At 38.9% G+C, this 144,179-nt stretch overlaps 2 protein-coding genes across 4 annotated transcripts; one reads left to right on the top strand and one right to left on the bottom strand.

Annotated features, from left to right (window-relative positions):
- Nucleotides 1-48,403: 48,403 nt before the first annotated feature.
- STX18 (syntaxin 18) lies at nt 48,404-108,215 on the top strand. Of its 2 annotated transcripts, XM_054295868.1 has the most exons (11): nt 48,404-48,593; nt 81,139-81,206; nt 90,708-90,823; nt 91,970-92,047; nt 92,151-92,217; nt 95,577-95,692; nt 100,087-100,175; nt 103,262-103,320; nt 104,072-104,141; nt 104,745-104,825; nt 106,101-108,215. In XM_054295868.1, the coding sequence occupies exons 1-11, from the start codon at nt 48,429-48,431 to the stop codon at nt 106,194-106,196; spliced, it is 1,005 nt and encodes a 334-aa protein (XP_054151843.1). In that variant the 5' UTR covers nt 48,404-48,428; the 3' UTR covers nt 106,197-108,215. The 2 variants fall into 2 exon arrangements, with proteins under 2 accessions (XP_054151843.1, XP_054151844.1); XM_054295869.1 differs by lacking the exons at nt 48,404-48,593; nt 81,139-81,206 and adding an exon at nt 87,036-87,161.
- NSG1 (neuronal vesicle trafficking associated 1) lies at nt 107,807-129,423 on the bottom strand. 2 transcript variants are annotated; one of them, XM_054295870.1, is made up of 5 exons: nt 129,316-129,423; nt 128,788-128,939; nt 125,003-125,119; nt 114,401-114,511; nt 107,807-109,206 (listed from the first exon to the last, which is right to left on the bottom strand). In XM_054295870.1, exons 2-5 carry the CDS (start codon nt 128,914-128,916, stop codon nt 109,006-109,008), a joined length of 558 nt encoding a protein of 185 aa, XP_054151845.1. In that variant the 5' UTR covers nt 128,917-128,939; nt 129,316-129,423; the 3' UTR covers nt 107,807-109,005. The 2 variants fall into 2 exon arrangements, with proteins under 2 accessions (XP_054151845.1, XP_054151846.1); XM_054295871.1 differs by having other exon boundaries at nt 128,788-128,942; nt 129,316-129,419.
- Nucleotides 129,424-144,179: the final 14,756 nt, after the last annotated feature.

Here is a 144,179-nt window from a genome sequence, read left to right as displayed (position 1 = left end):
TGGGGGGAAATATTTAAAACTGTGAAAGTATTCTAATATCACAATATCAGAATCAGCCAAAGGTTGTATTTGACAAGGGGAATCAGACAATTGCCAATTAGAGGTGCTTCTCTCCATGTCACATTATAAAATATACATGGAGGCATAAGGAATTTCAGAGTAATTTTATGAATAATTTGTGTATTCTGATTTCTTTGGCTCTAAAAAGCATTACTTTAAAAACTTATTTTATTCAGTGAAGAGACTTTAGACTATTTTGTCTCTAAGTCATGTGTACAGAGATATCCACGCATCTCATTGCATCACAGTTTATCCATTATGAAGGGAAACAGGACATTTTGATTTTTTAAAATAATTTTAGAGAAACTGACATTGCACAGTAGCAACTGTAGTGAGTCAGGTCAAGATTCCTGATTCTAACACCAAAAGATGATAAATGTTTTGAAGGAAAAGCTACAATAGCTATGATCGTATAGCATTGCAGACTTTAGAGCAAAATTCCAGCATCCTGAGGCTGCTTCCTTTACCTGCTTTTGTTCTACTAAATAAAAGCCCAGTGCATGCATGATTAATCTCTGCATTCAATTGCAATAACTTGACTAATTTTGAAGTGAGCTTCCTCAGTGCAGTCTGTCCACCTGCTCATTACTCTTCGTTTTCATTTTCATGCCTGACCAGTTTCTTACAAATATTCATACTGCCAATTTCTTTACTAGTCTCATCTTGCTATCTGTGGCTGCTCTTGAACAATCCTGGTCCCCCCTGTGTGCATCTGAAAGGTACCTAAAGGTGTAAAACACTGCATGGCAGCAAGAGAGAGTGTGCACATCTCACCCCAGTGCTCAGCCCAAGTTGGGAATAAACCAGTGCAGGAAGCCAAATTGGTCATGGGCATGAATTTCTTGCACAGTACACACAAATGTATCCTTCCACTCCCACCACTTCTGAGGAGACCTGGGTTGTTTGTGTAGGCTGGTGCTTCCTGCTACCCAGGGAACAAATACATTTGTTAAGTAAGGTCACTTTAAAGTTAAGAGCTCCACAAAATAGTAAACTACCCCACTGCAGGTCAGTGCACAATCTCACAGTGGGCCAGAGCCATGGTCTGGCTTGCAACAAGCAATAGTAACATCTCCTAGTTTGAAAATGCAGATATTCCTTATAATTTCAAAATTATAGGGAGAATGAAAGAAAGCAGACCTGGGGGCATTTTCAAGAACACCTGGTGATGGAGAGAATTCCAAAGGCACTGACTTAGAGAATAGTTCATCTGTCAGCAGAGCTGCATCACTTTTAAAATAATCAAATTTTCCCTCTCAAGAAAACCCAAGGACAGCGAAACCCCTTGAGTAAAATTTAGCTACCATGGCTGGAGTTTACACCCCATGAAAGGACAAGAAGTAGTTCTGTTCTCTCCTGCCATACTCTATGAATTGGACCCTCTCCTTGGATTCTGTTACCTCTCCTACAGCCCATATATCCCCACTTACATCCTGGCCACAGCAGCCATAACTCCAGCCATAAGTGTAACACACCAAAGCACTTTGGCAAATTCTAATTCTGCAACTCCTTCATAAAAAAATACAAGTGTAGAAAAAAAATCACTTAATCATAGATCAGCTATTGAGACATTTTCATGAATATTAGAAAAACACAACTTGAAGCTACCATTTTTCACTGTATCTCACTTTCCTCAACATCCCAACAGAAAACCACACACAGAATTGCTTAAAGCGTAATTCATGAAAGCCACACCAACCCTAGAATAATCATTGTAATGTGGGAACTTACAACCCATAAATGTTGTTTAAAGTACAAGGCTGCATGGTGGTGGCTCTGAGCTGAGGTGGGAGTGTGGGGCTTGTGGGTGACAGAAGGAAAGTAGTTGGGGTTGACAGGAAAAAATGAACAGTGACTGTAAATGGGGTGTGGAATGATTTAACTGCTAGTTTGATCTCATTTGTGGCCTGTGAAATTAGGAGCCTTCTCTCATACCTTATGAAGATCTGGTGCACATGTCTGCAGTGTGACTGTGGGTGTGAAGTAAAATTAAATATACATTGCCTTGTGTCAGCTTTCTTGTACAGGAAATTAACTAGAGTATCATGCATCAAAGCAAAACCAGCATCATTCAGCTGAGGAGTTATGAGATGACACTGGTGGGAACTCAGCAAGAATGAGTCAAAAGCCAGAAGTACATGACTCATGGCCAGTGTTTTACACAGAAATTATAGAGCAGCATTTAAAGAACAGACACAACATCATCTAAACGCCCCCTCTTGTGTTTGTTCTGAAAACGACACATTTTGCTTGGCAGTCGGCAGTAGGAGAAGTCTGCTTTTTAGTTGGCAAGTCCCTTACAGCAATGCTTAGTGACACCTTAAAGACTTTAAAACATATCCCAATTTTGAATGTATAGACAAAGTCAAATACCATGTAAAGATTTTTGTAAAAACTCAACTTTCAATGTGCAAAAATTCATTGCTGTTATAAAGTCGCCTCACCTACCACAAAGGTAGAAGGAATCCTGAGGTTCTAAAAATGCTTTTCCTTGCAGAGAAATCTCAGCTGCTCTTTGGAAACACAAGGCACTTGCATTTTCGAGTGTATTCTATATTTTACAAAAAAGTTATTGTAGAAGCCCAAAGTAGACAAATGTGAAAGGATATTTTGTTGGACATCAAGCACAGATTACAGGATTTTAAGGGTAGTGTTCATAGAAAAGCACATGTGCTAGTGAAGATTCTAAAGAAAAGGAGTATATGTAACAGGTTCTGTTGCTGTTTCAACCTCAGCCTAGAAATTTGGTATGAATAATGTCAACTTTACATTTTGCCTGGAAATCTGACCACTCAGAAAGTGCAGTATATTTTGTTAAAAGTTTACTGCCTGTGGCTAGAAAGCATTAATATTAAGTACAAGAATTTTAAAGCAAAAGAGCTGCTTTGGCACAGGTTTTTATAGCTTGCATATTTGAGGTTTATTTAAAATCTGACCCCACAAACTACTCTGACGCAAACTTGCTCATTTAGATGCTGGTGGCACTATTGGTCATGCACTACTCTCATTTGACAAAGTGGGTGCAACTGTTTTTGGCAATAAAATATTACTTTTGTAACATTTTCTGTCACAGAAGTTACTAAATCCTTTACTTCATCATAGAAGTACCTGACAGAAATAGGAGATTGGTTGGAACAAATAAGGGACAACTACACATTGGGAGACTCATTACTGGACAGTCAAATCTAAACTTAAACCAAGAAACTGCTCCATGTTATCTGTTGCAAGATGTCGTTCCATTTTTCAGCTTCTAACTATTTGAAGAATATCTGCTTGTGATGAAATTCTGAGAAAATGAATACAAGGGCAGACATGTTTTAGACAATTCCATCAGGCCTTGGCAGATTTTTCATTAATTCTCCATTCATTTCAATGACTATTTCAACTAAGGACAAATAAGATATATTTCTGCCTTTTGTCAAGATTCTCAGACCAGTCTTAGTTCTTAGAAATCCTCACTCATATGAATTCCTCTGCAAATGTGGTCTGTCCCACTGTATTAGATTAAAAAAAAAAAAAAAAAAAAGCAAAACAGAGAACCACTAGCCATTTTATTTTTAAGAAAGTTCTCTGAGAAGTTCCAGCAAGAATGAAGGCAATCATTTCTCTGTGAATTCATTCCGGAGCTAAAGATGGGAGAAATCACATGAAATAACCTAGAATCTGTGTGCTATTATCCCCCAGCTCTGTGGACCCAAGAATGTCTGGCAGATTTTCTCCTACCTCGTGTAGCCAAATCCATATTTCTGCCTTTGATGGTGATTCATATTACGAGCAATTAGGTCTTACTCAATATTATCTTTCCACGTTCTTCATTGGCCTGAGGATTGAAACTTCTAATGATGGCTGTCCAAAATAAGCCTCTCTGGTCTGTCTTCCATCATCCTAACCACATACTCTGCCCACTCAGGTCACTGGGATTTCACTCCATTCACTGAGTTTGGCTCTTCTCAGACCTCCCACAGTTCCTTGTTCAATAGTTCTCTCAACACATCTCTCTCTCTCTCACTGGTCCAAACATTTATCACAGGGATTTATTCTCAAAGATCTGTGACTTTTTTTTTTCTTTTTTAGTAGATTGTCTCGTTTTCCCCTCCACATCTCCCAGCAGTTCCATGCATTGGTGGCCTGGTCTTTCTCCACAATTGCCTCAAGCTAAACATTATCTTCAGAGAAAAGCAACAACTGTTCAACTCTGTACTGACTAAACATTGCCCATCACCAAAATGTTGCTGAGTATTCTTGGAATTCATAGGTGAAATGCTTGATTTTGTAACTATCTTTAGAAATTATGAGTTCAGTGGTTTTGATTAAACTGCTATATTTATGAGGTTTTACTAATGCCTCGTTAATATCTATTAAATGTTTTTATGACTGTTTTATTTTTCTCTGTCACCTAAACAACACATTTTCAAAGCTAAAATGTAATTTCTGACTTGGTTCCAAGTATCTAGCATGAATTACACATGCATTACCATGTGTACTTATCTTCCCACAGCTACTGTTTTTCCTGTTCCTGACCACCAAGTTACACAATTCCAATATTGCATATTTATTGCAGATTAGCATGGAGTTTTCCCATACAAACAATAGTTTTATTACATTTTACCCATATTTACATTTTTTTAAAATCAAATCCTCTCGTATTTGATTCCATGGCAGAGAGGGAACATAATATGCTATAAAATTAGCCTTAAATCATGTAAATATCCCCTAATTCCTTTACCTCCAGGCAAAAGATGGTATCTCTGAGAGAAGAGATTTTTAAAGCTTAAGGACTTCTATTTTGCATCTAAGCAATAAAAGCCCCTGAAGTATTGCTGTTACCTTTGTATCACTATTTGTAAAGAACAAAGGCCTTTTTAAGCAGTGAAAAGCATATTGGTGCAATTAAAGTCTGCTAATAACAACTGAAATTATTTTCATAAGTCAGTGCAAACTGGGGTTTTAATCTTCGGTGAAAAGTTTAAATCAGGAATTTCTATAACACTGTAATTACTGTAAAAACTGCCAACTGGTAAGGAGTTAGGAAGAGATTTTATCTTGTGTTCATCTGTCCATATTTTTTCCATTTTATATTGCCTTGTAAGCTCCCTCTTTATCCAGAGCTTTAATTTCATTCTCACACTGCTTTTAGTCTTTGGCAGAATGGAGTAGGAGCACAACTTCTGTCAGGTTTTGAAACTAGTTGGGCTGTAAGGAAATGCTGTTTGGAAGTGCACTGCAAATTAAATGAAAGTGCAAAACAAAAGCATTAAGCCAGAAAGAAACAAAATGAGATCCAGAGTATAATGCAATGAGAGCACGGGGAGGCTGGACATCGCTTCAGCAGGGTTTTGTGGAAGCTGACTGGGGAGGAAGTTATTCTCTCTGCTATACATTTTGCCAATGGAACAAACAGTCCCTGGTATTTGGGAAAGAGCTAGCAGCAGGCAATAATGCCAACAGACTCAGTTAAAATAATTTATAAATACTAGTATTAAGGAACTGCTTTTCTTGCAGGTGTTTGAATGGCTGCAAAGCCCTCATATTGCAGCTTGCTGGGTGGGTATCACACAGACTTTTTTCTTTGCATAGGCAGCCAGAGGCTTGCCCTCAGAAAGCTTTGCCTTGCAGAAGGTGTTTCCCATGCCATTCTGGCCTAGTTTAATGTTGCTAAACTGCCCTTCACACCACCAGCCATGCTGAACTCATATGGGCCCTTAAACCAAAGGACACAGGGAAGGACTGGAGGCAGAGGAGTCCTGAAGGCTTCCCTGCATGAAGGGCTGATGGGAATTGAAATAAATAGGGCAAGAGATCTTTCTCCTTTTTAATGCCTTTATTAAAAATCAGTTTAGGTGGGAGAACCGACGGGTCTGCGCTCACACCACCACTGCTCCCAGGAGAGATTCGGAGGAGGAGGAAGAAAAGTGCAGCTGTGCCCACAGGTCTGTGGCCAGAGCTGGGGATTCTGTCCTCAGGAGAGCATCAGGAGATTCCCTGTTATTTGGTTTGACATTCAGTGTCTCCTCTGTCTAGCTGACATCTTTGAGGTTAGGGTGAGGGGTAAGAAGGGTCTTAGCGGACACTGGATTCTGTTCCTCACGTCTAGACATCACTTTGATCCCTTAATTCCATGTTGGCTTGTTGTTTTTAGGGGTTTTTGCTAGGTTTGGTGAGGGGTTTCCTCATTTGCAAGCCAACTTCATTGTCCCCTCCTCTTCACCATCTTGGTGCCATCCTCCAGGAAGCAGCAGGGTGTTACTGGACAAAAAGGGGAATTCCCAACCATCAACCACAGATAGTTAATGAAAAACTATTAATAACAGGTGATCACAACAACAAACAGTTAGAACTCCACCGTGGCAGCAACTGGCCCAACCTGTGAACTCTGCAATCTTTTAAAAAATGGGCAACTTTTCTACTCATAACAGGAATCCTCCCTTTACCCTGCATTTTTTTAGTTATTCTGTGTAGAAAATGACCTCTAGACAAAGGAGTGTCTCTGCTCACAGGCCTAGCCTAGAGTCCCTGAGGGAGGCAGAGACACTTTGGTGATCCTCAGCTCCCTGCATTCCCTGTGTGTGTCCATGGGCAGTATCTCAGCCAGGCCAGGGCAGGCTGATGCTGTTCCCCCTGCAGAGGAGATACCTGTGCCTCTGCCACAAGGACTCGGCGTTACTGAGAGCACAAAGCAGAGAGTGGATTACCCAGCAAATCCACCCTGTACTCACAAAACAATTTTGGAGCACAGGGTCAGCCTTTTTAAGTCTCCTGTTGAATGCATTTTCTTAATTTAGACATAATTTGTTTAAAACTGGTTGGTCCTACAAGAAATTTAGTATCGGTGTCAGTGTTTTTTTTGAGTCTGGTTACACATAATGGTAATCCAAACATATTAAGATTAGGGCAGTCTGGCACCTAATTTTAACTCTGCCCTTCCCTGATACCACAAGTAGTAAAAACATAGGATTGGAGAATCTCATCTTCTTTTAAAAATTAATTATAAATATTAAACACTTTCATTATATTAATATAATTGCCACAGAGTTAAAGATGTGTGAGAGCTTTAATCTCTGTTGAGCACCTTAATGAGTGTGTAACTTTTAGGTTTAATCATGTTTTCCAGCTTTGAATTTGATGCAATTGAAACAAATCTGAAAAATATTTTTCCTTGAATTAATTGTTTTCTTGGGTCTAATGCCATCTTAATTTAGTTTTTTATGAGGGTATACCAAGTAATTAATTTATAAAATTAGTAGCTATCAGCCTACATCAATGGAAAAACTCATTTTTCAAGAGATTTATACAGGATGTTGAAAAATACTTTGCTTCAATTGAATTTAATACACTTGCAGTAGGAAACACAAGGAAATGTATTAACTTTATAGCTCAGTAGTTATATCTTCATGTATTTGCTTTTAAATAAAAATCTCAACAGTTTTTCACATTATTTAATTTTTGTACATGTTTCCTAGTATTACAATGTTATTGGAATTTGATACTAGGGTGTATTTCACTAGGCGCAGTTCTTAAAGCTGAACACAAAAGTGTTATAGCAGAACACAAAAAGTAAGTTCTAGCAGGCAACATTGTAGTTTGTAAGTCTTTATCTTGGAATTACCTTGTCTCTGGTGTAAATAGGTTCGTTTTCCATATGTTGCTACAAATTGGTCTGTCAATAAATGCCTTTGATCAATATCTAGGGCGAAGCACCACCCTTTGATTGTGATATCTATTTCTTCAAGCCACTCAGTAGTAAATGCTGATAAGAGGAGAGATAAAAGGTTACCAATAGCCTGAGGTTTGGAATGCGGTTGAAAGCTAAGATACCCACAAATCAGTGGGCTGCTGTTTAAAGAATGGGATCATCCACAAGAAACACTAAGAGTGAGTGTTTTGCATATTACAATCATGAGTGCTATCCTTGCTTGCTATTTATGCTGAATTACTAATGACCAAGCACTGCACTTCGAAAAGGCAGAAATTAAATTAAAGGTGGAACTTTTAGGACAAATCATTTATGCATAAAACTGGTCTAGATTAACTTTTGTTTTTATACCAAAACCTGGCGATCTAGACATGTTGGGCAGTGGCAATACCTGCATTTGTGGAGTCACAGTCAATGCAGGAAAACATGAAAAGCTAAGGTTTAACTCACTCAGTGCCCCAGGTGATGCTGCAGCCAAGAGGGATGATTGCAGCCCTGCAGTCAGATCTGCCAGGTGAGCTGTGGTAGAGGTTGATACAACAGAACACTGCCTCCCTTTGAAGAAAATGAAGATGAAAATGACAGCTACTAGCAAGAATATTTATACAGATTTCCTTTTTGTCATAATCTCTTTCAATGGAGTTGGCAGTGCAGTATGGTTCAGTCCATGCCACCAGGTGATAATGTCACCTTACTCTCTGTGCTCCCATTGCTTGGAAAGGGGAAATTCAACCTCAATCCACTGAAATTTAGACAAATGGCACCATCTACATCCTAATATGAAGCTGATTGTGATGCCTGCTTTAATGCTTTGCTGAATGAGGACTAAACAAAAAAGAAAGCCAAGCAGTATCTCAGCATTATAGGGGGGATGGGGAAAATCAGTCAAGCTCTAAATAAGGAAACACAGTTCACTGCACTATATGGGAAATATCTAATTTTGGCAGAAGCATGTTACAAGCAATTGCATAATAGGAAGAGCAGTGACTATACGAGTAACAATTTGCTCTGTTTGTGACATTCATTTTCTCTTCCCTTCAGCACTTTTTGACAACTAAAAAATACTTGAAACCTTTCTTTTCTGATTATGTAAATATAGTTTGCTCTAAGTTAGGATATCATCTACACCTAAAGTTTCTGCAGGAGTCTTCCACGATGTGTTTATTGCTTCCTCTGACAGGACACTGAGCATCAGTTTTTGGGACATTTTTTATTGAATGCCCACAGAGGCACACAATATGGTTGAACAAGTGATTATACCCAAAATCTGAGCCTATCCAATACTCTGTGCTGCAACAAAGCCCTGTCTGAGACCAAGACTGGCCCTGCCTTCTGGCAGTTTCCAGTCCGTTCAGGATAATTATTCAGATATTCACAAAAGAGTATTAAAATTAATACTTTGTTTGTAAATACATATTTTCCATGAAGCTCATAGTTACTTCTAGTCACTGGGAAAGCTCTCAGAGTGATAGTAAAGCTTAAAATGTACCCCTAGAAGGCAAGAATATGAATATTAAAGTTAAGCTAAGAAGCAGACAGTAATACAATAATTTTTCTGAAGTGGTGGCTGAGCTTGTTTTACTTACTGGCTACATAGTTGTTAGCTATTTTACACATATAACTATCATTTGGTTACTATGCAGTACAGACTGGAGTAGTCATTGAATAATTGTGTTTGTTTTATTTAGTTGAAGCTCATGGACTCAGCAGCTTTTCTTCTTACTTCAAAAGGGCTGAGTTTACCCCCAGCTTAGCAACCTCACTCAGCTCCCTGGAGGAAGTGAGAAACTGCAGATGGGATTTATCTTGCCTAAATATAGCTGCCTTAAGGTGAGCAGTCTAGTCTGGACAATTACCCAGACTTCCTGCATGGCCAGAGAAAAACTGCAGTCATTTTATGCAATACATTCCATCTGCCTTGGATGCTTTATTACAGTTCCAGCTGCACCACTATGAATCCATGGCTATGCTCTCCTAAACCACCATGGAGTACGGGCTGTTCCTTCCACTTCTCTCAGCCTGCAGAACACTCCAGGGTGCTCCTGGAGTGCTGTGTCTGTGAGGTCAGCTCTGCATGGCCTGTCCTACCTGGCTTTTCTTTTCTACAAATGCTCTGACTTCAAAGCAACCCTGCTGATGTTCTTTGCTACCAGAAGCAGGCTGTGAGATGATTAAGCTAGAGACACACACAAATGGCTGAGGGGGGCAAGGACAGGCTGCAGCAGAACGCTGATCTCATGGGGCTGCTGCAGCTCCAGTGGCAGTGGAGCAGAGCCACGGCCAGGCTTTTGGGAGCTGAGATGTTGTGTTAAGACCAAACTGCTGAGAGGTCACACACAGGAGTTTCCTCCTTAATCTCTCCACTGTAGCTATGACTGTATGGAGAATTTATCCTATTTCAAATAACAAATGGGTAAGTTTAAAGCTTCCTCCTTAGCAGAGATTTCAACTGGCCTCTCGATTTGATTTTGTCTTAAACAGCCTTGTAGACACCACAGAACATGTTAAATTTCTCAGCTAAGCAGCTACTATCTGAAAATTGGCATGTCTCAAACCATTTTTTGTGTAAAGATTGTGTTTTCAAAGCCAAGTCAAACTTGACAGGTTAAACTACTTTTAGAATTCAAGGTAATATCAGGTTAACCAAGTACTTTAAGTACTTTCTGCTTTCAATAGTGAATTACCACTTCTCAGATAAGACTGAGCAACCAATACATATGTATATGAGGACTTACCTGGTGAACACCAAATGGGAAAACCAAAGACAAATTAGCATAATCCAGTTTGGGGATTATAATATAATTGATTTTTTTAATACTAGTTAAAACCTTTCTCTTTGTAAAGACATTGTCACTGGTAGACTGAAGCTCTTCTGCAGAAAGATTCTTCAACAGAAAACTTTTCTTCCCCAAAACATGCTATTTTAGTCTTCTGTTCCTTGTAGATCAGTAAATGGTTTTGTAGTCTCTCTACCTCATGTAGTGAGGATTCACAGCTTTTGCAAACATGTTTTGAGAAGAAGAAAGGACTTGAAAGACTGCAGTCTTAAGGGACCATATAATCTGCTGTTTTACTCAATTTACTCTTATCTTCATGGTAAACTCCATGGTAAACTGCCTACTCATGCAGCATCTAGCCTGTTTGCTTGATTAGAGTGTCCAGTTGCTGTTGTAAAGAAAAGAAATCAGGAATTCCCAGTGTTAACAGCTCTCATATTTAAGAGCAATTACTGCAATATATACCTAAGGATGGGTGGTAGAATCATCAGGGATTTATTTGAATGTGTTCTACTATTTCAACATTATCTAGAAGAAATAATTTGAGTAAGATGTTTGTCTAAATTGGCAGGAAGCAACTACATAAGGCTGAAATTAAAGGACATGTTCTTATTCACTGTGAGTTGAAAGAGAGTTTGATTATGCTTGTGTAGTTTGAAGTTACATCTAATGTCATGAAATTGCACTTGCAACCCTCAAATGGGGTTGGTTGTTCTAATCTTGCAGTGGTTCTTTTATACGTTCCCTGCCATCTCACTTGCTTAGACCTAACAACCAAGTGACCTATGTGTGAGTTAGCAGAACATTGGTTAAAATGCTGTTCTAGTGGAAAAGTAATCCACCAAAAGAAAAGAAAAATAAAATTCTCTTGTGTCAGTTCACTGGACCATTTTCTACTCTGCTAGAGCTGTCACAAAGAAGGGGGAAAAAAGCAAAAATTCTGGAAGGAAATGTGACCAGTCATTCCAGAGGATGCAGAGCTTTGAGTACAACAAACCTCAGATCTCAGTCTTACAAATGCTTTCATTTCATCTGATAAGAGATGCTGCCAAAAAGCCCATTAGCCATCTCCATGCTGCTGATAATATGTTCTCACATGATCCTCTGAGCTGACATTGCATTTAAGTATATCTGGGCCAGGCACCTCATGTACAGCAAAAGGGCTTTGCAGCACCAGAAAATCCAAACACTGGACTAAAAAAAAAAAAAAACAACCAAAAAAAAAAAACCAAAAAAACCTTCACTTTTTGGAATTCCTACAAGTAAATTGAAATTCATGTATGTCAGTTCCCTGGTCTAGATCATTGGATAGTTATCCAATTGCTAGATCTGGCACAGGAGGAAATGTCAAGTTATGAGCAGAAAAAGCTCCCTTTGGTAGTTCATTAGTTCATTCCAACATCACCTCAAAGCAAACATGAGATGTGAGACTACGCCCAGGCCACAATGGATATCAGGTGTATTTCTGAAACACAAAGGATGAAACACCATCTGTACATGCAATACCATCTGCTGTAATTTTGTTACATCTTTTTGTGAATGTTGCCTGGTTTATGCTTTTAGGGTTCATCCTCTCTGCAGCAGCTGCTGTGGCTGCCCCATCCCTGGCAGCGCTCAAGGCCAGGCTGGATGGGGCTCTGAGCAGCCTGGGATAGTGGGAACTGTCCCTGCCCATGGCAGAAAATTGGAACTATTTGATCTCCCAGTCTCTTCCAACCCCAACTATTTTACAATTCTAGGATTCTGTTCTTCTAAGACCATTTTCAGCAAATGTTTTCTCTACTGCTATAGTCATTATTCTGAATATCAATCAATATTACACAACATTCTGAATATGGTTTCTGGTTTTGATCTGTTGATTCAAATAAAATGTGTCTTTAATTAACTTCTGAAAGGAAATATTATATGTGTTGGGTAAAAAAAAATGCCATTTTTACCAGCCCAGACAGACTCTGCTCTGCTAAAAAAAATGCTGTGCATAAATCCCCAGTATAACATGAATACTCAGGGGACTCAGCTGTACACAAAATATGGATTACAAGCCAACAACTCCATGATATATTTTTGTGTTTGTTTTGCATAATTGATTTTTACACCATGTATTTCTTCCTTCTTCCATGAGGCATAGGTATGGGAGCCCCTTAAGGTAAAAGTTTTTTTTTTTTCTTACTTTGCACCTTCTCAGGACTTTCCTGCTAGTCATCTATGTCATATCTTGCAACTTCCACCTCTTCAGGGACTGAGAGACTTCACCTTCCTCACTTCTAGTTGTTGCTTGCAGATAAAACAGACCTCTAATTTTCAGCCAAATGTCTGCCTTCCAAAACCTGAAAATTAGGTCCATCTAGTAAATATAATAATCATCACTTGTCATTTTAAAGGGGGATCATTGCATACAGTTCTCTTAACACTTCTTTGTTTTTGCTTCCTGTGACAACCTGTTGTGGAAAAAAGGATATGCCAATACTGAAAAAAACTCCTGCATTTTTTAAAAATATGAAAATACTTTCCAAGGGTGAAGATAACAAGAACAGTAGTTGTTTCATTATATAATTGTTCAGAAAATAGAGCAGGAAATCAGTAATTGTTGTGAACCAAAAAATAAGATATAGAAATGTCTTAGTGGAAAAAAATGTCTAAGATGAAATTCTGACCCTTAAAGCATGTGTTTCCCATTGATTCCTACAAGGTGAGGATTTTATCACTAGCATTTGTACTAATTATGCTTACTATTAACTCCTTCATCCTGCCCATGAGACAGGAACTCTGATTTTCTTTTTTCTGTCTTAGAGCAACCTGGGGATGTGCGGTGCTCACTCTCACAGCTTTCAGCAGAACCCAGGCCAGGGCTCAGCATCATGTCAGGGATGTGGTCACATTCTAAAAAATGCTTGGTCTCAGGTTATTCTGCCTGTTTTCTACAGCAGCTGGAGAGAGGGATAACATACAACACTTGGAGTTCATCTGCAGATTCTCTACTGCATAAACCACAGAAGGGTGCTTGATGCAATAAGTTACTTATAGCTTCAATTAGCCAAGCATCTTCCCATTTTTTACAAATGAAACAATAATGTTGTGGGGCCTTTCATCTCCATGAGCTTTCATGGTTTTCATTGTGAAACGGTTCTTGGGAAAACATGGAACTTGAAAGTGGTTAATGAGGTTGCCCTGGCGCCATTAATTTAACAGAGAAGCACAGAGGATGACTGTCCATAGTAGCCACAGAAAAGATGCAAGATACTACCCAGCCTCTTTCATCTTCTGAGAAAACACCCTAAAATAGCTCTAAAATACGAAATGTGGAGAAAAATTAGGAGCAACTTGGGTATTCACACCTCTTCATCTGCAGTGCAATGTAACACCCAGAGAATTAACATTATATTTCTTCATTTTTACATAGTTATATTACTATCTCCATTGACTCTGCTGAATCCTCAGAGTACAGAGGATTGACAAATATTTAAGTATCCATTCTTTTTACAATGAAAGCTACAGAATTAGAGCTGTGTTTGTGAACAAACACAAACAAACACTACAGAATTATAGCTGTGTTTGTGAACAAACACAAGCCCAGGCTGCAGATCTATGTGATCAGCCATGATGTTAAGCTTTTAGCACAATCCCTGGGACAATTTTAGTCTGTGCCAAAAAAAATCCCTGATCTCCCAAATTGCATCTGGGGCAATGAACATTATCAGCGCAGAGCCTGGATTTGGCTTCCTAATACCAAGAGAATTCAACCATGAAGATGTGAGCAGTGTCACAACCCTTAACCATGGGGCCTGTTTTATTTATTGCTACAGATATAATCTAAGTGTGTCAAAGAAGAGGAACTGTATTTTCTGATACAGCTAAAGAAACCAAGAAGACTGATACTACCACATTCTTACACATGGCAGCTACAATTATACACCATTCCATAAAATTTAGTCACGCAAAAATACACTTTAATGTATCTTAATGCCATGTTGACATGTTTTATTATTTTCATTGTTAAAATCTGATCATAATATCATTGTTTTTGATAAAAATATATGCTAGATGTTGCTAAAAATTTGTCTTCTGACTTGCATCATCAATAGAATCTTGTCTAGTATGTGCATCACACTCATTAAAAATTGAAATGTGGTTTGTTTAAAAATGTTTGTGATTAGCAAATTTTTGCCCTTGAGCAATAGCAGCATCCTACCTCAATGGAAATAAGAAGTCTATGTAGACACTCAGAAGGAGAACAAACCAGAAGATTCTAGTAGGCACATCACTTGTCATTTGGTATGATATAAAAATCCAATACCAAAATGGGGAGAAAACAAATCAAAAGTTATAAATCAGCCAAGATTTAATAGCACTATAGAGAAATCAAACACTATGTGTTTTACATGAATGTTAAAGCTAGTGTAATTTGCTTTTTTTAAATAAAGACTAACATCCAAGCATGCATATTAATCTCTTGAAAAGATAAGTGTTCCATCTGCCAGTAGTCTCTGCCTACAAGGTTGGGGTTTATCTTGTTGTATATTTTCCATATCTAATGATCATGATCAACAGTGATCTCTGCCATGTGGAACTGCTTTGGCATTTGATCATTTTAATCTTATTTTCATTTAGCACTTTAACATATGATTCATAAAAAGCAAAATTAGGTTGCCAAAGTGTGTGTCTCAACCATCATTTTAGTTATGTCTGCTTTCCTGTTTTCTAATAGTACATATATATCACTGGAATTTAATACCAGTAATTGCCTGAGCATTTCCCTCTTCTTACCCTTCAACTCGTATGATGGTGAGAATTATGCTGCATTCTTCATTGCAGAAGGTGAGAGAAATCTGGCAGTAAGTTTATGCAGTTATAATGCTGCTCAGACTGGAAGCACCAATGCGTGATGTGGATATGTGATAACTCTTCTGAGAAGAAATATGATCAGAAAAATCATTATACAAGTTGTGGTTTCATTTAACCTTTTTAGTCCATGAACATGTTTGATGTTTTCTTAGAGCAAATTTAATAATTTCAAACATCCTCAGACTTTCTGGCCACCACTGTCCTTTGCTGGCATGTCTCTGAAACTTGAATAGCTGGAGGTAACTTACACAGTCTGTTCAAGCTACCTTTGCTACTTACACTTTAATCCAGTATAAAGAAAATAAACTTTCATCTTCTAAGCACTTAAGCTAATTACATTTAGACAGAATCTCAAGTACTGGAATCAGTTCTATATACAGCCATTAAAAAGACAAACATCATAAAATCCAGATGCAAAAAACATGGCAACTTAGTCTTACAAATTTTTTTTGGCGTGAAATATAAACAAAACTGCATCAGCCACTGCAGCCCTTCAGATCTTCAACTGTTAATCAGTGTTTTCAAATAAAAACTTCTTTTACTATGATAGTTATACACATGTACATTATTACTAAAATGTACTTTGATTCAAATACCAGTGGATGTTACCCTAACTTGTAGAATCTTTGAAAGTATTTTTGAAGAATAGTAATCATGAGTTGTAGAATAAATTTCATTTTAATTTGATACTGTCTATTATTTTTCCCATTTAAAGATTTTCTGTATTTTCATTTCTATGCCACAAGTATTGGGGAATTACTGTTTTTTCAAAACCTACTACTAGAGTTCATAATTTTAAAGTCCTTTTCAAATCTATCCAAGTTTCAACTCAAGTTAACCCTCCAAGCTTTGCAGTGTTTGATTGTTCTCTCACGTTGCTAGTGTAAAACTGTTCCATCTTCAGTGCTCTGATGCCCAAACTCAAACCCAGTTCATATTGTTGCTCATCACCTTAGGTTCATAAGGCTTTTTACATAAAAGTAAGCCCCAATTATTCTATGAAATTTATAAGATCTATAGTGTACCACTTGAGATAGCTTGGGAGTTTTATGCCTTATTACTTAATAGAAACTTATTTACCACTGGGCTAATTTCGTAGAAGGTACACTGTGAATGAGTGTGAAGTCCAGCTCCTTTTATGTTACAGAAGTAATTAAAAAAATTATCATCTGGCAACATCCTGAAGGCAGCCTATGAGCTGGTCTGCTTTTCAGTCATGAATCCTCAGTGCCTCTGAAGCAAAGGTGACAACTACAGCTCATCAGGGACCTCCTGTCATGTAACTTTCATCAATGCCAATCAAAATGAAAACTTCTCAGTGGGATATTTGCACCAGTTCTAATGAAGGTGCGATTCTTGTCCACAATAAGGAGGAGAGTAACCCACATTAGTTGGTATCAGGGATATGAGAGAAAACAGTTCAGGATTTATATCTAGTAACTTTATTTTTTAAGCGGCTCCTATAAAAAGGCTGAGAAGATGCACCTCAAAAGAAGCAGATGGAGCCATTCATGTGGGATTCAGGAGCCTGAGGCAGGCACAGTTACAGCAGGACATGCTGAAACTGTGACTACTCCTTTTTGGCTGGAAATTACTGCCCCAGACCTCTGCTGGAGGAAAGAATCATGTTCCTTTTACTTCAGAAAGAGTTAAATTAAACGGTGAGTGTAGGTGTTTTGGTGTAGTTTGGTGCAGGCTAAAGTGTGCTTTTGTTACTCTTCCCCCATCTTGCTGCTGGCAAAGAGAGATGAGAAAACGCACAGTAGGTGTGGCTTGAGCTGGAGGGACCATCTCCTCTGCCTCAGATTCCAGTCCTCTGCCTCTCACATAGTCCATGATGAAGGCTTCTCCTAACACACGTTTAGATCCTAACTACTGTTTGTCTCATTTTCTTCTGCTGTGAGATAAGAAGTGTTGTTCCTTACGTCCCAGAAGCTGACAGTGAAAGGCTTGAAGAGCAGAAAGGTGAGATATTCCAGGATTCAATCCTTCCCATGGCTGCTGTACTGCAAAATGCTTAAAATTTGACTAAAAGCTGCCTAAGAAAAACTTCTAAGCAGATTCCATTATTTGGGTACCAAACACCAAACTAAATGACAAGCCTAACTTGACCACTCCTCTAGGCTCAATAAATTTCTGAAGCTCATTAAAACAACTTTCAGTGTAACACATTTGTTTACACCTTTAAAAAAGGACTGATCAGGATTTGCCATTGTTGCTGTCGTTATGTTACTGCTGGCATCCCCTGAAACATGATCATTTCAAGGACAAAACCCTTTAAAAAGAGAACAATAATTCTTGTGCTTTGAAAGGAGCCAGTACTACACAGGTCACACTCCAACTTCTTCACAGGGGACTGCCAAATTTTTTTTAGTGCTTAGAGGCACTCCTTCCTTCACCTAAATAAGCAATAAACCGGCAATACAATGTTTATAACTCAGTTCTAACAACTCATGTTATTCCTTTTCCTCAGGAATGCCCCTGAGCTTCCTCACAACCTTCCTGTGAGATCAGCTTCAGGCATTTTGCACAGGGAAATGCTAAATATGCTTTATTTACACACTGCCTTGTTAGCACATCTCACACATCAGTATACATTAAATCAAAATATTTTAAGTTTTGACTCTCCTTAATACACTGTGCCTCCACAGAGGTTATACTTACAGGGAAGCTGTCCATATCATCCACATCAGAGCAAGCATGATTTATAAAGTTCTTCAGAAATATCACCTATATGTGTCTGAGGAAATCCCAGTTTAAGTGGATTTGAGCAAGGATAATGCCTTACCTATATCAGAAATTAACTACATATATTTAAATTCATTACAATATTTAAGCATTTATGTAGTTGCATTGGTGCAAACCTTTGCTAAAATCAGCTTATTTATCATAAATAATTAAGAGAGCAGGTCTGACATTTCTCAGGTCAATGCAGACTTTTGCACAGTGAGGGTTAGAATTAGATTAAGTATGTAGGCCAGTCTCAGAACAAATTTTCATAACTGATGACACTACAGATCTCCAAATGCATGGGTAGTGGGTAACACTGGATTACTTTCCACCAAAAGCCATCATCAGTTGGATGAATAGTTTCCATGGCGTTCTCTTCCTGTGCAATTTATTTCTCACAGCCATTGGATTTCTAATTTACAAATACATCTTAAAGCAAAATAAAAGTCATTTTTGTTTCACACAGTGCTGATAAACTTACAGCTTGGTTTCTCCCATGGGGAAAAGTGGTCTACAGGGAAAGATAAGGCCAGTGACCAGTGTGCAATCATTGTAGAATTAAGAATCTGATTTAATCTAAGTGTTTGATCATGTCTGAAGTACAATGAGCCAGTCAATGTTTTTATATGAAATGATGTTGGAGCAGTATAGAGACACTTAGAAGGTCTCTTCTAGCCATATATTTTATGTTGGGATCAATTTAATGTTAGCATACATTTGCCATAATGCTTCAGTAGGGTTAAAATTCAGAGGCCTTTTTCTCCTCTGAAGTTGGATCCCTGATGCAGCAAGGTCACATCTCCTTGCTGGCTGCTGTGCAAGAGGGTCTGTCTGACACAGGGCATTCAAGGACATTTATAATGGATGTTCAGCCAGTGAAGGAGTACCAGGCTTGAGTCACTCAAGCTACAATTCCCATCAGGCAGCTGAAGGATTCCTAGGGCAGCATGCCAAGGCTGGGCACTTGGGCTTGTGTCTGTAAAAATGCCTCCGCTTTAATTCTCTTGGCATTACTGACATTGCATTCCAAAGGAAGACCTATTTCTTCAGATGCCTGCCCTAATAAATGTGTTACTTGAAAATATACTTTCCAATACAAAGCTAAAGAGCAAAATCCTTAATGTACTGTTGAGCCAGCCATGTGCTTTGCTTCTTTAACCAGAATGACAGGAAAAGTAACTGTCAGCATTTTCTTAGACACTCACACATTCAGCTTTTCCAAATGACATGGATATCCCATTGCAATATTTGAACTCTGTTAAGAACAGCAGTTTCTTCCAAGGATGGGGGTGAACTTTGGTAACTACTTTTCCTTTTCTTTGTTTTTTCCCCCAAAATACATAGTTTTAGTGAGGGTCCAGTGGGCCGTTAAGGACTGTCTTTATTTTGGCTTTCCTTTTGACTGAACCCTTTATAAGAGATGTTGTGTGGTTTCCCTTTAGAAGAAGAGGAGTTTTGTGAGTAGTTAAGGGCAAAAAATTGAATTTGTTAGTGGTGCATTCCACACTTTTATGACTAAGCCAATAGCACATGTCTATGTAACTGGTACATAACATGATACTAAATCAGCCTGCATAACTAAATTGCAACATGCCATTGATTTTAGTCACTAATAAAACACATACATGTGTTTCAAGTGGTTTTAATTATCTGTTTATTATTAAAGCATGTTTGCTTTGCTGTGCTTCTATAAAGTTTTGATGTAAGAAAGAATTTTTCTTCCAAATTTAAGCTCGACTGTAATACTTGATACATTTTTGGACCAGGCAAACAGTGTTAAATGGCCATTTACCAAACTATTGTTCGTTAACTTTGACCTCCTAAAGGTGGCACAGAAATCATGTCTGGGACTTGGTGTTCAGGGAAAGATAATTAAAGGTCTGATAGGTTGCATTGATAGGACTTTGTCATTAGCTGCACAGAAATAAAACACTTGAGCTGAGGCCAGAACAATCTGTAAACCTGACTAGCAAACTCACAGCTCTCTGCTCACAGTCCAATCCCTCTCTCTCTGATCTGGTAACTCCTGCCTCTGTTATTCCCTGTCTTCCACTCTTCATTTTGTTTCTATCCCTTCCCTGACAGCAGAACTCTAACTCACTCTCACTGCTCTTTCCTCTCTTCCTGATCTTGCACAGCACAGGGTGACTTGGGGATTTGGAAGCTTTCCTGTGTCATAGATGTGTTTTCTCTCCCAGTTTTGCCATTTTCCTAAGTAACACAGTTCAGAGCAAATCTGCTGAATTACAGCAATTTTTTCCACATATCTGACTTCTTAAGCTCCCCATCTTCCTGTATCCACTCATCTCTCCATTCAGGTGGCATCTCACTAAAATCTATGGAGAGGAAGTCAGCAAAAGCTTCTGCTTTGTCTTGCTTTCTCTTCTCCACAACTTTTCTTTACCTTTGAGGCAGAGATGCTGTAGCACTTCTCAGAACTCTGCTTTCCACAGCAATCCCATCTTCCACAGCAATCCCTTTATCTTCCACTTGAGTTAAAGGAAAATGGAAAACAGAGACATCCATGTCTCTGTTACATTTTTTTATAGCTGTTCATCTCACTCTTCCATTTTATCCTTTACTCTTCCTGTGGCTTTTGGCACTTTCCCCTTTTAGCACAATCTCACTACACTTTATCCCACAGTCACCTCCCTGCCCTAGTCTCTCCAGCCAGTGCCCTATTTACCTCCTGCTTTACAGGTTCACTGAATGAAAAATTGAGCTTCTCTCCTCTGCTTCCATCCAAGGCCAAATTCTAACAAAACATTGATTGACAAGGTCTTTTTAAACTTTTAGATGATGTATTCTTATCCTGCTTAGTGTCTCTCCCTCAGTTTCCATTATTGGCTCACAGATATTAACAGAAACATAATGGTGCTCTCTGCAGCTGATACTCACTAATTCTGAAACAAGGATCTACATTCCTCTTCCAGTTGTTATGTTTGGGAGGAGCTATTGACAAACATTGAGGATGTGGTTTCTTTACAGTCAGAATCCTCTCGCCTTGATCTCTGGGGATGATTAGGCAAATGCTAGATTACTGCCCTGCAGAGACCTTTATCACTACTTCTGATAAAATAATTTGATATTGCCTAGTTTCCCTGAACTCATTTGTCTGCATCTATTCCTTTGTCTTATCCTTAGATGATTTTTGAGGCAGAACTGTGGGGTTTATGCAAACTTCACAGAACTCTTCCCACAGTGGAGTCCATGACTAAGGCACCACTTGATTTTGTTAGTAACAGCCATACTTTAAAGGCTTAACTGAATTTCAGCTGTACCTAAAAGCACATAATTGTCAATAAACCAGCTCTTATTTTTATTGGAATTGTTGACATTTAAGGCCTTTTTCAGTAATTTAGTCTTCTTTGCAATTAGCAATAGTGAGAAACATATGGTTACTCTTTTTTGATCTGAGCAATTAACCATATTTTGAGATCTCATAGGTTATTCCCAGGGGATTGAGAAATTGATGGGGTAGTAAGTATTCTTTGATGTTTATTTTTCTTTATTTCTGAAAAGGTTTATTTCTGAGAAATAAATTACTTTTTTCTTGAAATTGTCAGGATTTAAGCTGCTAGAAATTTTGCATCTCCAAGTCAGTACCCAAGCAATAATACACTCTGTGGACTTTTCCTAAGGCATAAATGAGCATTAATTCTTTTTATGTATTCAGTTATTACTGAGCTTTACTCCACTTCTTAATTTGAAGTCTCTTCTACATACACATATTTCCATGCATGTTCCAAGCTAAGCAAAACTGCTTCACTGTTTTTATTTGGATTTCTGTTTTGAATCTGGAAACTCCTGCTTGCCTACATGGAGGGCTTGAATGACCTCTTACAAATATTATAAATAAGCAGCAAGTTCATCTCTATGAAAATAATGCATCAATTAAACTGAGGTTTCTTTCAATAATTACATGCAGATGCTTTTACAATGGATTTTTGCTTCATGGTCTGCAAAATCCCAACATATAATAAAACTGGGTTTGTATTTTGGCTTTGTAAATATCTGGAAAAACTGTATCACTCAAAAACATAAAGGATTTTTCACAGATGACTTGAAATGCAACATTTACGTTGAGATATTGAGATATCTTCATTTTACAGCTGTAAGAGAAATATTTTTTATGTAGTAAGAGAAGCAAAAGTAGTAGAAGTCTTTTGCTAGCACTCACTGAGCTCAATTTCAGAACCTGTCAGAAATCCAGCCAGAACCTTTGCATGTAGCTTTAGGCTTTGCTGCTTGTGTGCATTTGGAAGAATCATTTGTGGCTACATGGTTATGTCATGTGATTCTGTGGCGTTGGGACTAAAAGGCACGTCACAGAATTCATTATAAACTGTAAATAATGTAGTACAGCCCTTCCCAAACCATGTGTAAGAGCTCTGTTAGTTTCACTCACACATCCCATAATAGTATTTTGCTGTCAATTTATTAGCACATTTTAACTAAAAGCTATGTTGTAAAGTCTAATATATTGTGATATGCTAAAGAATGTATAATGTATTTCTGTCAGGAAGAATCCTTTTTAATTGCCTTAGTTATTCCTTTGTACTTTCAATTCTAAATTTGTTTGGATAATCTTCTGTACATACCCTGCATGCAATTACTGTCTCCCAGTAGCTGTGGGGTAAAAAAGCTAATTTGGGATTTGTATCGATACTTTGTGTAATTTCCTTGGAGCTTAGTTCATGTTGAGACACCCTTTGCTGCGTTAATAACCCTACTGTAGCAATGTAATTTTGGCTTTTTTATTCATCTACAAGTTTTACATCTCTGCTAGATCTGACTAATAAGGGTCAGTTCTACCAACGCTGAGTTCCACTGGGTGCAGGAACATACTGTGCTTCTGTATGTTAGGAACATATGAATTGGCCTCCACAGACCCAACAGACAGCAGTGTGCCCTGCCCTGCTTCAGGGATGGGCTCCTCCAAGCCTGCTCTGGTCGGAGACCTGGTTTGTGTCAGTGCCACGTGGTGTCTCAGCAGCCACAAGGGAGTTTTGGGAGCAGGGCTCCCTAATGCAGTAATGTGGCTCCCACTGGATTGTGCCCACCAAGCTCATGGCAGCTTGTCTAAGCAGAATCACAGTTAACACTTGTGGTTTATATTCTGTGTTCTTCACCTGACAGTGTTCAGATCACTGGGGCATTGTCTCCATCCAGCCTTACACAGGGGCAAATACAGAAAGTTGGGTTACACCTGCTATAGCTCTATATATGCATCCTCAAATTATATGTGCAAACTTCTGCAGGCCCATAAAAAAGTTCTTTTTCAGCCTTATTTATAGTATAACAATGTAGTTGTTATAAACTGTAACCTTTCAACACTTATCTTGGTGAGTATGCAACAAAAAGATAAGAGTTTTGAGAAAAGCAACTGCAATGATCTACCTATAATAATACCTAGTGCTGTCCTTTTCATCAACTGATCTCAGAGCACTTTAGAAAGGAGATCAGTATCATTATCCCCATTTTACTCATTGGCTTCATTTTCTTACAGTGCATTGTGCTGATTTGCAAAATGTATACAAAACTCTTTATATCCATCTTTCAGACCCAATGTGAAGTGGGAGTCATACTCACTCTGGCATGAGAGGGTGCTTTTTGCCTTTCACATCCTCCAACCCCTACGCACACAGACCCTTCTATCTTTTCCTGACTGAGTGGTTTTGCAGAGCAGAGATCAAAAGGAAATTTATCAGTATCTGTCTCCCTTCAGACCATTGAAGCCAGACTTCTGACAACAGTGTAGCAGCCTTAAAGCTGAAAGAGGCATCAAGAACGGGGAAAGAAAAGAAAGAAAAAGTCTCATGGCTACACTGTCATTGTCAGATTATGGAGGAGGAAATTGCAGTGTGAGAGCACCACAGATGCTTTGAAGGTAGGGAGGCAGGGGATGGGGGACTCTGGCCTCGCTAGATTGTTGGTTTGTCCAACCTAAAAAACTCCAGATCCCCCAGTCCCAAAAGACTCCTGAGCCCTGAAGCTGAAACAGCATCCTTGTGCATTATACAGTTATGGTTAAAGGTGATCTAAACTGCTTCAAACACATAAAATTCATCAGAAAGTACCAAGTGTGGTATTTAAATGTAGTCCTTCCTTCATCTAGCTCCTAAAACTAGAACAATAGGATTCAGAACTTCCTTTGCTAGAAAAACTCTTGTGTATAAGTGCTGAAGGAAAAACTTCGTAGCCTGAACTTTTCAAGACTCCAAGGGATCCAGACTAGAGATTGTCTGAAGCTCCTTGCCTAAATACTTGGCCAAGACTGCTGGGGTGATATTAGACAGCACAGACTGTTCAGCTAAACCAGAGGAAAAGGCAGTGGCTCCTTTTATGTCAGATGTGCTCAGAACCCCTTTAACAGTATCCTCTATCCACTGTATTCCAAGTGACTTCACTGAAGCACTGGGGAGTGTTCTGCTTCTGCATAGCTTGAAATAATCATGTTAGTTATGTGATTCACTGATGAAAGAGGAGCAGATAAATCCCTGAGCTCTGAACTTGGATAGCAGAAAGAAATGATGGATGAACCTTCTGCATTGGCAATTCAATTGGGTTCAGATAATGAATCAAATGTTTAGCTGCTTACCCAGACCGTATCCCCCCAAAACCCTCCAAACAGTTCTCTCTGACGCTGGGATTTCATCCAGCTCCCTTTGAAATCAATTAGCAGACTCTCATGACTTCAGCTGGGAGGCCACCAGGCCCTGGGGCTCAAACAGGTTTGCTCTCGCGTGACTTACAGATTGTTTGGCACTGTGGCTGAGATGGGGACAAGGTTGACAGAACACTAGTCAAAAGACAAATCTCCAGTCAGGGAGAAATGGGACAAGTGAAAATTCAAAGGACTTTAAAAATCCTCTAAGAAAACCTCTGGTGGCAAACATTATCATGTATTTATTTTCTTTAGAAAATAGTTGATTCAGTTTGGCTTTGTGGAAAAAGAAAACCAAAACCAACACCAGACATTCTTGTTTGGACTATTCTGGTTCACCCACATCAGTAAAATGCATTACATTTTATTGTCAATAGATAATTATTTGGAACTTGATGACTGAGAGATGCATTTTAGTAATGGGTAGGACCTGAAAGAACCTTCACAAAAAATATTCAGAATTACATTTGAATTAAATAAAAGGAGCATATCTAGCAAATTCTCCACTCACGGTCAGGCAAGAGTTTAGACGTTCCATATGGCAACTTGCACCAAACAAAGGGAACCTGGCCAAAGAGGTAAATTAATTGGGACACATTGTCTCAAAGTTTTGCACAGTGTCATTACTACCCAGAGATACTCAACAGGATGTGGTTGCATTTCATCTTCTTGGCATTTCAAAAATGTGTCTGAGCCTGCATTGTTGAACCCTTTTCAGATTTAAGAGCTGTCAGTCCCAATACTTTTGTGTGACAGTGTAAATAAGAGAAGGATAAATGTTTATAGGGAGGTTGTCAACACTGTATTCATGCATTTACAGGGGGAAAAATCTATACATTGCTAGGCACTAGCAACAGAATTGCTTTTTCAAGAAATAACACTGGGGTTTAATTTTTTTTTCTAAAGAAGATGTAAAGCATTTCTAATTGAAATATAAAAAACTTTAAATCAACCATTTTCTCATTAAAAAATACCAGACTGATTTAAAAAAATGCCACTTTCTGATAAGAAGAAACTTTGTGGTAAGAAAATGAGCCAGTTCTATTAATAAATCCTTATATCTTCATAACTATTTGACACATATTTCTAGACTCCATGGTTTTCCTTCCAAATTAACCTTCTTAATTTGAAGGGGAGAACACAGATGTGTTTTGTCTCTGTGCAGTAGTTGGGTCACAGTTGCAGATCCTTTTTATCAATCTCTTTGGCTGTAGACACCCAAAAATGAGTTTGAAAGGCCTTAAAGAATTAAAGTTCCAGGTGTCAGTGTGCTGGTACCATTTTAGGCCACCTCTGTGAGAGCACTGACCCCACAGGAGCAGCTGTAGGGACAATCTTCTACCCAGTGTGGCCATGCACACTGACATGGAAAGACTAGTGTAAAAGGCTCTAATATAAAAAGGCTACATAGAGCTGAGACAAACCAGACCATACACATCCTAAAGTGCATATTTCTGACCTTAGTCTGCTGCCTCAGAATTGTTTCATGACCTTCTGTGGGGTGACTGTGGTCTGTGAAGATTTTGGGGAAGCTACAATTTAGTGTATGCCTGTACAAGGAGCCCAAATGACAGAACTGAGACCAAAATGTTTTTTAATCCAATTTTCTTATTATTATCTTCCACTTGAGTTAAAGGAAAATGGAAAACAGAAACATCCATGTTACTTTTTTTATAGCTGTTTTCTGGCTGGTTCATAGTCTGGTTCTCAGGAGCTCACAGAGGGTTAGCTGGGCTCACAGTTCTGAAAGAGAATGTTCAAATGCAAAACATTTCCCTTTATAATGAGCAGAGGTCATGGCAATATTTCCATTCCTACTGTCTTTCAGAAACCAACTTCATAAAATGCAATTTGAGGCCTCAAACTGCTCGACATAGTCCTGATAGAGGTAAAAAAATAATCTGAAAAAAAAAAGCTGTTTTGCCTACTAGTTACTATTTCTGAAAGTTATCCCATATTTTTAATTTCCACTCTGTTGTGGATAATGTGAAAGCTCTTGCCTTGAGGAAAAAGACCTTCTACTGGTTCTGATAAGCTGGCTTCACTGCAACCGATGCAGGAAAAAAATAAATCAGGACTTGAAGCATGTTTCTGTCTTCTCTGAAAGTAATTTAATACTGGTCTTATCAGTAGCAGGTTACCTCTCATGTCTGGGTCTGTTACTTGTGGTACAATGTACACAGTGCTGTAGAAGACAAAGCATGCCTGATGTGTCACATCAAAACCGCAGGAATGTCAAAAGATTTCTTCCTTAGTCTATCTCTGTCTGAAGGAATTGGCCACGCATCCCAGCGCCCTGAGTGTGCCCATCCAAACATGGGCACTGTGAGGCGCAGGCTGGCAGATTCTGCATCACACTGGTGTCCAAAGGCTGTTCCAGAAACATCTCCCAAAGTGGGCACAAAGATTAAGTGGTTTCTTCAGGGAGCTAAACAGTGAGAACCTGAGGAAAAGGAATTCTAATTCACAGGAAAGGCTAACAGAGTTGTTTCCACTGTCAGTAACATAACAACACAAGGCAAAGATGGTAGTCTGTTTAGAACAGTTTATTATGAATGTCCAGATTCTACAGAAATTACCAAAAAACTCTTAATTCTCTTGTGGTGTTTGTCACAACATAATGAAAGTCTCTTTAAAATGCTTTTGGGCAACAGGTGCTTGTAGAAAACCCTTTTGTGTTGTGGGCAAACTCACAACAGAATGTGTTCTTCCACTGAAAGTATTGGAAAAAGTAGATTTAGAGACACATCACCCTAGAGGAGATCAGGTTATTTGGGAAGACTGTGTTGACATTGTTGTTTCAAGCCTGATGTCACCAATTCTAAGAAACATCTACTCTTTTTTTGTCTAATATGTATATATGAACAAACGACAGCGCAATTTTGCTGATGGAGGATACCTTCTGAACTTCTCACACATGTATTTCAGAAGAAATTCAAATGTAGCATAGAAACTCTGTTCTTTAGAGTAATTAATTAATTTGTTATACAAAATGTTGTTTTGCAAGGCAGTAACTGGAGTCACTGGGACATTTCTTTGTGCTGAATGTCTCAAGTGATATAATTCTTAATAGTCAGGTCAAATCACACATTTGTAAATTTAACTGCTCCCTGAAAATGCATCCATGACTGAATAGCAATTAAATTGAAAACTGGAAAAGCAAAACTGGATAGAAGAATGGCAAAATTATGTATTAGGCCCTTTTATTTACTCTCTTTAGCAGGCCAGATGCTGAAGTCCTGACTCAATCCTTACTATCCTAGCTAAGCAAAAATGTCATTCAAGTCAAAAAGTAATAATTAAATGATTAACTGACAAAGGAGGTAGATTTGGGGATGGAGGGAATAAATAGTAAGATTGATATTTTCACTATTGCATGCATTAGAACTGCTGCATTTTCAAGGACATGACGAAGCAGACCAAATTTTTGAAAACTGGAATCCACACAGGAAATCGTCTTTTCTCAATTGGAAAAATTCCTTTTATTTTCCCTCTTATTGTCTCCAGAACTCTCTTCTCCTTTCTTCTTTGGCATTCTTTGCTTATTACTATATTCATCATGATTGTGGTGCATTTGAAGAAAGAGTATGTGTTGATAAACCTCCTCATTCATTATGGACCCAAAATACAATTACAGCAATTACATAGAATAGTGGCAATATATTTTTTAAAAGCCTTGCTGAGACAGCTTTGAGACAATAATGAACACCCGTGATTTAAATCACTTGTATCTGAGATTAGCTCTTTTGCCTTACTTATTTCCTAGAAATGTTATGAAAAGTATTTAAAACAGAATACCACAGAGTAGTCATTAAAGTTTTGTGGCAAAACATGCAAAAAGAATACCTAAAAACAGAGATGACAGTCACTGACTGCATTGCTCTCATTTCTTAACAGCTTATTCCCTCATGCAGAATTGAGGCTCTTAGGAAGTGTTTTAGGAAGACATGAATTCTTTCTGTGCCAAAATAAGTGCCTGATCTTCAAGAATTCAGGACCACTTAACAGAAAATCCCTCCCCGTAAGCTCTAATATGGGATCTGCTGTGTGCCAAGCACATTTGAAATGTAAGTCTCACTTACCTGGTAGGTAAACTTTCCTTCTAGGTGGGTGCTGAGTTTATCTGAAATGCTGGTTCACTGATATTCCAGTGATGAACTCTAGGAAAATGAAAAAGTTACAAATGTCTGCTTCCTGTGGTTTAGACTGCAGCATACTTTCAGGAAAAAATCCTGGTGTTTATCTCCTAAAAACACATTTAACTCTTACTTGAGCTAAAGAACTGTCTGCTGACTCCTTACTAATGTCCATCAATCAAGTATGTTTTCATCTTCCTTTATGTCAATTGATGGACATTTTATCAGACAGATTTTTCTGCAGAGAAGGAGAATACAATCAGCATATAGCCACAGCCTCTGCATTTCTGTGGGCCCATATTGTCTGACTCACTATATTTTTAGTGATCATCACCTCATATTTTTAGAAATTATATAATTAGCACTTTACAATGCCTGGAGAAGTCTGAAACACTTGGATGATACCAAGCTATCACAACCTGACAACGTTTGCACATCCTTTACTCTGCCCAACCCAGTGTCATGGCAGAAGGCTCGTGCTCTAGGTATGTATTGATTAGTGTATTGATTAGTGTATTGATTTGTGTACAGTTGCAATGACTGCAGTATATGCTGATGGGGAGGCTTTTTTCCGTAAATAGGGAATTTTGCTCCAGAAGTGACACTCAGGTAGAATTAGCAACTTTCTTCCATTCTTAACCTGTAATCACCAGATAATAAACTGCATCTTTCTTCCCCCCTCATTACATTTTTTCTTTTAAACCTTATTCTAAGTTATTTAACTTTTGCATTGCACTGGAAGCTTTGCAGCATTAAGTTCTCCAGGTTATTTCAGAAGACAGATAACAAAATATTAGCTACAGCACCATTTAGCACTATAACTACACCTCTTATGAGACACAGTTCCTAAAGTATGGTAGGGGAAACTTTCAGAGGAAGAGCAGGTAAAGCAAGATAAAAGAACACAGTTGAACAGTAACGTTTAAATATTTTAGCTATGAAAAATAAATTAACATGTAACAGGTTATTTATATTCCCATGTAATTCAAATGCATTGCACATGATGAGGAGGGCATTGGAGATCAGGTGGGGGTCAGTAAGTATCTTGCAAGATTAGACTCATGTGATGTTTTCCTTAGAATTACTTTTTTACTCACCACTCATCACATCTACTGCCTTTTTTTTTCTAGTCACTTTATTTGTTTCAAGGGGACTGATAAGGCCCTTAAGGCAGTCCCATAATGATACTAATTAATTAATAATTGGTAGCAATTTGGGTGTGTTGAAGAGCTGACCTCAGATAATTCATGCATTGTGACATGATGTACTTGACAGTGCCAGCAGCAGAAACAGCAGGAGTGCTATCCTCCAGCTGCCAGAACTAATTATAAGCAGTTTGTCTTTTCTCTTAATGGCAGATTCTGTTTGTTTCACAACAGCCAATTTAAAAGTCACTTTTAATATCATCATCAACAAAAGAATACCTGGAAACAAATGCGTTCACTTTTGACCCAGAAACTGCAGAATTAGTTGGATTTCCATGGTCACTTTTGCTAATTCAAACACTGAACAGAAACTAAAAAGCAGATGGAAAGTTTCTCACAGGAAAACATAAAAACTGCTCTTTCTTCTGCACAGTTGATGTGGTGCTGATGAGTTAATACAGCAACTTTAACAACATGAAGTCCCCTCCTGAAGCTCTTATATTATGTGATCAAGCTTATGACAAAGGACCATAGGCTACAATTTCCATGAAAACTAATTCTGTGTAAGGGATAAGGTGCTGAGAAAGTCATGTAGTCTTATAGATCTATCCCAGTGTCAGCTGAAGGTAATTCACTGTTATGAATTCTCATCCTTCCTATTACTTTGTAGGCTCACACCATTAAAATCCTGTCTTAAAATTTCATCCTTCTTCTATGGTAGGGTGAAAAGGTTAATTCCCAAGGGACTAATCCTGTGAGGTGCTGGGCCCTCTCAGCTCCCACTGACTTCAAAGCTAAATATTTGCTTCACATGAAAGCCTCTTTAATTCCCCATTACTGTAAGGTATACTTGTATACAACAGTGGGAGCAGTTGTCATTATAAATCAGACAGTTTATCAGGGGAGCTATTCTCCAGGGCAGAGCAGATTCTAACACACCACGACATACTTTATTTGTTAGCCTTAGTTCAGCAGGAATTTTATTCAGGCAGACACCTCAAGGCATGCATCTTTTCAAAGTGTTTAGGCAGGAAGCGAGATTCAAATTAGATACACTTACGATGCAAATGCATTATTATTTGACTCAAAACGACTGAGGCTGGGGGTTGTAAATCCTGCCATAAAGAGATCTTTCAATTACCTTCTGTTCAGTGAATCAGAGAAGAGGAACCCTTTCCCTGGCTTTTTCATGCAGAACAAATTTGACTACCAAACAAATATCAATCACCATAATACTCTATATTTTAGCCTCTATAGAGAGCTAACTCCTAGCTGTTTTATATGGGGTTTTCTTTTAAGATGGTATCAAACCAAAACCTTGTATCTTCAGTGTGACTGAATCTGAATTCAGTCTTTAATGGCTCCTCCCTTTGTAAGCTCAGCAAAACTCCAGAGGATGTGTGAAACCTGGAGCCAGATCTAGATCTGATTTAGGAACTTTTTCTTTCCTTTGGAATTTCATTTCTTCCTCAGTTCATCCCTGTCCTTTGTTCCAAAATTCCAAACTACAGATAAAATATATTACTGCTTTCCCTGTAATATTTCCACACTGTGACTTTTTCTGATGGCTCAGATTTCCCTTCATCTCCTCCTTATGTTTGACTTTTCTAACTTTCAGCTGATTCTCTTCTCTTCCTTTCCTGTCCCCATCTTTTTAACCTGCCTGTTTAAAACATGGCTGTTATAGTCTTCACCTAACATAGAATCCTGTTGTTAGTTTCTCTCATTCCACTGCACCACATTCACACCTTATTCCCCTCATAATATCTTAAACGTTTCCGTTTCCTTGCCTCTCTGTTTTTGTGTTATATTGATCAATCACACCCTTCTGCTCCCCAGCAGCCAAATTTCACCTTTCCATCCTTGAGTTTTGCGGCACAAAACATTGGGAAAGTTATACTTTTGCTTCTGCTTTGATCTTCTGAGGAGGCAAAAGAGCAGACAAGCACAACATCACTTTTCATGGATGTTTAAATACCATGTGAACGCCTGTGTCCACACACAGTGCCTTGGCTGGCGCTGTTTGTCTGCAGTCAGCATAAGGCTTCAATCAGTACAGTTCTAGGCATGTATATCCACTCTTTAGATTGTCTGTAGGTAAATTCAGCTTTCTCATTGCGCAGTGATAATTGCAGAAGTGGTGGTTTAAAGCTTCTGTATGACACAAACTAAAGGAAAGAAACAATTCCTCAGATACACAAAGCTATCCCAATAAAACTTTACAAAAAGCCTATTTTTCTGACATGGAGAACCTGCAGGATCAAGTTTGAAGTTGCTCATATTTTCAAAAAAAACCCCTTAAATTAATACTTAAATATCATTTGAGGACAAATTTATAACAAAACATATATTCCAGCAACAGTTTTTGCAAATACATATTGTATATATGTTAGAACAACATTCAAATACATCTTAGCAAAACCTGCTAGTGAAGGTCATATTCAGCAAAACTAAATATTTGTTTCTTTCATCTAGTTAAACATTTGGTTGCATTCTAACTGTATATATACATTGCCTCACAGAATATATGAATAATTAAAGTTTTCAGTGTATTTTAAATGAGGCCATGCTTTCCCAAAGCGACACTGTATGACTGCAGTGCCAGTGAAAAGAGCCAAAGAAATCTCTGCAGAGCCTGCAGTTTCCTGGGGGTTTCATCTCGAGACTGTTACTTGACATGACAATTGCAGAAGGACTTTTACAGGTCCTGTGCTTAGGGCACAGAGGCTGTGTCAGGAGGTCAGGGCTCCACTCCCCACCCTGCAGGACCTGCTGCTTCACCTCAGGCCACTCACCTGAGCTCTCTGGGACTCAGTTTGCCCATCCATGAGGGGGGCTTAATCTTTCCTGCCTACTCCACAGGATAGTTATAAGCTTATTTTGCTAATGTTCATGAAGTGCTTTGAAATATTTGACTCGAAAGCAAAGCATTGTTCCTATGGTGTTGTTTTTTTCCACACAATTGCTACCACATTTATAGTCATGGTACCAGCTCTCCAATGTCACTAATAAAACTGAGTCCCAGTGAGAGGAGTGGTTTCTACACTGTAACGTTTTGGGGTTTTTTCCTTTCTGTTTCCGCTTGTCCTGTCAGTTTAGGTGATGATTTGGGGGGGGCAGGCGTTGGTCCTTTCACTTTGCTCTTTTCCAGACTAAAGCCACAAAGCCTCAAAAGCAAATAATAAACCTTTCTCTTAACCAAAAGGGAAAATAAAAGTTTGGACTGTGTACTTTTCCAATTATTTTTAAATTAGCCTTCATGAGCAAGTAAGTGCAAGCACAGTGCCACAGCTTCAAAGATAATATCACTGCTTCTTGAGTTTATGCAGGCCTGCTTAGGTCTTTATCTGTGATCCCACTATCTAAACAAAAGCTTAGCTTTCTTTTTCTGCCCTTATCTTGTTCGTCAGTTGATTGTTTGCTAAGTATCTCAGCGAACAAGACTCGAATGAAACTGACTGTTCGTGTATAATTTGTTTGGATCAGATTAAATTGGAAAGAAGGTAAAAGTGAGAGAGAAAGTAGAACACACTTACAAATGAGTAGTGAAGGTCAAAATGAATTACCAAACATCGTGCTCGAAGCTTTCTCTTCCTCCTGTCTGATTTTTCTGTGCACTTTGTGGAAAAGGGTAGCTATAACAGCATGTCCAAAGGAAATTCTTTAGATTATGTGAATTTGAAATGTCTCAGAATTGTAATAAGAAAATATCTTGTGAAGAATAGAATAATCTAACACAATTAAAGTTAACAGTCAGTTCCTTTGTCACACTGTTGCCTGCTGACAATTCTTCTGCCTGCTATTACTTTCTGTTATGCTCTGCATTTCTCAGCTGATTAATTTTAATTGCTGTATCAGTGCAAATCTTTCAAATTGATCCTAAATTTTTTGCAAGAAGACTCAGAAATGTGACTGGCATGTGATTTGGAAGTGAGACACTAACCACGTTAAAGTTCTTTGGATTTGTTCTCTTTTTGTATTGTAATAAAACCTGTTTGTGAGAGTTCAACTGTTTTTTTCAGAAGCAGCACTCTTACGACTTCATTTCAAGTAGATAAGATAATCACAGGATGCCTGGGGAATTAAAATCCTTGCAAGACATCATGACTTGCCAAAGGCACAGCAGGCCAACAGCATCAGGGCCAGGATTCCAGAGATCTGTTGTGCTTCAGCAGAATCTGCAAGCTGCTAGAAATGCATCTTTCCACTTCTCACTCCCTCCTCAGCTCCTCTTTACTTCACTCTCATAAAAAATAAATGCTGAGGGGAAAACACAGTTATCTAGTCAACGCCCCTTCATCATCCTACAAGCTGGATAATTTTATAGTGGCACTCTTCTTCCATTCCCTCTGGCCTATTTCTTAATTATTACAGACTTGTTGATTTAAAACCACAACCCAAGCCACACCACTCCTATGTAACCTTGCACTCTTGTGTAACATCTTTCAATGTTTGTCTGAGAGATTAAAATATCTCAGCTAAATTGATGATTTTGACTGGTCTTAAGCTTCTTTTAGATAAATTAAATAATTAGGATTTTTAGTCATTCACACATCTTTATAGCTGTTTTCTGTACTTCTACCTTGCCAGTATTCTCCTTTGGCAAAACGAGTATCCAAACTTAGTACAATATTCTCTTTCTGCAGCAGTTTCAGAAAGACCATGTACAGTTGCAATATTTTGCTTGTGTTTGCCTAATCCTCTGCTGACACATCTAGAGATTTTCCAGCCATACCATATTCAGGTCATTATTTACCATGATGACAAAAAGTAGATAACCTGTACATGCCTCTGTCCACACAGATTTGCTCGTCTCCCACTGCCACAAGTTACAGATGCTGCTTGAAGATTTGACCACCCCATTGAACTGAATCCCATCAAGTTACCTTCCCTCCCATGCCTAACCTCACAGCTCCCTATGTCCTAATCCTTTCCTTGCCTGGGCCTTCCCTGAACCCCACAAACTCCACAAATCATTTTTCTTCCCTGCTGTGAGCATGTCCAACAAGATGTGATCAGTGCTGTCTGTTGGGAAATCATTTACATCAGAGGCAGCCCAAATGAGAAGCCCTGGCTATCATTGCTATGTGTCCCCAACGCCTTACTCTGTAGAAAGGAAAGGTCAATGGGAAGTTAACAGAAGACAAGAGGAAAGAAAAACATGTAGCAGTGTTCTTTCAAGCTACCTCATCTTCATTTATATGCTATATATGCATATACCTTTTAAAATCTGCAGGGCTGTCATGTTTCCTTTTTTTTGCCTATCTCATGGAGACATTCTTAGGCTTACTTAGTCTGACATATCCTTTGTGGTTCTCAGGTGACAAAAAACCATAAAGCATTACTTATGCATTGACAATTTATACAATATTAAAACAGAAGTCCCCATAATCGCAGGGTGGTGAAATCACAAGTAATATTACACAGCCTTCAGTCCAAAAATTGCCACCCTAAAAACTGAAAGGATCTACTCTGACATTTCCAACACCATGGTCATCTCTTTAGGACTTCAATACCAACCAGAGGGCTTGTTGCAGTAACTGAGCTCCCTCTTTGAGAAATTTAAGAGTCAGTGGCTCTCTCCTTGATACCTCCAGGAGGAAAACGACAGAGTATATCCTTTTCCAAAACAATATGGGTCAAACTTAAACATAAATTGGATATCTTCTTCCTTGTTTACTGTGATCCTCATGCAGATTTCAAAATGATGCCAGAACATTGCATGGTGGGAGAGTGAATTCATAGAGAATGGTTTATTGTGTTGCAGCAGAAGACCAGTGAGTGAGACCTAGATTGCCTTGGTGGTAATGGACAGAAGGCTTGTTCTGACAGGTTTGTGCCACTGTGTAAACAGGAATGTTTATAACTGTGCTGGAAAAGTGAAGAGTTTGTTACTGGGACAACATGACACGTGAATGCCAGCCAGGGTGAAGCTTTGCCAATACAATTCTTCATGCAGCCCAGGCTCTGGCCCTTTTGTGCCAGTCTGACTTTCCCAGCAGTAGTTTGTTAATCTGATTTCTGTCCCACCGCCCTGGCAGCACTGAGCCCAGCCCAAGCTCCATTCCCAGCTCCATCCCCAGCTCCATCCCCAGCTCCATCCCCAGCTCCATCTCCATCTCCAGCCCCAGCTCCATCCCCAGCTCCATCCCCAGGTCCATCCCCAGCTCAGCCCCAGCTCCATCCCCAGCTCCATCTCCAGCCCCAGCTCCATCCCCAGCTCCAGCCCCAGCTCCATCCCCAGCTCAGCCCCAGCTCCAGCCCCAGCTCCATCCCCATCTCCAGCCACAGCTCCAGCCCCATCTCCATCCCCAGCTCCATCCCCAGCTCAGCCCCAGCTCCATCCCCAGCTCCAGCTCCCTCCCCAGCTCCAGCTCCCTCCCCAGCTCCAGCTCCCTCCCCAGCTCCAGCTCCCTCCACAGCTCCAGCCCCAGCTCCATCCACAGCTCCAGCTCAGCCCCAGCCCCAGCTCCAGCCCCAGTTCCAGCTCTATCCCCAGCCCCAGCTCCATCCCCAGCTCCATCCCCAGCTCCAGCCCCAGCCCCACACACTGGCCCCGGGAATCTGGAGATCCAAAACGCCAAAGCTTCCTCTGACCCCTAAACCGATCATTATTCACTTGAAAGGCAGGCTTGCACAAACAAATATTTTGTGTAGCTGTTATGATTATTGTCAGTATCTGTCCCCATTGTTCGGGCGCAGGAATTCCTTTGGTCTCATAAATACTGAGCCCGGCCCTCCCCTCCCCCCTTTAACTGTCAGATAATTACACAGTTGGCTTTAGAGTTTAACTTGTCAAAGGAGTTTCATTACTTTGTTCCTTTTGGGCAGCTTCCACTATTGTGCTTTCTGAACACTAAACAGAACCTATATTAACTGTCAGTTAATTACACACCGTTTTTCTTCAGTATTTACCAGTCAAAGGGGCAGGTAGGCTGCAATCCTATCATCTCAATCACTGTCTCTGCTCACAAAAGAATCAATAAAGATGAGTCACTTAGTGTCACCCAGTGTCTGATACTCAAAGCCACCCATTCCTAATTGCCTTTAGAGATGGATGATAATACAAACTTTGAAGTGATAATCAGCCTAATGAGTGGCCTTGCTGAGAGGGTAGATCATGTGTCAGAACAGTTTGCAGATGCTTACAGGCAAACAAAGCCAGCTTTCCTTTTAGACCTGAGAGGACCATGGCGAGTCTGGTACCCAGAGCCGCGCACAATGGCAGAGACTGGGGCGCAGCAGGACGCTGCAGCCTGCTGATCGCAACTGACTCCATCCATCTTGCTCTTTGCCTTTAATCAGCGCAGTCAGAACAAGTCCTCCAGATCCCGGCGTGTTTATGCTGGATGTTTAGGCAATAACTGTGTAAAAGATAAATTCTCTGATTCCGAGTCGTTGGATTTAAATAATAGCGATCGGACTTGATAGGTAATGGCCGGGGATCCCGGCTAAAACTACTGAGTAAATGTAATTAAATACAATCGGGTGCAGTCAGCCAGGCAGAGCCAGAGACCATAAAAGGCTCATTCAGACAGCAATGAAAACAAACAACGTCAGCAACAAAAACAAAACCAGTGTTTGGTTTGCTAATAAGAGCATGATCTGAGGCCAGATCTACAGCATTTTTTGCACCCAACAGTTTGACCAAATCAATAATTTGTAAAAAGCTGGCAACAAACAAATAAACAAACAAAAAGACAAATTAAATTGCTATAATCCCTTAATCTGGATGCAGTAATGTTATCATAAAGACATTTTCTTTTTAAAATAGTTAAGCTGTCATAAATTCAGTCAAGTGTGAACAAATAGCCTATGACCATGTTTGTGCTAATATGACTGTCTCAATGTAAAAGGGTTGCGTTGATTTGACAATCCTTTGGGAATTTAGCTAAATTTTGACACGAGCTGACCAATGACATTGCTTCAAAATCAATTCACAAAGACTGGGAATCTGCAGGATTACACCAATTTGACTTCTAAGTATAAAGGAAATATATGTGAAAACATGTATGAATGAGTTAGCACGCTTAACAATTTGGATGTAACAACCTAAAATTCTTTTTGGGGCAAATCTGTAGTCACTTGGGGAAAGGTGGTGAAAAAGCTGAACAAGTGTGTTCAAGATTTACACTGTTTTAATTAGAAGTTGTCAAGTTTTAATATTTTGTAGTCAACAATTTCACTTGTAAAACCTGTCATGAAAATAAGGAAGTAAAGCAAATGAGAAACAGAAATTTTCATAAAAGTAAACCCACCTTTTGATACTAAGAGCAAGATTATTGCTGTCATTTCAAAAACTACAGAAGGAGGCATCTTTCAAATAAAACCAATCATATTTTTGTATTTTTTCTAGGACTATATCTGCCTGGCGCCCTTTCTTCAAGTCAGTAAGAAAAGTGCAATCTTTTGGATCTGAAGGTACAGGAAAAACCAGTCTTTTTTTTTTTTTTTTTTTTTTTTTTGTGTAGTTTGTGTATGAATATAACACACGTGTCTGTGGAAAGACTTTAGAGTTTTTTGATTTGAAGTTTTGTTTTGAGACAGCATTCTCCAGTAAGTGATGTCTGGTAATACTTGCTGCATGCTGACATGAAAACCTGCACCTTCAAGCCCTCTGCTATAACTAAGATCAGCAATTAGCCCAGCCTAACACTATTTGAAACTGAATGCACCTGAAGAATTCAATTTCTTTTACTAGAGAGCATGAGAAAGAAAATACTTCACGGAATTATTAAGTGGGCTTTGAGGCATGTGTCCCTCAGCACTCACAAGCTGCCCGTGATCTCACAGGTTATCTAAAGTTCCTGAGTGCCTGCCAGTGCCCTGCTCTCACTCCTGTGGCAGTCAGACAAACCCAGCTCTGCTCAGCTCCCTCAGTGGCAGCTGGGAATAACACAAGAGTTTTCCATGCATTGAAGCTGCGAGCTCGTTCCCTACAGCCCGTTCATCTCTGCTCTCAAAGCACCCCAGAGAACCAGACTTCTCTAACAACGCTATGTCAGAACTTTTGGGAAGTGGTTTTGAGCTGTGGGGGAACCTCATGTTCCTTCTCACCTGGTGGATCAGCTGGGAAAGACCACCCCTAAGTAATATCCTTCTCCAAGGAAAATTCTCAGCCACAGTTATATTTCTCCTACAGAAAATATTCCTTTTAAATTCTCTTCACTTACACATTTATAGTTTATACCATTGAAGTGAATTGTCAAGCAATAAAGTTGCTAAACATGTTTTATAAAATCACTGTATAATTCCATAGACATATGCATTGGACTATATGCACACCATATATGGTTTCATAGTAATTTAGTTCTACACAAATGCATTCACAAGCATAGAAGTCTAAAAATACTGTTTCAAGCACAAAATATTGCCATCATTACATATTTTATCACATTCAAAATCTCCATTTGATCTCTAAGGTGTGTTGGACTAAGGGAAAACTTACCTGTAGTCAGACCTATAGAACTGAAGCTGATAATTTGTGATTAGTTAATGGAAATGTGTTGACAAATGAATTACAGTTGCAAGTTTAAGCATGTATGTTGCAAGCAATTATGAATTGGAAAGGAAAAGAAACAATGAATTGAATAAATGGGTTTGGTGATGCATGATGGCTGATATCCACTCAATCTCAATTCAAAGTTTGGATTACAGGCAGAGATGTTAAAATTCACATGACATGATACACTGCAAAGTATATCTTTCTAAATATTCTTTTCTAACTATTCTTTTAAAACTTTTCTAACTTTTAGAAAAGTTTCTATTTTTTTAAAAACAAAACAAATGGGACTTTTAATGTATCTTTGAAATCCACTCATTTGATACTAACCTTAGAATATGAATTTAGAGTAATTTTGTTATCTCATATTTGTATTATAGCATCGCATAGTCATAAAGAAGAGGGTTTCATAGTCATAAAGAAGAGGGTTTTGATGCTCAGCTCCATACAGGTGACAAGCAAATAATCCATGTCTGAAAGATTTCTCTAGAGCTAAAGCCCTAAGGAAAATAATTGTAGCCAAGATTTTCAGAAATTGTGTGTGTGCGTGCATGTGTGTATGTGTGTGTGAGCTAGATTTGAGAACCATAGAGGCGTCTGATTATCAGAGGATTTTTATCTTCACATGTTCTAAAAAATATCTCGAATTAGATACACAGAAACAATGGCAGCCACGATCAGCAGCCATTGCACAGGTATGGTTTCTCTCTCCTTCCATCACCCCTGCATGGGGTCACTGCTGGAAAAGGCAGTCCTGACCTCCGGGTCGCCTCTGGTTACGCACCCTCGCTGCATTAGATATGCTGGCACTCGTGAGCAAGCCAATGCGACGGAAACATGAAGCTGCAGGAGGTGCAAGGCGATCCGCCCTGGCTCTGGGCAGCCCCACAGCGGCGATGAGAGCCCGGGGCAGCGGGGCCGGCTCTGCCAGCGCCCCGGGGCCGCTGGAAGCGCGCCCCGCTCCTCCCGCCCTGTCCCCAGCCTGCCGGGGCTCAGAAACAGCACGATAAATAGTAACCTTTAATAAAATAGAGTCAGGGGAAATGTGGAAAAAGCAACTACTTTTTTGCTTTAATATCTTGATTTACATATTGGGATTTCCAGTGATTATGAATTTAAACTAGCATCCCCACGGTCTTTTTCAAACAAGTAGCTCTAAGTGTTTCACAGATACCTACAAAATTCCATAAACCTTTCCATGAGGCAGCAAAACATACCAGGAGCCAGTCACCTGTTAGTGGAAGGCAAGTACATTTCGAGGAAAATGCAGCAGGAGTAGTAAAATCTAGCACCGCTATAAATAATGGAAACCACAGATTGAAATGAAGGTGGTTAAACAGCTACTGGAGATGAAATTTAGCCAAGACATGATGGTCTACAATCATTTTCTCAGTCTCAATCCTGTTATAAACAGCCCTGAAACTGGTAATGACGAAAAGGAATGGCACACTTCTTTTGTCTCATCTGAGATGTATCTCTGGAGTAAGAAGCTTGCTCTTAAAATTGTTTGCTTTGTATTTATTCCCTCTGAGCCAGTGTAAACTTTGCCCATTATTTTAATTGGACCAGATTCTTAGTGTGTTACCGAATAAATTACCAAACCCACTTCCTACTTTTCTTGGAAATGTCTCCATACCCCATATTCATTCAGTTCAGCTCTTCCCTGAGCTGCAACTCTGTCCAATCTTACAAACTCATAGGACAGGACAGAACTGTAGCTCTGGAACTCTGCAACACATTTTGAACATTTTTATTGAACACATGCTGTATGGCAGTATGGCAGGATTTTGAACAGATAAACTCTACAGCAAAAATTGCACACAGAAAACCAAATGCGGCTTTTGCAAAGTATTTTCTTATTTTTAAAAAACCCCACTATATGATTGCTGTTATGCTAAAATGCAGCCTGATTCAGCACTGGGCTGTATTGCCTTCCCTCCCATTGACTTCAAAATGAATAAGCTCAGCCTGGGTATTTGAGAATTCATTGCTGTGAAGACATATTCTGGCAGGTCAATACAAGCATTATTCATAGGCCTCAATTCAGTCTGTCATCTGAAATGAAAGAGAGTCTTTTTTTAAAAAGCTAAAATCCATCTTTAATTTGTTATCCTAGTAACTGTATCAAAAACTGTTATAAAACAAATATTAAAAATGAGAGCAAGCTGATGAGCAATTGAAACACAGTAAAATAGATCTGGAAGTGTTACAGAGCCACCAAATCCTTGCTCCAGCTATTTCAGAAAACCAGTTTATGTAACTTTTTTCATTAATATATCAAGATCTCTCTTAAAACCAGCTAGTTTTATTTCTTAATTTACTGCTATGGTACACTTATTTGTAGTTCTTACAGTTTGAGTTACAGATTCATAGATTATATGCCAGAGTGGACCACTGTGATCATCAAATTCGGCCTCCATAATTTGCAAGATTGCCCTGAATTCATTTAGGAAGCCAGTGATTTTGTAACCAGGAGTCTGTTAGGGAAAGGGCACAAGAGCCATGGTATCAGTTTTGACTGATGGGATTAATCAGCTCATGTTAACACACTGATTATCATATAGTAAAGGGAAATGTTTCAAAAGAATACTCCAGTCTGAAACATAAAGCAAAATCATTTGGACTTCCAGAGAGGTCATGGTTGAAATATCACAAAACTCCCTTTACTCAAAGCAGATGTTTATTAAGATTAATTTAGTGTGAAAAATGAACCAGAATGCATATAAGAGACAATGCCTCCTCAATTATGTAATAGGACACCTCCTCATTATATTGTGTTCACTGAAGATGATGGTATTTTCCTAGGGGATGTATAACTACAGTCTGCCAAAGTCCCTCTCCCTCATTTTAGATTAAATATCAGACTGCAGAGCATGAAGGCAAGTGAACAGAAACAAGAGAACTCAAATAAACATAATTTAAATGAAAAAGAAAAGGCCTCTTAAGCATGTTTTCTGAGTAAATGAGTTCAAAATAGAAAGTTACAATGATGCCAGGATACAAATACAGAGAAAAATCACCAGAATTTAATATAAGCAAAATTACCTCTTTCCTACATTTGTATGTGTATTGAAATGAATGCAATCTTTTAAGTCTGAACTTTTCACAGAACAGAAACAACTTCTCTTTCTTGCCACCTTTTCTCTTTTTCTTTCATGTCTCTTTCTGTGAGCTCCCTCCAGTGTTCTCAAGGAAGTATTGAATCATTTCATTTTGGTATATTATATTTTTATCACAGGAATCATCATTATACGAAAAATTATACTAATCTAATCCCCAAGGATGCCCAGTCTGGGCTAAAGGTCTGATCTAAACCTGGTTGTGAAAACAGGCACTGGAAGAATAAGATTCCTCTCACCCACCACAGATGTCCCTTAGAATGAATGGCACATGTACCAAAAAGGCTGCTGGCTGTAGAGGTGACTAGAGAATGAGCTGAGACTGTGTACCAACTCTGAGATTGTTTAAAGTTAAGGAATATAAATTATTTCCTTATTTTCCTCTAGGGACTAACAAAAAAGATTTTTTCCTCTAAACAGCAGGTTCATCAGCTGGAAAAGACAAAATGACCAGGAAAACCAGGTCACTGACTCAGTCATCAACATGAAAAGACCCTGTCAGGTAAGGTACATTCCATATTGCAATAATAATGCCTTTGTATAAATCTAAGCTGAAAAGGGATATGATTACACTTTGGCAGAAGGCAGCCAGGGCACTGAATCCAGTATGCTGCGGACATGCCAGTCTGCTTGGAGCCAGCTCAGGATCTCTATACAGAGCTGTTATGCAGGCTACAAACCTGCCAAAAATGCTCTAACACCTATTTACATCTAGTTTAACTCCTGCTTCCACCAAGATAAACAAAAATAGAGTGAAGCACTTTATTTCCATGCCTCTTCCACTGGCTTTGTGGAGTTACTAAACAAATGAGAATAAAATTATTCTCTGTAAGGCTCCTCTGCCTGGTTTATTTCTGCTGATTTGTGTTTAGTGCTTGTTCACTGACAGAATAAACCAGTCTGAGCTGAGGCTGTTGCAGAGCCTTCCTACACCTTCTTCACAAGCTATTTGTTCCCATCCCTTCCCTTGTGCTACCCACAGCAGAGCTTTGGGCAACTGAGCCATGGAAAGGGTCAGGGAGCTTTGTTGTAACAAAACCAGGGAAATATCTGGAGAACATACAGAAGCTTAAAGTTATAAGTAGTAGAACTAAGGATAACTTAATTCTGAGTACTGCAATGTCAATTAATTTGGTGCCTTTACTGGTGTAAAGTGGTGCTGCCTTCAGCTACTGTAAAGGCGACTGTGACAAGCCACTCCTGCTAATCTGCATGATATCCAGCAGATAGTGAGCCATTGCCTAACCTCAGAAATGTCCAAATGGAGCTATGGAATCACTCCAGTCCTTTGTGGGTTTGGCAAAGACCTTGTAGGATTTCTAGTGACGTATGCTGGGCCTGACTCAAATCCCAGCACTGGAAATTTCTTTGATTTGGCTTATTGTTATTTCTGACCCTGTAAATGTGGGAAGCACTCAGGCATTAAGACATTGTTTCCCTGACATATCTTTTGGTCACTGCTGTTTACATCAATTGAAACAGAATTAAAATTCTAATTTAATTTTTCCTCTTTCAAAGCACATAAAATAACATCAATTCAATGCCCATCCAACCATCATGTTGGATGGTTTGTTATGTACACATCAGGATTTGAGTTTCTTATGAGAAAATTGAAAAAAAAAGGTCCAGATTTCATAACATCCTTTCCCCTATCATTGTCTGTAAGTAACTTCAGAGAAGGTATCCTTTTCCCCCCCTGTTCTCCTTTACAATAATTCTTTAAATAGGTTCTTTCTACATTTTAATTTTTCTACCCTTTTTGCATTTTTGTTTTACCCATCCTTTGATAAGGGCCACCCTACCATCACTTTTGCATGTTGTTAACAGGGAATCAATGGAAGATCACTCTTCTGCCAGTTGAACTGGTTTCTAGCAGCCAATATTTGTGGCCATAGACAACACAAGTTGCAGTTAATATCCACTCTTTCCACAAAACTCTGTTTCAATTAAGTGATCATACTTCCCTTGTACAGGTTGTACTGTCTTCCAGCCCCACTTTTAAACACTGAAGAAAGTTTCTCTGCACATCAACAAAGTTGTATTTACTTTGAGTGTAAGCCAGTAAGTATGTACACTACTGGCTTAAAAGTTCAAGCTGACATCAAATGGAGTTTCTCCCTTTCTGATTTGTCTTGGTTATAAATGTGCACTGTGAACAAATTGCCTTCCTCTTGATATTCTCTTCAGTTTGCAACACTGCCATCTAATAAAGAAAGTTACTGGGTTTATTCCAGAAAAAAAAAAATAAAATGGACCACATGTAGTTTTCTATTGCCTGGGCCAAATTAGGACCTTTGTAACATTGGGAGGAAGTTCAGGAGCTTTTTCCCTTTTGTCTGTCTTTCACACCAAAGGAAATTACAATTTGAGGAGTTACCTGTCTCTGAGACAACCCCACCAGCCCCTCTTTAACAGGCACATTGATTGATAATCACAGGGAAACATGAACTCCTTTTCACTGGCAGATTTTCCTGAGACTGCCTATTAAGCAGGCTGGCACACCGAGACCTGATGATCAGTTTGCTGTCCTCACACTGAACACAAAACTGTTGTAGTTTGCAATGTCCTAATTTCTTCTCTTCCAGACGTGCTCCTGCTGGGGCACAACAGAGTGCACAGTGCATGTGGTCTCACCAATTTACCTGCATTGCTCCAGGTGGGTCTGTAGTGCTTTGTGAGTGATTTTGGAATTTTACTCCAACCTTAAAATCTTAAATTTCAAGGTGAGCGTTTTTAGCAATTACAGGAAGGTTCCACATGTACTATTGAAACATATCTGCTCCAAAGTAAGCTCTAAGCTTTTAAAAGAAGGTGGCTGTGGAAGTGCAAATGCCTGGTGAGGAGATGCAGTTACTGTATACAGGAAGCTGGGATCAAGTTCACATGAAAGCTCTGGGCACCAGTTCTTAGCAACTGATTTTAAAGCAGTTGTAATCTCCAAAGCTATCTATCTCTACAGCAGAGGCCCTGGGTATTATATACTTAATGAGTCAGTCCATTTGAGCAACCTTCTTTCACATTAAAAAGGCACTTTGAGTTTTTCTTTTGCCAGATTAACTGTTCAGTCTATTTCTGACAGATGAGATCAGCTTTATGGAATTTTAATACTCTGTTTCTCCTAAAATGTGTCTCTGTTTATTTCCTTGGGCTGGAATGGAAGTTTTAAGACTGTTGAGGTTCAAAATTGGTTGTGTAATATTACTATTACTGTTTCGGGGTGTTTTTCAGTAACTGTTGGTCACATGCATAAAGCACAAATAAATAAGTAAAAGTAGAAATAAAGACATGATCTTGTTCCCAAAGAATTTCCAGCTAAGGTCCTGATCTAGTAAAAGAGTTATGTGTGTGCCTTGTGAGGTTCCACTGACCTCAGTGGAAGTATTCAAAGTAGTTTAATATGTGTATAAACCTTTGCAAAATTAGGAGGTAAAATATAGTATGTCTGTTAAAATTTACTCTGCTTTAATGAATTGTAGATTCCTTTTTTGGTCAAAACATCTATAGAGCATTCCAGTTATTTTAAAGAATCTAGATCTCATTAGAAAATAATTAAACTATTACTTGACACAGGCACCAAAACATTGGTTTTTTTTCTAAAAGCAGGAAGGGAAGGTGAAGTTCAAAATTTCAAAATAGCTTTCATATTTCTACAGTTTAAATATAATAAAAACAGCACTCTAATAGAAAAACTCTGCAGATTCTTATCCAATGGCCACTTCAGTGAGAATACCTTAAGGGAGCGTAAATCTTCACTTCATTAAATATTGGAACAAACCACATAGTTGAATGTGCACAAAACCACAGGTTAATGCTATCACCTACACTTTCAGCAGCATACTACCATGGGCCAAGATGTGCCCTTCTTATTTCTACTGAAAAAAACTGACCTGTGCAAGTGCCTGTGAAAGAATGTGCACGTGGAATGAGTTATTAATTATGATAAGGATGGCAGAACCACAGCACATGAAAATTACCTTAACAGGTAGCATTCATGAACATGTCAGAAGTGTCTTCAAGAAGTTTAAGACTGAGGATGTCAGCATGATCAAGTCATTCCTGAAAGTTTATTAAATGTGACTGCTCAGGTTTTGGTAATGCAAGGAAAAGAAAATCCATCAATATTGGGAACATACCTGAAAGGATCTGATTTACTACGTGTGTGTTTCACATAGCTTTATTAAACATGTCCTTTGCTGAAGTATCATTATACTGAATTTCTTAATCTTGAAAGAGAAAGCATTTGGCTCAGGGTTCAATCAAGTACTGCTGGCATTTCTGGAATGACAACTTTAATCTCCTTCATTGTCCACTTATTTAATGCCTTAAATATATTCTTGTGGTAAATCCAGCACCGAGGACAGAGACTTAAAGCAGTTTATTCCTTTAATTAGAAATATGTATCCATACCACAATAAAAACACAATTTAAAATAGAACAATAATAACAAAGTATGAATGAATGCTAATTACAATATGACTGTGAGGGAACCACTAATGTGCAGCTAAGGCTGAATTGATGGGAACTGAACTGAAAGCAGAGCAGTAATCAACATGAGAAGAAAGCCTGATACCCTGGAATAGATGGGAAAAATAGTTCTGGTTGATTAAGTTTCAGTCTGCTGGGGTGCGGTAGGATTTTGAAATTGTGTTCTTTGGAGACTGTGTCAAGGAATAAATGTGTTTCTGGTCAGTGAAAGGACAGTGAAAAACTACATAGTGTCTGCTGGATACTGGAGCATTGGGTGGCACATATGCATGCATAAGAATATTTATATAAATAACACCACTAGTTATTTGGTCAAAAGCTTTCCCCAGGGTGCCATGTAATCTCATGTAGCTAGGCCACTGTACAGAACATTATAATAAAGTTATAGCATCTATAACAAAGGTCATTTCACAAAGTTTATTCTGGAATCATATTACAAACATTGTGCTACACCTTGCAGGTACTGATGCGACACTGTCCCAGTGCAGGATGGCAGCAGCCTGGGGGTCCTGGGAATTCAGCTTTCTCTTCTGCAGAGGAAACCATCGCTGCACCCTCCAGGTGTAACAAGGCTGCTCTGCCTACACAGGGATAGTTGGTCATGGGACATACACAGAATCACAGAAACACAGAATACTCTGCGTTGGAAGGGACCCACAAGGATCATCGGGTCTCCAACTCCTGGTCCTGCACAGGGCACCCCAAGAGTCACAGCGTGTGCCCAAACTCTTCCTGATCTCTGTCAGTCAGGCTGTGGCTGTTTCCCTGGGGAGCCTGTGCCAGTATCCATCTCTGGGAGAAGAACATCTCCTGACACCCCACCTCAACCTCCCCGACACAACCTCAGGCCATTGCCTCGGGTCCTGTCCCTGTCACCAGGGAGATCAGTGTCTGATCACACCGATGGCACTGCCTAGGGGAGTCTCACACCAGCGCCTACCCCAGATCGCAGGGCAGATCCCGTTAATATGTATTAATCAGCTCTAATTAACCTGCCTTGCACCAGCATTGCTCGGCTACACCTGGCAGGGCGTCCTGGAGGGGGATCGTTACACCGTACACGTTCTATTTTCCGTACAGCGCTGGTTACACGGCAGGCTGTGCCGGGACACGGCTCCGCTCCCTCCCGTCCCTCCCAGGGCGCTGCTGTCCCGGGCCTGGCGCGGCCGGAGCCGCTCCCGCGCCGCCGCGGCCTCCCCGCCCCTCAGCCGGAACGCGCCGCGCGGGGCCGCGTTGCGCGGGGAAGGGCGCGCGGAGGCACCGGCGGCCGCCATGGCGGTGGACATCACCCTGCTCTTCAAGGCCAGCGTGAAGACCGTGAAGACCCGCAACAAGGCGCTGGGGGTGGCGGTGGCGGGGGACAGCGCCAGGGACGAGCTGCTCAAGCGGGGCACCGCCCGCTCCAAAAGCGACTTCACCAGCAGGGCGCGGGAGGTGGTGAGTGCGGCCCCGGGGGGAGGGCGAGGGGCGGCCGGGGCTGCCGGCAGCGGCTCCTCCCGGGCGGGCAGCCCGGCCCTCACCGCCGCCTCGGAGCGTCCGGCGCTCCCGGGGGAGAGCGAGCGGGCCCCGGAGTCGCCCGCAAAGAGCGGCGGGGCGGCACTTTCCCACACGGCTGTGGGCTGGGAGCGCGCCGTGAGAGCCGCGGCCCGGCGCGGCCGTGGCGGCTCCGAGCCCGCCTGTCGCCCGCGTTCCCCGCGGCGCGGCCCCTCCTGCCGGGGCTGCGGCTGTGTCCGTGCGGATCCGCCGCCCCTCCGGCCGTGCCTGCGGGCTGAGCACGGCTGATTCCTGCTGCCGGCTGCCACGTAACACAGCTGCCATGGCACACGCCTTCGTCTGCGTCTGCAGCGCTGCTCCCTTTACTGCCTTTGGCGTGCTGGCTTCCGCTCTCACACGGGGTGGCACCTAAGTGCCAGCCCTAGGCAGATTACATGTACAAAGGTCATCGGAAAGTTTTAAGACTTGCAAAGACAACCACTAAAAAGTTAAGGAGTAAAAGAGGTGAAAGTGATCGGCATTAACAGCAGTCCTCAGTCCATAGTCGTTCTGTAAAGACGATTTTGGTGCATATTCTTTTCCTCCATTCTGAGTCAAAGGCAGGGTTTGAATAAGATGTCTTTGATAAAGCACTGGGACTGCGTGTTGAAAAACTAAGGAACTCTGAGGAGACAGACTTACAGAATGGATTTGCAAGTTTGGGACTAAATGAGAAATGCACAAGTGTTTTATAGTAGCAGAGGAAGCACAAGGAAATATGAGGTTTTTAGGTTCCATTCTATAGCCACAGATTTGTTTGTTCCCTCTGAACAAGCCTTTTGTCCCATTGCCACTAGTATTTTCTCTGTCTTCATTTTGATTCCTCCTGCTCAGTTTCTGTGTCGGTATTTCAAAGTATTTACAGTCTCAGACTAGGTTCGTGCCAACCTCCTCCTCCCTTCTAGTCTTTGCTCCCCCTTACCTTCCTGCTATCAGGGCTTCTTTGCTTTTGCCTATTCCCAGGTTTCGTTTTTTTTTTAAAAGTTGTATTCATACTCAAGCCTACCCTGACCTCCATCTTCTCCTTGCCCTGCTGTGGTCCTGTGCAGTGATAGCATGCTATGGCCATGGCATTCTTTTTTCTGCCCTGGTTCTTTGGCTCACCCCTGTTCACAGCTGCTGTTTCCTAATGATTACAGTTTTTTCTCTGAACTCCTCACCCTTTCTGAGTTTCCTCAGTGCATTGTCCAGACAACAGAAAGAAAGACAAAGGCATGTCTTATTTAATTTGTAAGAGCATCAGGTGAAGTAAACAGCTAGTGCCAAGGGAGATGATCTGAACTGAGTGGGACAATGATTTAATATATAAACATGCTTATATAAACGTGACTTTGGAGAAGAAGCAAAAGCTGCTATGTGAACACGAGGTGCCTGTTGACAGCTGGTCAGTGAGAAGGAGCAAGGTGGGCTGGCCTTGCTCTCTAAGTCCTGTACCTTTGTGGCAGTGAGCCAACAGCCCCCCAGACCACACAACATCATTTTAATGTGTGAATAAAACATTGAAATTGCAGCTAGAATTATTAAGATTTATAGTAAAATAAATGATGATTTTATGTGTTTGTTTCAGCCAAATACAGTTCAGTTTAATCATGTAGGTGATTACTCTCTAATAGTAAAGACCCTGAATAAGCTACACTTAGTCACCACTTTCTTTATGCCTTACTTGGTTGCAGAATAGAATATTTCAGTTTGGAAGGACCTACAACCATCATCTACTCCAACTGCCTGACCCCTTCAGGGCTGAGCAAAAGTTAAAGCAAGTTATTAAGGGAATTGTCCGAATGCTCCTTGAACACTGACAGGCTTAGGGCACCAGCCACCTCCCTGGGAAGCCTCTTCTGATGTTTTACCACCTGCTCATTATAAAATGCTTCCTAATGTCCAGTCTGAGCCTCCCCTGGCACAGCTTTGAACCATTCCCAGTCATCCTGACCCTGGATACCAGAGGGAAAAGATTGGCACTTCCTTCTTCATGTCCTCTCCTCAGGCAAATGTAGAGCAATGAGGTTGCCACTCAGCCTTCTTTTCTCCAAACTAGAGAAGTCCAAAGTGCTTAGTGCAAGTTCTCCACCTGACATGCAAATGTGGAAGTACTGAAATAATAGAGTCTGCATAAAGAACGACTCCTTTCAACATTCTATTCCGTGTGGGCTTGCCCTGCAGCTTGCAGGTGGAGCAGCTTGTCCTCCAAGCTCCAGGAGGAGCAGCCAGTTGCTCACAGCTGCAGCACAGCTGGAATGTGGGACTGGGCAGGCACTCAGCTGTAGGATCAGAGATCTCTCTAGCCCATCCCACGGAGGTTTTGTGTCACATAATTTAGGTGTTTGAGCACTTTGCTGAACTGTATTGAGTGATATAACTATCATACATTGAATGTTCTCGTTCTCCTTTCTGCCCCTGAAGGACTGTGACTTTTGCTGTAGGATCCAAGGACTATGGAAACTTCTTTGGGTTTTGACTTCTTTGTATACAGTCTCTAAGTGATGTTTAGGAGGGAAGATTGAAGGTGCTCAGTGTTTGGAGGAGAAGCTGTAACAAATTGTAACCAGTAATTGTAACCAATAATCCTACAATATTGTAACCAGAATCCTACGCAGCTTCTGTATTTATGTAGAGGTTCATTGTGCCTGGGAGATAAAGTTATAAATTCCTATTTTACATTCTGAAACTTACATGATTTTTTTAGGTGGATTGAGGGAGGCACAGAGAATGTAGAATATAAGAGTTTTGACTTGAATTGATATTGTGTGGGGAAGCTGGATTAGAGATGTGTGCTCTTGGTGTTTTGTGTAACTCACAAGTAAATATTTCAGCATTCTGTATTAGTTTATATTTTTTTGAAGCTGGCTATTTTATGCTCAGGTATACTGTGTTGCTGCAGTCTCTGGAGAGCTGATGAAGGTTTTTGTATTTGAGACTAAGTTCTTAACACAATGATGTTAGGAGTTCATCTATAACCATGGTAAAGTTAGTTGCAGAGACTGGTGTTGTTGGTGATGTTATTAAACTGTGATAAAATTGTTCAATTCATATAAATCAAAGATGGCTGTTATGGCTCTGAGCTGTTGAAAGGATTTACTTTGCCCTGGCATTGACCCATCACTGTTTATTTGGTTTGGGTTTTTTTTGGTCTGTCAGCTGCCATTGTACAACCATTGGGCTGTCTGATATGTAATGTGACTTATGTTTTTTTTATGGTGAACATTTTTGACACCTCTCAGTCTCTTCACCATCTGCATAATGTCTAGGACAAGGTAAGAAATTACTGTTAACAGGATCCTGTAGCTACAGGAAAGCTGCAGTTCCAGTGACAGACTTTCCATTACTTGCAGTGTACAGAAGGCTTAGAATTCATTATGTGTGTGTTAGTGCTTTTTAGTGAATGAAAGCAAACCATTTTCTTTCTCTTAGACTTTATGGTGACATTTGAAATACAGTATCCAGGGTTACTAAAGTTTGCATTTCTTCATACTTTTATATAGGCTTATGTAGTTGTTTGATCCTGCCTGGATGCCAGGTACCCACCAAAGCTGCTCTGTCACTGCCCTCCTCATCTGGGCAGGAGAGAGGAAATAGAATGAAAGGTTCATGGGTCAAGGTAAGGACAGGGAGTGATCTCTGAGCAGTTGGGTCATGGGCAAGACCAACTTGAGTTGGGGAAGATGAGTTTAATTTATTACCAGTCAAATCAGAGGAGAATAATAAGAAATAAACCAAAATCTTAATACCAAAACCTTGCCACACAAATCCGATACATTTGTTCCTTGGTATGGTGTCAGGTTTGGGATTAAGCTAAGTGATTGAAGAATTTTAAAGATTTGAACAGAAATATTTAAGTAAAAAAAATGGGCTCACAGTAAGTGCTCAGTGACAAACATAAGCAGTTCAGAGCCCCAGTTTATGTGACACTGGTTCACAGCTTTACAATGCCTTCAGTCTGTTGTTTTGGATGTTTTAAAAGATTGTCAGTTTTGCAAAGTCTTTGGCATTTGAGCTGCTGTTTTATTTAGGACAGTATTAGGAAATGTGACTCCTAAAGGCCTTCCCTTTTACTTTTTTATGGCACATGAGAGCAATTAGGAATATCCTCTGTCAAATATACTTCTTAGATATTTGAAAATATAGAAGGAACAAGAACTTTTTATGATTGCTGACTGTTCAATTTGTGTTGGAGAAATGGAATCAAGGCTGATACAGCCAATAAACAGAAATAAATATAAATGAATGATTAAGCTGGATTTCATGGTGGATTTAATTGCAGTCTTGAATAAAATCTGTTTTGCTTTGGGAAATCATCTTATTTAAGGTTTTGTGAAAAGCTAAAAACTGAAGAGTTGGAACACAAATTATTCAAAAACAGTATCAGGCATATGTGAATAAATATCCTTGAAAATGGAAAATTTGAAAGGTTAAATGCTTCTAAATCTTTAAGTGCAAAATTTCAAAATGATCAAATATCCATGTTTGAAGCTGTTGAACACATAAGGATGCCAGATTCATGAGGCTTCAACATCTGTTATTCATATAAGTTCTGTGTATGGATTCTGTAGGATGATTAACTGATTCTTCAAAAAAAGCATGGCACAATAGGCCAATACTCACACAAAAATTATGTTCAGCTGCTCTGTATAAATGTGTAATGAGGAGGAAAAATCCCCACATAAAACTTCTCTCCAAAACTAGTTCTTGTGAAAGCCAGAACAAATGACATTGAATATAAATTTTAAGCAAACGTTTTAATTTCAAGGCCTTGACTTCTGTAGTACATTGCTTTGGCTACACATAGGGCAGTGGTGACTTTATAATTTTATTTTATTTTATTTTTTATTTTTATATGTAAAACAGCTATTCATGTGTACCTGTGAAAGTCCAACTTATTTCTTTGTTTGGAGTGCAGCCTATGGGATAACTTACAATAGCAGTGCTATTAGAAGAAATGGAGTGCTGGTTTTTTGTCCTTGGTGCCAGATTTGAGATACTCCTGCACATCTTTGTACAGACTGGTATTTAGAGCATTCTCCTAGGACAGAAGAAGGTAGGAGTGTTTGTGTATGAAGTTACAGTTTATTCATTGCCACTGTCACTGCATTAAATAAAGACTAAAAAAGGCATGGGGAATGCCCAAACCAGGAGCTGGCCCCCCAACTGACTATAGAGGACCACCTTGAATAGCATGATGTCATTGCTGACACAGGACAAATAAAAGGGAGTGTTTTTAAACATATGTACTTTCTGATCCCTTTCAGAGTGTTCAGGATTGTTTGAAGAGGCACCAAGAATAAAACTGAGCCACTGAAATGGTGTAATGTACACAGTGCTAGTAGGGAAAGACAAGACACTCACTGGAAAATATCTAGGTGTTTACAAATAGAAAGATTGAAAAATATTAGTAGATCAAGTCTAGAGATCTAGATTTCAGAGGATTCCTTGTGCTTAATACAATTCTAATATGATAAGGAAAAAGTTGATTTTCAGACTGGGAGGTCCACAGGCTTTTCCAGTGCCTACTGGTTTCAGATAGATCATAACCTCAGTGAGTGGCAGGTACCAATGTACTGATCCTGGGAGTAACACCATCCCTGCTCTAAAAATGAAAGGTATAGAAAAATAAAAAAGCCAAATATTAAATGTTTTATTGGCATATACTGTAATTATTATGATGCTGGTTCTGAGTCAAGTTCAGGTTGGTGACTCCAGAACAAGTCAAGTTATATATGAGCTTTTAAAAAAACTGGGGAATATCCAAAGTAATGAAATAGTCAGTTTGCTGTATTAACCTTTATGAGATGGGACATGTATTCTCCAGGTCTGAAACAGAACTGAAAGGGACTTAATCCTTAAAACTTCCATATCCAAGAGTGAATTTAGCATTGTGGGCTAACACAGGCAGAGCACCAGAGACTGCATGGTCATGTAGTGATCTGCTGCTGTTGTAATTGGATAGCTGATACTTACCAGTGCTCTGAGGGAAATGGCCAAAAATGGCTGAAGTTGTGTGCTTTAATGGCTTTGGTTTTATACTCCAACTAAAAAATTATAACCTGATTTAATAAGGCTGTTTAATAAGATTTTTTTAAACTCTGCTGATTGCATAAGAATAACTCCCATGAGAGAATATTTGAATGCAGGGGAAATATATACTGTTTGTGGTGTAGCCAAATTAGAGTCTTTATTAGAAATGAATGACTGTGCCAAATTTTGGACAGTGAGTGATTTCAGTTCACTTGACTTTTAATGAAAGTTAAGTTCTATTAAATTGGGCCCATTGCTGAGGTCATTAGGATTAATTCCTTCTTCTCTCATGAACAGTTAATGAACAGTTGCTCTTTCCCCCAAAGTTCACCGATGATGTTTGTACTTATTTACATGCACATGGGTTTCCCTCCCCCATGTTGTAGGCAGAAAGTATAATTTGAAATTGTACTTTTTCAAATAGGGAGTTACAGCATACTGCTGCCTAATATCTCAGATTTATCTCTTCCCCTGTGCAAATTACAGTTAATGTTAGTTTTTTATTATGAGCATTTATTGGTTTTACTTCTCATTTCCTTCATCCTTGTTAGAGAAATTTAGTCTGAGAGACGGAAGGGAAAGACGATAATTTTAATTAGTAGATGAGAAACATATAAAAAGCTGGTAAAGGAAATAGCAAAATAAAGATTGGGAAAAAAACCCAGCAAACTGGGAGAAGAACTAAATGCTGACCTTGTTCAGTACATTAGGACTAAATGCCAAATCACTAATGTTCCCCATGTGATGCTTCTGGTTTTAGCAAAAGTCACTTCAAAAACAGTGAGGCGGGTATTGGCTGGCCTTGGGGAAAAGTTCTGAACTCCTGCATTTTGGGAAATGTCTGTGCAAATGTCTCTCATTGTTTCCCCTGCTTTGTTTGTTTGTTTTAAACTACATTCTCAACTCCATGGGAATTATTTTTTGAATTTAACAGAACAGCAGGATTGAAAGTTGGCTCAGGAAACAACTTTCCTTAGTTAACTGTCAATTTTGTTTTGACTAACTGGACCTCATGTGGTGCTGAGGAGTCCAAAAGTATCTAACACTGCAGTTCCCATTTTGAGGATGTTGCCTTCGTCCTCACCTCACCTCCTTCCAGGCTGCTTGTGGGAGGCTCTTTCCTGGCTTGGAGTTGGGGGAATTGTTGTATCCTGCAGCTGGTAACTATGAACTCTTTCCTGATTGTGGTGTTCTCTTAAGCTGACACCTTTTCCAAGCTCTTGCTTTTTCATCCTGCCACAAATAAGGATAACATTTGTGGAAGTGGAAGAAAGCTGAGGTTTATCATGGGTAGCCTCCTTCTTTTCTTAAACATAATTTACATCAGCATAACCTCTGCAGGAGAAAGATGGACTGGGGGCAAGGTGGTGGGCCTTGAGGTGTCTCAAAAGCTGGAGAGATACAGTGGAAAAGAGAGACAACAGAAAGTGTGCAGGCATAGCTGGAAGAAAATGGAATGATCGAGGTTGTAAAAGATACAGTCTAATATTAGAGGTAGAAATATGAGGAAGAAGGAATATCAGGAAATTATGAGGTTGTGATATAGTTCATCTAAGTAGGGAAGAGAGGAAGGGAAGAAGGGAGAAAAAAGCTGGAACTTAATATTTTCAGGTTACTGAATTTACCTGATGCATTTATACTTTTTGCTGTTTTACTGAGTTCTTTATCAAAGACTTTGGAGCAAGAACAGCTCATTATTGTGAGTACCTTGATGCACTGCCATTGCTACAAGCCTTGGGGTCTATATTTATTTATGTTGAAATATAGCCTCTTGTTTGGGACAGAAATGAACATAAAAATAAGCAAACACAAAAGAATATTGGTGTGAATTGTTAAGTGATGCCACTGTGAGGTTTATTTTTCCAGCTATTAATACTGAGGCCAAAATAAAGCTAATTTTCCTGGAAGTTGGTAACTTTAAGGTGTCTGATTATTCTCCTCCTCTTCTTTTTTGAAAATAGAACAAGTTTGGTGGATAGCAGCCCAGAGAAGGTCTTGGCTGTGACACTTCCAGCATCCTGCAGTTCTTTCTGTGCATGCTGCATCCTGCTTCTTCACTTAGGTAGAGATGATGTTCTTGGACACTGGAAAAGTAACTTCTTTTGTTATCTTCTGCTAAATCGAGTCTGGGCTAAGGAGTTTTCTCCTCTGTGACAATTATCAAACAGAATTTCTGAATCATCACATATGTTAATTGGTTTAAACTCTGAAGCATATTGAAATATTAATAAAATGAGGAGATATTTTCATTTAGGATGCAAATTATGCTTCACAAAAAAAGTTTAATCTCAGAGAACAGCTATTTCAAAACATAAAGGTGTTTGAACTTCTCACAAAAATTGGTTACATATCATTGCTTTCAATGAGTAGTACTCACACTTGTGTTTTTCCTAATTGAGACTCATTTTGGTCATCAGGTTTAGTTATTGCTGTAATGCTGAGCTGATAGCTTGTGATTTTTAGGTAATGAGTCGATTAAGTTTTTGTGTGTTTCACCACAGATAAAAGGATACAATTTTTCAGTGAAAGGTTATGTAATTATATGCTCTGTCTTTGAAACTTCAGTCCATTGTACTTGAAAATATTTTTCAGACTGGCAAATATTAAAACCTGGCATGATAGCTTCAGCAGTGAGAGCAATTAAGGGGTGAAAATTGGAGGTATGAATAATTTCCAGTAATTCGAGGAAAATGTTCTTTAGTGTTAAAATATTACACTCTGGTATAATTGCATAGAATGTTAAATGATGGATACTTTTTTGAAAAGGCAAGTTTCCTGGCTTCAGGGTGGTTTGTCAAAACTTTCTGTCTGGCAAAAAATTACATTTTGTAGTGATCAGGTGTTTGTTGTCCATTTTTGCCCTTTCATTCTGACTCTGCCTTCTCTTTTGATGGAGGCTGGTGAGACCTGTAGAAAAGTGCATGTGCTGCATTGACTCAAATTTGCATCTATTCCATTTCTGCAGGTATTGTCCAGCATTTGAAAAGCAAACAAAATAAAAACCAGGTACAATTAAATGTAATCCAACTTTCTTTCACTCTTTGATTTTCCACTATTAATGGATTGCTTGTTATTTCACACCGGATATTTTTTTTATGGACTTTTAAACAATTTTGAATATGGAAGTAATCTCACCAGTTCTAAATTGAATATTTCATTCTGTATAGAAATTTCTGTAGATGCAACTGACTGATGTTTCCCACCACTCCAATTTTTCATCTGTGTAGGAAGAGTAAAGTGGGTTTCAACTGAATGTTGGTGGAGGTTGTGTGGCGATATCCATAAGCTCTCAAATTATGTTGATTAATGATGGAAAATAAGAGAAGGGGTCTTGGTTTTACTCCTAAATTTATTTGACCTCTAATATGAAGTATTATTCTAATATTCTAACTAGAATAACTATAATTTTAAGAAGGTCATTCCGTACATTTTTAAATTTTTCTTATGGAAAAAAACCCTAAGGCCTCCACTGTTTAGTCAAGGTGAAAATAAAATATCACTTTATTTAGAAGACCAGAAATAATTTTGCTGCAGGACTTGTGGGGATTTCTAGAACAAAATACACACCTGAGGCATGTCAGGTAGAAGAGGAGGTGTGAAGGGAGCCCCCCATGAGTGCCCTGGGGGCTCCTCCCTGGCTCTGTGGCAGCAGCCTCCAGAGAAGGGGAGAGTTGATTAAAAGGGTAGGAAAAACAGGAGTTTGTCAGTTATGGGTTGAAACCAAGGTGTTTGGTGTTTTGGGGAGGAAAACAGATTCATGGAGTTCTGAGTTACAAAAGTCTTGTGTCATCTGCTGGTTTTCAGACTGATGGGTAAAATCTGGATGTAATTGCATGATGGATTTTTTTTTCTTGACTATTTTCAGATGATTTGGATGTTTTAAAAAACAAATTTGAATTCCCAGGACTTCTGAGATTTCTTTCTCTTAAAAATTTCCAGCCTTCCTTTGAGACTTTTTGGGTGAGCTCACTTTTCCCCCATCTCCAATTTAACAAGTTTTGTTTCCTGCTTTTACTCCAGTTCTTTCCTGGAAAAGAAGGAAAACATTGTGTGAGCTGTAGAAGAACATTCTGCCCTTAGGACACTTTGTGTGTAACATACAGCATGTTATACATGGTATCTGCCTTTTTTTATCACTTGTTCTCTTATATTAAAATAAACACTGATAGCAAGCAGGCGTGAAAGGCAAACATGTAGTGGTGATGAAAACCATTTAATGATTAGTAGAGAAACATATTTATTGAAAATAAAAACCATGTCTAATGGTGACTTCTTGAAACACTACCATGTTGTGGTATTTGCAGTGCTGTATGTCCTGTACAGTAGATATTGTTTAAAATTGCTTGGGAACTGGAGCTTGCAATAGTGAGCTTGGAATGTCCTGCAGATAATTAAGTTGTGGTCAGGCCTTACAAAAATAAAAAGTTCTCGAACTATGATTTTATAAACATGCTGCAATAACATTTCTTTATATTTAACAGTTTCTTATAGAAAGCTGATACTCTCACAAGGCATTGACTAAAGGTAAAACATCAAGAAAGAAAAAATATTAAATTAAAACTTCACTTAGGATGTTGACAGTTGGCTTGTAATATTAAACAGATGTGTGTGTTCTTGGGATATTCTTCTTTCAGAACCTTGTTGCATGCTAGTTTTCAAGTGACAGCTACAAATTTTTGATTAATTCAAAATTCTTCTTTCTTCAGTTATCGTTGTTATGTGTTATTTTCTTTGGGTCTGTTCAGCTAGACAGGGTGGTGCAAGCTGCAGTTTCTGCTGTGATATTGAAGGGAAAGTGTTCCTTTGTGTAGGCTTAAATTGAGGCATTTCTCATTCAACTGTATAGAAAAATTATTACATATATGCAAATGTACATGTATGAAATACATCTGTGTATTTCTTGGGCATGATATTACCTTTGCATGTGTAAGGGTGGCATTTATTGGTTCTGGTTGTGGCTGTGGTAGGGCACAATTTGGTGGTTTTTGCTCTAGTAAATATTGCACATAGAAGCCAATACCAAAATAATGAAACTTAAGTTTTTATAAGATGTAAGTTTAATGAAACATAGAGGGAATGGTCACTTAAAGGGAAAGCATATAGCACTATTAAAATGGCAAGATGTTGTGTCCAGTTCTGATGTCAACCTTTTTCAGAAGTGTGGTAATGGTGGGATGTTGCTTTGTTGGGTTTTGGGGGTTTCTATTAACAGAAAGAGCCACAAGAATGATTTAAAGTCTGAAAAATTACCTTGCAGTGAGAAATCCTTTAACCTTATTTTGTTACGATGCACGATCACAAGTCAAAAAGAAGACTGATTTCTTCATGAATCCTCTAAACAGCAAAATAAGATACAGTGCTGCAAGTAGGATACATTATTTGAGGTGTGATTCAGCTGATCCTTGATTTGGTAAATTCTGCATCACTTGAAATCTCTTGAGTCAAGTGCATGTATTTCAAAATACACATGGTACTCTACAAGTGATGCAGCAGTTAATGCACAGAGATGGCTCTGGAATTCCTTTTTACATATGGGATGTACATATCCTTATTGCTTCATACCAAAGCAAGCAATTGGATACTGCTTTTCCAGATCCCAGACTGCTGCTCCAGTGACCTGTGACTCTGATCAGTCTAACCTTGGACTGTGCAAATGTATGAATGTTCTCTCTTAATTTTTAATAATAAATGAACTTATGAGAAACAAATCATGCTAGAGTATTTCTAAAGTAAAATAGCTGTATTTGACTTCACAGGATGCTGAATCTACCACACAAGTTTGTTGCTTACTGTGAAGTAAGCAACCACTTTTTAATGTTTTTTTTTTTAATTTTTTTTAATTGTCAAGTTTCTTTTCCACAGATTTCAGGGGATGAGTGATGTACAAAGATGGTTATTTATTTATTTATTTATTTATTTATTTATTTTTAGAACTGAAGGAATCAGTATGAAGTGATTATTGATTAAATAGTGCCACATCGCTGTAGTCTGCATACTGACTCCATTTACTATATGTGGATAGGATATCTTTTTTTTTTAATGATTGTATAAAGACACAATTATACAACATAATATGAGTTGAGACTAGCTTGTAAGAATACACTTTATTTTTCTTGATGATGTTGCTTTCAGTTCCCAAAATTTTTAGCTCATTGTGGAATCTGTTAAAGTATAAATGGGAAATACTTATGAGAGCTCAGATACAGTTTCTTATGGGTTTTAACATGATGTAAGAGACTGTACAGCAAATACTTATTACAGATAGTGAAAATGTGAAGGAGAAGAAAAAGGAAAAATATCAAAGAGCTTATTAGTTGGTCTAAAATGTGACCTGGTGTAACTTATATTCTATTCATTTTCTGATGTGTTGCAGCATACAGAACATGTGGTGCTATGACCTGGCTATTTCACTTACTTGACCATTTCTTCACAATTCATTGTCTAAAAAATTACAGAAGTTTCAGGAATAGTATGTGGATTTCCACAATACACTTGAAATATGTACCGTTTTATTTTTTAGGGAAATAAGGCATGTGTGTTTTTTGAAGGAAACTGTTGCTTACAAGGAAGGAGAAGAAGCCTTTTCTATATAGCTCTTAAGATTGAGACTTAACTGTATTATGTACCTCATGCAAATTCTGTATATGAGTATTATTTCAGTTTTAAAGAAATACATTCAAAACATCCATTACAAATGTGGAGGAAGAAGATAATACAAGTATTAATGGATTTTACCTTTTGAGTGAAATTGCATGCTCATTTCAAGGACTACTTTTATTTGCTTATAACGTGGTTGCTACTGATGCTCTTACATTTAAAAAAGAGCTACTACTGCAGAAACCCATAGTCTATTTGCAGGCATTTTATAGATTGAAATGTTTTGAACAAACTCATTTGTATCAATCAGTTCTTAAAATGCAGCAGAACAAGTTTCTTTTTTTGGTGAGACTTGTAAGTTGTGGTGGGAATTCTGTGCAGCCTGATGATGATGGACAGGATCTTCTGTCTGAGCAGGCACACAGATAATTCAGTTATTAGAATGTGTCTTTCTGCTGGGGCTTTGTGGTGGTTGGGTCTGCCTTCAGGTTTTGTCCCTCTTGTGGACGACTTTGAAATAATATGAATAAAATATTAATCATGGAAATTACATGAGATAACATGTTTGTTCATGAGCCCACTGAGAGACAAAGGATATTATGTTAACATAGCTCCAATTATCCTTATTGCCAGTGCTTGAATACCAAGGCTCTGGCAGAACAGCTCTGTAGATGTATGCCTAGATATAGATCCTACAAAGATAACTTGTTTGACTGAGGCTGTTGTCAGTGAGATATTGTTATTTTAAACACAAATGTACGTTTTAACAAAAAAATATTTTCTTGTTGGAATTTTATAAGGAAGAAGATTGTTGTAATACAAAGAAACTGAAACTCTTGAATAGTAAGTTTGGAATTAAGTTTCCTACCTCTTTTAAGACTATGAACTGAACTATTATGTTGCCTTCTGGTTGCATGGTGTGTTTTCTGCTTTAAATTGCTATTACAGTAGCTCTGAGAGTCCCTAACTGAGAGCAGAGCTAGATTCTCTTTGCAGAGCGTTTGAACTGTTAACTGAGCAAGACATTGAATGATGCAAGATGAAATCCTGGTTGTACTGGAACAGACTGCAGAGTTATGGTTGATTTAATTGAAGAAAATACTGCAAAAAATTCTTAGCTGAGTGAAATTTCAATGCTTACATATTGTTTGTTCCATGTTTTATCTTGACTAAGAATGAGGATGAAGGCTCAAATAAGAGATTGTGGAAAAAGAAGTCTTCTCAAGTGTTTTTAAGTATTTTTTATCAAGACATATTTCTCTTGTTTTTTTTTAATTTTTTTTTTGCAATAAATGCACTTATTTAGTTGAGACTATTCAAATATTGTTTGCTTTGGTCCTAAGAGAGCATTCCCCAAGTGGGGAGGCATTATGAGTAAGGACATTTCTAATTTGTGTCATTATTTGTATTTCCAAAGATATGCTGTATCCTAAATCAAAATAATTCTGAAAATATTTATTCATAACAGTTGTTGGGTAAAACTAGCAATTTTCTGAAAAAATGTAGTTTTGAAACTCTCTGAGTTGTAGCAATTAACCTACATGCACATTTATAATTCTAGAAAATGGACAGCATATTACATTCAAAGACTGGATCTGATAGACTCAAATTGCTTAAAACATCAGTTATTGAAGATGTCCCCCTGGGACTTTGAGAAACTATTTAACAGATGAAAGTACATTTTGAAAAGTCTGACCTTACAGGCAATCATAAAATGAATCAAAACAGTTCTTTCCTCCCCTGAAATGTACAGAGCCCATCTGTATCTAATCCAGTAATTATAGACTGAGTTCAATTACCTTTTCAAACTTGGAGCAGACTGGAGACTAGGCAGTGAACAAACATAGGGTTTTGTCTAGACCTCAATTGACCACAGTCTAAAACTTGAATTTATATCTAATTTTATTTTTAGTGTAGCTTGATAGTTTTTAAAGGATTTATTTTGCTACCTAGTTGCTAGATCATGAAAGTTTTTTATTGTTGACTTAGTGTTTATGGTGACATTTTGTGTTCCAGTGAAGTTAATGAAATGGCACCAAGTCCTAAATGTTTACTGTAAAAATAATTTTAAATTTTTAAAAAGTGGATTTAGCAGCTCTTTTGAGTCTTTAATATTGTCACAATCAAATTATGAAAGCATCTGAACAAAATTATGTAATTTAATGTCTGTACTCATATCCATATATTTAATATTCAGATTGAAACACCCGCCTTTGATAGTTTTGGCTCTTTTAGAAATATGGACGCCAACTGTGATATTACCAGTAGTTGACACAGATTAGAAACTGTGCTGAAACTAAATTTTTAACTATTTTTAAAAATTTATTTCAGTTAAAGAAGGTAAACTATCTGTTCAGCCATAGGCAGTGTTAGAGAATACATACACAGCTACAAGTTGTAGCAGTTCGTGTAAGTTATCAGTTTGACCACCAAGTTGAAGCCTAGGCATCTTTGAATATTATCCCACAAGCAGAACAAACCACATAATATATAATATAATATAATATAATATACATCTTCATGAGGGGAATCTCGTGCTGCATTCACTGTCTGACCATATTTCCAACATGGTGCTGTTACTCCACATAGGGCAGCTCTGAGCAGCCTTCTCTTGGCAGGCATTGTTCACAACAAAGCTGTGTAGTTCACAGAACCCGGTGCAGTGCACTGGGGTTGTTACAGGAGAACATTTCCTGTCTCTGGGGTAGCAGTGGAGGAGCAATGATTAAGGACAGAATAAATGCTTTATTTTTAACTTTTAATTGTGCAGTGTGCATTTGACAGAATGGCATTTCTTGGCAAGTGAAGCCTATGATAATTAGTGCATTTAATTTAACTTACTTATTCTTAATAATAATCAGTATTTGTAGCAGTTGCTGTAATTAGTTAAGAATGTGGCTCATGGTGACTTCCAAGTCAACACGTAGTTGATGAATAAGGCACACTGTTCCAGTAAGTAGTAAATTTGACATGACAAGCTGGAGTCTTTTGATGTTTAATTGGCTTTCCTTGTAACACTTCAGGAAAAAAATGATCTAATGAATGTTGCATTGACCATAAAGCTGAAGCCCAAGAGATTGCATGGAATGTATTTTGTCTCCATATTTTGTAAACATGGGAAAAGCTTTCTAGTATTTCTGTTTTGGCATGGTTTTTTGGGTGGGAGGGGTTGGTTGGTTTGGTTTTTTAGTGTAACAAGTTTTCTGGATGAATGATACTGTTATGAAGAGGTAATATGGCAATGTATAAAATTATATTAATAATCATAATCTTAAAGCAAAATTTGTAGTAGTATATTATCAGGAAGTGTAGCAGTATATAACATCAGTCTGGTTTGTTTTGGTTTTTTTCCCCTCTCAAAAAGGAAGGACTGTCATGCACTCAGAAGTCAGGAAATCCAATTTAAAATTTCAGTCCTTCATCAAAATCGGATTTACAAAAGCATGGGAAGTCCTTTATTTCTCTGTGCTTTAACTCCACATCAGGAGCCAAGAAGACCTTTCAGCTGTTGCTAATAGCAAATGCCATCATCTGCTTCACAATCATATTTGTATTAATAGATCTGTCATAGAAGATATGACCATAAGCTGCTTCCAGTAAGTCCCCTAGCACTCTCTTTTCTTCCTCTTCACTGTTATGACCATAAGAAATAAAATTCACCTAGAAATTCTATTTAAATTTATGCTGCCACAGAATGTACCACCAGCCTGCAATGCAAAGTAGGGATGGTTGATGTAAGTTTCTGAATTTTTAATAATTCCATGTTACAACTTCATAGGAAAAGTCTGCTATGACCAGGATGCTATAGCCTGTAGCCTGCAGGTTACCTGAAATGAGAAGTCTAGATTTAGCACTGTGTTTATTTGGATCTGGATAATTTTAATTCTAAGGGGTAGTGACACTACTGACCCCAAATTGTAAGGCTACTAACAGTAGCTTAAGAATTATGCTGGCTGCAATAGACAGAATTTGTGTTACAGGAAAAAAGACTACTTCGTAGTCTCAAGATTTTTCATGATCACATCAAGTGTTTTTCCCAAGTAATGGTTGGTTCAGTTGCATCTCTTTTCTCATTAGAAAAAGGACTTTGTTTTGTGACTGTTGCAAGAGACTGCTGTTGATTTTCAGTTGCATTCTGAAGACTACCTGATAGATTTTGTGCTGTATGCATTGCATACATTATACTTGTAGTGTAAGATTAAAAACAGTATTAAAAAACCAATTGTGTTTTTAGTTTAATGGAAAGAGAAAAGTGAAAGCATTTGTGCTTTGTGCTTTGTGGCTATTTGTGTGTTGGCTGGTTTCAAACTGGATCGCTGGAGTCAGCTCCTGTAATTGTACAGGAGCCTCGGAGCAGGCGCCCCACGCCCGCAGAGAGCACGCATCTCTTAGCTGCCTCTGTTCGAGGAAATGCATTGAATTTGCCTTGTGAGATAATTTTTAAATCTAAAGGGAATATTAACTTTATAGTAGTCCCTGGGAAAAAATTGAGGTTCTTCAGGAGTCACCCTATTTTCTCCTGTTTCACTTATTTAAAAGAAGTAACTTTCTTTTGCCTTCATTTGTTCCTTCCAACTCTTTCGTTTTTGATGTGTGCTTTTCTTTCTGATTCTGTGTATTTTATTTTGTTAAGTTTCTGTTGAAATCTCTCACAGTTTTAGTGTAATTGATTTCTTATTGTTGGTATTCTTAATTTGCTCTCCATTTGATTCCTTTGTTATATTTATTTTCTGATTTTTTGGCTGATTTTCTGTACATTACAGAATTAGTTGACGCTTGTTTATTTAAGTGCTAAGAACCTGTTAACTACAAGAAGGATAATTTGGTTGCCCACAAATACCTAGTCAGTTGTTTCACTTTCTGCAGTAGAAGGGAGGCTTTTTCCTCTTGTTGCTGTCTGATTTGTTGTATAAGATGAAGGAATTCAGAGTGCCTTCCATGTGAAGCTTGATCTTTATAAGTATTTTTTCTTTTTTTTTTTCTTACTGAAAAGAATTCAGTAATTTTTTTCCTGCATTGTCCAGGAATTGTTTTTTGGACTTTTTCCTTTTCTTGACTCCATTTGTGATGTTAATTAGTATTAATAATGGCTACTAATGAAGCAGTAAAAAGATGCTTGTAGTCATTAAAGTTATGCTTTTAAAAAACTTTTGAAAGTAGAAAGTCCTCAAATTATTTTAAATAAAAGAAAAATTCTGTTGTGTTAATTAAACTACGTAAGTCACAGTACAGCTAATTTGATACAGTGCAATGAGATAGAACTAAACAAAGTTGTGTGAGTAAAACTTTCTACTTTGACGTGGGTTTATTTTCCTTCCCTTTATTTTTCTATCCTTACGCATTTTTGTCTCTTCCATGCTTATTGATGCTGTAGTCAGACAGACACTTGAGTTGCTTATGCAGGAACCACATTTGAATTGCTCTGTAGGGGACTGAAGACCATTCAGGACAAAAAAGAAGAAATATCTTCAAACTAGTTTAGATATCCTGACTTTAAGTGTACGCTGCTGCTATACACTCTGTTCAACAATATGCTTTTCCACTGGTATGACATTAGAGCTAAAGGCATTTGAAATTGTTTTGTGTTTCTGTGGGGAAAACTGTAGTTTTGGAATGCTCTGGTTCTAATGCTGATGTGCCAAGGAGTAGAACATGTTATTAAAACATGAGGTCAGGTTAACCCTCTCCTTGCCAGCACATATGTAGCATAAAGTGTTTTGTTTAGGCTGTTTTGAACACTTTAAAGGATAATATTTTGCATGCTAAGAGATTTAATAATTGCTTTGGGAGTTTGTTTATTTCCCCTTTAAGTGTGGAGTTCAGGTATTTTTGCTTTTGTATTGGTTTATTACCCTAAATAAAGATCCTGATCTTCTAATACATGCTAGGCTCTCATGTCTCTGATATCCGTCTTTCATTTGCACTGCAATTATATTTACTGCTTTAGCTTGTACTTTACTTCTCATGTTTTTTCACTCTTTACTTTGAACCATACCCTTCTACTTCTGTTTCTATTCCCTCTTCCGTCTGCAATTCTTCCCTGCCTTCACTTCTCAGTGTTTCTCTTATTTTTCTACATCTGTGCCGCAATGAGCTTTACCAGCTCCTGTTGCATTTATTCATACAGTCAGATATCTGCTTGACATTTACCACTTAATCTTGACCAATCTCTGTATGATAAATTCTCTTTCTAGTATTAAGTTTTCCTGTTCTAATTGTGATTCATAGCCGAAACATTTTTATCTTAAAGTTGCTAGTGAGGTGGGTCCTCATGAGGGTGGTACTTCATGTTTACCTTTCTCTCTTCCTAAGATCATGCCAGTGCATGAGCAGACTGCTGAAATACTGATGAAATGTATTTCAGTAATACTGACTCATCTGTAATGCAGAGCAGAGCTGTGGAGCAGTGGTGTGACATTTGTTAAATCAGATGTTCATAACCCAAATAGAAAATGTAGTATCATTTCTTTCCTTGACGTGAGAGACCATTCACTAAGTCATGTAAGAGCTGTGAAACATTGTGGCAAATTGCAGTAGCATTTTAGCCTAACCTTGAGTGAAAACTGTACACAAACCTGTATCCATCTTACAAGAGATACTTCAATTTCTCCCTATGCTTGTCTGCTGAAATACAAGTATTTTTTATCCAGTTGCTCTGTTATTTGTCCACACAATGTAGTAGCATTCAGCTACTGCAACCCAACCTGGGAAAGTAGTCCCTGTTTTAGTCTCTCTAATGGAGAGTTTCCAGTAAAATAAGAACTCAAATTCATTTTGCAGAGTAAATATTTTAATAGATTTTTGTCTTCTGAAGCTCTTCTGATTCATCAGAGTTTACAGAGTAAGCACAGTCTTTTTCATTGCACTGGTGGTTTCTGTGATCTTATCTCCGTGTACTTCAGAGCCAATGCAGCTCTCGCTGCAAAGTCCTTGTGAACAGGAATCTGTCAATAAATACATGTCAGTGTCTCTGCCACCATCTTGTTTCCTGAGATTGTCTCACAGCTGGCTGGACACTTAGGAATTTCAGAATGGAGACCGTGTTCGTTTCCTGAGCAGCCATGGGGGTAATGCTGTAGTTTACAGCCCTCTCTTCTTGGAGACCCTTTGGAGTTGACTTCTGGTTGGACCCTCAGACTTAAAGCAGCAGTATACAGTGGTGGTATGTCAGTACAGAGGCTATTTCACTTTATTTCAGCCAGCCCTTTTGTTTCCTTTTCTTTGTTTGTTTCTGTTTCTTTCCCTATTTATGCACTGTGTGTTTTCTTTTCTGTGGATGTGTACTATCAAAGAGCCACCTATATGTGAAGTTATGGGTTCCTATGGATTTGAGACTGTCTAGAGATAGATAGAACACTTTCAGAAATTCGTAAGATGTTGCAGGGAATGGTAGCCAGTTACAGGATACAGGTCAGCAAACTCAGAGACAGGAACAGATTGTTGTATTTTGAGGTGTCTTGCAAAGTTCACTTCAATGAGTCTCTTCTGGCATTTGTATTCCAAGCCAGGCTTTTTTATGCCCACGTGAGCCTTGGTTTGGCTGAGTCTCCTAAATCAGGCTCTCCTACAGACCGAGTTAAGAGAAGGAGACGAGAAGCTCATATCTCTTGAGGTTTCCAGAGTTTGTACTCTGGCTTATGAACAGTTACTAGAAACTTTTAAGCAGCTTAATTTTCTTTCTCTTGGTTTGGTAAAGTGTTTGTCATTGTATAATAGATGGAATAATTGAGTTCACAGTTTTGTTGTAAATAAGGCTGAACTTTATTCGTTGTTTCATTACTTTCCTGATGTGATTTGATTATTTCCTATTGATATAGTCAAGAAAGGCTTACTTGGTGACTTTCATACAGGTTATATAACCACCACAAGTGCCATAGAATAGTATACTGTGAAACATACAGGAATTAGAGAAATTACTTGTTAAACTGTATTTTTTTGATAAAGTTTCCTTCTACTTTTACTTCAGTATTTTTCACAACTTTACATGACTATGACAGATGTTTCCACAGAAAACTATTTCAGTCTATTGTAATGTGAATTTTTTTCTAGATTTTGGCCTATGTTTTTTGTTTTGATTTTACATTGTAAAGTACATCAGTGTTTCCTCATGTGAGCTTCAAGTTCTTTTCCTTGCTTTTTGAAAATACAAAACATGCTGTTGCTCTTTTAACTCTTACTTAACTGAGCTATAAATCCTGAATTAGTTTAACCTTGAATTTCTGTATGTAGCACAATTGTTGTTGAGGGTCAGCATGCTAGAATGTTTCAGGCAAACTTGTAAATACCTAGTCTATAGGAACCACTATTTCTGAACATTTTTTTAGCTATGCTGATGTATGAGAAGCTTTCCAGTTTATGCATTTTTATTCTTCTCTGCTACTCCCAAACTTTTTATATGAGAAACTCATAAAAATTTTTGTGCTGTGTTCCTGTTAGGCCTTGCAATGTCAAAGCAGTTTCTCATGATTGCTTTCATCATGGAAGATGTTTAATAGATTTATTTTAGCTTCTTAAATCTGAAAATCCTTAGCTTCTTTTTTTTTAGTGATTGGCATTTATATCAAGTGAAATTAAAACTCAGATATCTGAATGCTTTGTTCAAATTGGTTAAATGAGTATAATTAAGTTGTAAGAAGTAGCCCATCAAATAAAATCTTACAATTGCATACAAAGCTGTCTGTTGAATTAAAAAAACAGAAACCCAACTTTCATTTGCAATAGCACTGTTCTGATTTTCATTAAATAAATTATGTTTTACTCTATTTTGTTTAAACTCTAGATTAATTTCTATGGTTACAGCGGATATAAATCTCTTAGATTGCCTTTAAAAGGGATTGTTTATTCAAAACAGGACTGACAGTCTCTCCTCAAGAGAAGCTATTACTTAATTTTATTTTTCTAAGTTTAAATGCTTAAAAATATTTGTAATGATACCCCAAAGGCATCATAAAAATGTAAAAATAATTATACTCTAAAATTACCAAAATTACAGGAAGTGGACATTTAAAAAATCTTTCTGAGATTCATGGCTGAGAAAAAGTGAGGCAGGAAAAGTGCCTTACTTCACGACTTGAAATCTTGTCAGGGATTTCACTTTCGGTGATTAAAAAGAAATGTTTGAATTGTCAGTATTACTCAGCTGTGAGAGAATAGCATTGATTTCCCTTTTAATTACAGCTAAAACTTTCTGCTCACAAATTCTGCAAGCGCTTTCTAGAGACAAATTTTTATGTGACTATTTTTTTCAGGTAGAATTTATTTTCCCCATGGTGGGGGCATCTTTTTTATAGGCAAAACAGCTGGCAAATACCCATAGGCAGATGAAAACCAACATAAAAAGCATTTTGTGATGAGCAAATCCTGGGGTTCAGAGATACTTCTTTTGGATGCTTCATGTGTTATCTTGGGGGTGTAATGGTCATTTGGTAGTTAATGGAAATATGGAAGGACAACATGCTCTAAACGTTCTTCTCTTGGACTTTGGTCATGTCAGAAGATTCTTGAGTGGGACCAAGTTAGGATGTCTTTCTTCTGTGATGCTTTTATTCCCACTTGAGCTCTGATAAACTTCTAGCCCTTGCTGTAGAGTTGAGAATCCGTCATGGTTTGCCTTGATAACAATTTATAAGACATTCAGAAAGGGATAGGATGAAGGGAATTGGATAATGCTTGGATTTCAGATTGACTGTTAGTATTCCTCTCTTTCTTCTTTGGTCCAAGAGCTATTAAAAGGATGATCCTTTTTTTTTTAAGGCTGTATTTTTACTCACCTCAGTTGACTGTTATAAGGACTAGTGGAGAAGAGTTGTTTTCCCCAGGGATGGAGGAGGGTTTTTTGTATGGTTCTATTTCCTAGGTGCTGTAACAAAGGAGTAGTGGCTTGCTCAGAAAAGGCAGTGAAGGAAAGCATTTGAAGTGCGGCAGAGGAGGAGATGTGTGTGCCTGATGGAGCAGCTCTGTCTGGGTTTCCTGAGGATGTGAATGCCTCTCTCAGTGCATCAGTCACTCTGCATCAACCGTGGAAGGACTTAAGGCTACCAGGGCCCAGGAAGTTCTGCCATGTAGGGCAGAGGATCCAGTTCTTAGGGTTTCCTGTTGCACGAGAAAAGGGGACAGAAAGGGACCTTTGTATTAATTTTTATACTGATACAATTAAGCACTTGGATTAAAATCTTAATGTGTACTGAATAGGCTTATTCCCAGTATATTTATTTATTGTTTTTGTGTCTGATCTGTAAATGGTCTTTACATAAGGATTCATAAACATCTAATTTCTGACTGGTTGTTTTTCTTGGTGTTTGAGTGGGGGAGAAACTTATTTGGTACAAATGCTAGAGCAACCACTGAAGTAATGTTCAGTCTGTATAACAAATTAAGGTGTTGAAACATAGAAGTATTTTTGCACTAAGAACGTTATTGTACAAATAATGAAAATTCAAGGAAATACTTGCCTCTCTGAATAATATTTGACAGGAGTTGTAGGATTTTGAGACAGAATAGGTGTTGTGTCGGTTCGTGCTCTGTATCACTATGGGTAAGTACACCGAAAATGCGGAGCTCTGATTGGAAGGGCCTGGCAGAGGGGCTGCGGAGCCTGAGCAGGCTCGGCTCTGGCCGCGGCTTCAGGGAGCGCGGCCGCCGCAGCGGCTCGGCCTCACCCCTCGGCCCCGGGTTCGGCGCCAGCCCTGGGCTCGGCCCCGTCCCGGGCTCGGCCCCTGTCCTGGACTCAGCCCCGGCCCCTGCCCCGAGCTCGGCCCGGCATTGCATTCGGCACTGGATTCGGCACTGGCCCTGGGCTAGGCCCCTGTCTCGGCCCCGGCCCTTGTCCCGGCCTCGGCCCCGGGTTCGGCCCCAGTCCCTCTCCCGAGCTCGGCCTCGGCACTGGCCCCTGTCCCGCATGCGGCCCTGGCCCGGGTTCAGCCCCGGCCCCTCTCCCGAGCTCGGCCTCGGCCCCTGTCCCGAGCTCAGCCCCGGCCCCGGCCCCAGCCCTTGTCCCAGCCCCGGCCCCGGCTCCTGTCCCGAACTCGGCCCCTGTCCCCGGGCTCAGCCCCTGTCCCGGACACGGTCCCGGCCCCAGCCCTTGTCCCAGCCCCCGCCCCGGTTCCTGTCCCGAGCTCGGCCCCTGTCCCGGACACGGTCCCGAGCTCAGCCCCTGTCCCGGCCCCGGCTCCTGTCCCGAGCTCGGCCCCTGTCCCCGGGCTCATCCCCTGCCGGGTTCAGCTCCCGCGGTGCCCTGCAGTGTATTACGGTGAAGCAGATTTCAGTCCCAAAGTGAAGCGCATGCACATGGAACTCTCTGAATTGCACTGCAAAAACCTTTCAGAAAATCAAAAGATCTCATAATAATGGTCAGAAAGAGCAACCATTTATTACTGAGTATCTGTTAAATGAGACTGGACTTCTCTCTTTATATCATAGAACATCTTTCAGTCAAGAAAATGTAGTAATAGAATGAGCTCAGACTGAGAACAAGAGACAAGGAAAATATCTCTTACAGAAAGACTCGAGCAACGTTGAATGCAGTTACTGAAAGGTTGTAAATGGAGCATTTTCAACAGCAGTGGTAAAGGCCAATTATTGCAAATACGTATTTTGACCAATTTCCTTGTATCTCTCAACCAAAACATTCCCCACAGTTGTGGTGGGATATGTATTTTAGTTAATGAGGTTTTGGATGATTGTGTAAAAATACAAGTTAAAGAAAGTTAAGATTGGAGTTTGACAATAAACAAGAAAAAGGGAAATAATAAGTTTTATTAAAATCAGATGTTGTGCTCTTTCTTTTTTGTTGCTGCTGATAATAAATGAAAACTAGTTACTAGTTATCATTAAGCGTAATGATACATTGTAGGAAGCCCACCGTTAATTTTTTTCAGGTCATTTCATGTTCATATTGACTGTCAACAGACCATTTTCAGAATATCTAGATGTGCTTCTATATGTGATGGTGTCAAACCAGTGTGTTCCACAAGAGCTAAGGAAACAGTGCCAAAATTAACGCAGACCTCTATCTTAAAGTCTGTGTGTGTTGCATTTCTCTGGTTTAGAGTTGAAATTCAGTATTTGTAAGTAATTACCCTAAAAATAAGACTTCTTTTTTCCCCTTCTGTTCACAAATGTCCAAAGCACAAAGCATTAAAACAGTTTTGAGGATATACAATATGTTCATGGATTATTTCCTTAAAAAAACAAAAATTTAAAAAAAAAATCAGTGACTTGAAAGTAATTTTTCTGTACAGGTGGAGTTTGCTGTCAATACCATACACATTTTTAAAATACTTATCAGCCTTATTCCCAGATAGCACTCCAGTGAAACCTTCATTCAGTGATAATACTGGGTATTGTGGTCAGTGGGGAACTGGAGTTTTTGAGCACTTGGATCTCAATTTTTTTGACTCTTATTAGAAGAGTCTTGAACAACAGAAGTTAGCAGTTGTGTCACAGAATTGCAAGAAGAATTTTTTCTTGATATATTTGACTGAATCTTACACTAACTCTGGATTATTTTTGTGAAAGGCATAGTAAGATGAAATATGAGACTTTTAGGCTGATAGTGAGTTATTGACTACCAAATCTACCATTGCAGGTAATTAACAATTAATAAAAAATAAAAATAATGAAATGCAGATCTAAAGTGCACTTTAGAGGCAAAGTATTTAAATGTAAACTGACAGTAGTATAAATCAATGAGACATTTTTTGAACCACAGATAGTATATATAAAAATATGTTAAGCGTGAACTAAAAAACCCCAAAATTAAAAAAACAATATTTAGAGCCAACTGGGTTTTGTTTGTTGGTTTTAATGTACAAGACAGTGCTTTTTTCTCTTTTACTTTTTTCCGTTTTTGACAGTTTGATATTAAACAAAATGAAGTGTTTTCTACTCCAGACCAGGTATCAGGAAATTGGCTTTGCTTCTTACTGCAGTTTAAAGATTTCTTAATCACTTTGTTAATGTGCACCAAATACTGCCTGTGGTATTCTGCAGACAGGTTTTAACTTCCAGTATTCCACAATGACTAATGAAATCTGCTGCAATGATTCCTACAATTTTGCTTTCCTTTTCTATTAAAAAGGTGTTGTTTTAAATTAGAAAAATACGAATAATATTAAACATATTTAAAAAATTTAAATTTTGTTCCATCTTTACCTTGAAGTTTCAAGTAGCCTCACTCTTCCTTTTCATGGCTTTTAATTCAATTAATTCAGTTTTGAATGTTCTTATCATATATGCTACACATTTTGTTAACATGACCCCCCCCTTCTTGGTTAATTCCTTTGCTTCAAATGCAAGGCTGCTAATAGAATGCAATAAGAAAAGTTTCTGTGCCCGTTGCTGTAACATGTATGCTGATGTAAAGCAGGAACTGAACAAAGTCACAATTTTCCTGAGATTAGAGGTAGCCAGGCTGGCTGTCTCCCCGCTTCCAGCTCCGGGCCACCCCCTCGCCGCAGTTTAGATATTATTTGCTCTTTTGGGTCTCAGATTACGAGAGCAATTGATCTGCGTGACCTATTTTAGAAACTTTCACGTTTGCTGGGGAAACCTAAACCAAATGTATCCCCTCCAGAGACAAATCAGCTGCACAGCGGCCGGGCTGACGCGTGGAGGCAGCCGGCGAGTCCCGGCCTCAATCCTGGGGGCGCAGCTCCACCGCATGGCGCGCTGCGAACCCGCACCGAGTCCTTAAAGAACAACCTTCACACGGGCAAACGTCATTTCATTGGTTTTATCGCTGTTACAGCTACTTCACTGTACCAGCGAAATATTTAATTCCCTCTTTTGAAGGTTCCAGTTCTGAAATGTTAAATCCAAATTACAGTACTTTATAAGCAAAAATCTTGTCAGTTCTTGGCAGCATCCAGCAAGAGTCCGTGTTGATTCAAAGGGCTGGCAGTGTTTTAAATATAACCTAGGTAAAATATAACCAGTGTGGAATCCAGCCCGTCCTGTGTTGGGTTTTAAAAAATTCATCTATCTAGCCAAAGGTAGTTTGTACTGAAAAAGTTCTTTATAGGAGTAATTTCTGCATCAAAACATTTCTAACTAGTTTTCAACTGTATTACTTTAGATAAGAGCTAAAGGTCTTATTTAAAAAATTATTTAATATAAATTTTGCTTCCATTTATAGTATCTATTCTGTTTGGGTTTTCACTCCAGTCTTCTGAAAGCACTTACCTTCATTACATGCACTAACCATGGAAAATTTCCTTTCCCTCTTTTTTTTTTTTTTCCAATATGAATTAGACATTGGAAAAACAAGTTTATGTGCTTACAGTAATTACTGTATCTCCTCCTACTGAAACTATTTCTTTTGGTAAAAACGTGCAGTTCCTGTTCATAAGCTGGTGCCTTACTGAAATTCAGAATTTCTCTTGAAATAGGCAATGGGTTTGTTTGGCTTAACTATATGTTAGGAATTGAAAACAGGATAGGTGCCTAGATGCTAATGTACTAATATTATACCAGTCTTAAATTTTACACTTCTTGCCAAGGGTCTTGTAGAATATAGTCACCTTTTTATGAATCTGTAAATGGAATCTATTTAGGTAAGACATTGGAGATAATGTGTTTTAAACATATTGGAAAATTAAATGTAAGATTTTCTTCAAGGTTTCCCCCCCCCCATTTTAAGGGATAATATAAGGGATAATATGGCACTATAGTCAGCAGTGCTTGTTAGTGCTGCTGAATCAACAGTAAATAACCACTCTCACAAGTTCTGCAAAAGCCTTTCAATTATATTTTGGTTTTAAGTAATTTTTAAAGTTTCTTTTAACAAAGTACATCTTTTAAAAAATTCAGAGTGGCAATACAGCGCGAAGTGTAACAGTCAATTTTATATGGTAGGAAAGAGTTGGGCATTGTTGTGATGGAAGAGTAAATTTGATAAAACGCTATATTTGTTCAATGAAAATGACCATTCAGCATGCTTGAATTCTCTCTACAATATGTCACGGGAACCTACTCCAATCATTTTAATCGTAAACAATGCTGCTGCTTCTTGCAGTGGGTTAAACGCATGCAAATTGGACCCTACTGTTTCATGAGGGATCAATTCTTTGTTGGAGTGGAAAGCAATGCCCTATGTATTGCTAAGAGACTGAAGGAAGCGTAGTCAGCGTCTTGTTCTAAAGCCTCTGTGTCTCATCAAGATGCTGCTTTGCAGGCAATGCTTTCCTGCTTATCTTTTTAAATAACTTAGCCTGCTCTGAAATCATTAGAAAAATCTCTAAACAGAGGAACATGTACCATTTCTAGTGCAGGCCCCAAGTATAAATAGAGCTATGCATGCCACCTGTGGTAGCAGATGGCAGCCATTCACAGCTTCCTTTTGTGTCAGACCTGCATTAGATGCAATAATTGCTTTTATGCTTTAATAAGAGTTGTTTAAAAAATCTGTATCGGCAACAAAACACAGATATATATGTTAAAGAGATAGTTTACTGTGGGGATCAAGTGCAAACTGGAACCTAAAGTAACTTTTAAAATGTTATGTTACAGGCTTTAGTGTGAATTTATAGTGGTTTTCACTTGCATGATGTTGATGCTTTTGTTTGTCACATAGTGGCAAACTGCTGCTGCTTCACTGTAGAGAGTCAATTGGGTTTTCATGATTAGAACTACAGTTTGGAGTTTTTAAATAACACCTGGAGTCTCCAGATTCAGTAACTGAGCTTAGGAGGTTATCATGTTGAATTTTTTAGGTTGTAATTAAATATACCTTATCCATTCATGGCAGATGCATCTTGTAGGAAGTTCCCTACTGGTGCTGTTTATCTCCTGCCCTCCCTTGTGCTGGTCCAGGTATTTGTGGAGCTGAAATGAAAGAAACCAGTTCTTTCCAGAAGAGTAATTAAAAAAAAAAAAAGTAATTTCAGTGTTTTGGGGTGTGATATTGAGCCTCAAGGAGTATGAGAGGGAATGGGAAGAGAAGAGGGAGAGCTCGGAGTTTCCTAAGTAGTCTTCATTGTTAGAAGGAACATAACCCACCATATTCTGGTAGTGCACAGAAGCTGAAGAGGATGCTGTTGCTGTAATGATATAACTGGTGCTCCAGTATTGTGAGAAAAGGTATTTTATTCCCTGATTCCTTTAGAAATGTCAGTTATCTGGAAATTCAGCAGTGTTCTTCCCTGTAAGATACGTTTAGTATGTAGTGCAAGAGTGCTGCAACCATGAAGGTCTTTTCTCTAAGCCCTCCTGTCTGTGGGGATGTAGGGGAAGGAAGGAAATAATTTCTTTATTTCAGGGTTGAAGGTTTCAGATTATTTCTCTGCTCCAGACTTTGGGAGAAAAAGGAAGTAAATTTCCAGATGCAAACAATGAGAACCATGACGAGAGGCCAGTACTCAGATGTGTTTGTGCTTCTTCAAATTGCTCTCATCTATCCTTTTGACACCTGTGTCAAGTGGTGGTGAAAATGTTTTGAAAACAGGCATGTAGAGCAAATTGGAAGTTGCAGTTATGATGGATGGGTAAATGGAGTGGAAGAATGGGTATGCTGAAATGCAAGTGGGATTTAAAACTCTACTAGATCTACTTGGAAGTTTAATTAAGAGAAGATACAAAAATTTATCCCAGAGGTGGTGGAAAGCAGGGTGAGAAAGACTGCCCAAGAAAACTGTTGCAAGAAGGGAAGACTTTTTTTACAGAGATAAAGTTAGTTTTGGCCAAGTTCACAATGCGTTGCTACTGGTATTAAAAGCCTCCTAAGGTTAAAATATTCTTCAACTGGTTTAATAAAAAGAAAATTAGCAGAAAGTGTGGATTTGTCATGCAATTGGAGTATAAATGAGGAATGGTTTAGTCATGGACTCTAGGCTAAATTAATAACGAAAAAACCATAGACCAGTGGAGTAAAAGCAAGATACATACTGGGATCTAGAAAAATTAGTAGGAAAAAAAAGGTTTTTCCAGCAGAAATAGTTACAAAGTAACCAACACCAGTGAATGCCTTTCTAGTCATTTGCATTGGAAATGGATGGATCCAAACTGGGACAAATGCAGAGGGAAGCTGTGAGTTCTGCAACTTCAGAACTGTTCTGTGAGAAGGAAATAAAAGCTTGGGGGTTATTTGTCTGGGCTACAAAAGTTAGAGACGGATGGATGGAAGGATGGATGGACGGACGGACAGATAGATAAATAGAATTACTGACAGTAAAATCAAACACGCATGCAGGGAAACACAAATTTTAAGGGAAAGGACCATTCTGAAGCAAGCAGAGATATATAGAAGTTGGTAATCAATAAACCTGGAAATCAGACAATAATTTGACAGTAAAAAGAGCAATAGGATTCTAATAAAGACACTCAGTTGTAATAGGGAGAAGCTTTATTCCCTTTAGGCTGAAGCTTGCTGCCTTTGTAAAGAGTGTATGGTGGGCCTCTGATAACACCATATATAAATTGCAAGTTGATGACCCTGGAGGTATCTTCAGGATTTCTCTTTGTATAATGTGGGATATTTTGTATCTACAAAAATTCGAGCATCATACAGAAAACCAATCAATTTTATAAAATAAAATTAGCATTCCCTCCCTTTAATACTAGTGAGACCTTTTTTTTAATTAATAAAGTTAATTTTGTTCATATGGTTATGACAAAGTGAATTCAAAGCTGTGCCAGTAGTACATGGTAACAAAAGGAGAAAGAAATATCTGCAGTGCAGGATTGCAGAAGATGCTGTTAGAATTTGAGGGAAATGAAAACAAGAAGTCTCACTTCTGATGCAAATCTTGGGAACTAAGAGCTTGATGTGAGTATGGGCATAATGGTGTCATTCTAAATTCATGAAAATAGCTTTACAAATGAAGGAGAGGCAAAGTGGGGTCAGTGCAATTCAAACACGTGATGACAATTTTAGCCTAAATAGAATGCTCTTTGTGACTAGATGAATTAATTACTGTAAGACAGTGCTCTTGCTTGTCATTCTGATTCTTTCTGCTTGTTAATCACTCCTAAATTGTAACTATTGCAGTAATATGAAGATTTATTGCTTACAAAATTTTGCTTTTCTGTATTCTAGTTTAGTGTTTTGTCGTGTGTTAATGTAAACGTTTTGGAGTGTTTCTTATTTTACATTTGTTTTGTCCTCTGTAGTACTTTCTTTCTGCCTATTAAGTATGATTGTTCCACTGGAACACTATATAACTGTTTTAGATGTTTTGCTTTCATAGTCAAACTTGACTTATATATTGAGCAAATTTGATGACATACCAAGTCGGAGCTGAGAAAGAGATTACTGTACAAATAATAAGTTCAAGTGGTGATGAGAAGGAATCTGTAGAATGGTTTATTTTACTCTTTGTGCCTCATTGGTCTTGTAACAATTGCAGTATTTCCTTCTTGCTGTGTATAATGGTGCTAACACATATTGGGAAACTCCTGAAGGTACTGACAGAACTCAGTTTGCTATGAATGGGATGAAATTTCCTGTGATAATCACACAAAAAACTTGAGACATGAAAACTAGGAAAATCCTTTTCCAATATGATGAATTATAGTAAAACTGAAACAGAGCAAATAATAATAATAGGGAAATGGAGGCTTATTAGTTTGCACAAGGAAGTACTTATCTTGAGTTGTACAAATTACTGTGGTCTTACAAACTACATTTTTTCCTTCCACTTTTTTTCAAAGAGCTGCTTTTGAAGAAAAATAATTGGGGGAATTAATCTTCTATTTATCCAAACTACTCTGTGTTCTTTCTCCGTGGTTTTTCTGTTTGTTTAATTGCAAAGATCATTTGCATGAAAATGGGATTTTAAGACTAGAACAGTTTCTGATACTTTTCCCCAGATACATGGAGTAAACTGTATTTGTTGTAAACAAAAACAGCTTTTGTTTTGTAAAATGCCTTGCATGCTTTGTTTACACTGAATTATTAACTAATATTTGAGAATATAGTTTTAAAAGTTGCCTCGGAAAATATATACTGCTAATGTATAGAATTCTCTTCCCTTTTCCCACCCTCCATCATGTCTTCTCATTTCTCTGGTGAATTAAGCTACACTTCTGTACTTCCTCCATTCTCTAAAATAAGCAGCATCTTATGCTGCACCAAATCTTTTAAATTAGACTGAAGTTTTCAAAAGTTGTTTCAGTTTGTTTTTTTGGTTTTTTTTTTTTTTTTTTTTGTGGCTTTCCAAAAGATCTTTGTAAAGATTTCTTGAAAAAGAAAATAAATAAAAAGTTATCCAGGGTGAGGTGGAAATTCAGAAATGGAAATTAGATTGAGATGTATGATCTGGCAAAGCTTACTAATGATTATCAGATAGTAGAGAAACCACTTTAGTTTGGGCACAAACTGGTCACTGAACTAGGGCAAAAGTAGAAGGGGAAGGTCAGTACCTTGCCATACAACTTTTGATAGCTGGACTTGAACATGTATATCTGATCAGTAAAGAGCTGAAAATTTCTTGTGTGGTCTTCCAAAATGAATTTATTTCCAAACTGTACATTAAATTATGGAATCATTAAATTCTGGATTGAAAATTTAGATAATGTTTTATGTTACCATGTTTAATATTTTTAATGTTTAATATTGTAGTTACAGTTACTTCATATAGTTTATAGTTATATTTAGCTCATTTTCTTTGGGAAGAAGAAATGTATTTTTACTGCTGTTCTCCAAGCTAGACCTTTGTACAACAGATTTTTTCAGATTATTTTTATGTGTTGACTGCTTGGAAAATGTGAAAATTCTAGTATAAAAGAGTAAAATTTATTATTCTATTTAGTTGTAGAATAAGAAATTTATGAATTCATGTTTGAAGTGTGAATACTGAACTTCAAATATAAAATCATCTGAAATTTATGATTTCTGTTCATTTAGATTTCTCATATTGGAAAGCTGAAAGATTTTCTTCTACAACACAGAAAGGATTATATTAATGCTTACAGGTAAGTTTGCACTGTGTTTAAATGGGTTTATCTAATATTTATTTATTTATTTATCTTAATGCTTATAAAGTGAACAGATTTAAAGCCTATAGGCATAATTACTAAAACCAAACCAGAGATTGTTATTAATTGGCTTGCTGTACACCACTACTAGATGGAAGAATAGTGCTGTCATAAGAAAACAGGGCACCTGAATAAAATGAGGCTCAGAATTTGAAGATGATTCAAAACTGCTGTATCTGTTTGCTTGTTGGTACCTTTAGTAGTAGGATTTTTAGAAAATTAAAATACAAATTTCCAAGTTTGTAAGAAAAACATAGTATCTTTTGGACTGCATGTACTAAGTCAAGTGATCATAAGATCTAAATGTTAGTGCAGCCTGTATTTTGGTTAACTGAGTATAAATCATTGTAGCATTTGAGAAATGTAACATTTGCTTTGTTGTGATACTTTGTTACATACAAACTGGGTGAATCAGCCCTGACTGTATTCCAGTTCAGACTAAAGCTGAGCTGTTGCTTCTATCAAAGTAGATAAAATGCAGCCTGAAATCACTTTGGGTTAAAAGCTTCCTAGATACCCAATAGAAGTGCTATCCAGACAGATATCCTTCCACAGGGAAAGACAAAAAGAATAGTTGAGCCATCTGCTGTTCCTTAGGCTCAGTCCATACAGGAGGAACAGTTTTTGTGAGAAACTCTAATCCTGAAAGGGTCTGTCACAGTAACAGCAATACTACCTCATCAGTGGAGTCAAAGTGTGTTCTGAGTAAGTTATCAGTAGACATCTGGCACCCTTTTTTGTCTTCACAAGTTTAAAAGCTGTATTTTGTTATTTTAAGAGCAAAACAAAAAAGGAAGATGCCCTCTTTTATAAGTGACAGGCTGTGGGAGCTGTTCAGTCAGTGCTGGTGAAAATGCTGCTCAGGGTGTGCACAGTTCTGTGTGTGAGGTGGGTCAGGGATGCTGTTTCCAAGGAGCAAGCAGAAGTAGTGCTCAGCTCCATGTTATGACTGGCTCTCTGCTTTTCAGTGCCTGTAGGAATAGGGCATGAACAACACTAGGTGGAGCCAGCAATTTAATACTGACAAAACTGAATGTGCATGCAGAGGTTGAGAAACTGCAAATAATTCCTGTAGGAGCAGTCAGTAGTGGTTAAATTTTGGGTGTTATTTGTATTTTATTAACAATAGTGTGCATGAAATGGAAGATGGTTAGAGTAAAAATGTGTCCAGATTATTTTGATTTCCAGAAGTTTTTAATGTTCTTTTTGTAAACAAGTTGCAACAAGTTATGGTAATTCTCAGTGCTTTCCACCTTCCTCTCCCCCCACCTAAGCCTTCATTAAGGAGAGGAAAGAAGTGTCATTTACTTTATTAAACCATAAAATAATCCTGCAGATCTCACCTGTGATTGCAGTTGATTCTGTTCTTAGTGGTCAAACTTAAATTGCTTATGTTTAGTTTGACATAAAAATGTCAAATTCCGTACTAGATTACTTGTGCTGTTCTACTTCATGGATGCAAAGAGCATCATAGCATCCATGCTGTCAGCCTTGCAGTCTTAGCAAATGCCTCACTCAGTCAAGACAGCAGTTTTAACAACTCTTCAATACTCAAGTAATGGGGACAGTTTTGGAACAATTTAATACGGAAAGGCTGTGCTGAAATTTATGTAGGACATGTCAAATTTCATGAAAAAAATTACTACTCTGTATTTTGTCAGTCTTGCTGTTTGTTTTCCCAACTACGGCACAATGTGTTGATGAAATTGAGCTTTTGAGTTACCAAGTTGTATTATTGTGTGCTTTTTAAAATTTCTTCATTATGTGTTAAAATCAGGTTCTTGATTGCTTCTTTGACCTTGCTTTTGAAGACTATGAATTCTTTTGTAATGGAGTTTTTATTTTTGGCATACATGAAATATCCTGCAACAGATGGTATGTCTTTAATTCATTTTTAGAGGAAAATTTTTAGCAATGATAAAGTCAGTTAGAAGAGTGGTTATTTGAAACCTGGCCTATTTTATCAAACTTTAACTACTTAACTGAAATACCTAAAGTGACTTAGTAATTGCTTATTCATTTTCTTTCTTCTTGATTTGGCTATTACCTACAAAATATCAAAGTGGCAAAACGCAAGAAATTCTTGATGTAGTGATCTAAGCTTGCTGGCTTACAGGCCACTGTACCTTTATCCTCTCCTGTTTATTAGGATTTATTTCCTTTCTCTTACATGTAGGGCTTTTGCCTTCTGTGATAAGGAATTTTTTGTCATTGTTTTAACCCCAGCTGGCAGCTCAGCCCTACAGAACCACTCACTCAGTGCCACCATAGTGGGACTGGAGAGAGAATCAGAAGAGTAAAAGTGAGAAAACTCAGGATTTGAGATAAAGACAGTTTAATAGTGAAAGAAAAAGCCACTTACCCAAGCAAAGCAAAGCAAGGAATTTATTCACCATGGGCAGGCAGGTGTTCAGCCATCCCCAGGAAAGCAGGGCTCCATCACATGTAACAGTGACTTGGGAAGACAAATGCCATCACTCCCAGTGTCCCCTCTCCTTGCTCTTTTCTTTCCCCAGCTGTGTGTGCTGTGCATGCAGCATATGATCTGGAATATCCCTGTGGTCAGTTGGAGTCAGCTGCCCTGGATGTGTCCCCTCCCAGCTCCTTGTGCACCCACAGCTCCTTACTGGGGGGGTGGGAGGCAGAGCAGGAAAGGCCTTGGCTCTGTGTAAGCACTGCCCAGCAATAACAAAAACATCCCTGAGTTATCAGCACTGTTTCCATCACAAACACAAAACACAAACCCTGTACTTGCTGCTGGGAAGAAAATTCATTCTGTCCCAAGCAAAACCAGTGCACACATGTTGATCACTCTTCCTGGAAACGTGGAGGCAGGGACTCTTGAGTCCTGAAGTTGTTAATAAGATGTGGGCACTTTTTCATTTTTTCTTGTTAAGCAATAACTCCTTTCAGATGAGAATTTCAGATGAGGTCCCATTTCTAGTATATTGACTGACTGCTATACATTCTGCATTGTTCCTCTCAGTCCATTTGCTACAGTGCTTTCCTGTGCTGCTTTTTACACTGTGCTACGAGAGATCCCATCTTCAGTCTTTGGTAACTTGTCTGATGTCTCGTCTGTGAACACCTTAACTTGTGCCTTTGCTTTTCATCACGAGCTCCTTCATGTTTTTGATCACTGAACCACCAAGACAATTCATATGTTTATGTTAAATGTACTTCAAGGAACTAGCTGTAGTGCTCTAACACTGGAAATTTGAAATAATCCTCTCGGGTTCCTTCACAGCCTTCAGTATCTCTGAAGGATCTTTCAAGGTTTAGGCAGTTGCAAGGACCAGTCATTATTCCTAGTGTTTTAATGAGACACTGGAAAGGAATTGAGAGAATTTTAGATTTTTTTTTTTTCCCACAGAATACCTCATACTTACAAGAAAAATACTTGAGAGAAGAGCTTTCCATCTGGGATTATTAGACATCTAATTAATTGTGTTTTGCAACTGCAGAGGTACTTATGTAGTTGATCAGTGTAGTGTAGATGACTTCTGAATAGAAATGTCACTTTTTCCTTCAGAAAGGCCACATGGGTGGCTTTTGGTATCTCTTCATTACATGCTTCTGTAGTCCTTCTGTGCAGTTAAGTGTTTGAACATTTGTTAATTGCAAATAATACACCTGGAAAAATTATTAACAAATTATCTTTCTGTCTTAAAAAATAATGTTAGTGCCCAGTAATTATGCCTCCTGCCCTAGCATTTATCTGCCTTTAGGAGTTCTCTGTCTCAAGGCAATAAATCAGTTACATCATTTGCCACTTAGTAAAAAATCATTGAATGCTTACACAGTGTTTTGTGGAGAGTGTTTCCTTGTATTTAACAATAAAAGAAGTAACCATTAAAGGACTCTAAAAATAGTGTTTTACTGACTCCTGTACAATGCCAGGCTGCATTCTTTTCTTGACTTAGTCACATTTTTACAAGAAGTAAGACTTCTTTTGTTGTATTGAAGTAGTAAAACATGTAGATGGTCTGTAAATACTTTCTTTCTGGAGGAGTATATCTTTCTGTTCTCTGGGGTATTCTTTTCAAATTATTTATATATATATATTTAAATTACATTAAATTCATATATCACATTTCAGAAATAGTAATTTTTCATAGTAGCACTCTGGAATATCCCAGCAATATTTTACAAAACTGTAGCTCCTAATTCAGGTATGCCTGTATTGCCTATTCTGGTAGCTGAGGCTTCCACACAGAATTAAAAAACCTATGTAAAAAATGTTGTGGAATGGTTTGTCATTTGAATCAAGGACCTTTTTAGCTTGGATTTATGTCAAACAGCATTTGGATGGAAAAAGGCAGGAAATGAAAATGCATAAAACTTAATTAAGTAAGAAATCAAACAATTTAAAATATAGTAGATGCCCAAAGGGAAGAATGTGACTGCTGCATTTGCAGCTAAGCTTATCCATACTTGTCTGGGCACTTAGCACATGGATAGCATTTCTGTATGGATTTGCTAGCCAATATCTGCAAGTGGTAAGCTGGGCAAATCTCCACTATTTTACAACTGATTTGTTTCTGCTTATTGCTTCTCTCTCTTTTGTTATACACTGTTGGAGGAAAATCAAAATTTTCTTCTTGATATGTTACCTTTGTTGGATTAGTAAGCGGAAGATATTTTATGAAGCAGCAGAATTCCTAATTCCAAAAGCTGATGTAATATCAGCTTTGCTTCCTTGTGCTTTGCCAGCAAAATAGAATCACAGAAATGTTAGTCTGGAAGTACTATAGCTGAAACATCCAAAAAAAGAATGACTAGTGTTTTGCTTGCTTCAAAATATTTCTTTCAGTGAAGATTTCATATTCTTATTCTGCTTTTTCCTGTTTCCATATCTATGTTATTAGCATAATGTGTCCCATTGTAATGATGACTTTTTATGCAACAGTATGTTGTTGTGTTTGGTTTATGATCCAGTATGATCCCAGATGACTTTCTGAAGAACTGTTCCCTAATCAGTTATTCCCCATTCTCTGTGGGTTCAGATAGTTGTTCTTGCTGTAGCAGAGAGCTTCTGACCATTCCTTATTCAAATTCTTTGTGTCATTTCTCCAGGCAATATTGTTTTGAATTGAAGTCTTGACGTCTTTATACAGTTTTAATTCGCTTAACTTTATGCCTCTGAAAGTTTAGTAAGTATATATTCCATTCTGCTGAATTGTTAATGAAAGTATTAAATAGCATCAGATTCAGGACAAAATCCTGTGAAACACGACTCAGTGTTTCCTTCTGTTTTGGTGTATAACCACCCCCAAGTTCAACTTTGCAGTTTCACATTCATATGGTGGTTATTTCTTCTAACTCATCTATTCTTCTAACTCATTTATTCATTGGTGAGAATGTTATGTGAGATAATAACAAGAGCCACACCAAAATATAACAGTGATTGCTTTTCATCCATCCATAAGACCTGTTACTGTATCCCAGCAGTAAATTATACTGCCTGTGATGTACTACCTATGATGTACTACTGTACTACATCTTGGATGCTGTTAATCTTTTTGTTCTTTCCTCAGTGCTTAAATATTACTTATTTATTCCTGTGCTTTTCTAGACTGAGTGGTCTACAAGTCTTCTGCACTTCTTTTTTGTCCCTTTAACCCTATTTTCAAAGATAGTTGCTGACCTTTGTCTTTTTATCAATGTGTCATTTGCTTATTCTCTCCTAGTTCTTGGCAGTGAGGATCCATCTTGTCATTTGATGCATTTCCCATTTTGTTCCAGGGCTGGCTCTCCTGTCTCTGCACACTGTATGAATGTGCACACACCCTGGGCTTGTTTGGAAGTTGGTTAGTTCGTTCCTGAGCACAGCTTTGTCACACAGATAGGATGGATATGCACTTCTACTACCAGGAGCCACTGCACCTTGAGGTACACTTGTGCTATGACCTGGTTCATGTAGCTCTCTCTCTCACACAGTTCACTCAGCAGCCTGTTCCCTAATACACTGTCTGACACTTGCTATTGCTGATGATAATATCAGCAAAGAATTATGATCTTTTTAAAATGACAGAGGTATTAAATTTGGCCCAGATGCAGTAAGCTAAAAGAGGTAGTAACTACAGCTTTCAAGTGATATTCATGATGAAAAGTTAGTGCCCAAAAAAGCCCCAAAACAAAGCAATAAACACCTAGAATTAATTCATGCTCTGCATATAATTTTATTTCTCTGTTGAGTAACAAGCCAGGACCACATTCTTAAGTGTTTCTTATAGTAGTGTTTGCAGAGCAATCTCTTGTTATCATTGGCATCCTTTCCCAACTGAGTCTCATCCTGCACTTGATCCTTTTCTGATTGTGTCCCTGCATGCTGTGTTCCCTTAGACTTGTCAATAGAAATCAGAACTAATTTGCACTTCGTATTCTGATCTTTCTGTTTGAGCTCAGCAAAGCTCAGTTGATCTCTCACTGAATTAATTGCCTACTCTTCCTTTTTATCAAGGACAGAATTGCAAATTATAATGTAATTTCTGTATGAAAACTACTAGTTCATCTGAATTCTTTTCTTTGCCTTTTTAAGTTTGCATTTTCTCTGCAATTTGACCTGCTAGTTTTTCTAGACTGGTGAAATCTGCCTACTTGATGGTCGCTGTCTTCACTGTACTCTTCATTCACTGTTAAAAATCACAAATAAAGCGAGTTGCCTCGTAGCCCAAGTTTCTTATGAAGTTTTCTCATATTGGCAAGGATGACAATCCAGAGGATCTTATTTTCCTCCTTTCTCCAGTCATTTTCTGTGCATATCTTGCTAATTATTCTGATTGCTTCTAAATAAACCTGATTTTCTTTGCCCTTCTTGATTTAGTAATGGAACCGCCCACTGCTGAGATACTGCCAGTGCACTTCTGAGCATGCATTTGAATCTCTGGCCTACAAGATACAGCTGGATTTTTTTTCTGCTCTGTTGGTTTTTGTTTGATGTTTTTCTGTGGTTTTGGTTTTCTTTGGCCTGTTTTATTTTAATGAGCGGTTCCTCTTCCAGTAGAGGATGGTGATTAAATGGATTTTCAGTATAATCTCTGTGTGCAGATTTACTGGGGAGTGCAGTGGGGACTTCAGTACCCTGTTATAGTACTAGTGGATGCCATATGTGTTCTGACATAATGGGATGTGATTGTATGACTCCAGTCTTGCCTTCCCAAGGAGGTTGTGTTTCAGGTATCCTTCTCTCTGAGTGCCTTGACCAGCTCATGTTCAAAAGCACTGGTGCCAGACACTATATAAGCTGTAAGCAGTTATAAAAGGAAAAGTATTGTGTTTCTTGTTTACTGGATTAAGCTGCATTTTACTAGCTTTGAAGCTGTGAAACTACTATTTAAGAATTTAATCTGTTCTGTTTTTCTATCAGCAACTAGGAAAAGTAACTTAACAACTTCCCAAAGTTAAAAAGCTGTTGCAATTATCCTCAGTGTATCAATACACTAGCATTAGTTAAACTGTTAGTAAAAAATGAAGCGTGCCTGAGGCAAATTTTTTCTTATTTATTTCTAAGTCTGATTTAAAAGAAAATTCTGGTTTGCAGTTTTTAATCTTTATTTTACCCTCTTATGTTAAAAAGTGCCTGGAAAGTGTGGAGCTCTTCAAACACTACAAAGCTGGGAGGAGTACAAGAAGCTAGACATATAAACACATTTACTTTATATCCTGTTCAATAGCAGACCAGCCAGAATTAATGATTGTCATCTGAAATAGAAGAGTAGAGGTTTTTTATCAAGAAGCTGTCATACAGCTGTTACTCCATCCTTATTTCTCACCTAAGTCTGTGTGCCCTAAAATGCTCAAGAAACTCTCTAGGCTGAGCTCACTGAATGATATTATGAATTCTGCCATACCAGATGGTCTTAATGGTCCCTTTCTGTCTTGGTCTTTGTGGAAATGGATGGAGGAATGGATTTCCTAGCTTTACACATGCTTAGAATTATAAATGGAAACACTACTAAGGAATAAAGAATAATTTTATGACATTTAGAATAGTTTTAAACAGGGGAAGGGAAAAAAGCCCTGATATTTAGATGTCAAATACACGGCAGTTTTGGAAACAAACACATAATTAGAAGTAATATTCTATATTTTAGTTTGTCTTACTGTTTGCTTGCTAATATGAGCTTGTGTACTAGCTGACCAATAAGCAGATACTAATTTTCAGATGAACAATATGCTGATTTTTTATGTAAAACCAGTAATGTGGGATGGGAATGAGGAGATTGTGATATAATACTCAAAGAATATTATAGAGTATTATTATTTAGAGTATACTTAAAGCTTTGTGGAGGGGATCTAGACCCCTGCTTGCAGTACATTGATGATGGAGGAGGGAGCTGCTGGGTTTGTATGGGATGAGCTAATGGGACAGGGTTGTGTGAACTGGTTGTGGGCTTTCCTGCTTTCCTGTGCCTGGGATTGCAGCAGACACAGGGGAGCTTTGCCATTGCTGCAGTGAACTGTGTAAGAGATCTCTAAAGATATCAGGCTAAATATTGAAGATCTCTTTTTACTTGTGTTACTGCAGCAATGAAGTTGCATTACACATGAGGAAATTTTCACATATTAAAAAATAATTTCAAATGCAGGTATGAGTTAAGGTTTTCTTTCCTTTTTTAAAGAGCAGGTATAATAGGCTGTGATCACTACATCACCAGGAAACACAAGATGAACTTTTTTTGCTGTAGCAGAGTTTTATCCTGTCACCTATGGCTATGGAAACACTGTTACATATCTTCATACAATATGCTTTTCTGCTGGTTACCTACAGTGAGTTAATATTTTAAGGACGGGTCTCCATTTTTATTAATTTAGCAACAAAAAAATATATTAATAGCATTAGAAAATGTTAAATGCATAATATATAATCTAAAATTGAAATAAACAATGGGAACAGGTTTTAATAAATACTGCAATCAATTTGATATTATAATTGTGCATCCAATATTCTTTCTCTAGTTTGAGTTCACAATTTCATAGTAGAGCTACTTTTAAAATGAAGCACTGTATTTAGGATAATGAAAATTCCTTTTTTTTTTTTTTTGTACTTCTTTCAGTATTTGAGCTGTTCCTTTATCTGAATTGGTTTTGTATTTTTAGAACACTTTATTGGAATAAGTAGCAAGGGCAATGTTATATTTTCTAGCTGTATTTTCTCCTTATCTGCTCTTTGTTTGGTTATGTACAAGATGATAGGAGATACTCTTTTTTTCTACATACTTTACTAATAAAAGTGTTCTTAAAAAAAGCCTCCCAACTTTATAGGAGTAGCATTTTGATCAGTGGTAGTTAACTGTACTTATTATTTTTTTCTGTGAAAATCAGCGTTGCAGAAAAGTTCTTGCAAAGATGGTGGGTCACAAGAAGGTGTAAGGTGTGTGCTTGTGGATTTTATGTTGGGGATTTTTTAAGTGACAAGTTTTTCTTGTTTCTCAGCCATGTTATGTCTGAGTATGTGAGGATGACAGATACAGAGCGTGACCAGATAGATCAGGATGCCCAGGTGTTTATGAGAACGTGTGCTGATGCCATTCATCAGCTCAGAACAGAAGGTAAACTAAGCAGCTCTTACATGGTTTTTTTTAGCTCTTGATAAAGGCTGAGGTAATGCTGAATATTGGTGCATAATGGTGAATCTTAAATGCTTTAGGAAAAATATGGGGGAAGTCTCCTTGCCTTTTTATTTGAATTGGTGTAATCCCATTGGCTGATTAGTACTGTAATTCCATTTTCTTTAATGATAGTGGAAAAAGAAGCCACAGCATAGAATTTTGTTTATGTGTTCAAATACCAGTATTTGAACTTCAAACTTTGAGTAATAGCACAGAAACACTCAAGGTTAACAAGTATAAAAAAGGGTCTTAAATATTTGCTACTTGAGTAGTAATTCTGCACTTTGGCAGAGAGGCCTAAAGCAAAGCTAACTAGATTTGATGGTTGTCTTTTACTAGCTTGTCTACCTGTAAGGTATTACAGGTATAGTACTTCCAAGTTAGAGATAATTAAGTAACTTTAACAGAGTCCTGGTAGATTAAAAGTGTTTTTGACAACCTGAATATGGGAGTCATACCTTTACTACGCTATCTTGTGAAAGTCGTAGAGAGAGAATTTCTGTGTTACTATTTTCAAGTTGACTTGCTGCATCTCTGTATTTTATTGATACACAAAAGATTTTCATCAGATTTAAAATGCCAGCTAAACATAGTTGGAGCGTTATTCAGAATCACTGAATGTCAGTCATGCATGGGAACTGCATAGTATAAAAATTAAAAATATCTATATATGTGAATTAAAAGGATTTGACACAATAAATCCCAAAAATTTCCACATAGTCTGTACACCAGAAAATTCAAGTTCAATAGTTTAAGTAAGTTAAATATCTAGATTTATTCTGCTGTTCTTAGCTAGATGTCACTTATTCCTGTTTAGAGTTTATTTGACATAATAGAACTCTGTGGCATATATAAAAATACTATAGGACAGTAGTTATTTTCATTTTTTGGTTTGTTGTAATGACTTGCTCTTTTGGAGAATCTATATTTAAATGTAGCTATGTTTAAAAGAAATATTTATACATAACATATATAAAATGTGACTAGGCTTTTGAATATAACTTGCATATCAACTGAAAGTGCAAACTGTTGTGGAATTGTTGTAAAAAGTTAAAAGGTTATTTTTTATTTTCTTTTCTATTTCAGCACACAAGGGTGTCCAGTCTGCTCAGGTGAAGGAGCACAGAACAGCTGTCTTGGACTTCATTGAAGATTACTTAAAAAGTACTTAGTATTTACTGAATAGCTACAAATGGATGATTGCATTTTCCAAGAATGGAATCTTGCTCTTTTAACCTGAAATTTTGTTTACTGCTGTCTTGAACAGGAGTGTGCAAGCTGTATTCTGAGCAAAGAGCCATCCGAGTTAAGCGAGTGATAGATAAGAAGAGACTGTGAGTAGTGTCAAAAAATAGTTTAACTGTGCCTTTCACTTGTAGGACACTCAGCAAAACGATTGTTCGTGTTCAGATGCTAAGGAGATTGTTTTAATGGAAGTTTGTGGTTGGATGAGCAACTTCTGCAGTCAGCAGGTGCATTCTAGGGCTTTTTACACTTCAGGCATTTGAAGTCAAGTCTGAAAGTGGCAAAGTGCCATTATAGTGTTGTAGTTCTCATTTAGGTAAAGGATAAAAGCACCAAATAGAAAAATGTGGGTTAATAAATCTATTTGACTTCTACAAATTCACCAATTTTTTTTCTACTTTTTTTTAAAGGTCCTATCTTTCTGCTAAACAAGTATTTATTGACTGTGTTGTCAATAAATACTACTTGAGATGGCAGGTGTTCATGGCAAGCATGAACATGATGAAAATAAAAAACTAGAATGTAATTTCTGAACTGAAACAAGAGCTTCCACTTCTTATAGTGGCACTTGTTAAGGCTGCTCATGTAGAGCTGAACATGTCTAGGAGACATTAAAGGTGATTGCTTGCTGCCTTTTTGGTCTGGTGGGATTTTTTTTCAGTCAAGTTTCAAACCCTGTACTTCTTCACTTTCTTTTTCTGCATACTCCCAGTTGTGAGAATGACAGGGAAAGTGAGGAGGTTTGCAGTTTATTCAGTACCTGAGAAACTTTCCATGTCTTCTCATTCTGCATTATTTGGATAATAACCTCAAGGTCCATTATCTATATTTTAATTTAAAAAAATGTGCACATAAATAAATTCTTGAGCATTTTTCCAACACTTGATGCTGGTTTATCAGTTTGGTGTAGTATCAGCTACAGTTACATTGAACCCAGAGAGATTTTTTTCAAAAGTTCATAAGTGTATTTTATTCAGAATGATTCAGCCTGATTAGGCACAATTAGATTCACTCAAATATATCATTATGAGACATAAATGGTAGTACATGTGGAGGATCAGACCAAAACCAAGAAAACAAAATATCCCAAACCACTTCTGAAATTTGGTAAGAAGTAATGAGAGAAAAGTAAAGCATTGGTGTTTTTGTAGCTCCCACAACTTTTCAAAAAAAAGCTATATAGAAACAGTGTGATATTTTTAATGTGTAAAAATTCAGAATCTTATCAGTATTCTTCATGTGAAACAGCTTCAAAGAAAGAGAGCATTGTTCCTGCAGTCGAAGCAGTAGCTAATGAATATGAGCTCTTCTGTTAGTTAATACTCCTACATTACTCTTCCCATGTGAAATCCCAGGTTCAGGATTTCTCAGATGAATAAACAGAGAAAAAACCTCAATTTGATGCATTATTTCAGAAGTTAGAGTACCACTTAGCTAAAGAGTAGTAAGGCATTAAGAATGAACCCAAAAGATACATTCTTATTATTGGAGGGTCCCTCTATGTCTCTCTTTGTGGATGTAAGAACTAGAACACATGTTGACCAGGTGGAGTCTGTATGCATTGCAGATGTGATGTAGTGGCTCAATTGTCATTTAAATTAAAATTCAATTCAAAAAATCACAGGGCATAACCCAATCTTTATCATGACTTAAAGAAAAACAGTATAATTGATTTGTAACTTCCCTGAGGATTTCAGCAGGTGCTTTATGTGATAGGAACATGTACCTTGAACGAACCAGGCATCTTTTATACAGTGCACCCCAGACACTTTGTTCATTTTAAATTGAAAGTTTCTTATATTCCTATACTGTGCACAATAAGGACAACAAACAATAAAGGAATATGTTTCTTTAGAAATAAATTAATCCTAGTGCAGCTCTTCTTTCCTGCAGTTTAGTCAATTTAAAATATGTGCATATCAGATAATACTGAAAAGTTTGCCATAGAAATATATTTCATCATGTTTCCTTCTATATTGATAACTATCCTAAGCTCTTCAACAAATTGCCTGAGTGTTATAATTTCCTTTCAGAGGTTGCCCCTATGTATTCACTCACATATTTTGATTTAAAAGTTCTGCTGGTTAGGACTAGTTTCACAGAAAGAAAAGATGAGAAATAGAAACACAAGCATTTCTTTCTGTAAAGTACTTGGTTGTGATTTTCAATTTTAGTGTTTATTGGTCTTCAAGATTATATTTAATTTCAATTTTAAACTTCTTTTTCCATTAGAAGATTTTGTGAATTATGTATGGAGTTATTCAAATCAAGCTGATATTTTTGTTACCTGTGGAATTAGTGGTTTAGTAGTACTAAAACTATTAGTTGAATTGCACAGATATGTAGATAAGTATTTTTTTTTCTTATCATTAGGCCAATTTGAGAAGGAGGAGATGAGAAAAGAATTCTTCTTTGCAAAATTACCAAAAGCCTAATACTTGCAGAGATTTTATCACTATAAAAGGTTCCCTGCTACTGTTAAATAGCAATCACTCACTGATGACAATTGCATTATATTCTGGTTTTCACAGAATTTTCTAATTAAGGGTTAGAATTTAGGCACAATGCAATGAAGGAACACAAAAAAAGCAGGACCTTCTGTTAGGCACAGGGGAGAATTGCAAATCATAATGAGATTAACTGCTGATTATATTTGAGAGGGCAGGAAGTGATAAAGGGTAGGGTGGAATCACCTGGCACAGCAGGCGATTCCACCCACTGGCTTTTAGTTCTTTACCTTCTTCAACAGCATTACTAAACATTTAACTGATTGCTATTTAGCAGTTACAGAATTCATTGTAGACAACAATAAACCACAGAAATTTACTGGAAAAAGTACTTTACCACTAATTTCAACATTTTTTGATGCAACACTGAAACATACTTGACAAGTACTTAATATATAATCACTGAATAAACTTCTCATGTTTTGCATTGTCTTTGTATTAAAATTACCTAATAGGGACTAAGAAGTAGTCCCTGTTAGCTAATTCCCTAAAAGCTAATTCCATGGTATTTCCTTTATGACAATTGAAAATATAAAGTAAAATTGCCATTATTATATGAAAAAAATGAAGAAGTAGTGCTTGGCTGTTGCTGCTAAAAATTTTTCATATGACCTAAATGTTGGCTAAAAAAAAAAATATTTATACACTGGATGTTTGAAAAGAAGTTTAATAAAGTGTCAGTATTTTTATGCTGTAGCCTTCAATATTCTCAACTCTGAGCATGTGGGGCATTTTGTCCAGGAATAATATTCACACTTTCTTTGCCTTTGTAGCAATATGTCAGTGACAGTTGCTAAGTACATTTTGTATCTCAACTGGAAAATCTTTAATGTGAAGTTCACAAGAGTTAAAGTATTGAATTTAGTAATCTGTGTTTTTTCTCATTTTAGAGAAGTACATCTGTATAGTATTAGTTAAATCATTGGCTCTTGTACTTCTAGGTCCAAACTTGAACCTGAGCAGAGCAACGTGTCCAAATCACCTCTTTCCACTGAAAAATCTTCACAGAGTGCTTTAGGGGATTCTGAAGAAAAACTTTCTGCTGAGGAAAGCAAAGGTAGGAATAAAATGTAGTTACATTTTACTTTTTGTGGCAAGACCTGTCTGGTTGATAGTACTTCACTTTAGAAGGGCCAATTGCTGTGACTGGCAGGTTTTCCATTTTCATCTTGCTTGAGATGATCAAGCTTCTGTGAAGCATACTGTGAGACTGAGGAAGCAAAATCTTAAGCTTTTTGACATACCAGCTAAAGAAATCATATGGTTTGCTGAATTCTTCATCCTCTTAATAACCTCTTTATGTACTCTTTTCATTTATTTTTATCAATATCTTCTAAAATTTGTCCAATTTTCCATATTTCTTTCACTGAATGCAAGGAATTAGCAAGTAGGTCAATGACTCTCTCAGAACATTCTTAGTTTTTAAGCACAGAGACCTTGAGTTGGAGACTCCTACAGCAGGAACTCGAAGGTGGAACATGCTCACAGAGGAGGTTATTGGCTGGTCACATCCAGTAGTTTTGGGGCTTTCTTCTTGACAGCTTTGAGTTGCCCTGCTGGGAGAATTTAATTTCATCTTTCAGGGTGCAGGAGATAGCCAGAAATCCAAAGCAGTATCTCTGACCTTGGGGTCATTTCAGATGGTGCAGATCTTGATGGGGTTTGTGAACATTGGTTCTCATTCCTGGTTGCCTGCTTCTCAGGCTGAGGGATAGAAGCCATTTAAATTTTCTTAGCCATTTCAGCCTGTCCTGGGATGTAGGTGCTGGCAGAGCTTTGGAGCTAAGTGCCTTTTGGAGTACTATGCAGATAATTTCAGGTTTCATGCCTAGAGATTTTTCTGTGATTCTGAAATTGCTTTCCCTGGCTTGTGGTCTCTCACTAATTGTCTAAAGGAGGCCAAGGTACCCTGTGATTTACAGCAGGAATTTTTTTTCCTTCTAATTACATTACATTGTGATAATACTTTGTCAAGATAGAATAAATGCAGTGGTTGGCCATATTATTCTGATAAATAGTTGTTGTTTCTTTAGTGATTTTATTAAGAGTAAAGTTCCTCTGTTAGGTGACTCCAGGGCCATAGAGAGCATGGATTCATGTGAAGTGGGTGCTCCACTTCTGGATGAAGTTCTCTAACACTGAATTACCTCACAATGTCTGAACAACTTCATTTTCTGATAATGGCCTTGCTTATCTTCCTAACCAGTTTGTACATCTGCAGCCCTATCAGTGTGCCTTTTTTCCCCCTCTAACACTGAATTTATCATAAGAGGTACAGGTTTTGATTCTGTGCCATTTCTAGTGCTTACCTTTTTATAGTGTGTCATAAGTGATGCAGCACACAGGCACACAGATGAGTTTCACCTTAACCTGTTATCAGTGTTTTGCAGCTGTGAGCTGGTGCCACTGGAGAAGCAGCAGCATAGTAGCATCTTCATTGCCCTGTGCTCTTTCCTTGTTACCACATGTCCCTGCATTCTCCCACCACATAGTGTCATTACAATTTTTAGCTCCAAAAATCTGTGCCACACCGTGGAAAATACTGTTTCTTGGTTGCCTTGGACACAGCAAACCACTGCAGTAAATAGAAATGCAGCTGTTTTATTGCACATTAATTTTGATTACTCCAGTTCTCGCTTTCATGAGTTTTTGCTTTAATTTTTATGAGAAAGTAGGGGTCCTGCCACACAAGTGGTGCTGCTGCAGTACTTATGAGGGGTTGCTGAGTAGACTTTGAGAAAACTATGAGACTTGTATATCAAAATAAATCTGTCTGGAACAGTATGCAAATGCACACAGCCTGTGATTCCTCACATAAGGGTAAGTGCTGGTTGCTGCTGCTTATAGGAATCAGCCTTGTGACTTTGCTGGTAGGTGGCTGTCAAAGTGTGAAAATAACATGAACAAGATGACTAGGAAACAAGAAACTCAGCTTAAATTTTACAGCCTTTGATTTATACTTTTTTTTTAAGTAACTTTTCAAATTTTTAGGAAGCCAGAGAAATGCTTGCATTTTAAAATCAGCTCTTTCATCTTCAAGATGTTGGTGGTTTAGAGAATGGTGAGCATTTGTTTTTATGAATTAGCCATCAGCACCATGCCTGGGTCCCTTGGGTTAAATCTCATCTGTAAAGATACTTTTGAGAGCAGCTTGTGGTTCTGTCCTTAATTTGAACACTATGATGAACAGCTGAATGTGCTACTTAATGTGCTGAAGAACAACTTGGGTTTTGTCTGGTTTTTTGGCAGAAACTAAAGCAAAATGTGATTACCTTTGTTTTGTGGCAAAGCACCTGTTTACATTAGAATTATAGTGGCCATGCCTCATGGTAGGAAAATAGTCTCTGTGGAGAGTGCTTTTATATACTGGCAGTATTTATTTGCATATTACAAATTTGACATTTAGTTCATGGAAATAAATGTAAATAATGAGTAGCTTTTGAACTGGTCCACAAGCTTAGCAGCTGTCTCCTTTCAGTGTGGAAAAAGGTTCAGAGGATTTGATCATTATTTTATATCTCTGTCACAAGTTAACTACTTCTCTTTCTGAAATAAAAATGTAGTTTGGCTTTTGCCAGCTGAATTGCAGAAAAGCATTAATGTCAGCTCCATGACAGCTGCAGAAAGCCCAAAACATCCCACAGTGACAGGAGGAACCCTGGGGAGATACATGTGTCTTGCTTACCTCTTACCATAAGTATATTTGCTTATTAGCCATCACATTGGATACAGGTGCTGTTTTTTTACAGTGCTGGCAGGGCCTGAAACTAATTGGTTTCTCTGGGTTTTCTCTTTTTTTTTTCTCCATAAACTAATTATCTTATTTTGTTCGAATACGGTAAATAATTTATTGTAATTTTGATATAATGTAAATACATTGATTACCTAAACAAATAAGTTTTGTGATTCTGTGGAATAGATTTGAAATACTGATAATACCCCATGGAAAAAAATACTTGGATGCTTTCTAAACAATCTTTAAAGAGATTCTTGGGTTTATACTTCACTACTATAAGAAAGAGCTGATCTATTTTTTGGTTTGAGGTTGTGTTTAAAATAAATTTCTTACGTTCCTTATCTGCATCCCCCATTTGTAACACTGTCATTGTTTATGCATCCTGGTTAGGTTGTTGAAAAAAAAGTTTATAAAGGAGAAATACACAGTACTCTTTTACAGTATTGATATTTTCAAGAGTTGCATAAATACTATCATGGAGAATAAAAAAGGAAAACTTCTCCTTTTATCTCTTTTCATATATGTGTTTATAAATAAGACCACTTCTTTCAGAGGCTTCCCAAGACAAGGTTTCAGCCTCTGAATGATGATGCATTAGTGCTGCTTAAGCAATTAAAAAAAATATGTCTAGGAAGTTCTAAGAAAGCAAATTGAAATACACATAAATGCTTAAAAGATTGACTGAAATAAATAGGGAGCCTGAAATGTATGAAAAACTAAAACCTAAATCTTTCTGTGTTTTAATTTGCAACATGCAGCTGATGCCTCAAAGCAGGTTGAGGGCTGATCCACTGTGGGGTGGTACAGATCTCTCCTGGGTTTTGTAAGATTGTTACAGCCAGTAGGGAGAGGAGAGGCTCTCTCAAGGCTGCAGTCTTACAAGGTTTTTAAACACTGATGCTAGAACAGCTTCAGAAACAGTGGATTCTTGTAGCAGTTTCTTTTCTCTCTTCTAACTTCTTCCTCTATAACCAGAAGTATATAATTAAGCCTAAAATTAAATCTTCCAGAAGGGAATATCCCAGAAATAGCCCTTCAAGGTCTTTTATGCCAGACTTATACAAAGATTTATGCAGATGAATAGCTTTAATCAAAGGGAAAATACTACTGGAATGAATGAAGCAGCTTTGATGTGTTATGGTTAATTTGTGGGGTTGGAGCTGATTCCTGTTATATGCTGGAGGACCCCTTGCACAGTTGGTGTGGGATTTGCACTGTAAGAGGAAGTTTAAAGAGCATGACAAAATCGAGTTCATCTGTGAGCTTTGCTCAAAACATCTTTGATATTCTGTCTTTAGTTTCTGAAAGGAGGAACTGGTGGTTCTGTCAAGTCTTGCTGGAAGATAATACTTTGCATATAGGCTGTCATTTTGAAAATTGTGTTTTATCTGTTAAAAGACAACTGCTACAGTATTTTGTGCCCTAAAAGCTCTTGTAGTGCATTATGTGTTATTTTACATCCCTTTCAGTCAGTATGTTAATGGAGCTCCCTTTAGTTTACAAAATTAAACTTACATGAAGACCTTTGGCCTTGTTTGGAAATTAAAGGTTGTTGGTGTAATTTTGTGCTGTAAATACAGCGTGAATCTCAGTAACTGACAAAGGAGACACAACAATTTCATGATCAGTCTAGCATGGATGAAAAATTATTTTTACTTTACTACTCAGTGCCCTGTGCTATTCAGTGTCTCAAGTGTTTGGTGGTTCTTTTACAGACAGGAATCTGCCCGATGCCCAAAGTAACCTTGGATTATGGGGGGATAGCAGAGGTGAAGATGAGCTGTCACCTGAAGAAATACAAATGGTATGTTTATCCTGTGTCTAATTGTCCATTTTATTGTATTTTCTGTTGTATTCACGTGTGGTAAAAAAAAGAAGTACAGATTCACCTAAATGAACTTTTAACATTTTATGCAGAATAATGCTGTAAAAAGATACACCTTTTGCTTGGGACTTCCTAGTTTTTCTGGTAGCAGCTAGTATTGAAAAATGCTACAAAATATTTACATGGAGACATGAAATTAATAAAAGCTATCTTTCAACAATCAAAATTAAAATTGTTTTCTACCACTACAGTACAAATTGCTTTGTTTAGTCAGTAAACAATAAAAATCAAGGCAACATCAGAAGAATCATTATGAAACTTCTGAAAGAATAAATTGTTTGCCATTTTTTCTTGGACAGTTTCTAGAACACAAATAGTTGTACTATTTAACTATTACTGTGAAGTTATACTTCATTTTATTTCTTTCTATTTTTTATTATCAAAATCAGATTGGTTTCCTAGAAAGAATAGCTACAAGATGTCTGTCACAACAGAATTTCATTAATTTTAACACTTTTGCATTTCTCTGCTATCAGCATGTTTATAGATTGATCCAATTCTGCTTACATTTGAATAGGAAATTTCTGACATAGGTATGATTGCTGACAGCCTGTCAGATTTTTTGATACTCCTAAAATTTATCATTTTGAGCATAGTTCAAAATTCTTAGAAAACCTCTCTACATTAACACACACTGCCTTGGGTTTATATAAAGAAAAAAGAACTGATTTCAATCAGTAGCCGTGCAGCTATCAGAAGAGTGAGCTTTACAGGGCAAAGGGCTGCAGCAGTATGACTTTGTGGAGCTTCCTTGGCAGTGATTCGAGGTGTTCCCAGACACAGTGCACATCATTCTTCCAGTCAGAGATGACTGAGTTGCACACAATTATGGTATGGCTTGTTCAAGAGAAAATGTTCTTCAAAGGCTGCTCTGTATGCTCTCATGTTGTTCTTGAGTGCCAGTTTAAAATCTAGAGGATTATTCCTGCTTTGTGTTTTCTTTTACAAGATAATTCTGCTCATGTTATCATTCTCCTTTCTTTAGGCACAATACTTTTAGGCCCCTTGCTGTCAGCCTCCATGAAATGAGAGTTGGGCTCTGAGAGGGCCTTCTGACTGAAAACTAATGCAGGTTGTGTTTTGTAGAGAAATCTCCTCTCTGAAAGGGTTTTTGAGCTTTGGAACCAACTGCCCAGGGAACTGGTGGAGTCACCATCCCTGGTGGTGTTTAAAAGACAAGTAGACGTGGCACTTAGGGACATGGTGTAGTGGTGGGTTGTCATCTTGATCTGTAAGATCTTTTCTATCCTATACAATGCTATGAAGAGGATAGCTGCAATCTGTGAACTGCTGTGTTAGCTTTAAATTGGGATGGTTTGTGTCATATCATACTTAGCAAATCCTCAGTCATGGTTCCATGATCCTTCATGTAGATAAAATAATGAATTAAAGCCCTATCATTGCTAAAGCACCAATTCCTATCACTAGTTTACCCTCAGGAGAGAGCTTGATGTTGACCAAAAGATTTACAGACCTACTGCATGATTTACACAATAAATTTTAGTTTATAACTCTGAATACAGGTATATTCATGTTTTTTACAGTTATTGTGAGCAGATGTCTTGTGATTGCATTGAGTGGGAAAAATCTCTGCTGTTTGGAGTCATGAAAATATCTACTTTTCTCTGACTTCATCTTTTTTTTGGTTGGTTGGTTTTGTCTTAAATTCAGGGGCAGCACATCTAATGACTTCTCTCATGGAATAACTAAAAGGAGTGGTGATTATTTATTTTATGCCTTGGATTTTTTAGCCATATATTAAGCAGTTTGTCACTTTATGCCATACTTTGGTAACAGAGTATTTCACTGTCATGAAAGAGGCTACTCAATAAGCCATAAATCACTGAGTTATACTGATTGCTAGAGCTTGGTTTTATGTTCCCATCATGTAAATCCCTTTGTGACGCACTGGTGTATGATGTGTTCAGAGCTCAAACCCTTTGTTCAATTGCCTGTTTTAGCATATCTTAACAGCTGTCTGTGCAAGTGCTCCATCAGACATGATTTCAAGTTGCAAAGATCATTTAGCAGTTTAAAAGGCAATCTGTGCCAGTGGAAGGTTTTAAATATCAAAGAGACTTTTAAAAGAATACTTTCTCAAGTGGATTTGTGCTATTTGTAAAGGATTAAAGTCATTCACTGTTTCTTTACTGAAAATTTGTCTTCTCAATTAGTTACCATCTGGTTTTTCAGGCAGTTAAATAGGGGATTTCTAATGTTGAATATTTGTACAGATATCCCTACAGAAGCCAGAAAAAACAATTGCAGCATGGTGGTCCCACTTAACTCAAGGACCAACTGGCAATCACAGCACTAAATCCTGTGGCCCTATTTCATTGCCCTTTGCCTTGGCTTTGCTGTGACTCCACCACAACCAGACATACAATGGTCATGAATGTAAAGCAGTGCAGTGATGAAGCACAGCATCTGCTGCTGTGAAGTAAATATGAAATAAATATATTTTAGGCGATAGTATTTTCAAAAATGCTCTGCTCTGTACGTGGTGTCACTACATACAGCAGTGACAATGACACTTGAATGTGTTGCAATGCTGGTATTATTTCATTTGACAAAACCATTGGATCTTTAGAGTGGAAATCAATGGAACTGTGCAGTATGTTGCTCTCTGTTCCCCTTCAATTCATGGAGCTGGGCACCTTCCCTGAGACTGCTACCCACAGTGAAGGTGGCAGTGCCCAGTAACCTTCCTCTTAGACTCTGTGGAATCCTTTAGCCCAGGAGAGAAGGTTGTTCTTTACCAATGAGGTAGGCAGTGAGCCTCTTGTACAAAAAGAAATCTGGATGTTTAAAAAAATCTGGATGTTCAAAGAAATAAAATCTTTTTCTTCATTCTTTATGATCGAACTTGCCCATGTCAGAAGACTAAACCTTTCTCTGTGAGATACTGTTACCCTTCTTCAAAGGCATACCTGTCATTTCAGACTCACTTCTGGGAAGTTAAACCTATACATTTCATGTGTCATTTCCTTCTCCCCTTTTTCCAGTTTGAGCAGGAGAACCAGAGACTTGTTGGTGAGATGAACAATCTCTTCGATGAAGTCAGGTACAGTTTTCTGTCCCTTGACAGACAGTGGCCTGTGCTGGTCCCATGCCCCAGTCAGCCCCCGTGTGCAGGGCATTGGCTGCAGGACACCTGCCTGCTCCTGGGGCAAATCACCAGTGCCCAGGAGAGGAACCATGTGCTGTCCCACAGTGTACAGAATGGCAGCACTGGTTACATATGGAAGGCATTCTTACATTCTCCCTTATCCACATTTTAAAGTACTACATTTTCCATTTCTGTCCTGTTGTCTGCTGGATATCCAGATGGCAGTAGGGGAGGTGCCACTGCTGACCCCATGCAGAGGCAGACAGTGGTGCCATCACTCTCCCCAGCTGTGCAGAACACCCAAGCAGCTACTCAAGCTAGAAACTGACTTTTGGGTGTCAGTCCTAGGCCAGGTGAACTGCACACACCAGAGTAGCATATGAAAAGGGTGTGTCAAAGTCAACTGCTTAAAGCCCAGCATGAATGGTATTATATGAAATGAAAGAAGGGAGACAAGTGAAATACCTGGCAGTGAAAGCTGCTCACTGAGCATTTCTGGGGGTGCCTTTCCCAGGGCTTCACTGAGGGCTGGTGGTCTTCCAACCAGGCACTGTCCAAGCCCCAGTCCCTGTTATTGCTGCCTCACAGTCAACTGACAGAACAGTGGCCTCCTGAGCAGCCACTTACTGGCCTGGAGGGTCTGAATCTGCAGCCGCAAGACATGTTTGCACGAGTTTCTAATGGAGTGTTTCTGTTCTTTGCCAAGACAAATTGAAGGAAAAGTGGTGGAAATCTCCAGATTACAAGAGATATTCACTGAGAAAGTCTTGCAACAGGTTAGTATAATTTAATACTAGAGCAGCAAACACAACTTAAAGATTTTCTTGGGGGCATTTTGGTCTTGATTGCCAACTTGTGAATATAAAATTAACAAATCTTTAATACAAATGTGAAGGAAAATACTTTTGTTTTTCAAATTCAAAATCAAGATATTTACTGTTGTTACTTATTAGAATGTACCAGGAATGGAAAATGAGAGATGTGTGTTAGAATGATCCCTCTGCCTCAGAATTGATGTTCTGTTAAATGTGTTAGGTAACAGCATCCTTTCTGGAAATGTTGGCACCTCTTCCAAAAGAGCTGGAAAAATCAGACAGGTTAGATTTGACTCTAGATAAATGGGAGATTTCCTCCTGGTCTTGGTAGTTTCCATTCAGGTTCGTAAAATCACCGATAAAGAAATAACAACTTTAATGTATTACTCTCTGCCTTTGCATCAATGAAACAAAGATGTTAGTAATACCAGATTTTATTTTACTTTTGAGTTCTGCTTGTTCCCCAAGTCCTTGGAAGTGGTTTTTGTTTTGTTTTGGTTTGTTTTTTTTTTTTTTTTTGTAACATTCATTACTATTTCTCAATTTTATTTCTTTTTTAAACAGGAGACTGATATTGACAATATCCATCAATTAGTTGTGGGTGCAACAGAGAATATAAAAGAAGGCAATGAAGACATAAGAGAGGTAATATCTTGAAGTTGTGTTTCAGACTCATTTCTCTTAACTTTCAGTTTTTTCCAGGTGTTGCTTTTGAACAGCACATGCGAGCTCGCCCATGGCACTGGTGCAGTGGGTGTTGGGTGTCAGGACAGGGGTTTGGGAGAACTGTGCAAGGTAGCTGAGCTTCTCAATAGTTCACACTTGCTAAGCATCATCTGAATAGCTACACAGGACTGCAGAAATCTACTTGGCCTCAGCAGTTTTTAAACATGAAGGTCACCTGGCTTGCATTTAAGCACCTGTGAAGATTTTTTAAAACAAAGAAGTGAGGGGCAGAAATTGCAGACTACCACTCTAAGACAGTGTTGAAATGGTTGAAACAGAATGCTGAATGTTAGCAGAAGAAATTTTGAACACCTCTTGCATGCTCCTAGTAAACAAATCTCTTCCACTTTTACTAAATAGAAGGAAAGGTTGTTTTATTTTGAGAACTGAGATTTCAATAAAAATGGAGCTCCTAAATTAGGCTACTGAGTAAATGGCTCACTTCTTTCTCCCTCCTGAGAGCACACAGAAAAGGTATTTCAAGGGTGAGTTGTCCACTGCTCTGCTCTTCTGAAAAGTGCACCAAATATGGCAAGAACTGAAGCTATATTTTATTTCACTTTTCACAATTTTAGGTAGAAGTAAGTTTCCTAAACCATCCTGAGAAACAGTTGTGAAAGGTGGTAATATAAACTGTTACTCACATTAGTGTTTGTATCATATTAAAAAAAATCCTTATGTAAATATAAAATCTCAATCTAAAAAATGAGAGCAAAAAACAAGTCCCCTGCTGGTCAATTTTGGAAAGGAACAGCCAAGAAAAATACTGGCTCTGAGACTGAAAGAAGTGACTGCGTTACCTCCAGAGGTGTCAAGGATTTTGTATTTGTTTGTTGTTTGGTTTTGTTGTTTTTTCATTTGTTTCAAGTTAGATCTTTATTAGAAAGATGAAGGCCTGATTCCTTTTAATCAAGGAATTCCACTTTTGAAACTTAGAACTAACTTTGAAGCATGCACTTTGCAATATAGCTCCTGGAGTTTGATTTGTGCAATTTTAAGATTTTGAGTGTGACTTCAGTGTGATAAATCTAAAGAGGTACCAGCGAACCTGACTTCTATTCACCTGAAATTAAGGTCAAATTTTGTTGTTTCTCTCATGGGAGGGAAGGGTGATGCCACAAACAGGCATTCTGAGTTGCCACTGTTGAAATTGTATTTACTGGTAATGGTAACGGGGATAACTTTCCCTCACAGGCCATCAAAAACAATGCTGGATTTAGAGTATGGATCCTCTTCTTCCTTGTGATGTGTTCATTCTCCTTGCTTTTCCTGGACTGGTATGATAATTAATTAAACATATATTGGCTCCATGCTCTGTTTGTAAATGTTCTGACATTTTTTTAGTGGAGCAGGGTATAACAGCATACCTATGTATTTTATGCATTTTCTCATACCTCTATGATGGAAATAAAGTTTTCCAGTAAATAAATTGTGCACATATCCATTAGAACATTCATTTAAAATCCCTGTGTCAAACATAAAACCACGCTTATCCTCTGGAGAACACAAAAATCTTTGAAAGAGCTGTGAAGAAAGCTACAAGCTGGAGCAGACCTAACAGAAGAAAAAGCAACAGCACTGGTTTTGTCACAGCAACCCACCTGTGCTGTGGGAAGTCCAGCTCCCATCCCAGAGCAAGAGAAAACTGTTACTGTGCAGCAGCATCTACGCTGTCTCAGGCGTTTATTTCATCACACCACTTCAGTACACAGTGAGCACTTTGCACATAAATGACCTTTACTTCTAATCCTTTGAAACTACTTGTCTCAGAAATCAGCTTGATCTAATGGTACTAATAATGATAAGGAGTCAAGGAGAGAGCTTTACTTGTAAGTGAAAAGAGAGAATACAACACAAACACATTGTGCAATGAAACAGATGTTCTGGGATGCTGGAATAAAGCCAAAGGATAGACAATTCAGCTCCTCAAAGTACTAAACCTGGGAGCAATCTGTTAACTAAAAAAAATCTCAAAACCAAGTGTAGATAAGAGTCAATAAACTCCCTCCTGATTAATCAGATGGAAAATGGTTTTGACTTCAAGAAGCATAAACAATCTGTTTCTCCTAGCTCATAAGGCTTGCTAATTTTTATTGTTTATTGTTATGAGGAGAAAAAGAAGTTGTTTCTCATCAGTATTTACTTTTGCATTAAAGTTTTTATTGTCCTAAATTTAAGGGGAGGAGATGTATTGTGAATCATTTCTATTTAGAACAGTCTTGGGAAACAGACCTTTCCATCCTGTAAAATCTGAATGTCCTCTATGAGTATGCTGATATGAAATGTGTGTGTTTTCCCATCTCTCTTCTGAAATGTATATTTCTTTACATTTTATGCAACAGGTAGCATCTTTCTTTTTCTTTACTATGCATAGAGTGAAAATGTCAAAAGTTACATGTGAATCAATTGTATTCAATAAAGCAGATACCTGTTAGAAAATGCAAACATGGTATGTTTTAAAGATCTTCACATAAGCTTAATATTTTTAATTGCAAAGAAAAATTTGGCACATAGCTTATTGCTTCTTAGGCATTCCACATACCATGATGACTTAATAAAAGCCTTTCACAGCTGCACTGCGTAATGCACATTTCCTATCAAATTTAGAGCACTGAGTCATAATGGTTATTTTTACTGTATTGGGATGACAGGCTTCTGCTGGAGAAAAACAGAAGTAGATCTGACCACATTTGTTCTACTACAAATCTTGAGAAACAGCTTTTACTGATGTTTTCCCCTTAAAAAAAAGGAACTTTTGACATGTCCACTCTCCCTTGTCCCATTCAAGTTACATGAATAAAAAGGCAACTTGTTTGCCCAGATGCTTCACACTTTTGTATATTAAATTAATGTCTTTTTATAATGTATATTTAAGATTTATAATAAAAATGAAAACATGATTTCACACAAAGAATAGGTAAGTTTGTAATTACAATGGAACTTCAACGTGCATCCACAATACTATGTTCTTCTACATCTTTTCCCCTCCCAAGCCATACACAAACAGTTCTACTCTTCCCTCTCTTTCACATGGAGCTTTAACAGCCAGTTGTGGTATCTAACACGCTACTGTTTCACTTGTGATGCTCCATGTTTTAAAAAGTATCAAACTGCAAACCATACATAAACAGAAAGCTCTTTCTAACTAATAAAAAGGGAAAATGTGATGTAATACAGGAGAAAATTTAGACATATTACTCCTTCAGCTGTATCCAACAAATGACATAGTGGACTACATGTACTGTGAATAGGCTTTCTGCCTCTTCAGTATGATCAAAAGATGTCATTTCTCATTAGAACATCCTGAACTGTATATTTTTTACACTATCCTCAACACCCACCACTAAAACTGCCTGTGTTTTTCCATAAGTCTATCTAGTTTGTGTTTCAGTGCACATCCTTACCAAGATGCTAAAGCCACAGTGGAAATGCAGTTAAATCCTGCTGACAGCAATAAGAAAACATTGAGCATGCCTTGTTGCAGAGAACTTCATTATCACTTACAAAAACAGGAAAGGAAATGGAAGGAAAAATGCGACCTGACAGTTTCTTTCTCCATACAAGTCATTACATTATGCCCCATGTCAGTGCTGACTATCATTCCTGCTTGAGCCCAAACTAAACATTACTTACAGCTTTCAGCTAAACAAGAGATCACTCTAGTTATGGCTGGGGTGTTTCAGTTTGCAAAATGACAAAGAATTCAAAAACTTAATAAATTAAGTATCTGTTCAGACAACAGAACACATGATTTATCTAAGGTCCAAGCCCTGAAAATCCAGTGACAAAATCTATCAGTATCCAATAAACTGCAAGAACATATCTAACATTGGATTTTTTTTTAACATTGAAAATGGTGTCAAAGCTCTACAGCAATGCTGATATGCACCTGGGGTTATGCCCATGAATGTTCTGCAGCAAGTTTTTGTTTTCACTTTTTTCTTTTTTTTTTTTTTGCAAAGCAGTATCAGCAAACAGAAGCAGTTACACCATAAACATGAGTAACCTCTAAATTATCCATAATTATATTTAATGAAAAGTTCCTTGAAGTCCCTTAGTTACCTTCAAATGACATAGTTTTAATAATTAGCTTATCATACTAAGCTGATTTCTCAGCAGCTTCAGTCTCCTGTTCAGAGAGTTTCTCTTCTGACAGTACTGTCATCCAGGGGGACACGGAGCGCGTGATGGTTTGTTTGGCCAGGTTGTAGTGGTTTATGACCGTGTAAAATTTCCCTCGAGCGCTGGAGTCTTGTTCAGAGTAGTAGTTTTCCAAGCCAGCTGGAATGCACTGATTATTCTGAAAAGAAAATCCATTGCTTAGGTTTCAGATACAGCCCCCCACACACATGAAGTAGATTAGGGTTTTTTTCTCCTTTTCCTTTTAGTCTAAGCCAAGAGTCACTCTCTGTGAGTCAAGATGCAACATACATCAATTAACTACAGTATTGTCCTACTGTGTTCAAAATGTTCTTCCCTGCAATCCTTAAATTACTCATGCATTTGCCAGGAAGATCAATCTGGGTTTATGTATCAGAATAATTAACATAAAAGAAATATGCTTGCTGAAAATCATTTTGAAAAAGGATTCAGTCTCCAGTTCCAGCCACATTTTGCTGTTTATTCCTGCCCACCAAATTCCAACTGTTTGGCTTACAATTACAGCTGTCTGTATTGCACTGCTAGATTAATTTCAGGCAATTTGCCCTGGTGTTTGCAGTCTGAGGGACAGAAATTAATACAGATATATTGCTGCCAATGTATGAACAGTTTTACAGCCCAGTAGCTCACACATTATAGGGAAAACTCTGTGGGTGGCCAAGCATATGTGGAAGTGTGTACACACATACAAAATACTTCACTCCTTATTGTCAGAAGATGTAGTCAACAGCAGGCTTTTAAAAAGCTCTCTAGAGCTGTGAGACTACATTATTTCATTTCCCAAGACTGCAGGAGCACTAAATAGAACCTGCTAGATGCTCAGAGCTTTGGAAAGTGAAATAGATAATTTAGAGAGTAAAATAAAAGTCAAATCCACTTTGCTGTCATCTTAAAAGCCAAAGTGAATGTGGCTGTGCAGTGCATTTGTCGCAGGGATCATCCAGGAACTCTTCCAGTCACGGTGCAGGAAGAGCCTACAGAGCAGCTCGTTGCACTGAAGAAAAAAGTTATTTAGGCATATACTGTGGCCTCCAGGTTCTGCCCCAGAAGGTCTTGGGGTCTCTCTGCAGGTCCTCTTGCCACACTGGCCAGTCCAGGCAGTCTTGCCTGATGCTTTACTATGTTAGGGCAGTCACCTGAGCAATTGAATTGACTCTTGTAAGCCAGAAGTAGCTGCAGCTTGAGGAAAAATTCATTTAGTAATTTCTACTCTGGCTGTTTTGAAAGAAATAGGGTATTCAGTCCTCTTGATTCCAGCACCAGAGGACTAAAATTTATAATACTACAGCACAGCAGCTTTGAACTGCTGTTGTTCTCCTACTCAGCAAACAAAATTTTATATTGGGAATTTCTCAGCAGAAAAACACATGCAAAAATTCCATGGGTTTCAGGACCAGATTCTACCTTAAAAGTGTCCACATTTACTTCTGAGTTGACTTGTCCACGTCAAAAAAAAAAAAAAAGGCATAAACAAGCACTGTTTCAAATGGTTTGAAATCATAAAACAAAAGATGGGTGAAGAACCAGCAGTCAGTCTTGGCTTAATACAAATTTTGCCTCCTAAAAAGGAAAAAAATCATCAAAAGGTATGAAAGAAGGGAATACTTGTCAAAACAAGAGACCCACAGGTAGTCTTAGAACCTGTCTGCCCCTGTCAAATTCCATCTCGTGGCACATGTGATGGCTCAGAGACGCCTGGCTGTCACACGACTGGCAGCCTCCCACAGGCAGCACCTCACTGGCTCAAACAGAAGCCTCAAAGCCTGGCAGACGCACAGGAGTTTCCACAGCCACCCTGGTTGCCTTTATCTGTAACCTTCTGTCAAGGCAGCAGCTGGGACAAGTCTCCCTTCTCAGTTTTGTTGAAGTAGCACCACAAAGCAGATGGGATTTACCCCTGGTAAACAGCACCTGTGGCAGTTCAGCACTGTAACTCAACAGAGGCTTTCCTGTGCTCATAGTCAATGTGTGTTCCAGCTGCAAGACTGGGACCTAGATTTATAAAAACATAATCCAGGAATATGGAATACAGCTATTTGAGATGCATATTCATATACATCAACCATGTCATCTTCTGGAAGTATTATCCATGTTTTATCTGGGATAACTGACACTACTTCTGATGTGATAAAATGACTAAGAAGCACATAGACACAGACATATGTGTAGTGATTATTTCATTTAGTCATGGGATGTAATCACAATTCTAAATATTTAAAGTGGGGAAAGGAACACAATCCATTGAACTAATGAAATCTGCCAAAGAAATTCAAGCAAATATAATTATTAGAGCTGAAGACAAGCCAAGATTAATGACAGTCTGAAAAAAGCTACAGAATCCTCTGTTGATTTCAGAAGCAATTTGCTTTGTAGCAGGCAAAAATGACTCAGTGATGTTTTTGGTTTCTTTTTTTTGAGGGGGGGGGGTTGTAGTTACAAACATGCAAGACATCTGACAGAAGTGCCTTAAGAAACAGACATCAGTTTCCCTCCTGACTGCATTTTTGCTCCTGGGATTTCATGCTTCTAGAAGAGATGGAAAACAACCTCTCCTTTCACTCACTGCCCCATGTGTACTGCCTAAGGACAGCCCTTTGGATTAGTGCCCAGTCAAACCAAGCCATGCAGCACTCAGTGACTGAGTGATGGGAAGATGGGAACTGCTGCTGATTCTTACCCTGCCACTTTCAGCTATGTAGAACATTTATTTCCATCCTTTTTATTTGTTGCCATGGTTCCCAGGTGAGAGAAGAAGGAAGGCCATGAGGAGAAACTGGGATGCTCCAGAGCGACTTGCCAGTCTTTTTTCTTTTTTTCACAACCCTTCTATTTTGGAAATTACTTACAGGTTATGGCCTTTGATGCCAGAGAAAACCCTGGTTGCCAGTCTATATCTGGCTGAATTAAGATGATTCCTTTTGTTCCTTTGACATGAAGACCCCAGTGGAATTCACTTATAAATAGTACCTTCTGTCACGTTAACTTTGCTGGGTCAGTAATTCCCAATTTCACAGATGATGGTGTGGTCCTCAATGCACTGAAGTGACTTTGCTGTACTGCCCACGAGTCTGTGTGAGTGCAGGTGCTTTGGCAACAAAAGCTAAAGGGTAACAGACACAGTACAGAACATACTGAAACCCTGGGGAAATTCTTCTGGATGTAAGTGCACTCAGGTTTTTGTGGTGAGTCTCACCAGGAGGTTCTGATGAGTGCTCCAGAGAAGCAATCTGCACAGCAGCAGTACTGAGGCTGTCTCAGAAAGCTTAAGCACAGAAATAAGAGTGCTGCACAAAGGCAAATGAGCACCTTTTTAAGCACACCTTCATGCCCCGGAGGCGTAGCACAGCAGAAAGCTTTGGAACTGCTCCATGGATGAGAGCATCAAAGCAGAGAAGAGAGGCTGACTCAGAGCTGTGGTTAGCTCAGCCTTTATGCAGAGATTCCTGCAGCACCAGGCTTCCTGAGGCAGGCACACCTTTGCCCTTAACCAGGAAATCACATCAGCATCTAAAGCCTGGGAACATCCAGGCCGGGTAATGTTGTTGAGTCCACCTAAAACATGAAGCCAGTCCACAGAGACACTGGTCACAAGGTGACAGACTTCATGTGTCCTAGGACATCTGTGCCAAGCTGTGCCATCACGTATCATGGACTCTCCCAAAAAAAAGACACAAATAAATACAAAGTCATCTTAACAGTGGTAGTTTTCAGGCCTTGTGTCATTTGCCAATATCCTTATTGTAGAACTCTTTCTTAAAAGAGGTACATGACCAAAGATGCTCTGTCTCCTGGCATTATGCCATCAATGCTGGAAACAAAACACCAGCTCCAAGAAAATCAACAGGAGAGTAACCATGATGCAGCTCTGTGTATGTGCTGCACCTTATGAACAGAGCATGAGCTATGGGACATTCTGCCTAACTTCTGTCCCAAACACAGGACCACAAAGAGAGAAACACAACCAGACTCTGGTCACTGGGCAACTGAAATGTAGCTGAGAAAGTGTTCTTTCCTTAACTATTTGTGACACTGGCAAGAAAAGCCACAAGAAGCCAGAAAGCTGCAACTCAAAGGGGAGGACAGCTTGGTGTGAAAGGAGGCAGAAGCAGGAGGCTGTTGCTAGACTCACACAGGAACATGTCAGGATCACATCAAGACAGGCTTGAAAGGAACATAACAGTCCATATTCCAGACTGTTCAATGCCAAAAGAAAGCTTAGGGAAAAAAAAAAGGCCTACTGTCCCCTGAGACATGAACACAGAGGGGTTTCAGTGCCTGTCTGAGGCAACACAAAAAGCCAAGAGCAGAACCAAAAGCTGCATGTCCTGAGTTACAGCCAAGTATTCTAACCACAGTATCTTTTGCCCTTGAACAAAGGGGAAGCAGTAACCAACTGAATGCTTGAACCTAAATTAATCCAGAAGGGCATCACTGATTATAATTTTGAGCTAGATTCTTGTAAGATATTTATGTGCTTGAAGTGACAGATAAAATCCTGAACAAAATTGTTGAGGAGTGCTGAGGCAGCCATCTCTTCTTGAATCCTTTTGAAGTTCATACTGGGCACCCTTTTGATTTATTACATGACTAAATATTATTAAAAAATTTAAAGGGAATAATGCCATTATCACTGCTACTTTTCCTACCTAATTACAGCCAAGTTCAACTCTGCTAAATTTACAACTGGGAAGTCAATGTTACTTTCCTGACTTTCAGTCCAGGTCATAGCAAAGGAGCCAGCACCACCATCTCACACAAATAAAGTGAGCCCAGCCTCCTTTTGGTTAGAACCACTACTTTTTACAATAAATGTGTTTTCCCTTTTTTGGCATCACTTTTGGCAGTAGGGCTCAGAGGTCACTGTTCTAGAACAAGAAGTTCTTTGTACAAAAATAACCCTGAAGTAACTCTACTACTCTTAATGAGAACATCACTCTACTTTTTCTTTGACACATATTCCAGATTTTTTTTCTCCACATTTTATCATTTTCTCATTTCCTAAGATACAGTAATTTGGAGGAACATGCATCATTAAACCATATGACCCATAAATGAGGGCTTTGTCCAGACAACTGCAGTTTGAGAGACACAAGTGTTTAGACTTTTGCTATATTTTCAATGTTTAAAGCATTAGCAAAATCACATTATTAATACTGTGCAATAGTACAACTTCAATTATAAATTACAAAGCAAAAGCACAGCAGGAAGCACACTAACCTATGTCAAGAAACACCAAATCTATGCAATACATCATGCCTTAATCAAGGTTATGCCTAGAACAACACAGAATATTCCATACTCTACTGTTTTTCTAGAATGGGTATGCAATTTACCTTGAAAACAAATCCTTCTGGACAGGTATGATCATACTTGTAAACCTTGTAGACTACCAGAAATACAACACACGTTAAGAATGCAAGGGCAAAAAGGACCAGCACAGTTACCTGTAAAGAAAAATCAAACACACTTATGTTAGTAATGCACTGCTTGTTCTACTGCTGCTGGTTACTGCAGGCAGCAGAAGCCAGCTCTGAATGCACTGTACAGTAAAATCAGGCAAAGGATAAAACCAGCTGCTTAATTATTGAGGGACAACAGAGAAGCAGCACCTAAGTGCTTCCACCCTGCCCTTCTCAGAAGAAAGAGGATGATCTGGGCAGTACACATTGCCTGTGCACTGCAAGGCTTTTTTTAGTGCATTTCTGTTCAAGGCACATGAGGCCAGGACACACCAAGATAGCTTGTGTCTGCTGTTTTTTCAGTATGTGGATGATGTAAGTCTAAGTCCAGTTTATGTCAGCTGCTAAGCATGTTTGTTTTCCCTGTGCCTGTCCAAGAATGGAGTCAGGTGATAGTAAGTTAGCACAGGTGTCATCCAGAGGTGACTTGCAGGGCATGGACAAAGTCATGGCAGCCCTCTCTTGTAAGCATTAGAGGTCACTGCACCTGCTCTGAATTTAGGGGTAGTTACACCAGCAGTCTGCATTCTTGGTTGCTCAATACTCCTTCATCTGTAGGGTGAAACAGCACTCGTTCATCACACAGAGCCTGTACAGGAGTAGCTGACTGCCAGATCCGTGAGGAGACACCCCCTGTTGGACACTGGGCTGGCCTCCAGGAGTTGTGTGGCACCTCTTCCCACAGGGCTCACAGAGAAGCCTTACACACAGCCTGGCACGGCTTTTCACCTTCAGTACCTCTCTGCCCCTGAGCTGGGGCAGCAGAGAAGTCCAAGACACACCTTAGGACAAAGCTGAAATCAGTGTCAGGATCAAGCTAACCTTTCCCAGGTACAAACTCTGAGCAGCTGGAGCCCAGCAGCCTTCTGCTGTGTCACAAGACAGAATTACATCACCCACTGATGAGAGAAAGCACAACATTTTGTCTGGCAGTTGCAGTACAAAGCTCTCTAAATCAGATCCATTTTTGTGGAAGGTGTGAGTGAGCAAACAGCATTCTTTACCTGGGAAAGTATCCCAGATGTGTGCTTTTATTATTCTAAAACTTCTACTGATAGACAAAATAGTAGGTCATGGAGACTACAGACTAAGAGTGATTGAGATTAATTTTCTTTTGGCAAGTTAGAAAGAAGCAGGCATGTGCTACAGCATAAGAAACAGCAATACACAGAAACAAACAAGATTATACTATTCATTTTTTAAAACAAAGCATAATATGATCTAAATTTGAAGTAAGATGAGTAAACCAGCTATATACACCTTCTGAAAAACGAATTTAGACATATCAGGGTCAATTAATTGAAACAAGAATAATCTGGTATTTGAAAAAGCCAAATCAACAAAAAATTGTAGCTTTGCCTCTTGGTAAAAACAACCACCATACAGCCTCCTTTTGGTAAAGCTCTGAACTAACAGTATGCAACACTGCAAGCTGTGTGTGGCAGTGGTGTTAGGACATTTCAGGACAACAATAAACTTAAGGGACTTGTCATCCTGTGAAAGCAAATCTCTTCGTGGGCAGACAACAGCAAGTGCTGTATTTCTGGCTGAATCAAGGTTGAGTAGTGTGTGTTGCTGAAGCCAAGGATTTAATAAGGATTTTTGATAGAAAAAAAATAAGCAAAAAAAAGGGAAGGCTGGAGTAGAGGCAAGGAGAACTGCAGATCAAAAAGTAATTTAGCAGCAGAAATACAGATATTAATGTAACAATTGAAATGAGACATGGAGCAACATGTTTAGTTTCTCAGCTGTCACTGGAGTACAAAAAGAAAAAAAAATTTCTTAATTAACCTCTGAAAACATCACACTGACAACAATTTTCATATCTAATTAGCTTTTCTCCAAGTTCATTACTTATTTGCATACACAAAAATTAGCATGGATAGCTCACACTGCCTTGTCAACATTGTATGTTCTCTTTACATCTCCCATGCCTCCATTCCCTGCATGAATCCAAGAGACAAAGTACATTTTCACCTTCCTTTCTGGCCATTCTCTGTGGCCCAGTTTAATAACAACCAATGTAGCACTCCTACACATCTCAGCTGTGGCCTAGCTCAGCCCTTCCAATAGGTTTTTTATCAGGCTCCTGGCTCCACAGAGCCTTCAGCAAAGGCTGCTCCCTTCAGGAACACAGGCCTGTGACATGGGCATCAGGCACAGCTGCTGTGGCACAGATCAGTTCAGCTTGTATTTGTCTCCACCACGGATAGGAGCTAAGAGTTTTAAATGTTTTGAGAAGTACTCTTGAAAAATATATTTGAAAATATATCTGAAAAATATTCTATAGAAGTATTTTAACTGTGTTTCCCGGCCCTTCTACTAGCAGCCAGTAGTAGAATTGTAATATTATTTCCACACTGTAACCATTCAGTCATACAGATGAGGTCTCAGGAACATAGTGAGGTAACATACTAACAAGCTGTTTTGTAATTGAGACTAAACGTTAAGATAGTAGAAAAAACTGTATTTCCACAGTCATTGCAGGATCACTCTTCAAAGCTTCAAAACTGCTCTGAGAAGTCACTGCTTTTTAAAAGAAGATAAAAGCCCAGCGTTGAGTTGATTGCTGGAGCCTGGCAAGTTGCAGAGCCATGGCCTCGGGTGATTTGCTGAGACCCGGTTTCAGTGGCAGTGTGAGGCTGGGAGTTCTCACTGCTTGTACAAGTTCTTCCATTGCCACACAGTCAGCCATGGGAAGAGTTCTCCGGGGTCCTGCTTCAAAAATATCACAGAATTTTCTCTCTCACTTACTCTATTTCCTAATGTTACTAATTTTGGTATTAACATGTAAATTTTTACTCTCATTATCTCCAGTGATTTGCAATCACACTCCATTTGCAAATCCCTAATCAAGTAAGCTCTTGTCTCCTTCCTATTAGGAGAGAAGCTCCCTTCTCTTACCACCCTTCAGGATACAAGGAACTTCTATTTAAAGACAGTTGCAGATGAAAATGGCACAGATGGAATCTAGCAGTGGATTTCTTTCCAAGGTGATTGCCATCACCTGTTAATCCAATCCACTTCTCCCTTTTAAATTGAAAATCCTTTCCTTTCTTCTAATAGCCATTTCTCTTCATTCTCATAACCCACCCCAGTGGCCCACAGGGACCACTTCTGAACCTGAGGCAGTCAGCTTCTCTCCCTAACACACTGCAACCCTACCTCTGTGCCTCACCTCCTGAGCCCTCTCTTCCCAGATGCTTTTCAGAGATAAAAGCATGAAAAAAGAGAAGGCAACAAACAGCTCTTCAGACCACAAGCAACCCCAATGCTGTCATGGTATTGCTTTCTTCCATAGCAACTTTGCACCCTCACTATAAACTACAGTTATTTTCTTCTTCTTCCCAACACACTACTCACAACTTGCCCTCCTCCTCAGGCAGGAGCAGCTGCCATGCATGCACAAGCACCACTCCCCTTCCTCTGGAAGGAAATCTTGAATCTCCTTTTTTGTGGGAGCCAGCTGGCAATGCAGGACCCCACACAGTACATTCACGAGCAGAACTCTTGTGAATTACTGTCATCATTCACTGCCATGTACATCCTGCAGAACTCCAAGGTGACTGTTACACCTCAAGAGTGATGGGCTTTTAAAATACTTTTCTTGAAGTAACTATAAGATAGGACAAACAACCATTTCTTTTAACTAGAAATCCAAAGTGTGATTTTGCTTTCATCTTGAGTGTGACATTTAAAGTTAGTTTTAAGGGGATCTGGCAGCAAAACGAAGCAAACAGAGAAGATGACAAGATATTATGTATGTGGCAGATTTTTGAATAGATTGTAAGTGAAGAGCAGAAGAAGGACAACGTCTAGCCAGAAGCCATTAGAGTAATCAAAATGAGAGATGACTAATGAATGAACTAAGCATACCCAGAGCAAAAAACCTGTCTTCAGACTCTGTAAGCAGTTAGCTGAACAAATGAAACTCACCATATCTGACAACTACACTATCACGTAAACAGCTTGTGATAAAGCCTTTACCATAAGATCTAGCTGATCTTCCCCGTCAGTCCATGCTACTTTGCCTCAAGACTACAAGACTATAAAGACTACAAACCATATTTTCTCTGCCTGGCAACTGCAGTCTCCTTCTTCCTCACTCCACTAATGTTTATTTGGACTCCCTTTTTAATCAAGCTGGAATACTACAGCAAAACTGTACCAATAATGCCAGCTCATCTTCACACCCTTTCCTGGTTGTATTTCAAGCATGCACAAGTCTACCCATTTTGCTCCTCTCCGCTCCATCCTTTTGCTGTTTATTTTATCCCACTGTCCCATTAAAGCCTGGGTACAATTAATTTCTCCCCTGCCTTCACTTCTACTTGTCTAATCCTTGCTCTTGCCTGAGATTCTTGCATTAAGCCACTCATACTGTGCTGTTCTGCACCATGCCTTCCTTCGTGCTTTTTCTTCTGTCAGCACACAAAGCCATGTCGAAGCATTCCTCTTATTAGAGCTAACAAGTTATGCAATGATTTTCACTGCTCAGTCACTGGCTCTTGGTCACATCTCCTCTCTGCTCCACATCTATGCATTATCTATTTCAATTGCAGAACATAACTCTCATTTCTGATAGGTTTGTGAAGTGTGAGGCACAGACTTGCTGCCAGCCCTGAACAAGAAGAGTGAAAACATACACAGCACCTTTCATGGGAAATGATTTAGAGCCAGTTAATGCTTTGCTCACCAGTAAAATGCAGAGACCTTTGGGGTAAAATACAGCAACTCTGTACAACTACTTAGGACAGGAAATTAAGATTATTTCTATCCAATTTAAACTACAAGTGAATTTTAGGTAGACAGCCTGTAATTACAATAGATTGTGTCTGGCTACATCCCACAGACAAAAATTCGTAAAACATTGCATTGACTTTCTTGCTAATAGCCATGACCTCCATTTCACCTCTCTCCACTAAAATCCTGCATCTCCAGCTACACAATGCCCTCTACCAGCACATTAGAGAACACAAAAATCAGCTTTCCACTTATCACTGCTTCTGCAAAATTGTGTCCTTGTTTGCTATTACCTCAGCCTGTCCCTGAAAGTTTAACTGAAAAACATGTCTGAAACAACACACTCAAGGATTAAGAAATGTTAAGACATTGGAAATGGCAATGTGAAAGAAAAAAGGAACATTTACATCTATACATGCAACATTTGACTCATATTCATTTACAAAGCAATGCAAATTACACAGAACACCCTGGTGCAGTGCCCTGTGCTTGCTGTGGGAATATACAGGATGACCTGTGACTCCAGAAGACAACCAGGTGCCTTGTTTCAGAAGAGTATTTCTAATATTACATGTCATGTTTAGCTCTATGACTGGTATCCATCCACTGAACTCAACTGCTTCACCACAACATTCCCATCAAAACTTTGTGCTCAAAGAGGATGATGGTCTGGGGGCAGATTGTACAGAAAAAGCAGTAGAAATCAAAACACTGTCCCTTTCAAACAGAAATGACAAAGAAGAGAGAGCTGTCTTGGATGCTTACCTGGAGATTGCTGGGAGTAGCAGCAAAAAATGCAAAAAAGGCAGATTGATGAGGACAGGAAGAGAAAAGAAGCTACAGAACCAGAGCTTACTAACAGCGACAGTGCCAGACAACAGGAGCAGTCTGCAAGGGAATTGATTAATGAAACCTGAGGGACACACTGTTACACAAAAACAGGTTAACAAGGCACTGGCCTTGAGATCCTAGAGCTGCAGCTTAACTCAGCTGTTCATGGCAATGTTCCTGTCACCTTCTATCACACAGCACCATATATTGTATTTCTTAACAGGGATCCGAGGAAGCAGTTCAAGAAACCCTGTGGCACCAAGATAAGAATCTTACTACCTTCTCATACAAACCCAGAAGATACTACTGCAGGCCAGGAAAAAGGCTGCATAATGTTATTACAGCAGAGGAAAGGTTATTTAAGTGATGCATGTGGAGACATCCAAAACATCATCTGTGTCACCTGTGTGACTGGTTCTGTTCCAGTAAATGGGTTTCTAATGGAGACTGTGGCAGAGGACACCTGACTTATAGCAGGGGAGCTGTGTTAAGCATCCACTCTACTTAAATCTTCCAGTTCTGACTATAAAATTCCTTCCAACCAAAAATTTAGCAGGAGGATTCTCAATGTCATAGCAAAGAATATCAAACATTAAAAAAAGGAAAAGTGACAGTTGCCATGCAGTGCCTTTACTTGCATCAATTACTTTAAAATAATTGTTACACTGAAAGAACTACTTCCTTTATTTTTCTTATTTGAAGTAGTAATGAAAAAATGTAAAGCCTGCCAAACACTTATACTTGTGAGTAACTTTAATCCTGTGAGTAGTTCCACTGGAGAAACAGAACTACTAATGACAGTAAGTACCTGTCACTCTTCCAACACTAAGTGACAGACACAGAATCTACTTAAGGAAGTGATACCTGTACAGGAATCAGTTGACATTTCCTGCTCTTAAAAGACTTTTAAAGTGGAAGCAAAGAGCTACTCATCACACAAAGTAATCACACAGCAGCAAAGAGAGAACTGTTTTCCTTGCTTCTGATTATTTTTGCAGCAATAATAATCACTGGCATTACTAAGAAGAGGTAGAAAATTGTTGAGGCAGAAACATGTTTGAAGGATACCCCTTTTAAGACAGAAAAAAGCCCTGAAAATTTAGATATATGGTGCTTATATTTTTGCAGTCTTAAAGTGACCAGGTAAAACTGCAAGAACTGATCTTGAAGTTTCAATTCCTCTTCCATAACTTCATGCAGACATTTCATCAGCTGACTGCTACTTGATAGTACACAGTTTGCATGGTGTTAGCACAGAGATAAGCTTGAGGCTTTGGCTCTGCAGTTAGATGTATGTAGAGATGTCAAAGATAAAGTCAGAAGAACTGAACTGCCTTTGAACAGAAACCAAAGGCTGAAGGCATATCACAGCTTGGGTTGATTTAAGGACTTGAAATTTATTATGAAAAATCAGTGTTTGTTTTCAAAATACCTCTAAATGTTCTTTAATGATGTTTTCTCAAAGACAGAAAAAAAAAGTCGTGCTTTTCTACAACAGATTTTTTTAATTGTTGTGTTTGTACACAACTGCCAGCTGTAGCCCAATCAGTGGGTGCCAGAGTAGACATCCCACTACAAAATCCAACTGGGGGTTGTAAAAACACTGTTCTGTCAATGGGGGAGGCAAAGGTTTGGCCTTGGGTAACTCAGACCATCAATTTTCTTCTGCCCTAACATCCTCCTATGTCCTGGTTCATAAGGATCCTGTGTTACTCTGTAGAGTGGACAATTTACAAGAGAGAAAAATCTGCCTTGTTCAAAGTCACTTTCCAGATGTTTTCCAGAACCAACTCCCTACATCAGCCTACACTGTTCAAAAGAACAAAAGCAAGACATCTGTTTCTCAATGGGAAATAATCTTAAGTGAAAAAATCACATCTTCCTTGGTGTGGTTAGAGCCATAAAAATAAATTAAGACAACATAGTTCTCAGAATCGGGAAATCTTCACATTCTTTTGAGACATTCTGATCTGAATTCAGAATGCAGCTTCATAGAGGAAAATGATACTTGCAGTTTTCTTTGAAAACATCCTCAGCTCTGTTATAACTGTGGTAATGTGAATTGAATGCAGAAAAATACATTTTATAATTGATTATTCACCAGGTGCTAAAACACCAAATGATCTACACGACATATGCAATGCTGGAGTGACTTCATTTGTTATAATGTGTAACTTCTCAAGAACAGCTTTAGATGATCTGCACTGCTGAATCCCAAAAATGCAATCTGCTTTGTCATTATTTAAGGAGTACATCCTAGAATACACATGTGAATTATTTGTAAATATGACTGACTCACTTGCTTATTTTTAGCACAACACTTGGGCTGTGTCTTGTGGCAAACTTGTGCATTGGTGATGTACCATACTGAAGTCATTAAAATGGCATCTGAAAGTTTTTTCATGAACACAAGCCAAAGTCAATATCTCACCAGTTAAATAATGCATTTCATAATTACAACAAATATTTAATTTTCAAACAAATATCTTTTTGCTCTCTCAGAATCAACAGCAGGAGTTAACATGATGGTTCACAATTAATAAGGACCCAGGAGAAAACCTCACACAATCAGTACTTTTCATCTACATATTTATGGAATGTTATCAACTATTCATGTAATATTTATTACTGGGAGTGGTGAATATGACAGTCATCCCCACTGGAGATCTAGTCAGTTTTCTTTAAAATGTTGCAACCAGCATAATTACATTCTAAGATTGTTATATAGAGGACCTGAATGTTCTGCATGAACATGGTTTTCAATTAACTGAACAAAAATTTTCCTAACTGATCAATCCCCACACTCTTCTCTGGAAACCTAGACTTACAGCCACAATGTGAATCACCCTGCTATTCCCAAGAGACAGCAAATCCTACAGAAACCTCTCTCTGATGCAGCAGTTACCTAGCAGCAAAACCTAGCAACCCTCTAGTACGAGATTAATCCCAGAGCAATCATCATAAAGTAACATCTAAATGATATTTTATTTAAGTATGCCATCCAAAGGTATATAAAAATGCAATGCCAAAATCCTCAGGCTTTTAGCTGTTCAGCTACACAAATTAGAAAAGACTACCCAACAGCACAACAAGCTATTTATTTGTTTTCAGCAAGGTCTCATTTGCTCAGCTTTCCCAACAAAGACAGAGAACCCCCCCAGGTTTACAAAAGGATGCACAAGCCTTTTAAATGTGACTAAGATATTCAAAACCTTTCCTTAGCTACAGTTTAATGTTCCAGCAATTAAATCCCTTGGGCCTACTGCTAAACCATAAGTGCAAAGTTCTTCAGGTATAGGCTCTGCTCAGCTGCTTGGAACCAAAGTCCTATCAGGGCATTCAAACTAAAAACTGGCTCTCCTTTCTCTTCTACAACACAGTAAGCATTTTCCAGTCACCTTAGTGTGACCAGGACACACACAAAGACAGCCAGACATAAGCTCTCCTTGTCCTGAGCTGTCCATTTGCATTTACCCTACCCTCCTCACCTGAGAGGAAGGGGATTGCTCTCAAGGTCTGGAACCATGGTGACAGAGATAAAGAGAGAATGTAGCATTCTCCCTGAGGAATGGCATGTCCTTGCCCCAAACCAAGGAAGAGGAAAAGCTGGAACTAGGATTCTTACCTCCTTGGTAAAACCCTACCACACCCCATCACATCTCTTCTTGGCTGTGTGGGGTTCCCCCCACAGCTTCACTGCATGGCTGGAGACCACCAGGTGAATGGCACTTAAAACATTTGTCGCAGCAACACTCTGCAAAGTTCCTTTCCAAATATAGTCTAATCCCTCCTTGAGCCTTCACTTTGTTTGTTTAGCATGCTCTGATTCCACTGAGAGCTGCATATACACTTCTGAAGGTCAGCTTGGGCCTGGGCAGCTTTTAGAGCACAGCTCTGGCACAACAGTACCAAAATCTCTGCGTGTGCCCTAAAAGCCCTGTCATGCAGACAGAGTTTAGAACTGTGCAGTAGAAAGGGAATCCACACCTTTACTGAAACTCTGTATTTTCCCCTCATACTAAATATTAGGCTTTCCAAAGATATTTGCACTTGTGAACTGCAGAGTGTGGATGCCTACTGCTTAAAAATGGTTTGTATCCTTGGGTAAGATGCCAAATTAGAAGCACTGGAAACCTGCAGTCTTATTGTTAAAAGGACAGGGGAGCACGAGCTGAAGTGCCAACTTTCCTGCTTTGCTTTAATTACCCAGAACAAGAAAACCTATCCTCTAGTGGGAAGGGAGAAAGGATATTCAAGCCTTGCATCAGATAAGTCCTCAGGTTCCCTATGCGACTGATGAAGGGAGTAGTAAGGGTGTGGACACAATCTGAGTCAGATTCTTTCTGAACTGCCATGTGACAGTACCAGGCATCACCAAACCATATAATTAAATGGGACCAGGAAAACTGAGAGGAAAGAGCTCTGATATATATCCCTGGGTTGCCAAATCATATATTTAACTATAAAAAATACATAATGGACTATGACAGTGCTTTTAAGAGAATGGTTTGGCAACAGTGATAAAAAGCCAAAAAAAAAAAGAAATGTTCTGGTGGTTCTTGTCCTTCAACACAAACAGGAGCTTTACCCATGCCATGAGCACTCCCCTGTGCAGCCCACACACACCCTGGCAAGGCACATTCTGGAGCCCACACACTGACAGAAATGGCTTTGGAATTCATCTGCCAGTGAGGGATTACAAGCAATAAAGCTGCAAGATTTGATTTTGTTTCTAATTGTTCAATTTTGAACTATTATAACATTGAATTAATTTTTCTCATGTCCAGCTATATCCACAACAGGCACTCTGTTATAGCCAGTTCTGACTACAACCAACAATTGATTTTAAGCACTTCTGCAAACACAACTGAGACATTAACATCTTCACATAGCACTGCTTACCTTAAACCTTTCTGAAACCCCTTCAGTGATGCTGATTGTGAATTCAGCTATTTTAGGAGTACGGAACTTTCCCTTCTTGCGGTCAGGTTCATATTCTGTTTTTGTTTTGACCACAACCTTTAAGAAAAAGAATCAATCACAAAACTGCCAACTAAAGCTGGCCACAAAAACCTTAATTATTCTTTAACTCTTCTTTTATCTGCTACAAGCACATCTAGCACCATATCTTTCCCCTCCCCACTTTGTGTAATTCTTGTTTGAAAGTGCAAAATTATTTATTCCTTTTTCCAGTATATCAATCATCAACTAACTTACCTCTCAAAGTGGTTTTGATGGACCTACAGCAAGACTTGTTATGCAACAGTTTCACAAAGGTTCCATTTTTTCATCTGTGGTGATACTGTGCTCTTATACTAAGCAAGGATAGGTCAAATCCAAATCATGGACCTTCCCACTTTGGATAGTTTGGAAGTAGCTACCTTCATTTGCTTCAGGAAATTCCATTAATGGGATTTCAAACTGGACACCAACAGAAGATTATTGAAGACTACCCATAAAAATCTTACGGATGACAACGCCATGTTCTTTGATGGCAGGATTTTGAGGTTAAACAAAAGTGAAATAACCCATGTAGTCTAGTTGCCATTCACCATGTGATAAACTATGGCCCTTGGCATTCCTATTTTTAACATCTAATTTCTGAATTATCAGCTGCAAGCAGCAAGATGCACACGAACCCTTGTGTTAATGAGATTTCTTCAAACACCCAAGGCTCTTCAGTTTATTCCTTGCTATGAACTACTGCCCCAAGCTACACAATTTAGCACCTTAGCCCTATTCCCAAAATACTCACTACGTCAGTTGTATCTCTAGTGTTCTCCTAGGCATTCTAATCATACAAAATTTTCACATACCTAACCTATTTGCCTCATTTTTGTCTTCTGCATTTTTCAGGAACTTTTTCCAAGTATTATTCTCAAACTAGGGTACAGTTTATTGTAGTTTTGGTGCTATTACAATTTGCTCAATTTCCTCTTTTTTCCAAGGAATAAGTATCTACTCTTTTAGATTTTTGAAAATCAAATTCTATCTTTAGCACAGCCCACAGTATTAATAGCAAACACACTAATCACAGAAAGGCCTGGCTTGGAAGGGATCCTGAAGATTATCTTGTTCCTACTCCACGCCCCTTGGACCCCTTCCACTAGACCAGGCTGCTCAGAGCTCCATCCAGCCTGGCCTTGAACACCTGCAGGGATGGGGCATTCCCAGCTTCTGTGGGCCCTGTGCCAGGGCCTCTGCACTCTCACACTAAACTTTCTCTCTGTTTAAAGCCATCCCCTTGTCCTGTCACTACAGCCCCTTGTAAACAGGCTCTCTCCATCTTTCTGAAATTAGGATGGTGACACTTCAGGTGGTCAGACACTGAAATGACAAACCTTGGGCTCCCTTCTTCCCACTGCCCTGAGTGATACCTGGAATGTGTAACTGTACCTGGACTCAGTACTAAAAGTTTATTAGACACTTTCACAGTATTACACATACTTGTTCAGGACATAAGTTTAAAACCCACTTACCTATTTAACTTTATAATTAGTAAGATAGTAGTTATCACCTATTTAACTTTATAGCTGCCCCACAGCATCATGGAAGTTAACCACCTGATGATTTCTGGAATGCTTTTTAACATCTTAGTTCCCTTCCTCCCCCCTTTATGTTACATAATCTCAGGCAACTCAAATCACATTCAGCTGACACTGAATGTACAGTTCTAACTGCTTGGTTATGTAATGTCTTCTTTTGTTTAACATATCTAAATATGAATTTAAACCACTTCATCCCTTTAATTTAGAAACTGTCAAAATCATCAAATCCTTAGCACTGTAGTCTCTACTGTTCAAGAAGTTATGCTTCACTGCCATGCTGGAGCCTTGCAAGTGGATAATAACCACAGACATATGAAGAATGTACTTCTATTCATTATACATGAGGGTCTGCATACTTCAGAATTTCATCTGTGTGTCAATCATTTCTTAATACAGCTTCTTTTTTTCATGTCAGTTGCTCTGCTCCTGCCTTTGAGTCTCTAACAACCAGTAAAGAGACACTGACATGACTAACCAGTTACAGAAGGACACCAGCAGGACCAATAAATTTAATTTTCCCCTTCTATGTTTGCCAAAGGAAAAGAAAGCTAATATACAATTGGACAGTGGCAAGTAGAAGAGCCAATCAAATATCCCTTTATTTAAGTTTCTAGCTTAGCTGGACATTTGCTTTCATTCAAGGCAAATGCCAAACAGGTGGGAGGAGCTCTGCCCATTCTAGTAGGAGCAAACGGGCTGGCACAGAGCCCCTGGGCTCACAACAGAGGCTCTGCTCAGGTTAAAGCCATTACCATGCAGATCCCTCATTCTGCTTAGCAGTGCAGGAACAGAACAAATCCCTTTGGTCACTGGTCCCTGGTAATCGGTTCTATCCAGTCACCAGTTGGCAGATGCATCAGACATGGTAAGACTCAGCTTGTTCTAAAGCCTGAGGGTGTGATTTTGTCCTCAGTTACAAGATTTACACCCATGTAACTGAGGGCATAAAATGGACCCTCAGGCTCCTGAACAGCTGTTATGGCTTATTGCATTTATGCCTGCCAACTGGTCACCACACACAACACAGAATGCTGTTGATAGCAATTAAAATGGAGGTCACACATTTATTTGTATTGCCTACAAGCAGCACACTACCAAGGAAAATTTTACAAGCTAAAACTCTTTACCCTAACTTCAGATTATGTGAATTTGTTTTGAAGTTTGAGGAATGTATAGCTATCAGTTTATCTACAAGTAGAATGCAGCTTGTGGAAGACATAAGGCAAAAAATAAAAACTGTATGAAGACCACAAGGCTTTTTATTAGCAGATGCATGTGGGAAATTACAAGTAAGAATCTTATTAAAACAGGATACTGAAAACCCTGAAAAAATCCTACTCCTTTGTGCCTCATGTGTAGTAGCACTTACTGAATTCTTTATTGTGAGGACAATAAACATATTTACAGGCTATCACCTTTCTAAATCTTTAAAATTAAATCCCTAATAATCAAGACATTTAATGAGCAATGCAGGAAGCACACTTCCCCTCTAGCATGTAAGCAGCTCACTGGACTGCCCCCTTCCAGCTACAGAGGATATCTGAATCACCTATTTGGAGGATTTTTTGAACAAAATAAATTGCCAAGGAGAAAACTCAGTGGCCTGTTCTCATCTCATTATTTCAGCTTGTCTGGGGTTAGCATTAGTTTCTCACTGAAGCACAGACGGAAAATGGAAGTGCTCTCTGTTGCTAGCATGCCCAAGCCCATCTTACAGAGAAATAAGGCAGGGCTCTATTCCCCATCAGGGAGGCATTTTCTAGACAGAGAAAATCCGTATTATCCACAGAGAACACATAGGACCTTCCAGATGCAAGAAAGAAAGATACAGAATAGGAAGGGTTATGACAATACAGTATAGAGAAGCTTGCATTTGTATAGTATATGTTTCATATAGCAGCACCAAAATCTCGACATGCCCATTGCTAACATTTCACACTGATTTTTAATGCAAATCACCATTAGTGGATTTTCATGAGCTTAGCTGTTGGGGTTTTTCCCTAGAGGTAACTAGCATGCCTTGAAACACTCCATATTTCTTGTCGTTCCTGAGCTGCTCTCTACCCATGACCTATTCTTTTGTTGTTTGCCAGAGATTTGGGTGTGATTCTCCAGGGTGGAAACTAAAGCCTACTGTACCTTATCAGGAGGTGGGAACTGGAGCTGATTGACATCCAGGGGTGTGATCAGGGGGATGGTGTCAAATCCATCCTCCAAAAGGGGCTGCTTTGTGCTCTTCTCGCTGAAATTATTCCCCAGTTTCACCATTCTTCCAGGATAGAGGGATTTTTCTGCTGACACACACAGGCACACACGCAAAGAAATGCAAAATATCAGAAACCAGACCTTTTCCCAGCCCTCGGGGGACCCGAAATACCTTCTGGGAAAAAAAAAATTAAAATAAAAAAAAAAAATCCGTGTTGGTTGCTATGACCAACTGGCGTTCTGGGAAGTACGAACGACGACCAGACCATGTACTATGAAAATTAACAAAACCCCACGGCACCACGCACACAAAGCAGCACCCAAACCCCCGACGCGCCAGGGCGGTGCGAGCGATGCCGCCGGCGCGGCCCGGTGCGGCACCGCCCGCAGCCCGCGGAGGGCTCGGAGCCCCATCCCCATCGCCATCCCCGGCGCTGCCCTCGCCCCATCCCCGGCACTCACCGCCGGCTGCCGGCCCTGGCTCCGGGCGCAGCGATGGCGGAGCGGGGGGCGAGGCGCGGCTCTCGCTCCGCGGGTGGCTCGGGGCGGCCGCAGCGCCGGGGCCGTGACGCAGCCGCCGCCTGGCTGAGGCAGCTCCGGCTGAGGCAGCAGCGGCAGCACAAAGGGGCCCGCGGGGACGAGCGGGCGGCGGCTCCCCCAGCCGGCGATGGCGCAGCGGCAGCAGGTGGAAGGGGCGGTGCGTCCCGCCCGGCCCCCCTCGGCCGCCCCTCCCCGGGCGGGGCCGCGCCGGGCCCTGCGCCAGCGGGGCTGGGAACCGGGAGCCGCCGCCCTGCCCCGCTCGGTGGTGCTAGGGCCCGGCACGGAGGGGCCCGGCACGGAGAGCCCCGGCCGGGGCAGTGCCAGTGGCTGGGGCGGGGAAGCTGCGCTACATGAGGCGGCGGCGGCGGCGAGGGACCCCGGCCGCTGAGGGGGGCGAGCTGCGCTCCCTCCGGCCGTTCCTGAGGGGAAGGGAAGGGAAGGGAAGGTGAGGGAAGGTGTGCGGTCAGCACGGGGGAGCCCGGCCCGTGCCCGCTGTGCCAAGCGGGCCATGCCAGCCCTGGGACCGGCGCTCGCGTCACTCCCGGGCAAAGGCGCTGCGGAGCCTGGCAGCCGGGAGATAGAGGACATCTTACAGGCTTCGGGCGGAAAAAACCCAGTGATTCGTATTCACTGCGCTGTCTCCTGTAACCCGAGGCAGCCAGCATGCTCCTCTTGCCATCTTGCAGGTGCATTGCTGCCTAGCCGGCGCAGGGAAAGCGCTGTGGGCGATGCAACAAGTGCCTGGGATGGTAGGCAGCTCGGAGAGAGGAGAGGCAGACAGGTGCTCAGCCTAGAGCCAGTTTCGTGCTTCAAAACCAGCCAACCTCTTCTCGCAGATGCCAGCATGAGCAGCCTCTCTGCGTGGTTTGTTCCAGTCGCTCAATGCAACACGCATCCCGTTTTCCTGAGATCAATGGTCTGTAATGCTAAAGGCCCTTTCTGGCTGTGGCACAAAGCAAGTCGTGTCTCCAGCTATGGATCATCCTGTCTATCTCGTTTATTTCTCCCATCAGTGTTCTGTCCTGAGTAAATAAAGTGTAAAATAAGCTTGTCTTACCTGAGTAACGTTTCATAAATCATGCTTGCGTGTGTTAAGTAGAAGAAAAGGAGTTTCATTTTATATAGAAAATTGCACCTGTGAGTGGAAATGAAGGGGTTTCTCAGAAAACAAGAAACACTTGAATTTTATTTAATTTTGTCAAAGCCCTTGTCTTACAAGTGTTCTTGAACAGAACAGATTAATAACCCACAGAAGGATGAGTGTAATCCATTCATTTGTATGTGAAGCAAAGTCATTCAGAGTCCAAATGACATCAAAAGTCCAAGTGATGATCAGAAGTGTATTTGACAGTATACTACAGGGAGCCCAAATAACACAGTAAATGGTTTAACAAATTGACTGACTAGGTTCTTTCATCTCTAGCTTTTGTGATTTTATATTTGAGCCCTATTGGGTGAAGATTGTCAAAAGCTTAGGGCAATTGTGTATTAACTGTGTGCCTGAGGAAGTATCAGTATTGGATTAAGATGAATGGATTTAAATTCCCCAGTTGCTGGTGAGGTATTTTTTTTTTCATTATGTGAGCATGTGCATAGGTTGTTCTGTTTTAATGTCTGTTGTAGAGAAAATGAGAGATTTGGATAGCCTGTTTAGAGAGTGAGTTATTCTCTTTGCCACTGTGCATTTCTTTAATGGTATCTGCTTTTGGTCTTACCTGTTTTTCTAGTCTTTCAGAAAAAAATCTTTTTGTTAAGCAGCTGAACACAACATTTGTCACTCAGTACTTACACTCAGTGGCTTACATCATTTTCCTTTTAATTGCATGTCACCCCATGTACTGTGACATAAAAAAAGAAAAGCTCTGTGTTTTTGTATGCAGGTACATGCACATACAGATACCTGTGACTTATAAGTGTCTTTATTTGCCAGCTGTGTAAAATGAGCTGTTAAAAGGCTTTAATTTCTGATATCAAATTGTCACCTCTAGCTTGCTACTGATGGTTTTAGAAGAAAAAATGAAGTAACTTAGTAATAAAAGCTTCCTAGTCAGAAGTTACTGCCTTAACAAGGCAAAAAGGTGTATATTAGCATAGACATTATTTAAAAATAAATTGATTTGTCAAAACTAGCATACTTCTTTTCTCCAGGGCTCCTGCTGTAGGTCATTTTGCTGTGGTTATTCAGGGGGTTTTAAATTTGGGGAAGAAACTGTCCTCTATCTTCTACAAAGTAACTCAGGTTCCAGGTGCTTAACAAATTGCCCACATCCTTGCTCAGCCACTGAAGTGTCATGGCCAGCAATCCTTATCTCGTGTTAGTTATCTCTGAGGGAACATTGCAACTCCTTGTGGGTATGTGGGCAACAGGAAAAGCAGCCCACTCACAGAATTGATGACCTGGGAGCTACTCTCATCAGGTCAGATTGTACCCTGATTTACTTACTCTGAAACCTTAATGGCCTCAGTGAGGTTAGAATTCCCCCTGTGTGCCATCAGCCTGACTATGAAAGCTGAAAATTTGCACTTCACCATCAAGCAGGTGTAGCACTTCCCAATGAAGTAACTACCAGAGGAAATAGAAAAAAGGAAGTAGTGTGGAGCTTGTGTTTGCTGGCACTTGGTCTAGGAAAGGATATAGAAGTCTTTTTTCAAATAAGAATAGGCCCATGTCTCACAAAAGCTGGAGAAAGCACAATTGCAGGGACAGCCTACATTTACACCACTTATCAAGCCCTCATTTTGAAGCACAACCATGAAGAACAAAGTCACACAGTCTCCACATATGGAAATCAAGGAAACGTTGTAAACTGCTACGTTCCATAGGGCTGGACTTCTGATTCATCATGGGCAAAGCATCTAGAAATTACAGGATTTTTTCCCTGCAGAATAGTTTTTCTAAAAATGAGGCCAAAATTGTGACAATTAATCTATTATTTGTGATTTGATGATGCTTTATTCGGGTTGGCCACATGTCTTTTTCTTTGTGGGTTGTAGTTTACTGACACAATCGATTGAAATGGCTCTTCTGGAGCCATCACAATTTGTTGTGTGAGCGCAGCTGAAAACACTTCAACGTGCCATGTGTCACGCTTTGTCAAGCTAACAGTTGATGTTTCCAAATCAGGATTAGGAACAGTGCTGATGCAGTGAAATGCTGCAATTGCTTGTGCAACATAAGCATTCATGAAAGGGAACAAACTCTGCTGAAGGAGAGCAGCAATACCTATTGCTGTTTGTCGGGTGCCCCAGCAGCTTTTTTCCCCCTAAAGCATCCAGCCCCTTTGGTATCTGAGCTACTCACAAATACCAAAGAAGAAGAGCATTCCCACCTATCCATTTTAGGAAGCTAATAAACTTCAGAAATTATATTGAACTCTTGGGCAGTGATAGGGAAACTTGGATGAAGTGATGTGCCAAAGGAGGTGCAGGAAATGCAGCCAGGTAGAGGCAGCTGCATGGCTGCCAGCACATGATGCAGCCAGGAGTTCACCTCAGCAGGCAGGGCTCAGGTTATACAGCCCCTGTAGGCCCTCCCTGTGCCCAGCAAATCTGCACTGGGAGAGCAGGGAACCTAAAACTTAACTTTTTCTTTAGGATTTTATTCTTGGATTTCTATATGTGAGAGGCTTATGTGTGAACAGCTCTAGAATTGTGGCATTCATACTGAAATGGGTAATGGATAAATGAATAGTGAACCTGTGCATGAACAGAAATTATACCTTTGTGACAGAAAATAGCAGTATGAAAAATAGTGGTTTTCACTTACTGTCAGATTTGTAGAACTGTCAGATGAAAATGAAAGTAGGCACGTCTATTATTTCCAAAATTACTGAAAAGGATGGGTTTGAATTCTTCTTTGGGGAAAACTGAGAAATGGTCACTCGAAAGCTGTGAAATTCTTTAAAACACTGAACCATTTTCCAAGCCTGGCATCCCTAGGTTAATCATACTAAATTCATACACACTTATCTAAATAAGATTTTTTCAGAAAGAGTGTAGTCCACACATTGGAATAATGCTGAGACAAAACAAGTTCTAAGCACTCAGATTCTCAAGAGCAGTATTTCTCAAATGGTGACAAAACCATCAGTGATACACCCCCATAAAATACAGGGCAGTAAAAGGCAGAAGGATTGCTCTGGGAATCAGAGCCCTGAGCCTGCAGGTGCAGCAGAAGGGATAAATTGTGCTGCAAGGCAGATTATGTCCTGTGCCTCCTCACACCATCTGCAGGCCTGCAGGTTCATCTCCTGGTGAGGAGAAGTGCCAAAATGCAGCAGGGAGATGACGGCTCTGGGTCTGGGGAGGAAGGCAGGGGAGAGTCAGTACAGGGAGATGCTTTGTTCTCCAGGCCTCCTGATATTCCCAAATATCAGCCCCACCACCTGGCCAAGCTGGGGCACAGAAGTGACAGTCCTGTGGTGAGGAGGCAAAGCTCTGTCTGGCACAGGGATCTGGGGAGACAGCAGTGATGGGATATACTTAAACACAAGGAAGCACAGCTTTAGGGGTAAAGTCAGGTTGATCTTTTACAGATCTCTTCCCAGGTTAATCCTGCTTATGATTTAAGCAGTCATTTAAATGGCTAAAGTTACCTGATTTAGAGAGGCAAAATAACATTTTGGCTATTATACAAATGGATTTCAAACAGCATCTAAGTAACACAAGGTCATGTAGTTCAAAACAATCCTCTATTAATTTAGAGTATTACATGAATTTAAAGGATAAGATCAATTCCAACAGAAGCTGGACTTAACTACTAAACCATTTATTTTTTAAAAAAAAAAGTCCATAAACAAACCTTTCACCAGGAATGCTAGAATGTGATCTTAAACTTCTCTTTGGCCTTGAACCACTTCAAATTAATTGGTTTGCTGCCAAAGGAGGTGCATAATATAACATCACAATTTATATTTAGGAAACCTCATTAGAAATGAAAAAGTTATGTAACTCCTCAGAGAAAGCAAAAGAAATATAGGACAAATTATACTCAAACACTGCAGTTAAATTATTTTAACAGCAGGGTAGCTTTAAAAAAAAACCTGTTAGGACAAAATCCTACATAGCATGAGGAAAAAAGCTCTTATATCTTACTGTAATTAGAAACTCATCAGGTTAATGGGACAATTTTTCAAAATCTGCCATTTAAGTTTTTGCCCATGGCATTGATTTTGCTTTATTTCAGCTTGCAAATAGAACTTGGCCAGAGGGGGAGAAAAAAAAAGCAATCAGACATTTTCTAATGTACATGTAAATTCAAAGCTCTGTATCTTTTGTGTCTGTGCTCTTTCATTCAATTTGTACTTGTGATGGAGTTCTTGGATCTCACTATCACTTCAGTATTCACTGACTGGAATTGCTCAAAGCACCAAGGGATTTTGTGGTATCTCAGTCTGTAGCAGGGAATCTAACAGGCTTCAAGGGAAAAAAGCCAGCTCATCAAGATTCACTCTTTATTTGGGCACTTAAAAGCTGAGGCATAGGAAATTAAAGATCACTTTTGATAATTAAGGTCAGCATTTTAAAAAGACATTTGATATTTAAAGATATGATAAGAAGAAATGCTGGAAAGAATGGAAGGGGGTGTAGGATTATGGGAAAAGTTGTCCAAAACAGCCAAATGACTGAGAAACCTAAATCTGTAGGCAATTCTGTTACTGACTATGGCAGGTTATGGGGATTCCTAAATATGCTTATTTACACAGATATCTAAATGTCAGAAGACAAAAAAGGGGATGTACAAAACATCTGCTCACTCCAGATGACTAACAAGTGAAAAATAAGAGGGAGTCTGCAAAGCAACTCATGAATGAGCCAGCCACCTTTACTGAAAGGATGAATTATTCCTTTTAGAAAGTAATGAATTATTAGAATTAGGTGCCTAGAATGCAGCAGCTGTCCACTGATGTATATTTTTTTAGAAAGCTTTCAATATGGTGTACTGGAAAACAAATCTGCAAACAGAGATGTTACTAACAAACAAGGTACAGTGCTTACTATTATATTCATATTTTTCAGGGTGGGTAGAGCAAGGTAATTATGGGAATGGAATAATGGTATAGGACAGTATGGAATAGAGTATTTCAGCTGGAATGGACCTAAACTGATCTTCTAGTTTAACTGCCTGACCTATTCAGGGCTGAGCAAAAGTTAAAGCAAGTTATTAAGGGCAGTGTCCAAATGCCTCTTTAACACTGACTAGCTTGGGGCATCAACCATCTCCCTTGTGGTGTTTGACCACACTCTTGGCAGGGAAATGCTTCCTAATGTCCAGTTGGAAGCTCTCCTGGTGCACCTTTGAACTATTCCCATGTGAAATAAAGTAACTCAATGAATGAAGCAGAACTGTGTAGCTAATTAACTAATATCAGAAGGGTACTCTTGGATTAAAAATGTACTGCTCTTTATATATAATATCCTTAGGTTTATATTCTAAATGGAAAGGGTTTTACACTTGCCTGTTATTAAGAACTGTAAAAGTGAAAAGCTGTGATGTGCAGTGCAGCTTATTTGCTCTGCATATCACACTCGTCTGTAAGATTAGAGCTTTAAAACAGCAGAGTTTTTCCTATCCTGGTAACCCATTTTGCATTCCTTTAAACTGACAATCCATGCAACAGGAGATACTTTGAAAAACAACAAGAAAAGGATGCAGCAAGCAATTTCAGTAGTAACTTCAAAGAAATTGTATTAACCCTGCAGGATCTGGTTGCCACAGGAATAATTCTTTCCCTGCTGGCTGAAAAGAATTAAACCCAAGACCAACTACATCCAGACAGCACAGATGTTGACTACCACAGGATTACTGGTACTTCACAGCAAGAGATCTAAGAACTTAAACCCCCTTATTTGTATTCTGTAAAATACACAACATTGTCACTGCTGTACTTGAATTACTTATGTTACTTCAGGAAACTGCAGCAGAGGGCATTAAGCAACCTACGTGCTAAGAAATCTAAATCCAGTACTTACAAATTTTAAATCAATCAAATCTCTGAACATGATGCATATTTGAAAAAGAATTAGTTGAAATGAAACCACTGTGAAAAATAGAAAATAAGAATGACAAATGAGGAATAGTTCCAGAAAGACAGAATTCCTGCTAAATATTAAAGTACATCAGCTGAAGAAGTCCACCAAACACATTCAAGACTCCCCATAAATTGGGTTCTTGAATCAGTGACTTCAATCAGAGATGGCAGTAAAGACATCCAGTTGCCTTCTGTGGACACAAGGGAAGAGAGATCTCCTTGAATGCTCCACTAAGGGCTGTGGAGAGCAAATGTTGTTTTAGTTTCCCTGAGGAGAATATGGGCAATTGTACCAAGCAGCTTCCAAAAAAATTTTACATCTTCAAAGCACTGGACAAAGATGAACTAACAATTCTCTATTCCATTTCTCATTACAGACAAAGATGAATTCCAAAAGAAAAGCAGATCAGGCCTTAGACTTGAGAGAGGAAAGGACAATTCTTCAAGAGTATCGGGATGGCCAAGCTAGCTAATAGTAGTAGTTTAGTGAGAATCTCCTGGTCATAATTGCTACAGAAAAGTCCAAAGTGGTATATTTTAATACACTCCCAGCTACCTAACTGCATTTTGCTTGGCTGAACTCAACCCAACTGGCTCATACCAGCAAAAGAATTTGCAGATAGTGATAGGATCATAAAGCAACAGCTCAATGGACATAGAGAGGAGCAGGTGGATATTTTTTTGTTTCCCAGTACTCTGCTCTTGTTTTCATCCGTCTCCAGTTATCATATGTAAATGCTGACTCCTCGAAAATCAAAAAGGAGCGTAAGGAAATATTTGGCAGTGACAAGGAAGAATCTGTCGCTTCTCCTAAGGAGGACATCAGCCATTCCAGAGCTATCCTGTCTGTTCTGCCAGTCTAGACCTACTGGGCAGCTCGGGATATTAGACAACATTCTAGAAGGAGCAGCAGCAAGGACTGGGTGCCTTCTTCCCACTGCAAGGGAAGAACTTTTAATCCATACAGACATTTTTTCTTAAACTAGATCACATTGAGCTTCAGTAAGTCTAAGTCTCCAATATTTTCTTCTGGGGAAAACTTGTGATTTTAATGCATAGAGGCTTTTAATTGCTGTCTTAAGTCATTTTTCTGGAGGATCAGCATACTAACTCATTGAATTCCACTGAAATTTAAGCCTGTTCAAAACACCATTTCTGCTTAGGCTACAGTTATGTGAGTTTGAGACATGGTTTAGTTTTTCAAAAAGTTTTCAGTTTTTAAAAAAAACCCCAAAGAGTGTCATACAGAGTGCAACACACAATGGCAGTTCCATTTCTGTAGAGGCATTTCATCCTCATCAAGCTTATTCTTCCTCTCTTTTAGGAAAAATTACATTTCTGTATGTCAAGCATAAATAGTGACTCCAGATAACAGTGACTACAAATAGAGAGCAAATATGGACCCTACATTCATTCAGTAGTGTAACTAGCCCAACATGCATTGTATACACAAACTCTAAAGAAAACCAGTGACCAGCTCTGCTGGAAAGTCAAAGCCAACTTTTAGAGACATTTTTACATATTTCCATGCTTATAGGTAGGTACAGGAGGGTGTATTTTTGAGACACCTCAGTGCTTTCCCAAGTCTAACAAAGAGCCTGAATATCCTTTACATCCAATGTACATAACTCATTTAGATTACTTAAATAAAACCCAGTTGATGAGAAAAATACCGTTACCAAAATATTTAAAATATTTGGAAAGTAATTGTTTTCTTGAAAATAATTGGCTCAAATTGTTCTAGAAGGGTTTTATGTATTACAAAACTGCCAGCTAATAGAGCAATTGACAGTTCTGGTAGAGCTGAGTACTTACAATATGAAAAACAAGCAGTGGTTATCATAACTTGTGGTTATCAGCTGCTGTGCGCTCATAAAACTTGTGAAAATTGTTACCCTGTGAAAGCACAGTGCTTTCAAAGAGTAATAATGTGCAAATAAACACAGTGAAATCTTACTCAAGATTTCCTTGGAAAAATTCAGCTGAGCAGAGCTGAAAGTGTAACAGCAGTCAAATCCCTGTTGGAGCAAGAGGGAAGGGCACATCCTGTATCACTTTTAGGAGTCTGCTGTGGCACAGGTACCAACAACAGGGCAGTTCCAGTTACAGCCAGCACTCACCACAAGTGCTACAGCAATGAAATGTAGCTGGGCTGCCAAGCTATGGCATTGACAAAGTCATTCTGGTTGACTCACAACACTTTACAGATTCCTTTTTTGCTTCCAGATGTGTAAATAGATTTAAAACTAATGATAGTGTTTGATCTGTATCTATTACCAAGTTGTACAGCCAAAATCACAAAGCCAAATATTGAAACTCCACATCAGGACATCCTTGGAAATTACATGTAGGGAACAAAATCCATATTTTTCACTTTACTTTAAGAGTTTAGTTTTTGTAAATTTTAAAAGATATTTTCTGCTTACTCTTACAGGAAATACTTTCAGATGATATTATTATTATTATTATTATTATTATTATTATTATTATTACTAATAACCTATTATCTCGTTTTGAAGAAGACATTGCTGAACAATTTCAGTTTTGCATTTCCCACTCATACTCTAGTTATTCTGAACACAGACTTCTCTCTGTTTTTGCTTTGTCTGGCTTCTGTGATCCCTGCCCTTTCAGCCTGAACACATGCATCTGTGCAGTATTTTTATATCCTTGCCAGAAGCAGAAGCCAAAACACTTTTCTATAGGGGGATTTAGTGGGGAATGACTTCCTGAGTTGGCAGGTGGGCATCCTACAGTGGAAGAATGGCAGAGGTGGCTACCAGTGAGATCAAAATAGAGCTGTGCTGTTGTGCTGAGCACTTTCACTCCCTGTGAAGGAAATGGCTAAGGGTTTGTGTAAAGCATAGTATCAGGAAATGTAAGAGGTCCAGAGAGCCCACAGAGTTCTGCCAGGGGGCCAGTGTTTCCCAAGGGATCCCTGCAGGAGTGCCAGGGAGCTGGCTCACCTTGTGTGGCGACCTGCAGCGAGAGAAACAGCTGGGAAGGGCTCAGGGGTAGGGCGGGAGCACACAAAGCACAGAGACAAAACCCATCCCAGAACTAACGGTGTTCAGATAAAACCATCCCAGAACCAACAGTGTTTAAATAAAACCCATCCCAGAACTGACCATGTTTATGTCACCCATCCCAGAACTGACGGTGTTTGTGTCACCCATCCCAGAACTGACCGTGCTTGTGTCACCCATCCCAGGACTGACCGTGTTTGTGTCACCCATCCCAGGATTGACCGTGTTTGTGTCACCCATCCCAGGACTGACGGTGTTTGTGTCACAAACACAAAACCCATGAGACCGAGGCACAGCCGCGCTCTGCTGTGGCCGGCAGTGCAATCTCCAGCTCTGCTCAGCAGGAACGCCCAAGGGCAAGAAATGATGTCGTCGCAGTTTATTACAGATGCGGATAACAAAGCAGTTAACACATTATCGCTTCCTAACAAAGTGGAAGGAGCTTTATCCCTGCTGATAACGCCGAGCCCGATTGCCGCGGATGCGCGGGAGGCTGCCGGGCGCAGCTGAGCTCAGCCCAGCCCGGCTCAGCCCAGCCCGGCCCAGCTCAGCCCGGCCCAGCTCAGCCCAGCCCAGCTCAGTTTAGCCCAGCCCAGCCCGGCCCGGCCCAGCCCAGCCCGGCCCGGCCCAGCCCAGCTCAGTTTAGCCCAGCCCAGCCCAGCCCGGCCCGGCCCAGCCCAGCTCGGCCCGGCCCAGCCCAGCCCGGCCCGTTCATCTCCCGGGCTTTCACTGCCCCCCGGCGGGCAGAGGCGCTGCAGCCGCCGGCCGGAGCGGAGCATCAGGTGCGCTGATCTGGGGATCCGCGGGATAAAACCAGCCCAGCAACACTCATGGAGATGTTTTGAAACGCTTTTTGTCTTCTGATTTCTAGGCGCTTAAAGCGTGTTGGGCTTTTCTTGCAACGACCAGGGCTACCCCCTTTCAAAGGTGGTTTTATTTAATCCTCTTTTTAAAGGGAAGGGTTTTTGAGAACAGCAAATAGCACAAATCATATAATTAAGCTTCTGAATAGTGGTGATATGATTACTGGTGGCTGACAAAGTTTCCTTGTTTAAAACAAAGCTTTCCAGTGATAAAGCTTTGATGATTCCACTACAGCCAGGCTTGTCAGAAAGATGAAATGATATACCCAGGACAGTCAGAGTGCTCAGTGCTCATCCATATCACAGTCCACATATGACAGCACTCCCTATCAGAAGTACTTTAGATAGTTTCCAGACTTCAAGTATTATTTAGTGTTTTGTCACAGAAGGGTTCTTCTAAGCACTTAAAAATACAAAGGGATGTGACATCAAAGCACCAAGAAAGTTCCAACGCAAACATGAAGTGGAAGTACGTGGCTCATAGTTTGTACAACACTTTCATTAGGACTTCAGACAAAAGCATCCTTTAGGGTGACTGCTTCTAGTCTTTGCAAAAGTAAACATAACTTGGTCCTGGGTATTTAAAAGCCACAATTTATTTGAAAAAATGAAGTCCTTTCCAGCTGGGCATAGTCAGGATTCCTGTTTTGCCCATGTGCCAATGTAATAATTTGGAGCTGGAGCTCAAAAACTTGTATTCCTGACAAATATTAAAGTTACCAGAAGAGTCACTTACTAGCCAGTGGCAGAAGAACAAGATGTTTTTCCTCTTTGACTTATTGCTGGGTGGTTCCAAAGGCCTTCCAGGCACCTAGCAAATATCCTTGGTGCCCTAAGGCCCCAGTGGGCATCCTTCTGCCAAAGAATAGATGAGAAAAACAGAGAAGATTTTAAGATCAAAACTTTTTTGGTCAATGTAATTTTTCTGGGAGCTCTGAAACTCATGATTACAAGGAAAATAGTTTATTAGCTCCATGATTATGTTCTCCATTTCAGGCTGTAAAGTAGCTGCTCTGAAGCAAACATGGCATAATCTAATCTACTTTACTGAAACAGCAGCTGAACTAAGCTTTGACAGTCATTTCCTTTTTGTCTGCTCAATTCCTAAACCAAAGTGAAGTTTGAGCTTGAGAGGGTGCAGAATACAATGGGTGAAACCAAAGGCAACATTTATATGAATCTTAATGAAGTTGAATTCTCAAGCTTTAGGCAACTTCAAGTCATCTGCAAGTCAGACAATATCTGCATTACATGAGAACTTGATGTAACATTACAATACTCTCATAAGTACAAAAGGTTGTATTTTCCAGTACCTGATTCCCCTGTGACCCAGCTTTTAGTCATGATTATGAAAGGTTTGGGTAAGTGAAGGAAGTGTATGGAAAAACAGTGCAAATTGTTTGCTTGGCAGCATTTGCTTTTAGAGCACGTCCAGAAGTGTTAAAAATATGCTTCAGATGACGGGAGTGATTCATGACTAGACAGCTGCTGAGAGAGACATCACTGACAGGAGAGAGAGGGGGAGAGCATGCAAGAGAGAGGGAGAGAGATTTGACATGCAAATTACTTGGAGAAAAAGAAATTAAATACCATTTCTTCGGAGCTTTAGAAATCAGGAATTATTTTAATGACTTTTGAATTGAAATGAAGTTGCATTTCCTGGAGCTGTTGGAATTTCAGTGCCCCTAAGATCTGCCCCACAGGCCACAGTTGTTATCCAGCTGATGCCATGACTGCCTGTCATCACTTTCTGGGTAGGAAAAGGTAATATCCTTTTGCCCATTTGGCATTTTGCAATATTAAGAGACTGACTGCTGCCTTTCCTGGCAAGTCTTAACTTCATAAATAATGCAATTTGGACACTGGTATCCATCTTCAGTAAAAAAATTGAATAGAATTGGCTGGAAGCAAGTCCCTGCTCAACAAGTAGAAGGGATAATTTCTACTTTCTGCATCCATAGGACAAATCCAGAAAGTGATTGATTGAAATCCAAATCCAAAAGCAATCACTAAATAATTTTACAATTGAATTTGAACTTTGATATTCTAGTGATATAGAGCATTCCCCACCTAAAAAATATCCTGGCAGAAGTTCCCAGCCCTGGTCTGTACCTGCAGTCCCACTGCTTTTCCCTATCCATTTAACATGGATCTGGTAGCACAGCCCTCAGCCCCTGGGCACAGGACTTTACTGTGGCAGCAGACCAACAAAGAGCAATCTTCATTGATTTTCTGCTTTGATATTGCTAATTTCATATATGTTTATTGTGATATATGTGATATATGTTTACAGTGAAGGCCCAAACTTAAATTTTGGGTATTTGTCAAAACTAGTCAGCCTTAATCTTGGCCTTTTCACAGCTCCACATATGCATGCCTTCTGAATGATTTAATGTTTATGATTGTTCTGTTGGCTTTTTTTTCCCTGAAATACTATGTCTTACTTTTTGTACATGGGAATATGTGAATATGTGGAGGACATTTATTCTGAAGTGGAAGTAAACGACAGTAAAATCAGCTAGAACTCTCTGCACCTAAATTATACAAATTTTCAATCACTTCTAAAATCAGTATGTTAAACATTCATATATTTGCATTGAAAAAGCTAAGCTGATTTTAGAAAACCAAAATGATTAAATCATAGGCAATTTGTGCTGACCACCTCCCTTTTAGAAAGGGCTTTTTTTCACATTCTTTGTTTCACCAGAATACAGATTATCTATTTGAAATACATGAACTGAATGGACTTCCCATTGAGGTTAGTGTATTCTAGCATTGTAATAAAGGTTATGAAAAGATGTCCGAGCACCAGCTGGCCTTCCTTTGATCCTCTCCATTCTTGTGATGATACATTTTCACACTTAAGATGATTCCCTTCTACCTCAAAGGCTGAGAGCTGCTTTGGTCCTTACAAATATTAACTGCAATCACAATGACCTATCTTTCTGGTTCCAGTCATCTGTTTAATATAGAGTGGAAGGTCAGAACTACATTAAAAGGGTCTGAAAGGCTTTATTTCAGTATACTGCCCCATGCAGAGCTTCACAAAAAGCTGGCAGACTTGTAGTTCATGCATGCACGCTCCTCAGCACTGCATTGTGTGCTGCTGTTAATGGGCTTTTGTAACCTTCCAGGAAAAATTCCCTCACCAAGTGAACAAAACTGTTGTCAGATCTGAACACACATGCGAATATCAACTACAAAAAAGAAGAAAAAATTATATTTAAACAGTAGGGGTGCTGTCTTCAGAAGAAAAAAAGGATATCTGAGTCACTGGCTTGTGTCTTCACTAGGCTGTGTTTTAAAGGTAGTTTTAATCTATTTTCTAGAATGGAGAATTAATAGCAGAGGTGGAAACCAACTGTTTAGAGAAGGTAAATTCAATAATAGATGTCAGTAAGGATTAATGAATAAGGCTATGGACCAGAAAGCACAAGTCTGTGTGTACCAATACAAAGAAATCTATTTGCAGCACAGTGGAGCACAGGTCACTTTGAAGTCATTAGCATACTGAATTACCAAATAGCTGCATCTGAGGCACTTCAGTTGTCCTGAGAACACATTTCCCAAGCTATCACATTTTTCCCTTTGAATATGTCTATAAAGCTCATGTTTATTTGCTTTCTACTAAGTCTTCTTCTGAAGCAGGACCATCTACATGTCTTGCCATGTTAATCTCACATACTACTCCTCAAACAAGCTCTTTAGCTAAGGAAAGCTAAAAATTCAAAATACCAGCACCCACTCCAAAACATGGAGCCTGGTGAATTTATAAAGTTTTACAGCTCTGTTCACCTATATGCCTCAACACTTCTCCTTCCTGAGCTTGCATACATTAACCTCTGGGCTGGATTATGAGGGGTGGG

The sequence above is a fragment of the Melozone crissalis genome, unplaced genomic scaffold, assembly GCF_028551555.1.
Source record: "Melozone crissalis strain CALT ecotype California unplaced genomic scaffold, PUWL_Pcris_2 ptg000006l_1, whole genome shotgun sequence".
Lineage (NCBI taxonomy): Eukaryota > Metazoa > Chordata > Aves > Passeriformes > Passerellidae > Melozone > Melozone crissalis.
The sequence above is the reverse complement of the archived record's forward strand: the minus strand, read 5'-3'. Positions and strand labels throughout refer to the sequence as shown.

Bases quoted from the DNA above. Each gene is read 5' to 3' on its own strand.
- NSG1 (XM_054295870.1), bottom strand. From the start codon at position 128,916: ATGGTGAAACTGGGGAATAATTTCAGCGAGAAGAGCACAAAGCAGCCC. The intron at 125,120-128,787 runs GTACAGTAGGCT...TTTTTCTTAAAG, and splicing joins AGTTCCCACCTCCTGATAAG to GTTGTGGTCAAAACAAAAAC. The intron at 109,207-114,400 runs GTAAATTGCATA...TTTTCTTTTCAG, and splicing joins CAGAAGGATTTGTTTTCAAG to AATAATCAGTGCATTCCAGC.
- STX18 (XM_054295868.1), top strand. From the start codon at position 48,429: ATGGCGGTGGACATCACCCTGCTCTTCAAGGCCAGCGTGAAGACCGTG. The intron at 81,207-90,707 runs GTAAGTTTGCAC...CTTGTTTCTCAG, and splicing joins GATTATATTAATGCTTACAG to CCATGTTATGTCTGAGTATG. The intron at 104,826-106,100 runs GTAATATCTTGA...TTTCCCTCACAG, and splicing joins GCAATGAAGACATAAGAGAG to GCCATCAAAAACAATGCTGG.